Source organism: Oncorhynchus kisutch, linkage group LG25 (genome assembly GCF_002021735.2).
Source record: "Oncorhynchus kisutch isolate 150728-3 linkage group LG25, Okis_V2, whole genome shotgun sequence".
In the NCBI taxonomy this organism is placed as follows: domain Eukaryota; kingdom Metazoa; phylum Chordata; class Actinopteri; order Salmoniformes; family Salmonidae; genus Oncorhynchus; species Oncorhynchus kisutch.
Window position 1 is genome coordinate 15,855,152 of NC_034198.2, and position 144,179 is coordinate 15,999,330.

General features: G+C 42.5%; 1 protein-coding gene across 1 annotated transcript; it reads left to right on the forward strand.

Moving 5' to 3' along the window:
• Window positions 1-1,990: 1,990 nt before the first annotated feature.
• Window positions 1,991-100,988, forward strand: LOC109869994 (glutamate receptor ionotropic, NMDA 2C-like). The gene is made up of 16 exons (XM_031804583.1): window positions 1,991-2,051; window positions 18,297-18,433; window positions 18,657-18,737; window positions 54,358-54,423; window positions 57,093-57,281; window positions 57,379-57,719; window positions 57,829-57,943; window positions 67,266-67,477; window positions 73,649-73,817; window positions 76,039-76,192; window positions 76,888-77,013; window positions 82,535-82,764; window positions 88,972-89,132; window positions 89,367-89,554; window positions 90,131-90,363; window positions 97,974-100,988. Exons 1-16 carry the CDS (start codon window positions 1,991-1,993, stop codon window positions 99,609-99,611), a joined length of 4,101 nt encoding a protein of 1,366 aa, XP_031660443.1. The 3' UTR covers window positions 99,612-100,988.
• The last annotated feature ends 43,191 nt before the right edge of the window (window positions 100,989-144,179 follow it).

Below are 144,179 nucleotides of genomic sequence, written 5' to 3' on the forward strand. Positions count from 1 at the left end.
CCGCTGAGCGGACTTCTCATCGCTCTGATCTCTCCTCACCAGACCAGCAGGGAGCGAGGGAGACAGGCAGACTGACAGAGAGCTAAAAAGCAGGTTCCCACACACACACACACACACACACACACACACACACACACACACACACACACACACACACACACACACACACACACACACACACACACACACACACACACACACACACACACACACACACACACACACCGGTTGCCTCTGTAGTCCCTCACACCTCTCCCCAGTGGATCGCTCCAGTCAGGAGGAAGAGTGTATAGACAGCTTCCCTCCTCTCTCTGTCATCCCCATCTTGCTTTCTCTCCACCCCCCTCTAATTTTCACTGTCCTCACCTCAGTCCCACTCATTAACACCAGCTATCGTCCGCCTTCACACATGAACACACACACAGTAGCACACACACACACTCACACGTCCATATGCTGGCACTCTCCCGTTGAGATGTGCTCTCTCCTTCACGAGAGCATGCCACAACCTCACACACTTTCATACACACACACGCTCTCTCACACACGTACACACACAGTTTGAACACACACTCCTCCTTGCTGAAAGAGGATAGAGGGAAGTGAGAGACAAGCGTAAGGAGAGAGAAGACAAAGCAGGAGAAGAAGAAAAAGGGAGAGTGCACCTAGAGAAAGATGAAACAGCACAGGTAACACGCAACCTAGGTGTGTGTGAGAGAGATGGGTCTGTGAACGTAGTGTTTCTGTCAAAAAAGCTGGGTCCTATGAGGGAGAACGGAAGAGGGAAGAAAGAGAAGAGAGTACGAGAGTTAGAGAGATAAAAGGGGGTATAGAGAGAAGAGACAGACAGACATTCCCTGAGTGCAAGATGTGTCGTAGTGGAAATGGCAGCTTATTAATATCATTTTACACTTTTCCAGAGGTGTTGGTGGATCTTAAAAGGTTGGGTTTCTGAGTTTTTCCTCTCTCTCTCTCTCTCTCTCTCTCTCTCTCTCTCTCTCTCTCTCTCTCTCTCTCTCTCTCTCTCTCTCTCTCTGTGTGTGTGTGCGTGTTTTTGTGTGTGTGTTTCTGATGCCATTTTTTTGCATTTTTAGTAGTGCCATTCACTGTCCCGTTACAGCTGTGTGCAGAAGGTCTAATGTGTGTGTCTGTGTGTGGTTATGATTGGGTAGGGCAGGTCTATAACGCATCTCTGCTAGCGTATCCCACAGTTACTAAGTGATGAATGGCCATGACAAGTCTAATATACATGTCAGGCTGTATAACTGTTTGTTACAATCACAATTACATCCTATCTGACAGGACACAACACTGTCTTTGTATGTGTGTGTGTGAAGTGTTCTGAAGTGTGTGTGCATGTCTGTGTGGTTTTGTGTGTGTGTGTATCAATCAAATTTCAATCAATCAAATGTATTTATAAAGCCCTTCTTACATCAGCTGATATCACAAAGTACTGTACAGAAACGCAGCCTAAAACCCCAAACAGCAAGCAATGCAGGTGCAGAAGCACGGTGGCTAGGAAAAACTCCCATGAAAGGCTATTACTAACCAGGTATGGCCTGAACATAATCAGAATGAATGTAAACATAACAGTTTTGAAAACACAGCTTTTCCCAAAAAAGTGGTCTCTTGGCACAACTTACCCTGGGGTATGGGGTAAGTTGAGCATAGGGACATGCTTAGTTGAGCTGCCTCGGGGTAAGTGGGTGAGGATGTCCTGTGACAGTGGGTGATGATGTCCTGTGACAGTGGGTGATGATGTCCTGTGACAGTGGGTGATGGTGCTGGTAGATCAAAGTGTAATTCATGGAATGGGGTATTTTGTATATCTTGAATGTATGCCTACATTCAGATATAGATCTTTCTGTTCAATATCACTTAGTCTTCCACTTCATGAAGAACAATTCGTAGGCTGGTTCTCTGGATTTGAGGTTACTAAGCCCGTGAAACTGGTCCACAAGAAACTTGATGTTTAGCAAGATCAGACTCTATGTCGTCCTGCTCTCGAGAACCCAAGGTGGCATTCTGCCTTATCCCTAGGGTTCTCAGCCGTAAGTGTCGCCCACAGCTGGGACCATGTGAACTACACTCTCAGCGCTCAGTTTTAACGTTTACAAAAGTCAATAATCGTCTTTTGCGATACGATTTTACTTTAACATCAGTCATTTCATACTTACTGTACGTACACTGTTTTAAAACTCTTTTTTTTACACAGCCGACAGTATTTTTCAGTTGCAACACTTTTCTGGCGTCCGTCTTCACAGGTGTTCTTCACCACCCTCTGTCTTCCCTCTGTCTTCCCTCTGTCTTCCCTCTGTCTTCCGTCTGTCTTCCCTCTGTCTTCCCTCTGTCTTCCCTCTGTCTTCCCTCTGTCTTCCGTCTGTCTTCCGTCTGTCTTCCCTCTGTCTTCCGTCTGTCTTCCGTCTGTCTTCCCTCTGTCTTCCGTCTGTCTTCCGTCTGTCTTCCCTCTGTCTTCTGTCTGTCTTCCCTCTGTCTTCCCTCTGTCTTCACTATGTCTTCCGTCTGTCTTCCGTCTGTCTTCCGTCTGTCTTCCCTCTGTCTTCAGTCTGTCTTCCGTCTGTCTTCCGTCTGTCTTCCGTCTGTCTTCCCTCTGTCTTCCCTCTGACTTCCGTCTGTCTTCCGTCTGTCTTCCGTCTGTCTTCCCTCTGTCTTCCGTCTGTCTTCCGTCTGTCTTCCCTCTGTCTTCCCTCTGTCTTCCGTCTGTCTTCCGTCTGTCTTCCCTCTGTCTTCCATCTGTCTTCCGTCTGTCTTCCCTCTGTCTTCCCTCTGTCTTCCGTCTGTCTTCCCTTTGTCTTCCGTCTGTCTTCCCTTTGTCTTCCGTCTGTCTTCCGTCACTCTTCCGTCTGTCTTCCCTCTGTCTTCCGTCTGTCTTCCGTCTGTCTTCCGTCTGTGTTCCGTCTGCCTTCCGTCTGTCTAATTTGACTAAAACAATGTAAATCCAATTTTAACGTGTTTCTCAAAATGTAAGTATTCTCACGAAAGAGGAAAACCAAAGAGAGAGACAATACAGTGATTTAACCATTGGAAGTCTTCGGTTTTAATCTCCTTGCATTTCCTGTGACTCTGTTTTTAGAGGATTGTGGATAAATCAAAATTGTTTTGACTTTATGATTCATTCGCACAACATTGTATGCATGTTTAAAGAAAAGTATATTTCTATATCAGTACTAGGCTTGTTGTGCCATGAGGTGTAATGGATCATGATGAACGCATATCAAAATCATTAGGCAAATTGACTTTCAGTGAGGACACCCGTTCCCACACTTTTGGTTGTCAATGGAAGAATCAAGCGTAGAATCCTCAGTTCAACTACCAGTTTGAACATTGTGACATTGCCTGCCAAAATGGTACATAATGGTACATTATCAAATGCATAGAACAATGTTAAACATTAAGACAATTCATAAAAAGGGATTTCATTCTGCACAAGATGGGATACAAAAGATCATAATGGTGTTTAGAAGATTTAAAGAGAGGAAACAACACCAAAAGAGAAGGTATATAATTTTGCAGTGAACAGGACTTGAAACACCAAAATAGGGTTTTATCCCTTTTTTTGTTAGTGCTCCCAGTCCCTATCAAGGTGTTAATTCATTGAGTATTGTTACAACACACCATGTAAAGTTTCAAAACATCTCAGGATGATGTGTTTCAATACTTATGCAAAGTTAAGGTTTCATCTCCTTCAATTTGGAGGCAGCTTAGTTACCACTAGTTTAGGTGTTACAAAGCACTTGATTTCAACAGTGTAGTAAACCTTTACATTTTTTACATATTTATTTCTAGCTGATATGAGATAAGGCCCTTATGTTTCAAAAACTGTACCGTTCAGACAGAGCGCTGGGTCTCTGGAAGGTGCCTTCGCGAATAGACGCTAGAGTTAGCTAGCGTGTATGAGTGAGCTAGACCTTGTGTGCATCTGCTACAATATAATAGCCTCTCTTTTGCGTAGGTACATGTTTGTTTTCTTTTTTTGTCAATGTACCTCTTCAGTGTCATTCATTGTCATTCAGTGCCATTCAGTGTCATTCAGTGTCATTCATCTGTTGATGCTGCTCAAATGGACTTATTCCCTTCTCTCATTTCATTGGCTGCTCTCTCAACAGCCTCAAGGGGGGCTAAACCCTGCTTGTTTTACATGTGTAAACATGATGCATGATGTCTGCTTTGTAATGATAGAAATGCACATGACACATTGCAAAAATACTAGGAATACTATGCATACAACGGACAACATGTAATCGTCATTTGTATGGGGGTGTGGGGGCCATTGGCTCAACTTACCACAAGGCAAACATTTTGACAATATTAGCCCACACAGCTACAGGGATGCACTGCTAGGTTTAAGATGTCATATTGTAGTTTGAGTCCCCGACTGATGTACAAAACGATCTTGAAACCATCTACATTGGCTTAGATACAAGCATCATGAAACCTATAATATATATGGTAAAAGATGGTGCTGCAGTGGCTAGCAGCTGTTTAATGGGCCCCTGACCAATTTAGATATTTTTCTGTTCTGTCTGTTTTATTCTCTATTTGGTTAGGTCGGGGTGTGACTAGGGTGGGTACTCTAGTTTTTTCTATTTCTATGTTGGCCTGGTATGGTTCCCAATCAGAGGCAGCTGTCTATCATTGTCTCTGATTGGGGATCATATTTAGGCAGCTTTCTCCACCTGTTGTGTCTTGTTTTTGTATTGTAGCCTTTTGCACTTACAAAGCTGCACGTTAGTTTTGTTACTCTTTATTTGTTTTGTTGCTGGTTCACATGAATAAATATGATGAACACCTTTCACGCTGCACCTTGGTCCAATCCTTCCAACAACAATCGTTACAGCCGATTGTGTATATAATGTCTCAACCATTATTTCCTATGACCCAAAACAGCTTCTGGACATCAGAACAGCAACAGAACAGCAGAACACTAACCTCAATTTGGAGTGTGACACTAACCCGGATGCTTATAAGAAATCTCACAACAACCTCCAACGAGCCATCAAAGAGGCCAAGTGTCCACATAGGACGAATCCTACTATGCCGGCTCTGATGTTCGTCAGATATGGCAGGGCTTGGAAACTATCACGGATTACTAAGGGAAACCGAGCTGCTCAGTGACGCGAGCCTACTAGACAAGCTAAATGCCTTCTATACTCGCTTCGAGGCAAGCAAAATTGAACCATGCATGAGAGTACCAGCTGTTCCGGATGAAAGTATGATCTCGCTCTCCGTAGCCGATGTGAGTAAGACCTTTAAACAGGTTAATATTCACAAGGCCGTGGGGCCAGGTGGAATACCAGGATGCGTACTCAGAGCATGCGCTGACCAGCTGGCAAGTGTCTTCACTGACATTTTCAACCTCTCGCTGACACAGTCTGTAATACCTACATGTTTCAAGCAGACCGCCATAGTCCCTGTGCCCAAGAACGCCAAGGTAACTTGTCTAAATGAGTATCACCCTGTAGCCATGAAATGCTTTAAAAGGATGGTCATGGCTCACATCAACAAAAAATTAACCCAGACACCTTGAACCCACTCCAATTCATGTACCACCCCAACAGATCCACAGATGACACAATCTCTAATGCACTCCACACTGCCCTCTCCCACCCGGACTTGAGGAACACCTGTGAGAATGTCTACAGCTCAGTGTTCAACACCATATTTCCCTCTAAGCTCATCACTAAGCTCAGGACCCTGGGACTGCACAACTCCCTCTGCAACTCCACATCAGCCACCGACTCCAACACCATCATTAAGTTTACTGATGACACAACAGTGGTAGGCCTGATCACCGACAATGATGAGACAGCCAGTAGGGAGGAGGTCAGTGACCTGGCAGTGTGGTGCAGGACAACAACCTCTCCCTCAATGTCAGCAAGACAAAGGAGCTGATTGGGGCTACAGGAAATGGAGGGATGAGCACGCCCCCATCCACAATGATGGGGCTGTAGTGGAGCGGGTCGAGAGCTTCAAGTTCCTTGGTGTCCACATCACTAAGGAATTAACATCGTCCATACACACCAACACAGTTGTGAAGAAGACAAGACAACACCTCTTCCCCCTCATGAGGCTGAAAAGATATTGCATGGGCCCTCAGATCCTCGTTCCTCAGCTGCACCATTGAGAGCATCTTGACTTGCTGCATCACCACTTTGTATAGCAACTGCTTGGCATCCAATCACAAGGAGATACAGAGAGTAGTGCGTACGACTCAGTACATCACTGGGGCCGAGCTCCCGGCCATCCAGGACCTCTATACCAGGCGGTGTCAAAAGAAAATCAAAGCCTCCAGCCATCCATATCATAGACTGTTCTCTCTACAACCACACAGCAAGCGGTACCGATGCACCAAGTCTGGAAACAACAGGACCCTGAAGAGATACTACTCCTAAGCCATAAGACTGAGCTTAGTATTGACTCTTTTTGCATAAACTCTTTTGACTCATCACATTAGCTGCTGCTACTGTTTATTATCTATCCTGTTGCCTAGTCACTTCACCCCAACCTATATCTACATATCTACCTCAATTATCTCGTACCCCTGCACATCGACTCGACTTTATTCCTACCTCGTGTAGATAGCCAAGTTATCGTTACTCATTATGTATTTATTCCTAGTGTTATTATTTTTATATTATTTTACATGTTTCTCTCTGCATTGTTGGGAAGAGCCTGTACTTAAGCATCTCACAGTCTGCTCCTGTTCTTTACAAAGCACATGACAAATAACATTTGATTTGATTTGACCATACATTTATTTGACTTTTTGAAAATCCGTTTTCTGGATCTAACTTATTACCACATGATGACCACTCCCAAAATATTTGGTTATGTGATTCATTTTGTGTAGGGTTTTCTAGAAACAAGGGGTGGCTCAACTTAACCTTTAAATCGACTTAATCCACGTTTCCCTATAGTGATCTGGGTTTTACACTGTACAGGGAAACGACTAGCATAGCTTTGATTGGTTCCATACTGCTGTATCATAACCCCCCCCCCCCCCCCCCCCCGACACACACACTTCTCTCTCTCTTTCTCGCCATCTACATATAGGCAGTAACATTTATCTGCAAGAGCCATCAAACCTTTATGCCTCAGAAAAACATGGTCCATAAGAGACTGCTGCAGAATATATGACTAGCTGTGCTATGTTGGCTATGTTACAATGGAGAGGCGTAGAGACACAAAGTTATGATGAATTATAAAACACTAAAGTGAAGAACAACGTAATATGATTTACAAACCGTAATGTGGGGTATTGTTTATTCAGATTGTGTGTGTGTGTGTGTGTGTGTTTGTCTGCATCTCATCAATCACACTGTCTCTGTCTAGGAATCCTTGACTGAGGGAAGGATGTAGGGAAGGAGAGAGAGAGAGAGAGAGAGAGAGAGAGAGAGAGAGAGAGAGAGAGAGAGAGAGAGAGAGAGAGAGAGAGAGAGAGAGAGAGAGAGAGAGAGCGAGAGAGAGAGAGAGAGAGGGAGAGAGAGAGAGAGAGGGAGAGAGAGAGAGAGAGAGAGAGAGAGATGGAGGGGGGAGAGAGAGAGAGAGAGAGAGAGAGAGAGAGAGAGAGAGAGAGAGAGAGAGAGAGCGAGTGAGGGAGAGTGAAATAGTAATGTATCCAGTCCTCTCTCTCTGCTTCCCTACAGAATAATATATCCTGTAACAGTGGTCACCAACCTTTTTGAGTCAATTCTTTTTTTTACTGAGTCAAGCCAAAAGCCAAGCCAAAATGTACAGCTCAATTTTTTTTTAACATGACTTGCGTTTTGTAAGCCAATACAACATTAACCTATTAATAAAGTACTGTACTAATGAGGTTTGTGCAGTAGACTATTGGCCTAAATCGTTATCACCGCATATTGGCTTTGCTTGAATATTCCTGCCAATGCATTGTGGTTCTTCTCAGTCCATTTAAAAAAATGACATTTCAACATTTGAGGTAGGCTGCATGATCCCACCAATAATAGACCAGTTGTTGTATTACTTGTGAGGCACAACTGAGTGAGCATACATTTAAATGATTCTCTTTTTTATTTATTTTACTGGTCTGATGGAGCCTGCATCTGATGGTCAGAATCAAGTCATCTCACAGTATCAATTTTGCTGTAGCTTTCATTTGCACCTGCTGTGTTACTGCAGACACGGTCATCTGAGACATCCAATTGGCCAGTGGTAGGCCTACAGCACACTTGATTTGCTCCCCCCTGGAAGGCAGAGTTTGTACTTTCAGACATATGAAATGGTACAAAATGCAAACATGTCGCCTACCTGGCACTTGGCAGCTGAAATGGGTGAACCTAGTGCCAACAGTGCAAGACAAATAGAAACAATAGGAGCGCAAGGCCTATCATTTGGTTTTCTACAGAAATGTTTGGCGATCTACTAAGAATGCCTTGAAGATCGACCGGTCAATTGCAGTCAACCGGTTGGTGACCACTGTCCTATAGCATACTGCTGTGACGTGTGAAACCTGAATATATTGCTTCGCCATAGGTTGTGGAAGCGATTATTGTGGGGTCAGCTGTCATTGAGTGTGTTGTGTACCTCCAATCTTGTTGGTGTCATATGGGCTTAGATATGATGGTAGGGAGTAGGGCTGTGGCAGTCACGAGATTTCGTCAGCAGGTGATTGTCAAGCAAATAACTGCCAGTCTCATGGTAATTGACCGTTAATTAACATAAACACATTTAGCAGCTCCTGGCTTCCACACACTACAAGCCACTGATGCAGACCTTTGGAGCATCTGCATGTTAAAAAGTCTAATAAATCCATGTAATATAACCTACACCTTCACAATAAATCCATGATTTATTTTAGACAGGTCTAGAAAATGTAGTCTATTTCAGAAGAACATAATAGAATACTCTGAATTGTCCTTATATTAGGTCCTCATCTGGCTATGCCATATGGCTGTGGGCTACACTAGTTAATTAGCAGACAAGATTTGCTCAGAATTCAATAGCATTATTTTATATAATTTTATAGTATGAAGAATACAATTGAACAGAGCTGAATAAAATAGAAAGGATATTCGAGGGAGTGTGCACATTCTGTGTTGAGTGGTTAACAAAGAAATAGTTACTCCTATATGCTTAACTTAGAGTTTTTCATGTAACTTCAGTTGTTCTACAAATGTTGGGCTATATGTTTAGATATTTTATACATTATAAGGCTGCATGATGTGACTCTAAAGATTATTTGAAAAAAGTAGCATGAAAGGCCTGAGCTCTGCTTAGTTTTTTTTGCACAGGCTGTACACACTTCATCAGTCTCTCTTCCACAATTTGACAAGCACTTGATAATGCCTTGAATTTCCCTGCGGTATCCCCTTTGTGTGGCCGAAATGCACATTAAAAAAATCCATGCCTTTGCGGCCAGTGGCCGTTGTGCCGTTAGGCTGAATATAAAAATTATAATTCCCTTCTCCCGGAGTGCTGCTTGCTCCCAAGCACATCACATTCACATGGCTCTTCATCACTTGATCGGGTCTTTCTCACAGGCTACAAGTGAAGACAGACACATCGGGGACATAAGTGTGCGAGTCGATATCCTATCCCGAGGTGCATATTGAAGATATTGGAAGAACTGTCCACATTTACTTTTCGTCAGCCAACAAGATGAGTAGACCTAACGAACAACAAAAGCACTAGCTTATGTCAATCTACTATCTCCCATAGTACAAAAGTTAGCCTATTTTATTCTGTGCGAAAAATAAATATTCCAAACATACTCTGACTGGGACAGTTATGCGATAGATTCCAAATGAATACAACCACTAGCATCAAAAAAACGGTTTCACACAATGAGGCTGATGCAGCAGACCAGAGCGTTTAGATTAACATGTTGATAAACAATTAGGCTATTTCTTCACAATATAAGTGCAGCAATGACCACACGGTAGTAGGCTATAAGCGGGAATGTTCCATTAGCGGGAAAATACCATTATCAAAAGTCAACGCAAATGTGATTATGCAGGTAATGCTTTTACTATAAAGGTGCATTTTTATTGTGAAAATGATCTTCCCCAAACTTGAAACTCACACGCTGCTTATGTATGCTGGTTGGCTCTACACCCCTTGTAAAGCACATTAATGTCCTTAATTTGAAGAAGTTATTTGGCCACTTTAGTTGTAATACAAACCTTATCAAAGCATATAGGCCTATGGGCTAGGCTACATGATGTATGAGACTATGATTAGAAAAACTAGCCAAAAAAAGGCATTGTTTCTTGCCGTAGGCTGGGCATCATTCACAAGGGATAATATATAATTCACAAGTGATAGGCTGATATTGTCACCCATCAGACTATTCGTGATTTAATCTTGTCTTTACATATACTAATATATGTGTGAAATATGTTTAGATTTAGAATGGCTATTTTCATGCAACTGTCTAGAAACAGGGGCAGGGGAAAAAATACATGTCGTCTCTGCACTTAAATAGATAATTAATTAACAAATGGAGGACCCTTTTCCCGTGGTTCGTTTTTTAATGCCAGCCAGGGAGGCTATACTCCTGTTATAAAGATAAGCAATGTGCTTAATATTAGGAAAGTTGAGATATATATATATATATATATATATATATATAGTAGGCCTAGCCTATAGAAAGCTGATGGGATCCTCCTTTTGTTAATAGAGGCCACCACTCTGTTTACGCACACAATTGCATAGCCTATAGAAATGTTGCGCAACATGAGCTCATGGACTATCATGAAGTGTTTGATTCGATTTTTCATTGCATTTGCATTGATGTCAGAGTGATTAGAGGTACAATAGAGTGTTGAGTTCCAGGCAGTTAGCAAGTTTGGTAAACTACTAATGACCATCAGCAGCATCAGAGCTTGGAGAAGACTAATTACCGTGACTAAACAGTCACGTGGAATTTGACTGCCTTCATGACTCGTGACCGCCGGTAATATGGTCACCATAACAGCACTAACAGCACTAGTAGGGAGATTTTAATTTATGGTATTGGTTGAAGCTCAATGTTAAACTAAAATCTCCCTATCATAGGACAGATGTAAGAAAGCTCAGGAAATATTTGTGATTTTTTTTTGGACACATACAGTATTTAACCCCTTATTTTTGTTGGCAAATAACTACCTCCATACTTCCATTTGTTTGTATACCTTCAGATGAGTCCTGTGACACTTGTGGAGGCCGTAGAGCAAAACGGAGAACACCATCGTGTTTGTGAAAGTCAGACAGTTTGACAGCAGCTCAAACAGTTTGGACGCTACTGATAGAAGTTGTCACATCAGCGTTACTGACTTCAGACGAGTCCTGTGACACTTGTGGAGGTCGGGATTATTAGGTGACTGTGATAGCCAGGACACCGGGGTTAACACCCCTACGATAAGTGCCATGGGATCTTTAATGACCTCAGAGAGTCAGGACACCCGTTTAACGTCCCATCCCCGAGAGACAGCACCCTACACAGGGCAGTGTCCCCAATCCCTGCCCTGGGGCATTGGGATATTTCTTAGACCAGTGGAAAGAGTGCCTCCTACCGGCCCTCCAACACCACTTCCAGCAGCATCTGGTCTCCCATCCAAGGACTGACCAGGACCAACCCTGCTTAGTTTCAGAAGCAAGCCAGCAGTGGTATGCAGGGTGGTATGCTGCTGGCAAAGGGTTTTGATGATGCAAAATGTTTATTGTGAAACATACAAGAAATAATACAAAAATGCAGAAAACTTGAGCGTGCATAATTATTCACCCCCCCCAAAGTCAATAATTTGTAGAGCACCGTTTTGCAGCAATTACAGCTGCAAGTCTCTCGGGGTATGTCTCTATAAGCTTAGCACATCTAGCCACTGGTATTTTTGCCCATTTTTCAAGGCAAAACTGCTCCAGCTCCTTCAAGTGGGATGGGTTCCGTTGGTGTACAGCAATCTTTAAGTCATACCACAGATTCTCAATTGAATTGATGTCTGGGCTTTGACTAGGCCATTCCAAGACATTTAAATGTTTCCTCTTAAATCACTCGAGTGTTGCTTTAGCTGTATGCTTAGGGTCATCGTGCTGCTGAAAGGTGAACCTTCGTCCTAGTCTCAAATCTCTGGAAGACTGAAACAGGTTTCCCTCACAAAATTCCCTGTATTTAACACCATCCATCATTCCTTCAATTCTGACCAGTTTTCCAGTCCCTGCCGATGCTAAACATGCCCACAGTATGATGCTGCCACCACCATGCTTCACTGTGGGGATGGTGTTCTAGTGGTGATGAGAGGTGTTGGGTTTGCGCCAGACATAGCGTTTTCCTTGATGGCCAAAAAGCTCAATATTAGTCTCATCTGACCAGAGTACCTTCTTCCATATGTTTGAGGAGTCTTCCACATGCCTTTTGGTGAACACCAAACATGTTTGCTTATTTTTTTCTTTAAGCAATGACATTTTTCTTGCCACTCTTCCATAAAGCCCAGCTATGTGGAGTGTACGGCTTAAATCGATCCTATGGACAGATACTCCTATCTCCGCTGTGGAGCTTTGCAGCTCCTTCAGGGTTATCTTTGGTATCTTTGTTGCCTCTCTGATTAATGCCCTCCTGAGTTTTGGTGGACGGCCCTCTATTGGCAGGTTTGTTGTGGTGCCATATTCTTAAATGTTTTAAATAATGGATTTAATGGTGCCCGTGGTATGTTCAAAGTTTCTGATATTCTTTTATAACCCAATCCTGATCTGTACTTCTCCACAACTTTGTCCCTGACCTGTTTGGAGAACTCCTTGGGTCTTCATGGTGCTGCTTGCTTGATGGTACCCCTTGCTTGATGGTGCCCCTTGCTTAGTTGTGTTGCAGACTCTGGGGGCCTTTCAGAACAGGTGTATATATACTGAGATCATGTGACAGATCATGTGACACTTAAATAAAGTACACCTGTGTGCAATCTAACTAATTATGTGACTTCTGAAGGGAATTGGTTGTACCAGATCTTATTTAGTGGCTTCATAGCAAATGGGATGAATACATATGCACACACCACTTTTCCATTTGATTTTTTTATTTTTATTTGTTCAAACAAATCATTTTTGACATTTCACGTCACCAATTTGGACTATGTTGTGTATGTCCATTACATGAAATCCAAATAAAAATATATTTAAATTACAGGTTGTACTTATTTTCCACCATAATTTGCAAATAAATTCATTAAAAATCCTACAATGTGATTTTCTGGATTTTTTCCCCTCATTTTGTCTGTCATAGTTGAAGTGTACCTATGATGAAAATTACAGGCCTCTCTCATCTTTTTAAGTTGGAGAACTTGCACAATTGGTGGCTGACTAAATACTTTTTTGCCCCACTGTATATATATATATATATATATATATATATATATATACACACACACACTTTGTTGAAGCACCTTTGGAGCGATTACACCATCGAGTCTTCTTGGGTATGACACTACAAGCTTGACACACCTATATTTGGGGAGTTTCTCCCATTCTTCTCTGCAGATCCTCCCATGCTCTGTCAGGTTGCATGGGGAGCGTTGCTGCACAGATATTTTCAGGTCTCTCCAGAGTTGTTCGATCTGCTTCATGTAAGGGCTCTGGCTGGGCCACTCAAGGACATTCAGAGACTTGTCCCGAAGCTACATCTGCATTGTCTTGGCAGTGTGCTTAGGGTCGTTGTCCTGACTAGTCTACCGTCCCCGCCGTTGCTTCCTTTTTACTCAGCGGTGGCTTATGTCTGGTCACTCACCATAAAGGCTGGATTGATGGAGTGCTGCTGAGATGGTTGTCCTTCTGAAAGTTTCTCTCATCTTCACAGAGGAACTCTAGAGCTTTGTCAGAGTGATCATCAGGTTCTTGGTCACCTCCCTGACCAAGGCCCTTCTCCCCCGATTGCTCAGTTTGGCCGGGCGACCAGCTCTAGGAAGATTCTTGGTGGTTCTTAACTTTTTCCATTTAAGAATGATGGAAGCCACTGTGTTCATGGGGAACTTCAATGCAAAACATTTTTATTAACCTTCCCCAGATTTGTGCCTCAACACAATTTTGTCTCGGAGCTCTACGGACAATTCCTTCGACCTCATGGCTTGGTTTTTGCTCTGTCATGCACTGTCAACTGTGGGACCTTATATAGACAGGTGTGCCTTTCCAAATCATGTCCAATCAATTGCATTTAACAGAGGTGGGTTCCAACAAGTAGAACCCGCTAAAGGAAAATCAATGGAAACAGGATGCACCTGATCTCAATTTCGAGTCTCATAGCAAAGTTTCTGAATGCTTATGTAAATAAGGTATTTCTGTTTTTTATTTTTAATACATTCGCAAACATTTCTAAAAACCTTTTTTCACTTCGTCATTATAGGGTATTGTGTGTAGATTGATGATTTCCAAAAATGTAATCCATTTTAGAACAAGTGTTATTTGTGTCTTATGAAGAGTTTGCTGACAAAAATTACAACATCAAACAATGGACACTGTGTGTCACGGTTGTCATAATGAGGAGACCAAGGCGCAGCGTGATAAGCGTACATTCTATTTTATTAAACGAATGCAACACTGAACAAAACTATACAAAATAACAAACCGTGTGTCACGCCTTGGTCTTAGTGTTTTGTGTTTTCGTTATATATTTTGGTCAGGCCAGGGTGTGACATGGGTTTACGTGTTGTGTTTCGTATTGGGGTTTTATAGGATTTGGGATTGCTATGTTTAGGGGTGTGTCTAGTTAGGCTTGGCTGCCTGAGGCGGTTCTCGATCAGAGTCAGGTGCTTCTCGTTGCCTCTGATTGGGAACCGTATTTAGGTAGCCTGAGTTCGCTTTGTCTTTCGTGGGTGATTGTTCCTGTCTCTGTGTAGTGTTCACCAGATAGGCTGTAATAAGTTTCACGTTCCGTTTGTTGTTTTTGTATTTATTTAGTTATTTCATGTATCGTCACTTTTTCCATTAAAGACATGAGTAACCACCACGCTGCATTTCGGTCCGACTCTCTTTCTACAAACGAAGAACGCCGTTACACCGTGAAGCAATATGACTAGTGCAAACAGGCAACTAAACATAGAATAATAACTGGAAAATGGCAACCTAAATAGGATCCCCAATCAGAGACAACGATAAACAGCCGCCTCTGATTGGGAACCAATTCAGGCCACCATAGACCTACATATACCTAGAAATACAAAAACCCCATAGACTTACAAAAACCCTAGACAGGACAAAAACACCTAGACAATACAAAAACTAAACCAACCACCCTTGTCACACCCTGACCTAACCAAAATAATAAAGAAAACAAAGATAACTAAGGGCGTGACACTGGGACAATATATTTCAACATAACTAACCCACACACTCTCTTTTTGTCCATTTTCCCTCCCCCTTGTCTGCATTTCTCTCTAATCTTTCTGTTTCTCCCCCCTCCCCCCTGTTTCTCTCTCTCTCTCTCTCTCTCTCTCTCTCTCTCTCTCTCTCTCTCTCTCTCTCTCACCCCCCTCTCTATGTATTTGGCCTTGGGTTGTGACTAGTTTCAATCATATAACTGTAAAAATACAATGTATTTTTCAAATGAAAAAGAATGAGACCTTGTCTTCTATTACTGTCCGCCACCTTGCTCACCTCTCACACACTCATGCTCACGCCGGCACAAACATAAGCGGAACGCACACGCAGGCATGCATGTGCACACTTTTGACACATTGTGCACGTTGAGAGCACTTCTTCTTGTCTGTGGGATTTTAAAGTGGGCATTACAAACTAACCAGGCGAAGCCATTGGTGTTTGATAACCTCTGCACAATCCCGTTCCTGCTTCACACACTCACACGCAAGCACCCACCCACACGCATGCACACACACACACGCACACACACGCTACGCCCTCCCTCACCCCCCACACCATACACTCTCCTCTGTCAGATGTGCTGTTTCGTGTGGTGTGTTTTTGCATTGTCGCTGGAAGATGCTATATTGGTCCGTTAATACAGGACTAGTAACGAGTACTAGAAACTTTACTAGGACTAGTAAAGGCCCAGTGCACTACTTTAAATAAAAAAGTTATTGTAGAGGCCTGCAGCACACTCAGCACCCCTACTTCTCGCGGCTATGTGTCTATGTAGTGACCGCTGGCTAATCCATCTGTGTGATCTCTAGTCATCAGAGAGGCCTTCACAATCATCTCACATCCCTCACACTTCCCTATCTCTTTGTTCCAATACAGACCAAATGGCCCAATGTCTCGATGCTGGGATATTGTCGTTTTGGTGTGCAAATTAAGAACGAGACTAAAAAAACAAAAGACATTAAGCTCTTAGAATAGAACTGTCATCAGACGTATCCTTTCAACTCTCTTTCAAGCCTCTCTTTTCTAAGGTGATTTTTGTCTGTTTCCTTCCGTATGACTTCGAATGCTCCTGCCTTTGAAGATGGGTACTATTTTATTCATGTACCTGCAGTTGTTCAGCACTAGTTATTGTTGAAAGCAGTTGACCAAAAGATAAATACATCTAATCTAATTGAAATGTTTCTAGATGATATCTTGTAGAAAGAGGCTAGAGACTAAAATGTTAATGTCTGATGGAGGTCAGGTGCTGGTGTCAGTGTCAGTGGGTGTGTGTGAGATTGCAATGAACAGGGATGGAGAGAGAGAAAAATATATAATACTTAAACAAATGCACTGAAAGATTATGGGTTTCAGGGTCAATCCACAAAATGAGTCAATTTCTGGTAGTTTAATTTAACTTTCTGTCATGATGAGCACATGTTCAATTTATAGGTCCAATGCGGTCAAAATGTCAGGCGCTCTTTTCAAACAGCTCTTGCACTAAATAGGCATTATCATAATTTTCACAGTATTACTCCAACTTGTGGAAATATATATAAAATGACAACAAAAAAAATCACATTTTTGACTGCACTGGGCCTGTGCAATGAACACGATGGGAGACAGAGAGCTGGTTTCAAGCGTAGCAGGTGTTTATTTGTAAAGGACCACAGGCAGAAGGTCATACACAGGGTTTAAAAAGGCAACAGTACAGGCAGTGAAAAGGCTAGTAATGTCATCTGGGAGATCAGGCAATAGGTTGATAACAGGAAATCCGAAAGAACAGGCAGGATGAGGCAAAAGGCACCGTTAGTGAGGCAGGCAACAACTATCATACACGAGAGGATTAAAGTAAGTCCCAAATAAAGTAACAGGGTTAATTTAGGTTTAATTTCATCTTAACTCAGCCATAACTCCCATTATGGCAGGGAGAATGGAAGCTTGTGTGCAACAAGGAGAGGAAATTGAATGCAAGTTTCACCCAAAATGTAAATTGGTAAAACATTTTAAGCCTGTCTATCTATGGGTAGCAGGGTTGACATGTTATGCCCGACGTGCTCAGTTTTCCACCACAAAACACCAGGGGGGGAAAAAGGAATAGTTTCACAATATTAAAATGAGGAGTTTGCGTCACAGGGTTGACCATAAAATGAGGGATTTGTATTTTATTTTGATCAATCACTAATCACATTAAATAAATGATCATCTTCAGGAAAGACTTTGTCAAAGCAACAAAATAAATCGGGATTTACAATTATGGGGACAAATGTGGGCTTAAGTGGGACAAAGGGACATTAGCAAATGTTTATTCATATAAAAATGTTGGATTTATTGAATTGTCCATGTGGTCTATATTAAAGGGCACTTCATTTAATATAACAGACTTCTAAAATCCAATACTGGTGCACAATTTATACTTAAAATATCAAAGGGACGCAAAAGAGACTAGTTTCGTGGAGCGACACATCAATTGTCACAGACAAAAGCTGCTTGCATGTCTGACTACTGCTCTCCATTTCTTTCCCTCTCCTACCCCCTCTCTTTGAACCCTCTGTCCCACCCTCACCTTCTCCCCCTCTCCATATCTCTTTCTCTCCTCTCCCCCCCCCTTTCTATTTTTACTCCTCTTTACTCCTCTCCAGGCAGTAGGGTGCTGACATGGCTGCTCCAGGACAGCCACCTTCTTCTCCGCGATATCCTCCTCTTTTCCTTCTCTTCCTCCTCCTCTTCCTCTCCTCCCTTCCTCCCCTCCTCTCCCGCCCTCTCATCCCTCATCCCTCTATTAACGTGGCGGTGGTGTTCTGTGGCTCTGCTTACCAGAATGAGGTCAGGGGTCATTTGAGCAGAGAGGACTTCGCTGATCTTCTAGGTATGAACCTGTGAACCAGTTTTGCCACTGTTCTTGACATTAATACTTATGTGCAAAAAAGCACCAAAGCACATACTATGTTCACTTTGGAACATTCTTTCTTCTTCTGCTTTTGTCGTCTTCTTCTTAGAGGTGAACCCGGTCACTGTTCTGGTTAACGACACCAACCCTCGTGCCCTGCTGACACGTCTCTGTGAAACCATGGCGACAGAGAAACTGCATGGGGTCGTGTTCGAGGACGATGTGGGATCAGGAGCTGGACCTCAGGTCAGTCAATCGATGGATCAATCAATCAATCAATCATGTTAAACAAGGCGGAAGGTTAACTCAGATACTGACCTCTGTCCTTTGGGGATATTGAAAAAATATATAGATATATATGAGATAGATATGAGATGCCAGATTCCTTGGTAAAAATCATCTATATGTTGTGTGTATCTATTTGACTATCTCCTGGACTGAATAAAAGCAGGTGGCAGAAGTGGCTCAGATCCTAGACTTCCTGTCGACTCAGACAGCTCTGCCCATCGTTGGCATCAGTGGAGGATCTACCGTTGTCATACCTCACAAGGTAAGACAACACATAATACTGTACATATACTCAAGCTACCACAAAAATCACAAATAACCCTAGCATAACACATCATGTAGTACTAAAACTCCTCTAGACACCACATAATGTGAGACATCACCTATACTGTATATCCCTCAAACTCAACCCTGGACCTTGAAGTCAGTTCCACTGTTTTTTTTTCAGTCATTCCCGCTAATCAGGGACTGATTTAGACCTGGGACACCAGGTGGATGTAATTCATTATCTCGTAGAACAGAAAACATCAGTAGGATATGATTCGATACTCTGCTGTACAGGGTACCAATTCAAACACCTACAGACAGCAATGCAACACCACAACACCGCTACAGATATACTGTTTAACACCAGTCTGTAAATAAATGTGTGTGTTCTGTCTAAACATGCAACACAGGGCATGGATGAGAAATAGAAATATGTCTTCTACCTCATCTCCATCGACCTTAATCAGATAATAGCTGGGAAAGAGTTGTTCTGCTAGGAAACAAGCAGGAAATAATTCTGAGAATCTGAGACGAGAAATACTGAGAGGGATCTATACCTCAATCAGTCATCCTTATACAGACAAATTATACCACAATGATGTGCACAGTGTTTCACAGAAATACATTCAGACAGACACATTGAGCTCGATGCTTAGAGTGTAGCGAGATGATCAATCATCAGATCACTTCTGGTTCTGTTGTAGCCTGATCACCACAGTGTCCACAGAACCTCACACTCTCTTCTTTATCTTCACTTTGTCCCTCCTCTTGTCCCTAGCTCATCCCTCACCCCACTTCAAACTCATCTTCCCACTTTCGCCTACTATTCCTCCCTCTCATCTCTCTCTCATCACTCCTTCTTTCCCCTTTTCCTCTCCCCCCTCCCCTCACCCAAGAGATGTGAGGCACCAACACCTGTCATCAACACCCTGTATTTATAGTACTGACAGTAGCACTCACACACATACAGATACACACACACACACACACACACACACACACACACACACACACACACACACACACACACACACACACACACACACACACACACACACACACACACACACACACACATACTCCCTATCAAATCACATTTTATTGGTCACATGCACATGGTTAGCAGATGTTTTTGCGATTGTAGCAAAATGCTTGCGCTTCTAGTTCCGACAGTGCAGTAATATCTAACAGTAATCTAACAATTCCACAGCAACTACCTAATACCTGTACACACAAATCTAAGTAAAGGGATGGAATAAGAATATATACCTCTCTCACTCACGTGCACATGCCTGTTGTAACGGATGTGAAATAGCTAGCTAGTTAGCTGTGGTGCGCGCTAAATAATGTTTCAATCGGTGACGTCACTTTCTCTGAGACCTTGAAGTAGTGGTTCCCCTTGCTCTGCAAGGGCCATGGCTTTTGTGGAGCGATGGATAACGATGCTTCGTGGGTGACTGTTGCTGATGTGTGCAGAGGGTCCCTGGTTCACGCCCGGGTATGGGCGAGGGGACAGTTTAAAGTTATACTGTTACACTAGCCTGATGTTCGGATTTAGCAGGGAATTAGTAAAGAGTGGTCGAATGCGTAGACAAGTCAATGAATAGGGCATCGCAGTATTTCTTCCTATCCAAACAATTTACCACATCGTTTAAAACCAGTGATGCTCCCGAGATGGTGCTCTGCCCTGGGTCTGAAGCCTGACTGATGCACATTTAGAATAGATTTTAAAGTAAAGAAATATCTTAGCTGAGCATTAATCAAGAATTCCAAAAGTGTTTCGAGGCAAGAACGTTTAGAAATAGAGTGACAATTATTAAGGTCACAAGGGTCACCACCTTGCCGAAGACCAAAACGAAGAAAAACATTGCAAAATGTCCTAATGTATGCAGGAACAGTTCCGAACGGTTTCAGATGGGAAGCATGCGGACGTCTTAAGTCATCCCTGTGATCGGGTCTGGTGACTCGTATATCTGTATTTTAACAATGAAGTAAGGTACGGTGGAAGTTTGTGCAAGAGTGCTTTATAAATAAAAAGAGAGCAGTGTGTCGATTTACAAGACTTCAGAGAGGGCCAGCCTACTTTCTGATATAAGACGCAATGATGTGTACTGAACCTGTCGTCCGTAATAAAGCTAAGTGCATTGTGGTAAACTGTGTCTCATGGTTTCAGTGCAGAGGCAGCTGCACTCATATAAATGGTTTTGATCTATTTCTAAAGAAGAGACCCATCTTTATTCTCAACTTCTTAACTAACGCATCCATATGCTTTTTAAAAGATAACTTTTCATCAATTCAGATGCCCAGATATTTATCAGAAATCTTAACATCCATGGATTTATCTGCATTAAGTATACATTTCAGTTCATGCAAATGCTTTCTGCAAAGCAACAAAGGCAGATTGCAGCTCTGAAAAAGCCTGGTCAACCATGCATACACAACAGTGTTATCTGCATACAGGTGTACGTTACAATTCTTTGCCGATAGACCAATATTTATATAGACAGTAAAAAGTACAGGACATAAAATCGACCCGTTTAGGTTGTTTTATTTTTATTTAACCCTATTTTACCAGGTAAGTTGACTGAGAACACATTCTCATTTTACAGCAACGACCTGGGGAATAGGTACAGGGAACAGGAGGGGGATGAAGGATGGTATGAGGGCGCATCTGTGGTGGAAGGTGGCCGAGCTACAGCAGTGTTTGTCAGACCATGAGACATCCCAAAAATCAGTCTTCTCACGAAAACATCTGAAGTGTCCAAACAATTTGGCCTACAAACTAATGAGACTCTGACAAACATGATGGTGTTCTCAGTTTTGCTCTACGACCCCCACAAGTGTCACAGGACTCGTCTGAAGGTAACTCATACAAATGAATGGAAGTATGGAGGTAGTTTTGTGCCAACAAATATAAGGGGAGTAAAAAACAAAATATTTCCTCATTCCTAATGATTTATTTGATGACTGTCTTTTTGTCATTTATAAATCTGTTATTCAATACGTTTCTATGGCTTGTAGTAGTAAAGGCCAAATTCAATATTTTATGAAAAGAAATTTTATATACATTTTTTAGACCTAAAGGGATCTTAAAAATTCTAAATAAAATAGATCCATGATCCATGGTATGACCAACTCTAAAATGATTCCATATGTTAGCTTAGTAAAACCTTACCCTGATTAAATGCATCACTTATCTCTCTTATTTTCAGTAATAATGCCAGTGCCGAACAGAACTTGCTTAGGCAGAGAGTGAGTGGATCCCTGTTACAAACAAATGCATATTTTGGCATAGGGCTACATTTATGATCAAAAACACAAACCTTTGGGGATCGTGACACTTAGAGAACATGTTGCCACAAGTGTTGATATCACATACAGTACCAGTCAAAAGTTTGGACTCACCTACTCATTCAAGGGTTTTTCATTATTTTTTACTATTTTCTTCATTGTAGGGGCGGCAGTGTAGCCTAGTGGTTAGAGCATTGGACTAGCAACCGAAAGGTTGCAAGTTCAAATCCCCGAGCTGACAAGGTACAAAATCTGTCGTTCTGCCCCTGAACAGGCAGTTAACCCACTGTTCCTAGGCCGTCATTGAAAATAAGAATTTGTTCTTAACTGACTTGCCTAGTTAAATAAAGGTAAAAAAAAAAAAAAATTGTAGAATAATAGTGAAGACATCAAAACTATGAAATAACACATATAGAATCATGTAGTAACCAAAACAAGTGTTAAACAAATCAAAATATATTTGAGAGTCTTCAAAGTAGCCACCCTTTGACAGCTTTTCACACTCCTGGAATTCTCTCAACCAGCTTCATTAGGTAGTCACCTGGAATGCATTTCAATTAACAGGTGTGCCTTGTTAAAAGTACATTTGTGGAATTTCTTTCCATCTAATTGCGCTTGAAACAATCAGTTGTGTTGTGACAAGGTAGGGGTGGTATACAGAAGATAGCCCTGTTTGGTAAAAGACCAAGACATATCATGGCAGGACCAGCTCAAATAAACAAAGAGAAATGACAGTCCATCATTACTTTAAGACATGAAGGTCAGTCAATCCGGAAAATGTCAATAACTTTGAAAGAATCATCAAGTGCAGTCGCAAAAACCATCAAGCACTATGATGAAACTGGCTCTCATGAGGACCGCCACAGGAAAGGAGGACCCAGAGTTAGTTCTGCTGCAGAGGATATCTTCATTGGAGTTACCAGCCTCAAATTGCAGCCCAAATAAATGCTTCACAGAGTTGAAGTAACAGACACATCTCAACATCAACTGTTCAGAGGAGACTGTGTGAATCAGGTCGAATTGCTGTAATGAAAGCATTACTAAAAGACACCAATAAGAAGAAGAGCCTTGCTTGGGCCAAGAAACATGAGCAATGGACATTAGACCTGTGGAAATCTGTCTGATTAGTCCAAATTTTAGATTTTTGGATGCAATTTTTGATTCAGTGTCTTTGACGCAGAGTAGGTAAATGGATGATCTCTGCATGTGTGGTTCCCACTGTGCAGCATGGAGGAGGAGGTGTGACGGTGCTTTGCTGGTCAAACTTAACCAGCATGGCTACCACAGTATTTTGCAGAGATATGCCATCCCATCTGGATTCTTCTTAGTGGGACTATCATTTTTTCACAGCAGGACAATGACCCAAAACACACCTCCAGGCTGCGTAAGGGTTATTTGACCAAGAAGGAGAGTGGTGGAGTGCTGCATTAGATGACCTGGCCTCCACAATCATCCGACCTCAACCGAATTGAGATGGTTTAGGATGAGTTGGACCGCAGAGTAAAGGAAAAGCAGACAACAAGTGCTCAGCATATGTGGAAACTCCTTCAAGACTGTTGGAAAATGATTCCAGGTGAAGCTGGTTGAGAGACTGCCAAGAGTGTGCAAAGCTGTCATGAAGGCAAAGGGTGGCTACTTTGAAGAATATCAAATATCAAATATATTTTTTTTGTTACTACATGATTCCATATGTGTTATTTCATAGTTTTGATGTCTCTACTATTATTCTACAATGTAGAAAGTAGTTCAAATAAATAAATAACCTTTGAATGAGTAGGTGTTCTATACCTTTTGACAGGTAGTGTAGTAGCTACCCCTCTCCCTTTTCAGTATATAACACCTGAACATTTCGAGCCAGGTCTCCGTGAGAACCAGAATATCAGGGCTCGTGTCTATACTCAGACATCAAGAAGGTCCATCTTTGACATCAAGCTTTGCACGTTTATGTGTAACAGCCCCAAGCCCTCTATATGATTTGAAAACAGAGGGGGTATCAATAGATATTTTAAATAATAGTACTGGACGAGTTGACCACAGTGGGCTTCCCATTTGGGCTAACAGTAACAGAGCTAACAGTGGAATTTAAACGTATGTGCACAGGAATATTACTGACAACAATGCTGGGAATAGAGATAACTGTAGTAGCACAATGACAATGCTGTGAAATAGTGGGAATGTGAATAAATACCTGAACAGGGGTTGGGTTGTTGTTGAGTCAATGTTTTAGATAGAAATGCATTAAACACAAAGACGTGATGGCGTTATTGAGAGAGAGCGATTGATTGAGTGGAAATAAATCAGTCATAATCTGGTGTCTATATGAAGCTGTAGCCTACTGACAGAAGTCAGTACTTCAGTTCAATCGAGTACAGGCTTAACTGAACGAATAACAAAGACAGAATGCAACATGACATTTTATTAAATAGTTTGGGGAATGACCTCGCTTCCGAGGTAAGATCCTCGGAGACAGATGACGTGATGGCAGGTAGCAAGCACTATGCTGGGCTGATGGCATCGAGTGAGTGTGTGTCGGTCTGTGTGCTTGTGTGCTCATGTGCGTGTGTGTGACACAGTCAGCCAGTGGTCTCTCAGAGCTCTGCCACTCTATTAAACACTTAATTAGACCCTTTAGGAGGTAGAGACTCCCTTCTGCCCCTGTCACTCTCTCATCTATTACACTCTCCATGTTCTACCCCCCCCCCTCTTTCTCCATCTCTACTCCACTCTGTTTTTTTTCTCTCTCTCTGTTTCTCCCTCTCCTCTCCACCACTCTCTCTCTCTCATCCACTCTCTCGCTCCATTTCTATCTCTTTTCCTCTATCCCTCTCTTTCTTTCTCTATCCCCCCACCTCTCTCCATCTCACACTTGCGGATAGCTGATAGCCTGCGAGTGAGTATTTGGCTCTATCTGTAATTAGAGTATAGATAACCCTTGTCTCTTCTTTAAAAGGGTCTAATTGACAGCTTGTTAAAGACTCAGAGATGAGTCACTCGCTGACACACAATCAGCCATGGCTCTTCAAGCGAAGGTAAGGCTTTGAGACATCTAAAATGTCTTCGAAAAAATTGTGCTATCTAGAACCTAAAAGGGTTCTCCGGCTGTCCCCATTGGAGAACCCTTTGAAGAACCCTTTTGGTTCCAGGTAGAACGCTATTGGGTTCCATAGAACCGGCAAAGAAACTCATTAGTAGCGTTTCTTACAATAGACTAAGATTAAGATGACTTTATTGGTCAATTGCACCCAACCTAGGGTCCAACCAAAATGTTACTTTCGCTTTCATCCCAATCCCCTGAAAGACACACATACTGTTCATACACAGAGCCACATATATAGGTTTTGGAGAGGAGTGGAGGGCTGCCACACTGGGTGCCCCAGAGCAGTTTTTGTGGGAGGTTAAGTGCCTTGCTCAAGGGCACAACAGCAGGCAATGGCATCTAAGCATATGATACAAGCAACCCTCCAACTAATTTCCAGACAGATTTTTCCCCATCAGACTGAGATTTTTCCCTGCTGGCTCGCCTCTCTAACCTGCAGGTGGGAAGGGAAGTGTGTGTGTTTCTGTGTGTGTGATCCTATTCATAGATAAAAGGGTTCAATAGTGCTTGATTATCAATGGCCCTGATGATGAAGATAATGATGAGGAGGAGGCATATCTTTGATGTCTTTGGTGTATTTTTTAAAGGACCCTGCTATTCAGTCTGACACCTATTTCTGGTTCCTTTTTTTTGTCCTTTATCCTCTGTCCCTGATCTATCCATCACTAAACAAGGAACGATGAAAGGAAGATGAAAGATGGAAAAAAAGGAAAGGAGCTGTATGTCTTTTGTCAGGTTATGCATGTACCAATCAAATGATCAAGAGGGTATGATATAGAGGGGGGAGGAAGACAAAGTGTGTGTGTGTGATCGTATATATTCTGGCTATTGGTGTGTGTGTGTGTGGGCTTGCTTGCATGTGTTATCGTATGCTTTCTTTTGGTGAGTGTGTGTGTGTGATTGTATTTGATTGCTATTGGTGTGCGTGTTTTATGTTCACGGTCGGATATGCTATTTGTGTGTTTGCGTGTGTTTGTGTCCGCGTGCATATGTGCGTGCCTTTGTGTTTTCCAGGCTATGAGTCATATTTGTTGGTTGTGTTCAGTAGACAGTGGTGTATCCAGATGTTGTGATGAGGGACTGGTACACACGCTAACATCAGTATCTCCTAACGAGGGAGACAGCTAGTGTCCCCTGAGGAATACTCACACAACTGCGTGATAAACACTCATAAACACGTACCGTATCCCAGCCAGGGCTCCATATGGAAAATAGCTCTGGTCTATCCAGAAACACATGGTAATCATAATCAGTGGTCATATAGTGGAAGAGTAAAAGAAACAGTCGTGGCCAATAGTTTTGAGAATGACACAAATATTACATTTCACAGTCTGCTGCCTCAGTTTGTATGATGGCAATTTGCATATACTCCAGAATGTTATGAAGAGTGATCATATGAATTCCAATTAATAGCAAAGTCCCTATTTGCCATGCAAATGAACTGAATCCCCCAAAAACATTTCCACTGCATTTCAGCCCTGCCACAAAAGGACCAGCTGACATCATGTCAGTGATTCTCTCGTTAACATAGGTGTGAGTGTTGACGAGGACAAGGCTGGTGTCAGCGATTAGGTGAATGGTTAAGAGGAGTCAGGCGTAGGACACAGGTATGAGTCATCATCTGAATTTACTCAAAATGTAAGCAATGTTCCAACAAGGAAAAATACAAATATCCAGAGCACAAAGAATGAACCCACATGACAATGACAATCACTCACAAAACAGAAAGGGAAGCCAGAGGGTTAAATAAGGAACATTGATTATGGAATGAAACCAGGTGTGTATAATGAAGACAAAACTAAATTAAACATGGATCGGTGGTGACTAGAAAGCCGGTGACTTTGACCGCCGAACGACGCCCGAACAAGGAGAGGGACCAACTTCAGCGGAAGTCGTGACAGTACCCCGCCCTTGACTCGTGGCTCCAGCAGCGAGCAGACACCGGCCTCGGGGACAACCCGGAGGACGAGACGCAGGGCGATCTGGATGGAGCCTCTCACCCGACGCCTTGAGTCCATGATGGCTCTCACAGTATACGCCAGGGCCCCCTCGACGCAGACCCAGCTTCCGCAGGGCAGGCGAAGGGGTAGGTTTCGGGTGGAGAGCCAGACCCGGTCCCCTGGTGTATACCGCAGGAGCCTCGATCTGGCTCTGATGCCACTGTGCCAGGACCGGCTGATAACCTAGCACACACTGAAAATGTGATAGGTTAGTGGAAGAGTGGCGGAGGGAGTTTTGGGCCATCTCTGCCCAGGGGATGAAAACCGCCCACTCCCCCGGCCGGGCCTGCAATAGGACCGCAGAAACCTACCCACATCCTGGTTGATTCTCTCCACCTGCCCGTTACTCTCTGGGTGAAAATCTGAGGTGAGGCTGACCGAGGCCCCCAGACATTCCATAAACGCCCTCTAGACTTTAGATGTGAATTGGGGACCCCGATCAGAAACTGTATCCTCAGGCACCCCGTAGTGCCGGAATACGTGGGTGAACAGGGCCTCCGCAGTCTGTAGAGCCGTAGGGAGACCGGGCAAAGGAAGGAGATGGCAGGACTTAGAAAACCCATCCACACAACCAGGATCGTGGTGTTGCCCCGTGACGGGGGAAGATCCATCATGAAATCCACCGATAGGCGTGACCACGGTCGTTGTGGAACGGGAAGGGGTTGTAATTTCCCTCTGGGCAGGTGTCTAGGTGCCTTGCACTGTGTGTACACCGAGCAGGAGGAAACCTAAACCCTCATGTCCTTAGCTAACGTGGGCCACCAGTACTTCCCAGCAAGACAGCGCACTGTCCGACCGATGCCAGGATGACCGGTGGAGGGTGACGTGTGAGCCCAACAGATCAAACGATCGCGGACATCAAACGGAACGTACAGACACCCAACTGGACACTGTGTGGGAGTGGGCTCCGCACGTGACGCCCACTCGATGTCCGCGTCCACCTCCCATACCACTGGTGCCACCAGGCAAGAAGCTGGAATTATGGGAGTGGGATCTGCAGACCGCTCCTCTGTGTCATACATCCGGGACAGTGCGTCTGCCTTAACGTTCTGGGAACTGGTCTGTAGGATACGGTGAAAACTAAGCGGGTGAAAAACATGGCCCACCTCGCCTGGCGAGGGTTCAGTCTCCTCGCTGCCCGAATGTACTCCAGATTGCGGTGGTCAGTCCAAATGAAGAAAGGGTGTCTATCCCCCTCAAGCCAATGTCTCCACGCCTTCTGAGCCCCGACCACAGCCAACAGTTCCTGGTCCCCCACATCATAGTTTCGCTCCGCCGGGCTGAGCTTCTTCAAAAAGAAAGCACAGGGGTGGCGCTTAAGTGGCGTACCCGAGCACTGAGACAGCACAGCCCCTATCCCAGCCTCAGACGCGTCCACCTCAACTATGAAAGCTCAGGAGGGATCAGGATGAGCCAGCACGGGAGCCGAGGTAAACAGAGCCTTCAGGTGACTGACTAAAAACCCTGTCCGCCCCAGCTGACCACTGCAGTCGCACCTCTCCCCCCTTCAGCAAGGAGGTAATGGGATCCACTACCTGACCAAAACCCCGGATAAACCTCCGGTAGTAGTTGGCAAACGGAAAAGCTGTACCCTAGGAAGGAGACGGACTGTTGGAAGAACAGACATTTCTCAGCCTTGACGTACAGGTCATGCTCCAGCAGTTGACTAAGCTCCCTGCAAACAAGGGACACATGTTCGGCGCCTGTGCAGGTCCCTGAAAATCTCATCTACAAAGCATTGGAAGACTGATGGAGCATTCATTAACCCATACGGCATGGTACTCATAGTGCCGAAAAGTGGTGCTAAATGCCGTCTTCCACTCATCCCCCCCCCCCCCCCCCCCCCCGGATACGCACCAGGTTGTAAACACTCCTGAGATCCAATTTTGTGAAGAAGCGCGCCGTTGCAATGACTCAGTCATACTGGCTATGAGAGGTAGCTGGTAACTGTGATCTGATTTAAAACCTTGATAGTCAATACACGGGCGCAAGCCTCCATCCTTCTTCTTCACAAAAAAGACCCTCGAGGAGACAGGTGAAGTGGAAGGCAGAATGTATCCCTGTCCCAGAGATTTGGTGACATATGTTTCCATAGCCGCCGTCTCCTCCTGTGACAGAGGATACACGTGACTCCTGGGAAGTGCAGCGTTTACCAGGAGATTTATCACACAATCCCCCTGTCGATGGGGTGGTAATTGAGTCGCCTTCTTTTTACAGAAGGCGAGTGCCAAGTAGGCATATTCGGGGGGAATGTGCATGGTGGAGACCTGGTTTGGACTCTCCACCGTAGTGGCACCTAAGGAAACACCTACACACCTCCCTGAGCTCTGACGGGACCATCCCTTGAGAGCCATCTGCTGCCACGAAATAGTGGGGTCATGAGAGGCCAACTAGGGAAGGCTCAACACCACAGGAAATGCAGGAGAGTCGATCAGGAAGAGACTAATTCTCTCCTCATGACCCTCTTGCGTTATGACCTCCCTAGCTGTGACCTCCCTAATTAGCCCTGAGCCCAAAGGATGACTATCTAAGGCATGTACAGGGAAGGGAACATCAACAGGAACAATAGGGAACCCTAATCTAAGTGCAAAGTAACGGTCAATACTGCAACTTCCCAGCTGCGCCTGAATCTACTAGCGCCTTATGCTGGGAACGTGGGGAAAACTCAGGAAATTCTATATACAACCACATGTGTGCAACAGAGAGCTCTGGGTGAGTTGGGTGCCTACTCACCTGGGATGATCCACAAGTGCTCCGCCTGCTACCTCGACCCCCTGGTGAACCTCCCCAGCACTGACCAGCAGTGTGCCCTCTGCGGCCACAGGTGGTGCAGGGAATGGTCCCCCCTCCGGTCCCCCTCATAGCAGCACCTCCCAGCTCCATCGGTGTTGGATCAGAGGTGCTGGGGGATGGAACTGCCGGACCCCGATCTGGACGTCTGCGGGAGGGCAACAGGTTATCCACCCGGATGGATAGGTCCACCAGCTGGTCAAGGTTATGGGTGGCGTCCCTGCAGGCTATCTCCCTACGAACGTCCTCGCGTAAACTACGTGGTCGATCAGGGCCCGCTCATTCCATCTCACGCCGGCTGCCAGAGTTCTAAAGTCCAGCGTGAACTCTTGAGCGCTCCTCATTCCCTGTCTTAGATGGTACAAGCGTTCCCCTGACGCTCTCCCTTCAGGTGGATGATCCAAATCCTCGTAATTGTCCAACGTCTGGCCTTTCCTTCCCCAGATGGCATTGGCCAATTCCAGGGCTTTACCAGTCAGACAAGAGATGAGGGCGCACACTCTCTTGCGTCCCGAAGGGGCCGGCTGAACAGCTGCCAGGTAGAGCTCCAGCTGGAGTAGGAACCCCTGGCACCCAGCAGTGGAGGTTGTTGTGGGAGCTGAAGTGGTGATGATGGATTAACCGGAAAACCCCCTCTCTCCCATCTGTCCATGGTTTGCAGTACGCGGCTGTATCGAGACTCTGTAACATAGTCGTGTGCTGCTGAACGCGCTCTTCCACTCGGAGAGGAGGGCTGGCTGCACCTGCTGACTCCATTCTATGGTGAGTGATTCTGTCAGCAATTAGGTGAATGGATAAGCGGAGTCAGGTGCAGGACACAGGTATGAGTAATCACTGAATTTTCTCAAAATGTAAGCAATGTTCCAACAAGGAAAAATACAAATATCCAGAGCACAAAGAACGAACCCACATGACAATGACAATCACTCACAAAACAGAAAGGGAAGCCAGAGGGTTAAATAAAGAACATTGACTATGGAATGGAAACCAGGTGTGTTTAATGAAGACAAAACAAAATGAAAATGAAACATGGATTGGTGGTGACTAGAAAGCCGGTGATGTCGACCGTCGAACGCCTCCTGAACAAGGAGAGGGACCAACTTTGGCGGGAGTCGTGACAGCTGGAGATCACTCTGTCATGCTGATTGAGTTTGAATAACAGACTGAAAGCTTCAAAAGGAGGGTGATGCATTGTTGAATCATTGTTTTTCCTCTGTCAACCATGGTTAACTGCCAGTAAGATTGCACCTAAATCAACCATTTATCGGATCATCAAGAACTTCAAGGAGAGCGGTTCAATTGTGTGTGAAGAAGGCGTCAGGGCGCCCAAGAAAGTCCACCAAGTGCCAGGACCGTCTCCTAAAGTTAATTCAGCTGCGGGATCGGGGCACCACCAGTACAGAGCTTGCTCAGTAATGGCAGCAGGGAGGTGTGAGTGCAAGACACTTCTCTCCAGGAAAAACATCAGGGACAGACTGATATTCTGCAAAAGGTACAAGGATTGGACTGCTGAGGACTGGGGTAAAATCATTTTCTCTGATAAATCCCCTTTCCGATTGTTTGGGGCATCCGGAAAAAAGCTTGTCCGGAGAAGACAAGTTGAGCGCTACCATCAGTCCTGTGTCATGCCAACAGTAAAGCATCCTGAGACTATTCATGTGTGGGGTTACTTCTCAGCCAAGGGAGTGGGCTCACTCACAATTTTGCCTAAGAACACAGCCATGAATAAAGAATGGTACCGACACATCCTCCGAGAGCAACTTCTCCCAACCATCCAGGAACAGTTTGGTGATGAACAATGCCTTTTCCAGCCTGATGGAGCACCTTCCCATAACGCAAAAGTGATAACTAAGTGGCTCGGGGAACAAAACATCAATATTTTGGGTCCATGGCCAGGAAACTCCCCAGACTTTAATCCCATTGATAACTTGTGGTCAATCCTCAAGAGGCAGGTGGACAAACAAAAACCCACAATTTCTCAACTCCAAGCATTGATTATGCAAGAATGGGCTGCCAACAGTCAGCATGTGGCCCAGAAATTAATTGACAGCATGCCAGGGCAATTTGCAGGGTCTTGAAAAATAAGGGTCAACACTGCAAATATTGACTTTGCATCAACTTCATGTAAATGTCAATAAAAGCTTTTGACACTTATGAAATGCTTATAATTATAATTATTATAATTATTATAAAATCTGACAAAAATATCTAAAGACACTGAAGCAGCAAACTTTGTGGAAATTAATATTTGTGTCATTCTCAAAACATTTGGCCACGACTGTACATTTTTGAGTCATTGTTAGTTTTACACTTAAGACATGAAATTGTGAATTTAATATGTAATAAATTATATGCATTAGTAAATAATGGATTAAATCTCAAATATTTCTTTAACTGATATTTCGTTAGTTATGTTTCAACATTCCCCCCCCCCCCCCTCCCATCTTGTGCCAATATCAGTTATTTTTAAGTCTTGGTTCCAATAGTTAATCTTTTTTTCGAAGACACTGTCAGTTGGATAGGCTGTCTGCAAGTTTTTATATATCTTATGATATGAAAATCCTTTTCTGACTCTTAGGATTCCTTCAAGACTGCTCTGATGTCCAAAAGATTTCAAGTCAACATTTCTTGATATGAAACTTTTAAGTTGCATGTATTTGAAAATATCTACACTGACCAGTCTAAAATGTATTTTTGGTTTCTATGCCTTTAGCTTTCCATGTGGACCAATTTATCGGTGAATTCTGACAAGCTATACAAGGATTGTAACATGGGGTTGTGTTTTTAGGGAGTAATATTGGTTCTTGTAGAATATGTTTCATTTTCTTCCATATTGTTGTAGTGTTCTTAACGATGAAGTGGTCAATGTTCTTAGCTTTATCCTTTGAAAATAGACAAGTGAAAAGTTCTGGGGATGAGCATGCTCATCTTAAATATGCACCCATTGTTCCTCTTTAGTGCATTTAACAACATGTCACAAGTAAAAGCCTTGGGTTAAAACCACCAGCACCTCTTCTCCGGGCCATAACCCTCCCAGTCAAGCAGGTACCGGAAAACCCTGCCCCGTGGTCGAACACTCAGGAGGCGTTTCACCGTGTATGCCGGATGGCCATCGATGACACGGGGAGGAGGGTTGAGCCTGGAGACAGCAGACAAAGGGCTGTGAGACACGGGCTTAATCCTAGACACGTGGAAAGTAGGGTGAATGCGGAGGGTATGGGGTAACAAAATATGGACAGCAGTGGAACTAAGGACTCGAGAGTTGGAAAAAGGACCAATGAAACGGGGGGACAGTTTGCGGGACACCACCTGAAGGAGCAGGTCCCGAGTGGAAAGCCATACCCTCTGCCCAATGCGGTAGCGGGGAGCTGGGGTCCTGCGGCAGGGAGTTTGTCGACGATACCTGGAGTTGGTCTTGAGAAGTGCCGCCCGAGTTCTTCTCCCGGTACGTCGACAACGTCGGACAAACATCTGGGCCGAGGGTACGTGGACCTCCTACTCTTTTGTCACATTAAAACCTACCCGTCTTTTTCCCACCCTTCCTACCTCTCAGACACACTTATATCCATCGACTCATCCATTCTCATTCATTCCCACCCAACATATAACCTATGGATCCACCCACCCGTTCTCTCCCACACTCCTACACAGCTGTTTCCTGTATCTATTACCATCAGCTGTTTCCTGTATCTATTACCATCAGCTGTTTCCTGCACCTGCATGCCCGACTAGCATCACCACCCTGGATGGTTCCGACCTAGAATATGTGGACGTCTATAAGTACCTAGGTGTCTGGCTAGACTGCAAACTCTCCTTCCAGACTCATATCAAACATCTCCAATCGAAAATCAAATCAAGAGTCGGCTTTCTATTCCGCAACAAAGCCTCCTTCACTCAAGCCGCCAAGCTTACCCTAGTAAAACTGACTATCCTACCGATCCTCGACTTCGGCGATGTCATCTACAAAATGGCTTCCAACACTCTACTCAGCAAACTGGATGCAGTCTATCACAGTGCCATCCGTTTTGTCACTAAAGCACCTTATACCACCCACCACTGCGACTTGTATGCTCTAGTCGGCTGGCCCTCGCTACATATTCGTCGCCAGACCCACTGGCTCCAGGTCATCTACAAGTCTATGCTAGGAAAAGCTCCGCCTTATCTCAGCTCACTGGTCACGATGGCAACACCCATCCGTAGCACGCGCTCCAGCAGGTGTATCTCACTGATCATCCCTAAAGCCAACACCTCATTTGGCCGCCTTTCGTTCCAGTACTCTGCTGCCTGTGACTGGAACGAATTGCAAAAATCGCTGAAGTTGGAGACTTTTATCTCCCTCACCAACTTCAAACATCAGCTATCTGAGCAGCTAACCGATCGCTGCAGCTGTACATAGTCTATTGGTAAATAGCCCACCCTTTTCACCTACCTCATCCCCATACTGTTTTTATTTATTTACTTTTCTGCTCTTCTGCACACCAATATCTCTACCTGTACATGACCATCTGATCATTTATCACTCCAGTGTTAATCTGCAAAATTGTAATTATTTGCCTACCTCCTCATGCCTTTTGCACACATTGTATATAGACCCCCCCTCTGTTTTCTACTGTGTTATTGACTTGTTAATTGTTTACTCCATGTGTAACTCTTTGTTGTATGCTCACACTGCTATGCTTTATCTTGGCCAGGTCGCAGTTGCAAATGAGAACTTGTTCTCAACTAGCCTACCTGGTTAAATAAAGGTGAAATAAAAAAATTAAAAAAATATCTATTACCATCAGCTGTTTCCTGTATCTAGTAAAGGTGTCACACACACACCTCTCTTTCTGGTCTATTTTAGCACCACACACACACACACACACACACACACACACACACACACACACACACACACACACACACACACACACACACACACACACACACACACACACACACACACACAAATCTCAGCAATTTTAGGGTTTTCTGTATAGTTGTCTAATGTTGGTGGACATATTATATTATTCTGTTTTAATGTTACTCCTGAATCACTATGGTGAATAAAATTGATTTTCTTGAGTGTATTTCAGTGCTTAATTTGTAAATTGGGAGGTGCCGGAACAGAAAATGAGCATGCAAGGGGGGTAATCTGGGGAGCTCTGAGGTAAAATCACCTTTATAATAAAGCATTGCACGCGTGTCATTGCATTTGCGTAGTGGTCTAGACTAGAGCAGTAGAGTAGAGGCGCTTGCTTAATTATTTTTGTAACCTAGGGTGTGGGAAAAGATTGGGCCTTTTTATAAACACATTTTATGCAATTCTATGTAATTTTACATGACTGAAGACTTCAGCAGAATATTTTTTTATACTGCACAAATGATTGAAATGTCAGGCTACTTTGACACTGACAAACTGAGAATGAGAGATCATAAAAAATGACAATCTTGAATCCATCAATAGCCTAGGCCAAGGTGTGTGGAAGAGACACAATCTTGACCAATATGAGGAGGAAATTATAGTCCTTAAAAAGCTTTCCAGTTTCACTGACTCACCCAATGATGTGCAGCTCACTCACCGGCAATGGCCGATGAGCTCGTGCCAAAAGCCTATCTCCCTCGTTTTAGTTTGTAAAAACAATGCTGTTCACTCAATAGGAATAGTTGAAAGTTGGAAAATATTTTCGTAGCCTACAGCCAGATAACTATTTTGTTTCAGCAGGACCCATTTGTTTTCCAACCTGTGCTATCCCATGATTGCATTTTAAATATTGTGAAAGGCCTGTTTTGTCTGGAAATTATGTTTTATGCCACCAGAGGTACCGGATCCTGGTGAATAGGTTCCAAAATGAAACAGTCCAAAACTGAGAGGTGCCGGATCTGGTATATTTATAACAAAGCTGAGGTTTACTTTGAAGTGCAAAGTCTAGAAATACAGGTGAAATCAGTCAATAGGCAGGTTTCCATTGACCCAGGATTATTCAACAAAAGCAGTGTCTTCCAGTCACGATGGCTTATGAAATATAAATCATGAGGATGTGGTAGCCTCAGCCTAATTGTGATGTTAAACACTTCTCCAATCGTCGTTGAGATCTGATATTCGGCGCAGTTTAAGATGAGACAGTAGGCCAATGTCATAGGCTTATAGCCAACCAATCATATTTCTCAAATCCTTTCAGGCTAAACTCCAGTTAAACTTGGAGAGGACAGTTTGGCCTCCCAACTATATACACAATATATACAAAAGTATGTGGACACCCCTTCAAATGAGTTGATTCAGCTATTTTAGCCATACCTGTTGCTGACAGGTGTATAAAATCGAGCACCCAGCTATGCAATCTCCATAGAAAACATTTGCAGTATAATGGCCTTACAGAAGAGCTCAGTGATTTTCAACATGGCACCATCATAGGATGCCACCTTTCCAACAAGTCAGTTTGTCAAATTTCTGCCCTGCTAGAGCTGCCCGGTCAACTGTAAATGCTGTTATTGTGATGAGGATATGTCTAGGAGCAACAACGGCTCAGCTGAGAAGTGGTAGACCACACAAACTCACAGAATGAATTCTCGGTTGTAACACTCACTACTGAGTTCAAAACTGCCTCTGGAAGCAATGTCAGCACAATAACTGTTAGTCGGGAGATTCATGAAATTCCACACAAGCCTAAAATAACCATGTGAAATGCCAAGCGTTGGCTGGAGTGGTGTAAAATTAGCCGCCATTGGACTCCTGAGCAGTGGAACGTGTTCTATGGAGTGATGAATCACGTTTCACCATCTGGCAGTCCAATGGATGAATCTGGATTTGGCTGTGCCAGGAGAACACTACCTGCCCGAATGGATAGTGCCAACTGTAAAGTTTGGCGGAGGAGGAATAATGGTCTGGGGCTGTTTTTCATGTTTTCATGGCCCTTTTAGTTTCAGTGAAAGGAAATCTTGACGCTAAAGCATACATTCTAGACAACTCTGTGCGTCCAACTTTGTGTCAACAGTTTGGGGAAGGTCCTTTCCTGTTTCAGCAAAGCGAGGTCCATCCAGATTGGTGTGGAAGAACTTGACTGGCCTGCACAGAGCCCTGGCCTCAACTCCATTGAACACCTTTGGGAGAAATTGTAACGCAGTCTGCGAGCCTGGCCTAATCTCCCACAATCTGTGTCCAACCTCACTAATGTTCTTGTGGCTGAATGGAATTAAGTCACCGCAGCAGTGTTCCAACATCTAGTGGAAAGCCATCCCTGAAGAGTGGAGGCTGTTTATAAAAGCAAAAGCAGGACCAACTTCATATTAATGCCCATGATTTTGGAATGAGATGTTCCATGAGCACGTGTCCATATACGTTTGGTCATGTGCAGTAGTGTACTTACAAAAAGCGTGCTTCTGATGAAGAGCTACAAAATTAAGTAAATATTCTTATTAGGCTGAACGATATAAGGTCATTTCATCAACTTGGGAGGCTCTCCATACTTATTAGTTGCTCATTTGATATATTTGCTGCTACTTCACTCAATACCATGTTAAAAGTCTCCCATCCTAACTCTTTTACATTCCCTGAGACCTACCAGAAATGTTTCCTTTTTTCATAAAACAGCCACGTGCTCTCTCAATTCTATCACCAAAGTTTTCACAAGGCAATGGAGTTGGCTACGCTTCAATTGACTGTTCGTTGCAACGAACTGCAGGGCTGCCAGAGCACACCAGAGCATCGCTCCGCCACTTCTCGGAATGGGGCTCGATCCCTTAGTAAAGTTATAATAAAAGCTGAATCAATGTCTTCAATGATCACATGATGATTAATAAGTAGTCTACATAACAGAACCAAATATAATAGCATAGTGTAACGTTACTGTTAATCCAAAAACAGCACCTAATTTCTCATATTTCAGGATGGTTAGCTGACTGGTTCCAAAATAATTAGCATGCGGCCTAAACTCCACAGAATGTGCTTTGATTGAAACAAAATCCAGGAAGGCTACATAGTTTGTTAACGCCATCTGCTCTAATTTGCTCACAAAACAGTAATTCAAGAAGATCTAAATGCATATCCCCGTGAAACTGAGATCAAATGATTGGCATGCAGACGCAGTTTCGACATTTCACTGGTAAAAGCAAAGAACTATCATTACCAATTGACATTGATGAAATTACGTATGCTTAACGTGGTGATTGAGGGTATTAAATATATAAATGTTTTTGAAACAATAGGCAGATGTTGCAATTTTATAATTATATTCAAGATCTGTCAGCGGGGGGTTGCTGCCAAATGTTTTTATTCATGTAGGCTACACTGTCCCGGGAATGTCCCCTAAAATCATCCTGTTGTGGTCACCCTGTGATGTGATCATGTAACTATAAAGCTCCTTTCTACATTAAATTCTAAATGCCCACTGATGCGAAATTCAATTTTTTCAACTAAAAAAATAATGTTTCTTTGCAGGACAAGGATTGTCCTGACTTTCAAGAATGCCTGAATTGCTTTGCCTGCTTTTCTGATTGGCTGGCAAGTTTCACCATAAAATTATTTCAGATCTACAGGAGTGGAAATTTCACCATGGCACGGACTGTAGTGATATATTGTGACATGAGAATGATTAGAATGTGGCAAATATTAGTCAATTATACAACAGGTGGGTCTAATCCTGGATGCTGATTGGTTAAAAACGCATTCCAGCCAGTGTCTATTCCACAAGTTACTACCGGCTAAAGCTATGACTTTGAAATGCATATTTAATCTGTTCCATCTCACTGAGATGTCTCATTAGCCCAGCCAAGCGATTTATAAACATGATCTCCAATATAAAAAGCATCTAGACATTATCTCCCATTTCTTTTAGACTAGCATTTGGTTTTCAACAGCATACAAAGAAATGTCAGTAGAAAACAGGTAAAACAAATTTAAATGCAGCTAGTTTGCAGTCTTTCCAGCTTCAGTTTGAAGTGATTGTGTTAATTGTATTGTTCGCTCTCTCCTCTGAACAGCAGTGCCTTTACGAGAGAGCACATTTTCTATGCCATGTGCATAATTAGCTCATTAGCTGTATCCAAATAAATGTCACTAGAAAACAGCTTAAACAAATGCAGCTACTTTTCTGTTATTCTGGCTGCCCTTTCGACGTGACCGCAAGTTAGCCGTAGTTGGCTAGCTAGCAAAACAAGGGATAAGAATGTTGCCAGCCAGTATTACAATGGAACATTTAGAAGGAACGACTGGGTTGCGTCCATAGATACAGAACAAAAGACTTAACAAATGGGTCGCATCTCTGGCAACTGAAACGATAGAATGAAAGATCAGCTGGCTTGGGTAGCAACCTTAGATTTGTGTCTAGACTATATCTCATGGAAGGATGAAATAATATCAATAAATTCACCAAAATACCTTTTTCATGAAAATAAGTCTATCATTATTTGAATATGTTGGTAACCCTTTGCATAAAAGTGATAATGCCTTCGAAGCCGGTGTTTTGAGGATACATTGGCATATAGAGTGTCAAGAAAAAGTATGTGAACCCTTTGGAATGACCTGGATTTCTGCATAGATTTGTCATAAAATATGATCTGATCATCTAAGTCACAACAATAGACAAACACAGTCTGCTTGAACTAATAACACACAAACAATTATACGTTTTCATGTCTTTATTGAACAGACTGTATAAACATTCACAGTGCAGGGTGGAAAAAGTATGTGAACCCTTGGATTTAATAACTGGTTGACCCTCCTTTTTGCAGAAGTAACCTCAACCAAACATTTTCTGTAGTTGCGGATTAGACCTGCACAACGGTCAGGAGTAATTTTGGATCATTTCTCTTTACAAAACTGTATCAGTTCAGCAACTTTCTTGGAATGTCTGGTGTGAACCTCTCATTTGAGGTCATGCCACAGCATCTCAAATCGGGTTGAGGTCAGGACTCTGACTGGGCCACTCCAGAAGGCATATTCTATTCTGTTGAAGCCATACTGTTGTTGATTTACTAATGTGTTTTTTGTCGTTGTCCTGTTGGGCTTCAACTGGCGGACAGATAGCCTTACATTCTCCTGCAAAATGTCTTGATAAACTTGTGAATTCATTTCCCCATCGATGACAGCAAGCTGTCCAGGCCCTGAGGCAGCAAAGCAGCACCAAACCATGATGCTCCCTCCACCATACTTTACAGTGGGGATGAGGTTTTGATGTTGGTGTTCTGTGCCTTTTCTTCTCCACACATAGTGTTGTGTGTTCCTTCCAAACAACTCAACTGTAGTTTCATCTGTCCACAGAATATTTTACCTGTAGCGCTTTTTTTTACCAGGTGCTCTTTTGCGAACCTCAGATATGCAGCAAAGTTATTTTTGGACAGCAATGGCTTCTTCCGTGTTGTCGTCCCATGAACACCATTCTTGTTTAGTGTTTTATGTATCGTAGACTTGTCAACAGAGATGTTAGCATGTCCCGGAGATTTATGTAAGTCTTTAGCTGACATTCTAGGATTCTTCTTAATAACCTCATTGAGCATTCTGCACTGTGCTCTTGCAGTCATCGGCCACTACTGAGCATTCTGCACTGTGCTCTTGCAGTCATCGGCCACTACTAAGGCGGGTAGCAACAGTGCTGAACTTTCTCCATTTATAGACAATTTGTCTTACCGTGGACGGATGAACATCAAGGCTTTTAGAGATACTGTTGTAACCATTTCCTGCTTTATGCAAGTCAACAATTGTTAATCTTAAATCTTTTGATCTCTTTTCTTCAAGGCATGGTTCACATCAGACAATGCTTCTTCTTGAATTCAAATTCCGTGAGTTTTTTTTATAGGGCAGGGCAGCTCTAACCAACATCTCCAATCTTGTCTCATTGATTGGACTCAAGGTTAGCCGACTCCTGACTCCAATTAGTTTTTGGAGAAGTCATTAGCCTAGGGGTTCACATACTTTTTCCAACCTACACTGTGAAAGTTCAAATGATGTATTAAATATAGACAAGACAATTACAATAATTTGTGTGTTATTAGTTTAAGCACACTGTGTTTGTCTATTGTTGTGACTTAGACGAAGATCAGATCAAATGTTATGACCAATTTATGCAGGAATCCAGGTAATTCCAAAGGGTTCATACTTTTTCTTGCCATACAGTGGGGCAAAACAGTATTTAGTCAGCCACCAATTGTGCAAGTTCTCCCACTTAAAAAGATGAGAGGCCTGTAATTTCCATCATAGGTACACTTCAACTATGACAGACAAAGCAGTTTGGTTTGAAGAAATTAACTGTGGGAGCAATTATTAGGAAATGGAAGACATACAAGACCACTGATAATCTCCCTCGATCTGGGGCTCCACGCAAGATCTCACCCGTGGGGTCAAAATTATCACAAGAACGGTGAGCAAAAATCCCAGAACCACATGGGGGGACCTAGTGAATGACCTGTAGAGAGCTGGGACCAAAGTAACAAAGCCTACCATCAGTAACACACTACGCCACCAGGGACTCAAATCCTGCAGTGCCAGACGTGTCCCCCTGCTTAAGCCAGTACATGTCCAGGCCCGTCTGACGTTTGCTAGAGAGCATTTGGATGATCCAGAAGAAGATTGGGAGAATGTCATATGGTCAGATGAAACAAAAATATACCTTTTTGGTAAAAACTCAACTCGTCGTGTTTGGAGGACAAAGAATGCTGAGTTGCATCCAAAGAACACCATACCTACTGTGAAGCATGGGGGTGGAAACATCATGCTTTGGGGCTGTTTTTCTGCAAAGGGACCAGGACGACTGATCCGTGTAAAGGAAAGAATGAATGGGGCCATGTATCGTGAGATTTTGAGTGAAAACCTCCTTCCATCAGCAAGGGCATTGAAAATGAAATGTGGCTGGGTCTTTCAGCATGACAATGATCCCAAACACACCGCCCGGGCAACGAAGGAGTGGCTTCATAAGAAGCATTTCAAAGTCCTGGAGTGGCCTAGCCAGTCTCCAGATCTCAACCCCATAGAAAATCTTTGGAGGGAGTTGAAAGTCCGTGTTGCCTAGCAACAGGCCCAAAACATCACTGCTCTAGAGGAGATCTGCATGGAGGAATGGGCCAAAATACCAGCAACAGTGTGTGAAAACCTTGTGAAGACTTACAGAAAACGTTTGACCTCTGTCATTGCCAACAAAGTATTGAGATAAACTTTTGTTATTGACCAAATTCTTATTTTCCACCATAATTTGCAAATAAATTCATTAAAAATCCTATAATGTGATTTTCTGGATTTTTTTTCTCATTTTGTCTGTCATAGTTGAAGTGTACCTATGATGAAAATTACAGGCCTCTCTCATCTTTTTAAGTGGCAGAACTTGCACAATTGGTGGCTGACTAAATACTTTTTTTGCCCCACTGTACAAGCAACACCCGTGCCAATATATCCTCAAACAGTGGCTTCTCTGGCATTTTCACTTAATTATTGCATTCTATCTTGCAGACTTTCATGGGCTACCTGAGACATGAGACAGATACTGTACTGCAGGTGGGAGGGCATACACGCTTTTGCTTGTATGGACCTATCAGCCTAATTGGACAGCTTCAGTCACACACAGAGGAAGTTGACAGAAAGTATGCAGCGTGACAGTGTGTAGCGTGTGTGTGTGTGTGCAGCCAGGTGGTTCAAGATTCACATCGAAATTGGACGTCTATCCATGTCCTGAGGATGTTAGGAAATGCATTCAAAACTAGCCACTAGGGGCAACATTGAGTGCTATTTCCATCAAGTAGCCCTGGGTTTTGCTAGGGTGTTGTGGATGGGTGTAATTCCATGACTCTGGATCAGAAAGTTGCATGTTCGGTCCTAGTCATGGAAACTGCTTTTGTATTTTCTATTTTAACCCTATCCCAAACCTTGACCCTTACCATAAACATTTGGAATGAGTGCCTAAATGTAATGTGTCATGCCTATCCCGAACCTCAACCCTTACCTTAACCCTTCAGAATGAGTGTCTAAACTTAACCATAAACTTCGCAATTTGATGTTTGGAGAAATGGAAAGATACAGCAGGAGCAACAACTTTTGTTGTTGAAATTTGACGTTGTAGAACATCTAATTCTGCAGTGAGACTGTTAGAGCTTGATGGTGTGTCTGTGTGAGAGCATACTTGTTGTGATCTTGTTGGAGTGCTGCTATGTCCACGAAGTACTCCTGAAGTCATATGAAGTTGCGTGTGATGACTTGCACAAGCTCCACTCTCTCTTGTGGACTCTTGAATTAGTTATACATGTCCCATTTCCACCTAGCGCCAACTGTCAATTAGTCTTATCAAATGTCAAATAATGTCATACAACTAATCATGAATTAATGAAAATCCATGAGAAAGAAAACTAACACAACTGAGTTGGACTTCTTTTATTACTATTGGCTCTGGTTCGTGAGGTTGACAACAACAAAAATATTAGCAATACAAACATTCTTCTTGTCCTTGCAACAGATGTTTTTTGGATTAGGATCAGGTAATAGGTAGTAAACTGCAAACTTTTTTTTAACCTATTGTGTATATAATGTTTCTGCTACAGTCTTATGACCGAAAATAACTTCTGGACACCAGAAAAGCGATTACTCACCGGGGACTGGAAGAAACTTTTTCTTTTAACGAGTCCGATGAGAAGGATATTCTGCTTTTAATGGAACAGGCCCAGATCCATGCCGGAAAAGGGGTTTGCAGATCAGGGATCGTTCTGAGAATCTGGAGGAAACTCCTAATGCCTTCCATTCTCCTTGCTAACATGCAATCGTTGGAAAATAGAATTGATGACCTACTGTTAAGATTATCCTACCAACGGGGCATTAAAAACTGTAACATCTTATGTTTCACCGAGACGTGGCTGAACTAAGAAACGGACAATATAGAGCTGGAGGGATTTTCCATGCACCATCAAAACAGAGATGCTACATCTGGAAGCCCCCACGAGGGGTGGGGGTGTGTGTCTTTTTGTCAATAACAGTTGGTGTGCAATGTCTAATATTAAAGAAATCTCGAGGTATTGCTCACCTGAAGTAGAGTACTGTATGATAAGCTGTCAACCACACTATTTACCAAGAGAGTTCTCATCTGTATTATTCATAGCAGTCTATTTACCACCACATAGCGAAGCTGGCACCAAGACCGCTCTCAACCAACTCTATAAGGCCATAAGCAAAGAAGAAAATGCTCACCCAGAAGTGGCGCTCCTAGCGGCCGGGGACTTTAATGCAGTCAAACTTAAATCAGTTTTACCAAATTTCTACCGGCATGCCACATGCAACCAGGGATTTTTTTTTTTACTCCACATACAGAGATGCATACAAAGCTTTCCCCCACATCCCGCTATGCCCTCAGATGAACCATCAAACAAGCAAAGTGCCAATACAGGATTAAGATTGAATCCTACTACACCGGCTCTGACGCTCAGATGTGGCAGGGCTTGAAAACTATTACAGACTACAAAGGGAAACCCAGACGCGAGCTGCCCAGTTACGCAAGCAACACTGAAGCATGCACGAGAGCACCAGCTGTTCTGGATGACTGTGTGATAACGCTCTCGGTAGCCGATGTGAACAAAACCTTTAAACAGGTCAACATCCACAAAGCCACTGGGCCAGACGGATTACAATTACGTGTACTCAAAGCATGCGCGGACCAACTGCCAAGTGTCTTCACTGACAGTTTCAACCTCTCCCTGACCGAGTCTGTAGTACCTACATGTTTCAAGCAGACCACCATAGTCCCTGTGCCCAAGGAAGCGAAGGTTACCAGCCTAAATGATTACAGCCCCGTGGCACTCACGTCGGAAGCCATGAAGTGCTTTAAAGGCTAGTCATGGCTCACATCAACAGCATCCTCCCGGACTACCCTAGACCCACTCCAATTCGCATACCGCCCCAACAGATCCACAGATGAAGCAATCTCAATTGCGCTCCACACTGCCCTTTCTCACCTGGACAAAAGGAACACATACGTGAGAATGCTGTTCATTGACTACAGCTCAGTGTTCAACACCATAGTGCCCACAAAGCACATCACAAAGCTAATGACTCTGAGACTAAACACCTCCATCTGCAACTGGATCCTGGACTTCCTGACGGGCCGCCCTCATGTGGTGAGGGTAGGCAACAACACGTCTGCCACGCTGATCCTTAACACTGGGGCCCCACAGGGGGGTGTACTTAGTCCCCACCTGTATTCCCTGTTCACCCATGACTGCATGGCCAAACACGACGCGAACACCTTCATTAAGTTTGCTGAAGACACAACAGTGGTTGGCCTGATCACCGACAACGATGAGACGGCCTATAGGGAGGAGGTCAGAGAGTTGGCAGTGTGGTGCCAGGACAACAACCTCGCCCTCAATGTGAGCAAAACAAAGGAGCTGATTGTGGACAACAGGAAAAGGAGGGCCGAACAGGCCCCCATTAACATTAACGGGGCTGTAGTGGAGTGGGTCGAGAGTTTCAAGTTTCATCACCACCTGGTATGGCAACTGCTCAGCCTCTGACCATTAGGCGCTACAGAAGGTAGTGCGAACGGCCCAGTACATCACCAAGCTTCAGGACCTATATAATAGGCGGTGTCAGAGGAAAGGCCATAAAAGAGAGAATCCAGTCATCCAGTCATAATGACTGTTTTCTCTGCTACTGCACAGCAAACGGTACCTGAGCACCATGTCTAAGACCAAAAGGCTCCTCAACAGCTCCTACCCCCAAGCCATTAGACTGCTGAACAATTCATAAAAATTGCCACCGGACAATTTACATGGACCCCCCTCTTGTACACTGATGCTACTCGCTGTTTGTTTGTTACCTATGCATAGTCACTTAGCCCCCACCTACATGTACGGATGACCTCAATTAGCCTGTACCCCTGCACACTGACTCGGTACCGGTGCCCCCTGTATATAGCCTCATTATTGTTAGTCTTATTGTGTTATTTTTTATTATTACTTTTTATTTTAGCCTACTTAGTACATTTTTTCTTCTTCATGAACTGCACTGTTGGTTAAGGGCTTGTAAGTAAGCATTTCACGGTAAAGTCTTGTTGTATGCGGCGCATATGGCAGATAAAGTTTGATTTGATTATTCACAATCACAGATGCAAGCTTTTTCAGGGGACAGTAGCCTAGCATTACAGATTAGTTATACGAAAGTAAACAACAACCTGAAGCATGTCTGACGATGAAATATTTGCGAGTGATTAAGAAAAATACTAGAGGGGTGCTAATGGTGGCATCGAACCGTATTTATTGGAGCCTGAGTATTCTGACAAGGAATTGAGGCAAACCTGAGTTTCAGATGGCCGCCACCACTCTAGTCACCGAGGCGGGAGAAGCAGCAGGACCACAGCCCCAGCCCACCCCCAAGATGAACGCCGATCGGTAGTGTAATTGTGCTCCAATGCAGACTCACGAAGAATGTGATTATTAATGTTGAGAAACAGTTTGCTTGCTTTCGCAACAACAGGGATTCTTCTGCCCAGAACAACTCTGGTGTCCTGGATTTATTTCTTCTTCTTCCATATCCCAAATATAAATTGGCAACCCCACTCCAGACGGACCAAAATGACAGATATCCAATGAGTAAGTAGCTAAACTTAAACATTTTTATTTCACCTTTATTTAAAACCAGGTAGGCAAGTTGAGAACAAGTTCTCATTTACAATTGCGACCTGGCCGAGATAAAGCAAAGCAGTTCGACACATACAACAACACAGAGTTACACATGGAGTAAAACAAACATACAGTCAATAATACAGTAGAAAAATAAGTCTATATACAACGTGAGCAAATGAGGTGAGATAAGGGAGGTAAAGGCAAAAAAAAAGGCCTTTGGCGAAGTAAATACAATATAGCAAGTAAAACACTGGAATGTTACATTTGCAGTGGAAGAATATGCAAAGTAGAGATAGAAATAATCAGGTGCAAAGGAACAAAATAAATAAATACAGTAGGGGGAGAGGTAGTTGCTTGGGCTAAATTATAGATGGGCTATGTACAGATGCAGTAATCTGTGAGCTGCTCTGACAGCTGGTTCTTAAAGCTAGTGAGGGAGATAAGTGTTTGCATTTTTTTGTAGTTCGTTCCAGTCATTGGCAGCAGAGAACTGGAAGGAGAGGCGGCCAAAGGAAGAATTGGTTTTGGGGGTGACCAGAGAGATATACCTACTGGAGCGCGTGCTCCCGTGCTACAGGTGGGTGCTGCTATGGTGACCAGCGAGCTGAGATAAGGGTGGACTTTACCTAGCAGGGTCTTGTAGATGACCTGGAGCCAGTGGGTTTGGCAACGAGTATGAAGCGAGGGCCAGCAAACGAGAGCCTACAGGTCGCAGTGGTGGGTAGTATATGGGGCTTTGGTGAAAAAACGGATGGCACTGTAATAGACTTCGTCCAATTTATTGAGTAGGGTATTGGAGGCTATTTTGTAAATGACATCGCCGAAGTCGAGGATTGGTAGGATGGTCAGTTTTACAAGGGTATGTTATACAGCATGAGTGAAGGACGCTTTTTTGCGAAATAGGATGCCGATTCTAGATAGATTTTTGGATTGGAGATGTTTGATGTGAGTCTGGAAGGAGAGTTTACAGTCTAACCAGACACCTAGGTATTTGTAGTTGTCCACATATTCTAAGTCAGAACCGTCCAGAGTAGTGATGTTGGACGGGCGGGCGGGTGCAGGCAGCGATCGGTTGAAGAGCATGCATTTAGTTTTACATGTATTTAAGAGCAATTGGAGGCCACGGAAGGAGAGTTGTATGGCATTGAAGCTCGTCTGGAGGGTTGTTAACACAGTGTCCAAAGAAGGCCAGAAGTATACAGAATGGTGTCGTCTGCGTAGCGGTGGATCAGAGACTCACCAGCAGCAAGAGCGACATCATTGATGTATACAGAGAAGAGAGTCGGTCCAAGATTTGAACCCTGAGGCACCCCCATAGAGACTGCCAGAGGCCCGGACAACAGGCCCTCCGATTTGACACACTGAACTCTATCAGAGAAGTAGTTGGTGAACCAGGTGAGGCAATCATTTGAGAAACCAAGGCTATCGAGTCTGCCGATGAGGATGTGATGATTGACAGAGTCGAAAGCCTTGGCCAGATCAACGAATACGGCTGCACAGTATTGTTTCTTATCGATGGCCGTTAAGATATCATTTAGGACTTTGAGCGTGGCTGAGGTGCACCCATCACCAGCACTGAAACCACATTGCATATCGGAGAAGGTATGGTGGGATTCGAAATGGTCGGTAATCTGTTTGTTGACTTGGATTTCAAAGACCTTAGAAAGGCAGGTTAGGATAGATATAGGTCTGTAGCAGTTTGGGTCAAGAGTGTACCCCCCTTTGAAGAGGAGGATGACCACAGCTGCTTTCCAATCTTTGGGAATCTCAGATGCGCGCTAACCAAGGTTGCCAGGTGTTTCCTCCGACACATTGGTGCGGTTGGCTTCCGGGTTGGATGGCGCTGTGTTAAGAAGCAGTGCGGCTTGGTTGGGTTGTGTATCGGAGGACGCATGACTTTCAACCTTCGTCTCTCCCGAGCCCGTACGGGAGTTGTGGCGATGAGACAAGATAGTAGCTACTAAACAATTGGATACCACGAAATTGGGGAGAAAAAGGGGTAAAATTCAAAAAAATAAATAAAGCTAGCCTTGGCTTTTCTAACTGCCTGTGTATATTGGTTTCTAGCTTCCCTGCAAAGTTGCATATCACGGGGGCTGTTCGATGCTAATGCAGAACAACATAGGATGTTTTTGTGTTGGTTAAGGGCAGTCAGGTCTGGAGAGTACCAAGGGCTATATCTGTTCCTGGTTCTAAATTTCTTGAATGGGGCATGCTTATTTAAGATGGTGAGGAAGGCATTTAAAAAAAACAGGCATCCTCTACTGTCGGGATGATGTCAAATCCTTCCAGGATACCCCAGGCAGATCGATTAGAAAGGCCTGCTAGCTGAAGTGTTTCAGGGAGCATTTGACAGTGATGAGAGGAGGTCGATTGACGGCTGACCCATTACGGATGCAGGCAATGAGGCAGTGATCGCTGAGATCTTGGTTGAAAACAGCATAGGTGTATTTAGAGGGCAAGTTGGTAAGGATGATAACTATGAGGGTGCCCGTGTTTACGGTTTTGGGGTGGTACCTGGGAGGTTCATTGATAATTTGTGTGAGATTGAGGGCATCAAGCTTAGATTGTAGGATGGCTGGGATGTTAAGCATCTTCCAGTTTAGGTCTTCCAGTTTAGGTCGATAGATGGGGGGCAATCAGTTCACATATGGTGTCCAGAGCACAGCTGGGGGCAGAGGGTGGTCTATAACAGTTGAGAGACTTGTTTTTAGAGAGGTGGATTTAAGTTCAAATGGTTTGGGTACAGACTTGGATAGTAGGACAGAACTCTGCAGGCTATCTCTGCAGTAGATTGCAACACCGCCCCACTACTGAATGATCATCATAAACCTCTGAGCCTGACTGTTGTGGGTTTATGTTTAAATATAGGCCTACACATTGATCTTGAAATAACAGCCAAATCTAAGAACATAAAATGAAAACTTGTTTCCATATATTGTCCAAAAAATGTAATGTTATGAGTACATGACTTCTGCTCCAGATTCTCAAATCCACAATGCCCTTTGGTCTATTGTCATTCCAGACAGTTGAGACTAGTCTCCTACCACATCATTTTGGAGTGGGTCCTCCACGGTGAGACATTGGGTCCAGGAGTCCAGATCCCTTTCCCAGCCTGCGTGGTAAATGCCATCTGAGCCAAATATCAATCACATTATGGGGTCTACACTGGTTTTCAGGAAGTGGAAGACTCCCAGGACTTGTGAATAGTCAAAGTGATAGGTATTCGCTGCTCCCAGACTGTGATTTGTCTGTTGTGTATCATGTTAGGAATGTGACTGCAAAAATAAAGAAAATCCATCCAAATGGACCAATAAAACATGAATTGTATTGTCATTTTTATAATATACATTGAACAGAAATATAAACGCAACATGCAACAATTTCAAAGATTTTACTTATTTGCAGTTCCTTTAAAGGTTCCTTTAAGGAATCAGTCAATTGATATAAATTCATTAGGCCCTAATCTATGGATTTCACATGACTGGGAATACAGATATGCATCTGTTGGTCACAGGCACCTTAACAAAAGATGGGGTGTGGATCAGAAAACCAGTCAGTATCTGGTGTGACCACCATTTTCCTCATGCAGCAAGACACATATCCTTCTCATAGAGTTGATCAGGCTGTTGATTGTGGCCTGTGGAATGTTATCCCACTCCTCTTCAATGGCTATGCAAAGTTCTGGATATTGGCGGAAACTGGAACACATTGTTGTACAGTGTGCAAACCCACAGTTTCCTCAGCTGTCCGGGTGGCTGGTCTAAGACGATACCGTAGGTGAAGAAGCCAGATGTGGAGGTCCTGGGCTAGCGTTGTTACACGTGGTCTGCAGTTGTGAGGCCGGTAGGGTATACTGCCAAATTCTCTTAAATGACATTGGAGGCGGCTTATGGTAGAGAAATTAACTTTCTATTATCTGGCAACAGCTCTGGTAGACATTCCTTCAGTCAGCATGCCAATCACACATTTCTTCAAAACTTGAGACCTCTATGGCATTGTGTTGTGACACAACTTCAGATTTTTGAGTGACCTTTTATTGTAATGACCAGGCTGTTTAATCAGCTTCTTGATATGCCACACCTGCCAGATGGATGGATTATCTTGGTAAAGGAGAAATGCTCACTAACAGGGATGTAAACAAATTTGTGCACACAATTTGAGCGAAAAAAGCTTTTTGTGTCTGTGGAAAATTTCTGAGAACTTGAAACATGGGACCAACGCTTTACATGTTGCGTTTATATTTTTGTTCAGTATATTTTTAGTCCCCCAAAACATTCAAGTATTGTTTGTTTGTCCTCAACAAAGAAAGGGGAAGACATTTGGTTGCATATAAAGAACAAATCCTGGAGTGATGTCTTCTGATCTAACCAGGTCCTCTTTCTCAGGTCTCTCCTCTGTGGCAATGTTGTCTGGCAGATTATGCTTGGGCAGGTGGGATGAAGGATCCCTGTAAACCACAGTCGGATCCTGTCGCAGCTCCAGCACCTGGTTATTTATTTGGCAACTCACTGCTTGGACTGTTTCGGGAACTGTTTCTCACAATGACTGCAGAGTGCACTTAGGCATATTTAGATGACACACACACACACACACACACACACACACACACACACACACACACACACACACACACACACACACACACACACACACACACACACACACACACACACACACACACACACACACACACACACATTCTAAATAGTCATTTTTGTGTTTCACAATATACAGGTAGCTTATGTTGTAGCAGAAAATATGGTAATTTATGTTATGCTAGACAATGTCTTCAAAGTGTGATTTACATGTGACACATTTTATAATAAAAAGTCTGCATAAAGTCAACTGGGTTTATCCATTCGTTCAAGTTCTTCAAATATCAGTGGCAGTTGTAGCTTATTCCATGCTCACATTTTCATTGATATATGCCAAATTATTATTATGTGTATTGACTAAGAAAAACTACCACCCTGACACACAAGTCAAATGATACAATGTTTACTAACCTGTACTAAACTCGCATCTGTGATGTCAAGCTCCAAATAAGGGCATATACGTCACAGAGTTTGCTGCACGAGAGCGCACATGCACAGTTGTTACCCATCTCCACTGTTGTTGCAGTTGGCCACATAAAATAATGATATAAAATAATTGCAACCACTTTAGGTGGAAAGGTACACATTTCCTGACTACAAAACATTAGTACTTTTGATAAAAATAACAAATTCGTCTGTAATCTTTCAATAAAAACAACAAATGTGACCACAATTCGCAGATTTCTCAATTGCTCTTAGTAGTGCACAAAGAAACCTCATGAGTCACATGAACCATTTTTGCAGCTTTCCAGTTCAAGACTGCAGGGAGAGAAGGCAAACTCCACCTAACTAGTTTCAATGTATGGAATCACTTGGGAAATTTGTGATTTAAGGTACTTACCCTTTAACTTTGTCTCCTGCCTGCACGCCTGCCCTAAGACAAGTTTAGCCTTTTATTCATTTTATAAAATATTTTATCCACATTTTTATCCCCAATTTTGTGATATCCAATTGCAATCTTGTCTCATCACTGCAACTCCCCAGCGGGCTCTGGAGAAGCGAAGGTCGAGTCATGCATCCTCCGAAACATGACCTGCCAAACCGCGCATCTTAACATCCGCCCGCTTAACACGGAAGCCAGCCGCATCAATGTGTCGGAGGAAACACCGTTCAACTCACGACCAAAGTCAGCCTGCAGGTTCCCGGCCCACCACAAGAAGTCGCTAGAGCGTGATGAGCCAAATGAAGCCCCCCCCGCCCAAACCCTCCCCTAAAACGGACGACGCTGGGCCAATTGCATCCCCCTATGGAACTCCCAGTCACGGCCGGTTGTGACACAGCCTGGGATCGAATCCTGGTCTGTAGTGATGCCTCAAGCACTGCGATGCAGTGCCTTAGACCGTTGCGCAACTCAGGAAGCCCTACGTTTTGCCTTTTCACAGTGTGTTATTACATCAGGTGCTATGTCATTTTCATAGGATTGTTGTGTCGGATTTATGACAGCTCATATAGTCTGCTCACAGTCGTATACAGAATGCCTGCTGAGAAGGTAATGTTTAATTAACGGTTTCACATATAGTGCATTCGAAAAGTATTCATACCCCTTGAGTTTTCCACATTGTGTTACGTTACCGCCTTTTCTAAAATTGATTAAATACATACATCAATCTACATAAATTACAATACCACATAATGACAAAGCAAAAACAGGTATGTAGAAATTGTAAAAATGTAAACATTCAGGCCCTTTACTTTGTTGAAGCACCATTTGCAGCGATTACAGATTCAAGTCTTCTTGGGTATGACGCTACAAGCTTGGCACAGCTGTATTTGGGGAGATTCTCACATTCTTCTCTGCAGATCCTCCAAGCTCTCTGATTGGATGGGGAGCATCGCTGCACAGCTATTTCCAGGTCTCTTTAGGGATGTTCGCTCGGGTTCAATTCGGGCTCTGGCTGGGCCAATCAAGGACATTCAGAGACTTGTCCCGAAGCCACTCCTGCGTTGTCTTGGCTGTGTGCTTAGGGTCGTTGTCCTGTTGGAAGTTGAACCTTCGCCCCAGTCTGAGGTCCTGAGCGCTCAGGAGCATATTTTCATCAAGGATCTCTCTGTACTTTGCTCCATTCATCTTTTACCCTGTCCTGACTAGTCTACCAGTCTCTGACACTGAAAAACACCCAAAAAGCATGATGCTGCCACCACCATGCTTCCCAGTAGAGATGGTGCAAGGTTTCCTCCAGATGTGACGCTTGTCAATCAGTAAAAGAGAAAATCTTGTTTCTCTTTGTCTGAGAGTCTTTTACAGTAGGTGCCTTTTAGCAAACTCCAAGCGGGCTGTCATGTGCCTTTTACTGAGGAGTGGCTTCTGTCTGGCCACTCTACCATAAAGGCCTGATTGTGGGAGTGCTGCAGAGATAGTTGTCCTTCTGGAAGGTTCTCCCATCTCCACAGAGGAACTCTGGAGCTCTGTCAGAGTGACCATCAGGTTCTTGGTCACCTCCCTGACCAAGGCCCTTCTCTCCCAATTGCTCAGTTTGGCCGGGCGGCCAGCTCTAGGAGGATTCTTGGTGGATCCAAACTTCTTCCATTTAATAATGATGGAGCCCACTGTGTTCTTGGGGACCTTCAATGCTGCAGACATTTTTTTGTACCCTTCCCCAGATCTGTGCCTCAACACAATCCTGTCTCAGAGCTCTGCTGACAATTGCCTCGACCTCATGGTTTGTTTCTTGCTCTGACATGCACTGTCAACTGTGGGGCCTTATATAGATAGGTGTGTGCCTTTCCAAATCATATCCAATCAATTGAATTTACCACAGGTGGACTCCAATCAAGTTGTAGAAACATCTCAAGGATGATCAATGGAAACAGGATGAACCTGAGCTGAATTTCGAGTATCATAGCAAAGGGTCTGAATACTTATGTAAATAAGGTAGTCCTGTTTTTTGCTTTGTCATTATGGAGGATTGTGTGTAGATTGACGAGGAAGAAAATGTGTTCATTTAATACATTTTAGAAGAAAAATGTCTGAATACTTTCCGAATGCACTGTATATCAGTGTTCATAGCGTGGCTTTAATAGAGATAGAATCGACCCTCACAGCCCGTTGTTTACGTGCGTGTTTGTGTGTGTCTGTAGGTGTGTTTAGGTGTTATAACAGCGATAGGATTGACCACACATTATTTACCTCCTCTGGGTGTGGAAAATGTCTACTTGAGAGTTTGCGAGTGCTTGTGAGTGTGCTCACCTGAATAGTGTACAGTATTGTTGGATTGAGCTAACATTCTCATTCCCCCCTCCCCCTCCTTCTCACCCCACTCCTCCCCCCTTTAGGCTGAGGGTTCCACGTTTCTCCAGATGGGTGCCTCCCTGGAGCAGCAGATCGTCTGCATGTTCAAGGTACAGGAATAGAATAATCTAAAGTTCATGTTCACTTATAGAGTCCCCTTTCATCCAATCAGAATGTAGTAATCAGGAAAGCCGTGGTCTGAAATGTTATATCAATATATGATTTTACATTTATGGGTCGTTCCACAAGTACATTTTGCATTCCTTTGATATTTTGAGTAGAAATTGTGCACCAATATTGCATTTTAAAGGCCTGTTATATTAAATGAAGTGCCCTTCAGACTATTAGTATGAATAAAGACTTGCTAAAGCAAGGTTTCCCAAACTTGGTCCTCGGGCCCCCCTGGGCGCACATTTTGGTTTTTGCCCTATCACTACACAGCTGATTCAAATAACCAACTCATCAAGCTTGGATTATTGGAATCAGTTGTGTAATGCTAGGACAAAAAAAAACATATGTGCAACCAGGCTGGGCCCCAGGACCGACTTTGAGAAACACCTAAATGCCTAAAGTGTCACAACTCAGCATTTTGACATGTTTCTTGTCTCATTTTTACGAATTAGATTAAGATTTAATTTAATTTAAATTTTAAAGCTTTGACCAAGTTCTTTCTGAAGAGTATTATGTATTTATGTTATTAGTGATCAATTAGCATCTGTCCCTCATTTCAAGGTCAAATATTTTATGTGAACTGAACTCTCGTTTCAATGTGGTGAAACTATTCCTTTTAAAATTATTTTTTCAGTAAAAGTAAAATCATAGAGTGAAAGCAGGTGAGCTGGTTCTTTTTGGCCTTTTTCTGTGGTGGAAAACTGAGTGCATCCAGCACAACACGTCAACTCTGTTACCCATAGATAGATAGGCTAGAGATGTTTGAACAGTTTCATTTTTTTGTGAAGCTTGCATTCAATTTCAACTCCCTGTTGCACACAACAAGTGTCACGGCCGTTAAAAGAACTGGACCAAGGTGGAGCGTGGTGAGCGTATATTTTCTCTTTTATTCGAAATGACACCGACAAAACAAACAATACAAAACAAACTGTGAAGCTTAAGGCTATGTGCCGTCAAAAAAAGTTAACTTCCCACAAACACAGGTGGGAAAAAAGGGTACCTAAGTCTGGTTCCCAATCAGAGACAACGATAGACAGCTGTCCCTGATTGAGAACCATACCCGGCCAAAACATAGAAATAAAAAATCATAGAAAGACAAAACATAAAATGCCCACCCCAACTCACGCCCTGACCAAACCAAAATAGAGACATAAAAAGGATCTCTAAGGTCAGGGTGTGACAACAAGCTTCTATTCCCCCTGTTACAAGTGGATTTATCACTGATTTAAGATCAAAACATCAACCCTGTCACGGTCAACCCTGCTACTTTATTTTGCACTTTATTGGCACTTACTTTTGTTTGGCCTTTGACATTATCGATCATAGTCTGCTGCTGGCAAAACTTATGTTATGGCTTTACACCCCCTGCTATATTGTGGATAAAGAGTTACCTGTCTAACATAACACAGAGGGTGTTCTTTAATGGAAGCCTCTCCAACATAATCCAGGTAGAATCAGGAATTCCCCAAGGCAGCTGTCTTGGCCCTTTACTTTTTTCAATCTTTACTATTGAATTGCCACTGGCTTTGAGGAAATCCAGAGTGTCTATGTATGCAGATGACTCAACACTATACATGTCCGCTACAACAGCGACTGAAATGACTGCAACACTTAACAAAGAGTTGCTGTTAGTTTCAGAGTGGGTGGCAAGGAATAAGTTCATCCTAAATATTTCTAAAACTAAAAGCATTGTATTTGGGACAACTCATTCACTAAACCCTAAACCTCAACTAAATCTTGTAATAAATAATGTGGAAATTGAGCAAGTTGAGGTGACTAAACTGCTTGGAGTAACCCTGGATTGTAAACTCATGGTCAAAACATATTGATACACCAGCACTGTCAGCACGGCTGGCCCTTGGATGTACACAGAGAGGTAATATTAATAATATGCATGTCAATCTCTCCTGGCTCAAAGTAGAGGAGAGATTGACTACCTGTTGAATGCACTGAGCTGTCTGTTTGAACTACACCCATGCATACCCCACAAGAAATGCCACAAGAAGTCTCTTCACAGTCCCTAAGTCCAGAACAGACTATGGAAGGTGCACTGTACTAAATAGAGCCATGACTACATGGAACTCTATTCCACATCAAGTGGCTCATGCAAGCAGTACAAATACCTTTTTTTAAAGATAGAAAAACACCTTATGGAACAGCGGGGCTGTGAAGCTACACAAACATCGTCACAGACACATGCATACACACACACACACACACACACACGATAGCATACGCACTATACACACACGTACACATGGATTTTGTACTGTATATATGTTGGAGTAGGGGCCTGAGGGGGCACGGTCTGTGAATGTATTGTAATGTTTTTAAAATTATATAACTGCCTTAATTTTGCTGGACCCCAGGAAGAGTAGCTGCTGCCTTGGCATACAAATACAAAATACTAAAATCATTTTTTTATTTAACTTCTTGAGATGGAAAAACGTGTTTGTTTTTTCAAATTAATTTGAACATGTGCTCTTTATGACAATGTTAAATAGGTGAAATAAAAAGTTAATTTGGACCAGATTACACGAGCCAAAATGTACTCTATTAGTGGAACGACCCTTTACATATAACATGTTCTATCATGTCTATATTCTAGTTGATGGAGGAGTATGACTGGGGAGACTTTGTAGTAATCACCAGCATGTGGCCGGGATACGAGACGTTTGTAGACTACGTCCGATCCTACACGGACACTTCCTACTTCCTGTGGAGGCTACAAGATATCCTGTCTCTGGAGATGTCTGTCGGAACCAGTGACGTCCGAGCCAAACGCATGTTACAGCAGGTAGGAGAGAGAATTTTTTCAAACTATTTCCAACGAGAGAGAGAGAGAGGTTAATGTTAGATATTACTTACAGTGTTATATCTGTCTGTCCCTCTAGATTGATTCCCAGGTGCTCCTGGCCTACTGTTCCTATGAAGAGGCCCAGTACCTGTTCCAGGTAGCAGGGGAGGTGGGTCTACTGGGGCCTGGGTACATCTGGATCCTCCCCTCCCTCGCGCTGGGCAACACAGAGAGCCCTCCACCTATCAGCTTCCCTGTAGGACTGATTGGGGTCATCACTGACCACTGGAGGAAGAGCCTGAGGCAACGTGTCAGAGAGGGCGTGGCCATAGTGGCCAAAGGGGCGGATAGTTTCAGAAGGCATCAAGGGTTCCTTCCAGAGGGACACAGCGACTGCAACACACCAGTTACACATATCAACAACAACACACTGTTCAGGTGAGTGTGTGAGGCCACACACCCTCTCGTCCTGTGTGTGTTTTTGTAAGTAGATACATACTAAACAGGTGTGTGTGTGTGTTGAAAACTGAATCTGTGTGTGTTGCAGACACATGCTAAATGTGACATGGGAGCGTAAGGACCTGTCGTTCAACAGTGATGGCTACCTGACCAACCCCTCCATGGCCATCATCGCACTGGACAGAGACAGACTGTGGGACAAGGTACTGAATTACATGTGTGTGTGTGTGAGTGAGTGGGTGTGTGTCTGGACCGTGAAACAACCAACCCAGCACTACCTGGTGTCTGGTGTCCTTTGACAGCTCTTTGGTCTTGGCCATAGTGGAGTTTGGAGTGTGACTGTTTGAGGTTGTGGACAGGTGTCTTTTATACTGATAACAAGTTCAAACAGGTGCCATTAATACAGGTAACGAGTGGAGGACAGAGGAGCCTCTTAAAGAAGAAGTTACAGGTTTGTGAGAGCCAGAAATCTTGCTTGTTTGTAGGTGACCAAATACTTATTTTCCACCATAATTTGCAAGTAAATTCATTAAAAATCCTACAATGTGATTTTCAGTTTTTTTTTCTCTCATTTTGTCTGTCATAGTTGAAGTGTACCTATGATGAAAATTACAGGCCTCTCTCATCTTTTTAAGTGGGAGAACTTGCACAATTGGTGGCTGACTAAATACTTTTTTGCCCCACTGTATATAATTTACAAGTCCAAAAATGAATGTAGCAACTACAGATTTCCCCTTTAAGTCTATCAAAAGTTTGCGAGTTTCAGCAATAAAAGCCCCACGTTTATTCCAAAGGCTGGGATCCGCACTGTACAGCTGTTGCAAGAGTGCATTTTTCACTGGCTGTCCACTGGTTTCAAAAACAATGACTGATAGGCAGCTTAAACTTCTTGAATTCAATCATTGTTGGGTTCAAATACAGATTTAGATTTGTGAACAGCCATCGACAATAACCACAATCTATAATAGCTAAATGAGAGAGCAACAGTGTGATTTACATCAATGCGCTATGTAGATAACACTATTAAGTGATCTGTATTGCCGTAGACTACACCACTGCTGTCATCCTTACAACTGTACAACTCCAAGCACTTATTTAAATAGGATAATCTTTGGATGTCGACAGCAGTTGTACTATTCGAAGACATAGCTTGGACTATAGACTAAAAAAGCATATTCCTGCTCTCTTCTCGCGATCCATCAAAACTCATTTGGTGTGTCATTATAGTGGTCTCTGACTTGTGGTTAGACTCACTGAGATGGAACAAACTTAAATTTATGCCTCTTTTCAATGCTGATTTGAATGTCATTGAGAAAACAGTGTCAAATAGCTTTTTTCTCTCAAACATCCTTTATGAATTTAAAAGTAATCCTCAAAGTAATCATCTAGTTTTTCCAAAAGTATCTGTAATCTGATTACAATATTTTTTCTGGTAACATTACGGATTACAGATACCGTTTTTGTAATCCCTTACATGTTACGGATTACAGGTAATCTGTTACTTCTCAACCCTGCGCGCACGCGCGCTCGCGCGCACACACACACACACACACACACACACACACACACACACACACACACACACACACACACACACACACACACACACACAGTGACATTGATACAGTAGGCTTGCTGTGGCAGGGCAGGAATACATTTGTTCAATAGTAGGAGGTAGTAAAATCCTCAAAAGTACCCACAAGAATAGCAAAACAAGGGAAATTCTCCCTTATTGGGATATTTCCCACATCCCCATGAGGACAAAGGCTATTTTAAGATTAGGGGTTAGAGTTAGGGTGACAATTAAGGTTAGGGTTAGAATTAGGGTTAGGGTAAAGTGTTAGTGGTGTCGTGTATTTACTATCATTAAATTGAAGACTTATAGTTTTTATCAAAGATTCTCTGTAATTAGTATTACATGAAATTCGTATTCAGATTACAAAGTTATCATTTCCTAAAATAACTTCAATTAGTCTTCGAATGAATGAATTATTTACTTTACCTCACATTAGCCTCATTCCAAACGTCGTAAATTGTTGGTTATCTGCACAAACCCAGTCTTCACTATGAGTCATCCATACATCAGTTGTCTTAAATCATTTATTTATTACTAATTTAGTAATTCACAGAAATGCATAAACATACAGTAAATATGGTTACATGAAATGATGGGAGAATATGCCCTAGTGGGCTGAACCGGCATGGCGGCTTGTTAGACAAAAGGGGAAGTGGGGGTCGACTAAGAAGTCACTACAGAGTGATAATTATAACAATTGAAATGCCAATCCTTTGCACATGAACGCTCACTCATTCGGGAACAATTGCAATCAATATATATTTACGCTCAGTGTGTCGTCTTGATCGCTGGTGAAAAGTTGTTTCTTTTGTAGAATTGTTCGTCTCTCTCCCTCTATCTCTGTCGTGGTTATACTGGAAAGTTCAGAGTGACATTCATTCGTTTCGTTATAGAGTCCCAGGATGCCTGACCCTAACTGGGCTCAGGGGCAGTCCTCTGATTTAGTTCAAATCAAAAGGGAATTGTATTTTCTTTCATTAAACAGTCCAAAATCATAGTACACAATTTTACAAACAGTATCATACTCACTCATTCATCTTATACAACAATTTGATGTAAACCTCATATCTATTATATAAACATTGTTATGGTAATCTGGCCACACCGTCTCCCTTGAGCTTCCCCAAGTTGTAACAAACGGACCAGTTCGTAGCTGGATTCTTCACCGATCTTTTATACTTTCTCCGGAACATGAAATTTGTTCGTACCTCAAGTTCTGTGAGGTGGAAGAAATTCCTTTGTGCTCTATGAAAATTTACTCTGCCTCTAATACTATGTGGCCATGTGGCAGGGTCTTCTCAGGAATTTACGACCTCTCTCTGACCACAGCAGCCTAGTTGAAGGAGGCCAGGGGGAGGCAGGGAGAGGGGGATGGGGCTTGCTATACCCATGTTTTTCTCCGTGCTTCTACACCTGCATTGCTTGCTGTTTGGGGTTTTAGGCTGGGTTTCTGTACAGCACTTTGAGATATCAGCTGATGTACGAAGGGCTATATAAATACATGATTTGATTTGATTTGATTTGAAAGAGGGCAACTTCATGACAGTGGTTAGGTTTAGGGTTAGGAATTAGATGTAGGGTTTGGCTTAGGTTTATGGGTTAAGGTTAGTTAGGTTTAGTGTTAGGGGTTAGGGAAAATAGGATTGTAGGTCCCTACAAGTATAAAGGAACATAACCGTGTGTGTGGTCGTGTGTGTGTGTGGGGGTCTTGACTGTGCAGTCAGAAACTCAAACACAAACAAAAAGTCAGGCTGCTGGGGAATGCTCTGGAATTCCAACAAAACACACAGTCATTCACAACCCCTGCTTCTATTTCTTCCCTTTAAACTTCTCACTCTCTCTGTAACTCTCTCCCTCTTTCCTTTAAACCTCTCTCCCCCTCCTTACCTCCAGTGTCATGTAGCTCATTCATTAGTGAAAAAGTGTCATTGTGCACTTACTTGTGGGTTTGTGCATGTGACATGCCCTTTTCATCCCCTCTCTCTCTTTTTGACACACTGACAGCACTACACATCTCATTTTTTAAAACTAAGTCAGGGGGAACCGGTCTCTCTATCTACCTCACTGCTTTCCTCCTAGAGAGGGAGGGAGGAGTGATTGATTTCAGTAACTGCCTGCGAAAAGTTCATAACAGTTAAAACAGCACTGCAATTCATAGAGTCAGACACAATAGTGTGGGTTATTTACATGCTAATGTGGCTTTAAATAGTGTTGTAGCTATTTCTACTTTAAAAAAAAAGTAATATAAATCAACAGAGCAAATTTAGAGTTAGAAAAATGTATTTAAGTGTCACTCCATAATAATGACACAATAGTCCAAAATGCAGATTTTATTTTCAACCACATTGTGGATCACTCATATTGAGTTCTGCAACACTAAAAACAATCATGATCAAACATTGTACAGGATTCATCTATAATACAAACCCCCGGAGTATACAGTGGATAAAAGGACAATTGGGCACATAAAAAGAAACGTCTCTATTGGAGGATAAGATGGCAGGCTTTGGCGCAGGCCTTTACAGTGCAGGCATTGACCTTTGACTTATTCCACATGTTGTTGTTTGTTACAGCCTGAATTAAAAATAGATCAAATAATTTTTTTCTCTCACCAACCTACACACAATACTGTGTGTGACACTTTGATAATGACAAAGTGAAAACATGTTTTTAGACATTTTTGCTGATTTATTGAAAATTAATTACAGAAATAGAGTCAGCTCCAAAAGTATTAGTACAGTGACACTGTTTTGGTTTTGGCTCTGTATTGCACCACTCTGGATATGAAATTATCAATGACTTTGTTTGAGGGTATTTTCATCCATAGCGGGTGATTTTACAATTGTTAACACATTTGCTTACACTGTATGTGTATTAAAGTAGTCGAAAGTGTAGTATTTGGTCCCATATTCCTAGCATTTGCTGTTTGTTTTGGTTGTGTTTCAGATGATTTTGTCCCCAATAGAGATTAATGGTAAACAATGTATTGTGTCATTTTTTAAATAAGAATATAATATTTTTCTAAACACTTCTACATTAATCTGGAATCTACCATAATTACGGATAATCCTGTGTCACACTGTGAACTGTTTCACCTGTCCTTGTGATTGTCTCCACCCCAAAATTCACCCAACTTATTGTGGGAAGCATGTGGAAGGCTACCCGAAACATTTGACCCAAGTTAAACAATTTAAAGGCAATGCTACCAAATACTAATTGAGTGTATGTAAACTTCTGACCCACTGGGTATGTGATGAAAGAAATAAAAGCTGAAATAAATCATTCTCTCTACTATTGTTCTGACATATCACATTCTTAAAATAAACTGGCAATCCAAACTGACCTAAGACAGGGAATTTTTACTAGACTGAGTTTAAATGTATTTGGCTAAGGTGTATGCAAACTTCCGACTTACACTGTATGCAGGATGCTACCCACCCTCCACAGCTTGGCCTTCGCTCCAGAGCAAAACTCCAAACCCATAACCTAATTATTACTAATTGCCTAATTACCTAAAGCAGAGATTACTGCTTTCAAGGTTTTCTTTTTCCAAGCTATTCGGAGGGTGCTCTAGCAAACAAACAGCAGAGACCCGAGGACACCATTCCAACCTGGAACTGAGTGAGTAGCGTTTGGTCTGATGTTATTTTGAAAGCCTAGAAGAAAAATAATGTTTTTTTTTAAATAATAAAGTGCATTACAGTGATATATTTTACTTTATGGTGACTGCATGCTGAGTAAAGGCTCCGAGGCTTGCAAGGACAGACCAAATACAAATTAATTTAGCACTAAATTGTGACGTAAACAGTCTTTGGGCTCAACAAGTGTCAGGAGTCTTTGAAGAGTCTTCTGAACCCCCCTCCTGCTGTTCAAAGACCATTCCCTGGCATTTTCTACAGGAAATCTGCCTCTAGAAATAAAAGCTTATCCCAAGTGTGTGTGACACCTACTCCCATTGCCTGCTGCACTGCTGCTTGGATTCCACCTGGCCATCTGTTTGCCGTCTGCCCTGCCCTGTCTCCCCCTGTCTGGTACAGGTACCTCCACCACACTCACCCCTCTCTCCTGAGCTTTTGCTCGCCTCCAGCACACACATACTGTTGGGGCGAGTGACTATGAACTTACAATGGCTAGCCCAAGTCTATTCGTTCTATATTAAATTTCTTTCTTGTGCATTTTGCTATTTTGCTATTTGCCTCATGACTCCTGCATACTTTGTTGACGACAACCTTCTTTATCCAACAGTGGGACAGACTGTTTGTTTCCACACTCAGGACTCTCTATTGGTTACACAGACTTTTTGCCTCCCATCCTATTCTAACCTCCTCTTGCCGGCTTTGTATTCATGTTACCTGATGAAATTGCTGTACAATAGGATCTTGTTGCCATCTGATGCACATTCAGATATCATAAATCAGCACTGCAGAGCTCTCCCTGTACTCTGTCGTGCCTTGATTGTATTACAGTTTATGATATCTGGAAATGTGCATTTACACCCTGGCCCACCTACTGTTGCTAGCCCCAATTCTGACTTGTGCTCTGATATCTGCTTCACTGATTTCAGATTTCGTAAAAGCCTGGGTTTTCTGCACGTTAACACTGGAAACTTATTACGTAAAATGGATCAATTGAAAGTGTGGGTTCACAGCTCCTATCCAGATGTGTTGGTCATTACTGAGACGTGATTAAGGAAGATTGTTTTGAATACTGATGTTAACCTTTCTGGTTATAACCTTTTTCGGCAAGACAGATCTTCCAAAGGTGGGGGAGTGGCAATCTTTACCAAGGATCACATTCAGTACTCAGTTGTCTCCACCAAGTCTGTCCCCAAACAATTTGATTCGCTGGTTTTAAGCACAAAACTCTCAAATAGCTCTTGTTGACTGTTGCTGGGTGCTATCGTCCTCCATCAGTATCGGCCTACGCTTGCTAATAAACTTTAATAAGCAAGCCTTCCTTCATGAACTGTGTAACAAGTGCACTGAGAGTCAGGAAGAAAGTTCAGGGAGTGTTTTAATAAATATACACTGCTCAAAAAAATAAAGGGAACACTTAAACAACACAATGTAACTCCAAGTCAATCACACTTCTGTGAAATCAAACTGTCCACTTAGGAAGCAACACTGTGTCACGTTCTGACCTTTATTTCCTTTGTTTTGTATTTATTTAGTATGGTCAGGGCGTGAGTTGGGTGGGCAGTCTATGTTTGATTTTCTATGATTTGGGGTTTTCTATGTTTCGGCCTAGTATGGTTCTCAATCAGAGGCAGGTGTCATTAGTTGTCTCTGATTGAGAATCATACTTAGGTAGCCTGCGTGTCACTGTGTTTGTGGGTGATTGTTCCTGTCTTTGTGTTTTGCACCAGATAGGGCTGTTGAGGGTTTCACACGTTTCTTGTTTTTGTTGTATCAGTTGTTCATGAGTAAATTTACATATTAAAAGAACCATGGACACTTACCACGCCGCATATTGGTCCTCTGATCCGTTTCGCCTCTCCTCTTCGGAAGAAGAGGAGGAAATCCCTTACACACTGATTGACAATAAATTTCACATGCTGTTGTGCAAATGCAATAGACAACAGGTGGAAATTATAGGCAATTAGCAAGACACCCCCAATAAAGGAGTGGTTCTGCAGGTGGTGACCACAGACCACTTCTCAGTTCCTATGCTTCCTGGCTGATGTTTTGGTCACTTTTGAATGCTGTTGGTGCTTTCACTCTAGTGGTAGCATTGAGACGGAGTCTACAACCCACACAAGTGGCTCAGGTAGTGCAGCTCATCCAGGATGGCACATCAATGCGAGCCGTGTTTTGGGGTGCTACCATGATGTGTTGCTACCTTGTTGTTGTTTTGTTGTGTTGCTACCATGCTGTGTTGTCATGTGTTGCTGCCTTGCAATGTTGTTGTCTTAGGTAGTGTTGTGTTGTCTCATTGTGATATGTGTTTTGTCGTATATTTTTTTTTTTGAATTTTGAATTTTGAATCCCAGGCCCCCTGCCCTGCAGAAGGCCCTTTGCCTTTTAGTATGCTGTCATTATAAAGAAGCATTTGGTCTTGACTGACTTACCTAGTTTTATAAAGGTGAAATAAAAATTCTGAAAGGTGAATTTGTCACCTAGTGTCTGATGGAAAGCAGTTTTCCTGTGTTAAGCTCTATTCTGTTTTTTTTATACCCTAAAACCTCCCTAGTCCTTACCAATGACAAGCATACCCATAACATGATGCAGCCACCACCATGTTTGAAAATATGAAGAGCGGTACTCAGCGATGTGTTGTATTTGCCCCAAACATACCGGTTTTCTTTCAGGACATAAAGATAATTTCTTTGCCACATTGTCTTTGCATGTTTTGGAGTATTTCTATTTTGTACAGGCTCCCTTCAATTCACTCCATTGTTTAGGTTAGTATTGTGGAGTAACTACTATGTCGTTGATCCATCCTCAGTTTTCTCCCATCACAGTCATTAAACCCTGTAATTGTTTTAAAGTCACCATTGGCCTCGTGGTGAAATCCCTGAGCGGTTTCCTTCCTCTCCGGCAACTGAGTTAGGAAAGAAACCTGTATCTTTGTAGTGACTGGGTATATTGATACACCATCCAAAGTGTAACTAATATTTTCACCATGCTCAAAGGGATATTCATGCTCAAAGGGATATTCAATGTCTGCTTTTTTTCCTCCCTGGACTTTGTGTTTGAATCTGTGTTTGAAATACACTGCTCAACTGAGGGACCATTGTATGTGTGGGGTACAAAGATGAGGTAGTCATAACAAAATTATGTTAACCACTATTATTGCACACAGAGTGATTCTATGCAACCTATGTGACTTGATTGGCAAATATTTACTCCTGAACTTATTTAGGCTTGCCATAACAAAGGGGTTGAATACTTATTGACTCAATTTATTTGAGCTTTTCATTTTGAATGAACTTGTAAAACATAATTCCACTTGACATTATGGAGTATTGTGTGTGTGACACAAAATCTCAATTCAATTATTGTTAAATTCAGGCTGTAACACAACACAATGTGGATAAAGTAGAGGCACTGCATATTATTGTTATCTGTTAATGTCACATAGTTTATTATTTTCATCAAGACCGTTACAATTTCCAATTTGGCGGATGCATGATGTAAAATCACTGCCATTTTTAAAAAAAATAGCAACTGACGATGCCATATTTTCCAACCCATACAGCGCCTTGAATAACAGGATTTGTCGTGTATTTATCCACACCAAGGTAAAATCAGCATTTACACAAGGAAACATTATAATTTCTGTTCCCCCATACTCCTGCAGCATAAGTACAAATAGGGTATGTAGCACCAATGAATCAAACAGTTTAGTGAAACATTTAAATGGTAGCCGCCCATGGCTTTGTACTTTGCAATGATAGCACCGAGGGCACAATTCGCATAGTTAGATATGTACTTAACAGACACATTGTGATCCACAAAGTCTTTGATAATCAATCCCATATACTTGTACTCACTGATCATATCTACTGTGGCCTGGACCACAGCAGTGTTCTAGTCACTGCTGAATTCCAATAGTGTACCACCTTAGTTTTGTCCACATTGATATTCAGATTCAATTGTCCACACCAGTTAAAAACAATATATAACATTTCTTGAAACTTATCTTCACTTTCAGAGATCAGTACAATGTAATCTGCATATAAAAGAAGAGACACTATGATTTATGACTGGAGGGATGGAGTTGGAAGCTCCAGGGAAAGAAGCCTGGGTGATAAATGGAGCCCCAGTAGGGTTAAGCGAGGACAGGTTCTTAACGGGGATCACTGGGTCCTCTGGGGCTCTGCTTAGAGTCACAATCCATTGGATTACTTGGATCAGCCTCTCTCAGATCTACAGCCCTGAGTGTGTTTAATCCACTTTCATGTACTCTCCCTCTCCCTCTCCCTTCCTACTCCACCCCCCCCCCCCCAGGTGGGAACATTAGAGCGGGGTATCCTCCAGGTGCGTTACCCGGTGTGGCCTCGCTATGGCAGTTTTCTGGAGACGGTATCAGATGACCGCCACCTGACGGTAGCCACTCTGGAGGAGAGGCCCTTCGTCATCGTAGAAAACGTGGACCCCGACACGGGCACCTGCGTACGCAACACCGTGCCTTGCCGACGCCAGTCCAACCGCACCGAGAGGTACACACGCAAGCACCAACAACAACATGCAAATTGCAAATGTATACAGATGGCTGCACATAGAGTTGAAGTCGGAAGTTTACATGCACTTAGGTTGGAGTCATTAAAACTTGTTTTTCAACCACTCCACAAATTTCTTGTTATCAAACTATAGTTTTGGCAAGTTGGTTAGGACATCTACTTTGTGCATGACACAAGTGATTCTTCCAACGATTGTTTACAGACAGATTATTTCACTTATAATTCACTGCATCAGAATTCCAGTGGGTCAGACGTTTACATACACTAAATTGACTGTGCCTTTAAACAGCTTGGAAAATTCCAGAAAATTATGTTATGGCTTTAGAAGCTTCTGATAGGCTAATTGACATAATTGGAGTCAATTGGAAGTGTACCTGTGGAGGCTGGCGTAAACAGATACAAAAGTATCTATATCCACAGTAAAATGAGTCCTATATCGGCATAACCTGAAAGGCTGCTCAGCAAGGAAGCCACTGCTCCAAAACAGCCATAAAAAAAGACAGACTACGGTTTGCAACTGCACACGGGGACAAAGATCATACTTTTGGGAGAAGTGTTCTCTGGTCTGATGGAACAAAAATAGAACTGTTTGGCCATAATGACTATTGTTATGTTTGGAGGAAAAAGGGGGAGGCTTGCAAGCCGAAGAACACCATCCCAACCGTGAAGCACGGGGGTGGTAGCATCATGTTATGGGGGTGCTATGCTGCACGAGGGACTGGTGCACTTCACAAAATAGATAGCATGAGAAAGGAATATTATTTGGATATATTGAAGCAACATCTCAAGACATCAGTCAGGGAGTTAAAGTTTGGTCGCAAATGGATCTTCCGAATGGACAATGACCCCAAGCATACTTCCAAAGTTGTAGCAAAATGGCTTGAGGACAACAAAGTCAAGGTATTGGAGTGGCCATCACAAAATCCTGACCTCAATACTCTCTAAAATTTGTGGGCAGAACTGAAAAAGCATGTGCGAGCAAGCAGGCCTACAAACCTGACTCAGTTACACCAGCTCTGTCATGAGGAATGGGCCAAAATTCACCCATCTTATTGTGGGAAGCTTGTGGAAGGCTACCCGAAATGTTTGACCCAAGTTAAACATTTTAAAGGCAGTGCTACCAAATACTAATTGAGTGTATGTAAACTTCTGACCCACTGGGAATGTGATGAAAGAAATACAAGCTGAAATAAATCATTCTCTCTACTATTATTCTGACATTTTACATTCTTAAAATAAAGTGGTGATCCTAACTGACCTACGACAAATAATTTTTACTTGAATTAAATGTCAGGAATTGTGAAAAACTGAGTTAAATGTATTTTGCAAAGGCGCATCTGGTAAACACATACTGGAAGCTAGATTTTGAGACCGGGATACTTTTATACATTTCAAACACACAAACATACATGCATACACTATGATGCGCTGTTGTCAGAGCACATAGCAGCTGTGTGATCCTTTAAACTGTATCAAACCACGTGCATGAACACACCTGGAGTGAAACGGATTACTAATAGGAGCCAACCCATAACACAACAATGACACACCAGGGGCCAACCATTTACACACTTGTTACATACCCGCTGTGCATCCCTTAGACATTCACACGAGTCAGCACATCAATTATCGGCCCAGTATATTAATAGTGGAGAGATGTGTGGGGAGAGTAGTTGTGCGCGATGGCACATTGATTGGCTGTAAAGAAGATTTATCTGCCAACGCTGGCATATATATCATGGCACTGTCGGGTAGAAATCACACAACCCTCTCTTTCTCTTTCTCCTGATTCAACGCTTTATTGGTATGAATGGGTGGTTGTCACTGTTGCCAGAGCAATGTACATGAAGTATTACATAAATGAACCATGTGTTTGAGCAACAATAATAATAATATATAGGAAAATAATAAACAAAACCTTTAACAAACAGCAACAATTGAGAAATAGAAATCTGCAAGGGCTATTGTTTCTCTTACATTATGACAGGCCAGGACATCATCTGGAGCAACATCTACTGTCTCTACATTTTCTCCAAACAAAATGCAGATTTTCTCCTCAACAGGCAGGTCAAGAAATCCTGCAATTCTGTCTTCAAATTTCAGGAGATAAATACCTCTGATTGATTCGTATTTTGAGCAGTGGAGTAGGAAGAGCTGCTCATCATCTACTTCACCTGACCCACAGTGCTTACTTAGTCTTTCTTCTCTGACCTTCCATGCTTTTCTATGGCGTTCTGTCTCTATTGCCAGGTTATGGTCTCTCTCTCTCTCTGGTCCCTCTCTCGGTCTCTCTCTCGGTCTCTCTCTCTGTCTCTCTCGGTGTCTCTCTGTCTCTCTCGGTGTCTCTCTGTCTCTCTCGGTGTCTCTCTGTCTCTCTCGGTGTCTCTCTCGGTGTCTCTCTCTGTGTCTCTCTCGGTCTCTCTCTCTCTCTCTCTCTCTCTCTCTCTCTCTCTCCCTCTCTCTCCCCCCCCTGCTTGGCGAGTAATCAACACTACGGGCTACCAGGGAAAACCAGAACGAGAGAAAGAGGGAGAGAGAGAGAGTTAGTGAAAGTAAAATAAAGGATGTTAATCATATGTTGGGTGACATAGCTCTTCTCTGTGGCAGATGTTTGGCGTAATTGAAAGGTTTTTTACTCATTAAAACTCCTCTCTTTGGACAGCGGCTGGTCTCATTGGCAACATAACTGAACTCCAATAAGTGAGAGTATCGTAAACAGGTTGTTTGTTCAGCAACAAAAACCTATGCATGTGCAACTATGGGGCAAAACAGACAGAGTTGGCTTAGATTGTTGACATGTAAACTATATTTAGTCTCAAATGTTTGAAAACAAATACATTTGCACAATGAGCACTTGTGTCAAATACACAATTATACTGTCATTGCTAGCAAATTTGAGCCATATTAGCATAGATGTGACATCAGTAAAAACACTTCAAATCAAGACATAGTTTCATCTTGTTCTTGATACCATCTGAAACAAGCCACACCCACGATTCCCCACATGTCAACATCTTGTCATCGTTGCTAGCTATCTGGCCCATCCCAAATCACAACACACAGACTTCTGCCCCATTTGAAGCGTGTGCACCGTTTTCGTGAAGTTGTCAGCTAACCCTTCTTTAAGGCACAGTCACAAAAGCACCCTCTCTTCTAACTGACTGTGGGCTAGCCGCAACAGTGATGCTATTGGTGCGTGATCCTACATGCTGTACTATGCTTTGTCTGGGTAGAGTCCTAACTTGTCCACGTGTGGGTATCTGATTGCAATGTAGTCGGCGTATACCTGTGAGCAGTACTGGTTTGGGGACGCCCAGAGAGCGCGAGAGTTGTATTGCGATTGCAGAATATTCAAGTGCAGAACTGCAAGACCTTAGTTTAGTTATGTAGAAGCTTTGGGACAATTGCAACAACTGATGGCCACGAGATTATCACCAGCTCTCGTTAAACTCTCGATACGAGCTAAAAAACCACCTGCACAACTGATCTCAATTGCAACCATCGTCCACCACTGTTAAACATCTGCATAATGCGGATTTCGGGGTTATCTTGTAGTCCTGATTCCAACCAACATTTTTCAAGACTATTTTGTTCTCTGGTGGGTATTATCATCGGAACATTTTAATCTTGCTATTTAAAAAAAAAAACGATATATATATTTTTTCCACCTTTATTTAACCAGGTAGGCTAGTTGAGAACAAGTTCTTGTTTGCAACTGTGACCTGGCCAAGATAAAGCAAAGCAGTGTGACACAGACAACACAGAGTTACACATGGAGTAAACAATGAACAAGCCAATAACACAAACAAGTCAATGACACAGTAGAGAAAAGAAAGTCCTATATACAGTGTGTGCAAAAGGCATGAGGAGGTAGGCAATAAATAGGCCATAGGAGCGAATAATTACAATTTAGCAGATTAACACTGGAGTGATAAATGAGCTGATGATGATGTGCAAGTAGAGATACTGGTGTGCAAAAGGGCAGAAAAGTAAATGAAATAAAAACAGTATGGGAATGAGGTAGGTAGATTGGGTGGGCTATTTACAAATGGACTATGCACAGCTGCAGTGATCGGTTAGCTGCTCAGATAGTTGATGTTTAAAGTTGGTGAGGGAAATAGAAGTCTCCTACTTCAGCCATTTTTGCAATTCGTTCCAGTCACTGGCAGCAGAGAACTGGAAGGAAAGGCGGCCAAATGGGGTGTTGGCTTTGGGGATGATCAGTGAGATGAGCAGACTAAGAGTGATGTATCTATTTGACGACTGAAACTAAGTATTTCCTTTTCTACCATGACAAATCTACCGTGGCAATTTTCCTGACACGTTGTACGAATGGAAAAAAATTATGTTAAATGTGTAGCCTATTCTTAATTATTTTATTTGTCTCCAATTTATGCTCTCCATTAAAATGCAACGGCCTTTAAAATAAAATGGTCTGATATGGTCATATCAAGATTGAGGGTAAAATATCCCTGGACAGTCCATATTAGACATTTGCAACTATATCAAGTAAATCATGATTGAGTTATATAATCTATATTTGTTTATCAAATGAAAATGGAGTCATTTACGTCATATATTGAAAGGCAATTATTATTTTATTTTGCCATTTAAGGTGAAGCATTTGAATGAAATGAGAGCTACTACTTCTATCTTCTTATACATCAATCAGCCTTGATTTCTGATGCTTCTGATTGGGTGATAATTCATTCGGGGCGGTAGTAGAGAATCTAGACCAGCTATCTGGTATCATAATCACTTGACATGGTAACAACGAGAGATCAACTGATTTTTTTGTTGCAATCAAGCATAGTCATCTTCCATTTGTAGTGTTTTAAGGAATCCAGCGGTAACCTGCAGGACTGTGTTAAATTCTGCCTGTTGGTTGCAATCGAGCCATAGGTATTAGCATCACATACCTAAGGGTACACCACTGGAAATCTCCCCACTGAAACATATGTTCTCAATCTTCCTTCCTCATTATTTCTTTCTCCACCATTCTCTGTCTCCCTTCCTCACAGCAAAGGACGTTTCTTTTGTGTCATAGCTTTAGATTTCCTCCCTCTGTTCACATTGTTTCATACTGCTGTAGTCTCAGGGAAGAACCCTGGAGCCACAGAGCCATCGCTAATCCTCAGGTGTGTCTGTGTGCGTGTGTGTGTGTGTAGGGTTGGGGGGAGATAGAGGAAGCAGTTTTTGTTGTTGTGTAGCATACACACTCACACACACACACACACACACACACACACACACACACACACACACACACACACACACACACACACACACACACACACACACACACACACACACACACACACACACACACACACACACACACACACACACACACACACATTAGAACACCCTAACTCAGAGCTCCTAACCTGCAGCGTTTAGCCCAGGCAGCTGGTGAGATGAGGGAGACAGGGACAGACCTGTTTACTCTAGGTCAAACAACAACAACCATCCCCTCTCTTTCATCCCTCTCTCTCTGTCCTCCCCCTCTACCTACACATCATTAGACAGTGGGGTCGAGGGGAGGCTGGAGGTGACGGATCATCACCGCTCTGTGTGTGTGTGTGTGTCAGTGTTCCTCCAAACACCCTAATGGCCTGTGTTTAGAGTCTGTCTCCGGGCCTCAGACATCCAAGGTTTCAGACTGGACTAAGTGTGTGTGTGTGTGTGTGTGTACATGCCTGCCCCTCTGACTGTGTGCGTGCATCTCTGTCTCTGTTTGTGTGTATGCGCACGCTTGTTTGCGTGTGTGTGATTATGTGTGTGTGTGTGTGTGTCTGGGGGATACCGATTTACTGTTGTCGTTCGTATCTGCAGACCAGGTCCTTGATTCCCAGTCATTAGTACAGAGTACAGTTTGCTCTTTGCTCTGCTATGATGCTGTTTAGCTTATTGATCTGATATGTCTCACATCTTCAGCCATCAGGACTCACTGTGCTCCTGCTGTTTGGGAGGTCAATAATAGGACCTATTAGGTCAATTAGGAGTTCTTCTTTCTCCAAAAACGTATCATGCTTCACCTACGTTCTTTCTCTCTCTCTCTCTGTGTGTGGGTCGATCTCTGCAATATCTCAGGTCACTGAAGAATTTACTAATCTCTGTTCTGTGTGTGTGCTCCTCCTCTCCCTACAGTATTGTGGGCCACTCGGAGCCCTACACCAAGCTGTGCTGTAAGGGGTTCTGTATAGACATTCTGAAGAAGCTGTCTCGCACCATTAAGTTCTCCTACGACCTCTACCTGGTCACTAACGGGAAACATGGAAAGATGATCAGTGGCATCTGGAACGGCATGATCGGAGAGGTGAGAGGAACACTAATGCCAAACCCCATATCAAACCCTAGTCTATGGGGATCTGAAAGTAAACCGTAGGTGTAAGCAATGGGGTAAAAGCTCCACTTGCATTCTGATAGCACATTTGATTACACTTATCAAGGCTTTCATGGTCCGTTGATTAGTGTCATCAAGTGTGTTAGTGCTGGCCTGGGACAAAAGCCTGCACACCCAGGAGTTCTCCAGGACCAGGAGTGCAGAACATTACAGGAGATGTCTGTGCTCGGGCAGAGGTGGTGGGTAGCATAGAGGCTCGAGAGGTGTACCAGTAGCTTGGAATGCTGCTGTTTCAAATCCCAGAACGATAACAATTGGAATATACACTAGCTTCTCCATAAATAGCTACAGTGCTCCAACTCCTAACTATGTGCTGTGTGTTCCATGGGAGCATGAGAGAAAAAGAGGCATTGGTCAGTGGCAGTGGTAACCTGGGTAGGTGCACAGTATCTCTGCCTATCTCTTTGATGGTGCATTTTAACTAGGCAATGGTGTATGAGGACATGCACATATGGGGCTGAAGATGCAAAACACACACATCAAACACAGTTGCATCCTAAGGCGTACGCCTTAACAGGTGTTCCTCATGAGAACATCACTGCCTGCATTCCTCTGCCCAGAGGCGCAATACTTTGTATGTGTTTTTTTTTAGGTAACTCTAGAGAAAAATACCATAGTCTGCAATTCTTATATACAGCGCGTTCGGAAAGTATTCAGACCCCTTGACTTTTTCCACATTTTGTTACGTTACAGACTTCTGAAAATGATTCAATCGTTTTGTTCCCTCAATCTACACACAATACCCCATAATTAGTTTCTCTGCAGATCCTCTCAAGCTCTGTTAGGTCACTGCACAGCTATTTTTAGGTCTCTGCAGAGATGTTCAATCTTGGTTCAAGTCCAGAGTCTGGCTGGGCCACTTAAGGAAATTCAGAGACTTGTCCCCAAGCCAGTCCTGCGTTCTGTTGGCTGTGTGCTTAGGGTTGTTGTCCCGTTGGAAGGTGAACCTTCGCCCCAGTCTGAGGTCCTGAGCGCTCTGCGGCAGGTTTTCATCAAGGAACTCTTTGTACATTGCTCCATTCATCTTTCCCTCGATCCTAACTGGTCTCCCAGTCCCTGCCACTGAAGAACATCCCCACAGCATGATGCTGCCACCACCATGCTTCACTGTAGGGATAGTGCCAGGTTTCCTCCAGAGGTGACGCTTGGCAATCAGTAAAAGAGTTCAATCTTGGTTTCATCAGACCAGAGAATCTTGTTTCTCATTGTCTGAGAGTCCTTTACAGTAGAGAGAGTCCTTTACTCCAAGCGACCTGTCATGTGCCTTTTACTGAGGAGTGGCTTCTGTCTGGCCACTCTACCATAAAGGCCTGATTGGTAGAGTGCTGCAGAGATGGTTGTCCTTCTGGAAGGTTCTCCCATCTCCACAGAGGAACTCTGGAGCTCTGTCAGAGTGACCATCAGGTTCTTTGCCACCTCCCCGACCAAGGCCCTTCTTCCCCGATTGCTCAGTTTGGCTGGCCGGCCAGCTCTAGGAAGAGTCTTGGTGGTTCCAAACTTCTTCCATTTAAGAATGATGGAGGCCACTGTTTTCTAGGGGACCTTCAATGCTCCAGAAATGTTTTGGTACCCTTCCCCAGATCTGTGCCTAGATACAATCCTGTCTCAGAGCTCTGCTGACAATTCCTTCGACCTTATTGTTTGGTTTTTGCTCTGACATGCACTGTCAACTGTGGGACCTTATATAGACAGGTGTGTGCCTTTCCAAATCATGTCCAATCAATTAAATTTACCGCAGGTGGACTCCAATCAAGTTGTAGAAACATCTCATGGATGATCAATGGAACCTGGATGCACCTGAGCTCAATTTCGAGTCTCATAGCAAAGGGTCTGAATACTTATGTAAATGAGTTATTTCTTTAAATTAGCCAACATTTCTATAAACCAGTTTTCGCTTTGTCGTTATGGGATATTGTGTGTAGATTGATGAGGATTTTTTTTATTTAATGCATTTTAGAATAAGGCTGTAACGTAACAAAATGCGAAAGGGTCTTAACTTTCTGAACTGCACGTTAACAGTGGGATTATGTACAGTAAATCCTATTGTCAGTTGTATAATGTAAAGATGTACATTTATCAACCTGACACTCTCTTTTCCTCACCCTGTCTCATTCCTCACCCTCTCCTCTCCCAGGTGTTCTATAGGAAAGCAGACATGGCCATAGGTTCTCTCACCATAAATGAGGAGCGTTCTGAGATCATCGACTTCTCCGTGCCCTTCGTTGAGACGGGCATCAGCGTCATGGTTGCCCGTAGCAATGGGACTGTCTCCCCCTCCGCCTTCCTTGGTGAGATATATCATTGATTAATTGATTGACTTGAGATAATGTAAATATAATTTGATCTGAGGTTACTCCAATAGCTATTACCAATTATTACCAATACCAATTACTCCAATAGCTATCATTAGGATATGGGGAAGACAAGATGATCCTAGATGTGTGCCTAAGAGTAATTTACCTGTTTTGTCGGCTATGATGCCTCTCCCCATGGATGCAGCAGGACCGCTAGCTCCCATGGCAACGCTCAGTGAGCACAAACGTGTGTGTGTGGCCTACTTTACTGAGTTCTGTCTCAGTGGTCTGTTTTTTCTGCTTTAGGAAACTTTAGATTAAAGTTTTATCCCGCAGATATGACTAAATCCCACATAAACCCTGAAACAACAAAATCAAAATGAAAACAAGTTGCTGGATATTTTCCCATGTTAAAATGAATAATTGTATCTCTGCCTCTTCTCTCCCTGATCTTCAAATTACAGTATGTATAATTACCTTGTTTGAGCCTGGCAGTACAAAAGCTAACACGACAACCAAAGGAATGGATTAAGAATCCCATGATTACCGTTAATTCATCTTTAGAGACTATGCAGAAGACATTGTTAGCCATTATTGTCCAGTCCAAAATACCTGAAAAGAAAGATCTCTCTCTCCTTCTCTCTTTGACCTCCCTCCCTCCCCTCCTTGACTCTCATCCTCTCCACTAGAGCCCTATAGCCCAGCGGTGTGGGTGATGATGTTTGTAATGTGCCTGACCGTGGTCGCTGTGACTGTATTCGTGTTTGAGTACTTCAGTCCTGTCGGGTACAACCGAAGCTTGGTCAGTGCCAAAGGTGAGTTGAGACAAACCTGTCTGCTAGCCTGGATTTAGCTCAGAGGACTAACACAGGAGACCCAGGTTCAAACTCAGTTGCCTTTAAATTGTTTAACTTGGGTAAAACGTTTCGGGTAGCCTTCTACAACCTATCCACAATAAGTTGGGTGGATTTTGACCCATTCCTCCTGACAGAGCTGGTGTAACTGAGTCAGGTTTGTAAGCCTCCTTGCTCGCACACGCTTTTTCAGTTCTGCCACAAATTTTCTAGAGGATTGAGGTCAGGGCTTTGTGATGGCCAATCTAATACCTTGACTTTGTTGTCCTTAAGCCATTTTACTACAACATTGGAAGACCTTAATCCTCTAGAAAATTTGTGGGCAGAACTGAAAAAGCGTGTGAAACAAATATATTTTAGATTTGATATTCTTCAAAGTAGCCACCCTTTGCCTTGATGACAGCTTTGCACTCTCTTGGCATTCTCTCAACCAGCTTCACCTGGAATGCTTTTCCAGTCTTGAAGGAGTTCTCACATATGCTGAGCACTTGTTGGCTGCTCTTCCTTCACTCTGCTGTCCGACTCATCCCAAACCATCTCAATCGAGGCCAGGCCATCTGATACAGCACTCCATCAATCTCCTTGGTAAAATAGCCCATACACATTCTGGAGGTGTGTTTTGGGTAATTTTCCTGTTGAAAAACACCCGTTAAACCCAAACCAGATGGGATGGCGTATTTCTGCAGAATGCTGTGGTCGCCATGCTGGTTAAGTGTGCCTTGATTTATAAATAATTCACTGACAGTGTCACCAACAAAGCATCCCCACACTATCACACCTCATGCTTCACGGTGGGAACCACACATGCGGAGATCATCAATTCACTTACTCTGCGTCTCACAAGGACACAGCGGTTGGAACCAAAAATCTAAAATTTGGACTCATCAGACCAAAGGACAGAATTTCACCAGTTGAATGTCCATTGCTCATGTTTCATGGCCCAGGCAAGTCTCTTCTTATTATTGGTGTCCTTTAATGGTGGTTTCTTTGCAGCACTTTGGCCATGAAGGCCTGATTCACACAGTCTCTTCTGAACAGTTGATGTTGAGATGCGTCTTTTACTTGAACTTTGTGAAGCTTTTATTTTGGCTGCAATTTCTGAGGCTGGTAACTCTAATGAACTTATACTCTGCAGCAGAGATAACTCTGGGTCTTCCTTTCCTGTGGTCGGTCCTCATGAGAGCCAGTTTCATCATTAGGCTTGATGGTTTTTGCGACTGCACTTGAAGAAACCTTCAAAGTTCTTGAAATGTTCCAGATTGACCGACCTTCATGTCTTAAAGTAGTGGTGGGCTGTCATTTCTCTTTGCTTATTTGAGCTGTTCTTGCCATAATATGGACTTGATCTTTTACCAAACAGGGCTATCTTCTGTATACCACCCATACCTTGTCACAACATACCTGACTGGCACAATGCATTCCAGGTGACTTTCTCATGAAGCTGGTTGAGAATTTTTTATTTTTTAAAATTTTATTTCACATTTATTTAACCAGGTAGGCTAGTTGAGAACAAGTTCTCATTTGCAACTGCGACCTGGCCAAGATAAAGCATAGCAGTGTGAACAGACAACACAGAGTTACACATGGAGTAAACAATTAACAAGTCAATAACACAGTAGAAAAAAAGAGAGTCTATATACATTGTGTGCAAAAGGCATGAGGAGGTAGGCAAATAATTACAATTTTGCAGATTAACACTGGAGTGATAAATGATCAGATGGTCATGTATAGGTAGAGATATTGGTGTGCAAAAGAGCAGAAAAGTAAATAAATGAAAACAGTATGGGGATGAGGTAGGTAAAAATGGGTGGGCTATTTACCGATAGACTATGTACAGCTGCAGCGATCGGTTAGCTGCTCAGATAGCAGATGTTTGAAGTTGGTGAGGGAGATAAAAGTCTCCAACTTCAGCGATTTTTGCAAATCGTTCCAGTCACAAGCAGCAGAGAACTGGAACGAAAGGCGGCCAAATGAGGTGTTGGCTTTAGGGATGATCAGTGAGATACACCTGCTGGAGCGCGTGCTACGGGTGGGTGTTGCCATCGTGACCAGTGAACTGAGATAAGGCGGAGCTTTACCTAGCATGGACTTGTAGATGACCTGGAGCCAGTGGGTCTGGCGACGAATATGTAGCGAGGGCCAGCCGACTAGAGCATACAGGTCGCAGTGGTGAGTGGTATAAGGTGCTTTAGTGACAAAATGGATTGCACTGTGATAAACTGCATCCAGTTTGCTGAGTAGAGTGTTGGAAGCTATTTTGTAGATGACATCGCCGAAGTCGAGGATCGATAGGATAGTCAGTTTTACTAGGGTAAGTTTGGCGGCGTGAGTGAAGGAGGCTTTGTTGCGGAATAGAAAGCCGACTCTAGATTTGATTTTCGATTGGAGATGTTTGATATGAGTCTGGAAGGAGAGTTTACAGTCTAGCCAGACACCTAGGTACTTATAGATGTACACATATTCAAGGTCAGAACCATCCAGGGTGGTGATGCTAGTCAGGCGTGCGGGTGCAGGCAGCGAATGGTTGGAAAGCATGCATTTGGTTTTACTAGCGTTTAAGAGCAGTTGGAGGCCACGGAAGGAGTTTTGTATGGCATTGAAGCTCGTTTGGAGGTTAGATAGCACAGTGTCCAAGGACGGGCCGCAAGTATATAGAATGGTGTCGTCTGCATAGAGGTGGATCAGGGAATCGCCCGCAGCAAGAGCAACATCATTGATATATACAGAGAAAAGAGTCGGCCCGAGAATTGAACATTGAATGCCAAGCGTGTACAAAGCTCTCATCAAGGGAAAGTGCGGCTACTTTGAAGAATCTCAAATATAAAATAGATTTAGATTTGTTTAACACTGTTTTGGTTACTACATGATTCCATATGTGTTATTTCGTAGTTATAAGATGTCTTCACTATTATTCTACATGTATAAAATAGTAATAATAAAGAAAAACCCTGGAATGAGTTGGTGTGTCCAAACTTTTGACTGGTACTGTATATTTCGAGCCAAATAAAATCACCCACCGAAGGAAGTCGACCCACGGGCCACCTGTTGGGGAAGCCTGCTTTACAGGTTATGAAACAGAATGTCCTACAGAGAGTCCCCGGGAGACTGTGGGGTATAGCCATACACAAAACGAAGACGGCTATTCAATCCCAGCATGCCGAGATGCCAAAGCTCGCTCTCGTCTCACTGTCTGAAAGGTCACTTCCTGGTTTAATTAACGTTTGTCGCTAGGCTAATCTGACGGAGATGGATGTGGCTCCGCTAAGATGAGCAAGATGGATGGACTTAGGGTGTGTTCCCCAACACGACACACAGCTAGAAGCAGGCTAGCGGCAAGCGCAGTGTTCCCCAACACGACACACAATTAGAGGCTAATGCTGTCTTCCACAACATGATACACACCAGGTGGAGGCAGGCTAATGGCTAACCTTTCAGTGGCTAGGCTAATGCTGAGAGGATCGCTAATGCTGCTGGGTAGAGTGATGGGTTAGGGATCGACCTATGAATAGAAACACTATATAAGTTTGACCTTTTCAGCTCTCTATAAGGCCTAGTAGTGGCCTATAGAAATAAACTAATTGGAAATTCATGATTCTGTCATCAACAGTATAGGAACATGGACGTATAAGGATTATGTTTCATGAAACACATCAACAACACTGAATTTTGGGAGCTTCATTGATCCATTCATCCAATTGGACATCTGCTAATGAGGCTGTTATGATACCTTGGGGTTATTAACCAAACATCTAATCTCCACCTCCCTCTCCTCCCTAACATCCCCCCGCCTCTAACTCTCAATGGTAATGTAAAGTGTTTTGTATTTTGAAAATACAAAATACATTGGAGTGTAGTTCAGCCCAGTGTAATTCAAATACAAAAATACTCAGAAGTAATTAAAATATGTATTTCAAATACACTACCGGTCAAAAGTTTTAGAACACCTACTCATTCAAGGGTTTTTCTTTATTTTTTAAACTATTTTATACATTGTAGAATAATAGTGAAAACATCAAACAATGAAATAACACACATGGAATCATGTAGTAACCAAAAATTGTTAAACAAATCCAAATATATTATATATTTGAGATTCTTCAAATAGCCACCCTTTGCCTTGATGTCAGCTTTGAACACTCTTGGCATTATCTCAACCTGCTTCATGAGGTAGTCACCTGGAATTCATTTCAAGTAACAGGTGTGCCTTCTTAAATGTTAATTTGTGGAATTTCTTTCCTTCTTAATGTGTTTGAGACAATAAGTTGTGTTGTGACAGAGATCAAGTCCATATTATGGCAAGAACAGCTCTAATAAGCAAAGAGAAATGACAGTCAATTATTACTTTAATTTTAAGACATGAAGGTCAGTCAATATGGAAAATGTTAAGAACTTCGAAAGTTTCTTCAAGTGCAATCGCAAAAACCATCAAGCTCTATGATGAAACTGGCTCTCATGAGGACCGACACAGGAATGTAAGACCCAGAGTTACCTCTGCAGCAGAGGATACGATCATTAGAGTTACCAGCCTCAGAAATTGCAGCCCAAATGAATATTTCACAGAGTTCAAGTAAACAGACACATCTCAACATCAACTGTTCAGAGGAGACTGCGTGAATCAGGCCTTCGTGGTTGAATTGCTGCAAAGAAACCACTACTAAAGGACACCAATAATAAGAAGAGACTTGCTTGGGCCAAGAAACTCGAGCAATGGACATTAGACCAGTGGCAATTTGTTGTTTGGTCTGGTCCAAATAGGAGATTTTTGGTTCCAACTGCCACGTCTTTGTGAGACGTGGTGTGGGTGAACGGAGGATCTCCGCATGTGTATTTCCCACCATAAAGCATGGAGGAGTAGGTGTTATGGTGTGGGGGTGCTTGGCTGGTGACCAGGCACACTTAACCAGCATGGCTACCGCAGCATTCTGCAGCGATACACCATCCCATCTGGTTTGGGCTTAGTGGGACTATCATTTGTTTTTCAACAGGACAATGACCCAAAACACACCTGCAGGCTGTGTAAGGGCTATTTTACCAAGGAGATTGATGGAGTGCTGTATCAGATGATCTGGCCTCCACAATCACCTGACCTAAACCAAAATGAGATGGTTTGGGATGAGTTGGACAGCAGAGTGAAGGAAAAGCAGCCAACAAGTGCTCAGCATATGTGGGAACTCCTTCAAGACTGTTGGACAAGCATTCCAGGTGAAGCTTGTTGAGAGAATGCCAAGAGTGTGCAAAGCTGTCATCAAGGCAAAGGGTGGCTATTTGAAGAATCTCAAATATAAAATACATTTTGATTGTTTCACACTTTTTTGATTACAACATGAGTCCACGTGTTATTTCGTAGTTTTGATGTCTTCACTATTATTCTACAATGTGTAAAAATAAAGAAAAACCCTTGAATGAGTAGGTGTACTAAGACTTTTGACCGGTAGTGTATATGTAATAAAAATACTGCCCATCTCTGCTCCTTCCCCCCCAGCGCCCGGAGGTCCTACCTTCACCATAGGGAAGTCAGTGTGGCTACTGTGGGGCATCGTGTTCAATAACTCAGTCCCCATTGAGAACCCTAAAGGCACAACCAGTAAGATCATGGTGTTGGTGTGGGCCTTCTTCGCTGTCATCTTCCTGGCCTCCTACACTGCCAACCTGGCTGCCTTCATGATCCAGGAGCAGTACATAGACACTGTGTCTGGACTGTCTGACAAGAAGGTAGGACAACTAATCAAACCCTGAGTCATCCATCAGTCCATCCATCCTGATAACTGTCCTCTCTGGGCTCGTCCTGTCAACGATTCTCCCTGTCAGACCATAGCATTTACACACACACACACACACACACACACACACACACACACACACACACACACACACACACACACACACACACACACACACACACACACACACACACACACACACACACACACACACACACTCTCTTCGTCATTTGGCTCGTTATTCCTCAGTGTAATCACAGAAGAGGAAAATGGCAAGCGACAAACTTCACTTCAGAGTATGAGAGTGAGAAACAAATAAACAGAGAATAGATACAGAGAGAGAGAGAAAGCCAGGGCCTCAGGGGATGTGTTGAGACAATATTATATTATTTTCAGACAGTGAACACACACACACACAGGATCTTATTGTAGAGAGGTCCATCCATCTTCACAGGGATCTGAAGGTCAATACTAACAGCTTATAATGGAGAGTTTTTATTTACACTTTAATTGAGTTTCATGAGCGTCTGGGTTCTGTGTGGTTCTGTCAAAGGTTTCATCCATCCTGCACTCTGAATCCTCTCAACTCTGACCTGACTTGGCCAAACGGCCCTGAGTTGAAGTACTACACTAAAAAAAATGCTGCGTGAACAATCCATCGCTGGGTAAATAGATATTTTTGACCCAGCAGTTGGGGCACTTAGTTGGGTTATTGAGCTATGACTAGATTGGCAGTATGTCTGTTACATATATTTGAAATACATATTCCAATTACTTCTGAGTATTGTGTATTTTGTATTACACTGGGCTGAACAACACAATATCATTTGTAGCAAGATACTCTTGAAAGCTGTAATTTCTGTATTTCAAAATTCTTTTTTTATAGCGGTTCACAATTTTGTGGTACCCTTTCACCCAACATTGGTATCAGAAGTCTGATGGTGCTATGGTGTGATAATAGCATCTGCTAAATTAACTAAATATAAATGTATATGTAAAAATAAACAATTGGAAAGCATGCTGAGTTATTCTAACAAGCTTTCAGTCATTTAGAATTATCCAGAGTGCATGCAGCTAAGGTAGACAAACAACAACATATCACAGTCAAAGCAAGTAAGATGTTTCCACAACCACACAGGATATTGTTGCTGATCGGCTGGCTACTTGCAAATTTAGTTTTGAATTTTAAAATACAAAATACATGGCTTTTAATTAAATGCAATGCTTGCAACCGTATTTTTTTATTTTGATACATTGGTCTTTCGGTATTTTGTAATTGTAATTTGTAATTTATTCCCATCCCTGGCAATGACCCAGCAGGCCAGATCAGAAGACTGGAGGTGTGGCTAAGTAGGGGTGTGGCTTTCAGATAGCTATTTTTGGCCACCCATGAGTGTAAATGTCAGTCAGGTTTGTCTTGTCTGTGGTATTGTCATTGCATTGCAATTTTGAGCTGATAGTTTTGTAGCTTTAAAGAGGTGTACATAACAGTATGAGTTCATCAAGAACCTATGCATTTCCAAATATTGGAATTGGTACCCCTGTGTGAAAGTCGTTGAATGAAGATGTTATTCATTTTATATTAGGACAATAAAATGACAGTTATAAGACCCTAAGACACAGCATGAAAGTAAAAAATGACCCATGTTTGGGTAATTCAAAGGCATAGCCTATTGAGAGTGTGGCTTTCAGATAGTTATTTTAGGCCACCCGTGAGAGTAAATGTCATTCCTGTTCATCATGTTACATTTGTACACTGCAAATTAAAATGTTGCTTAATGAATTACATTATATCAAAGTGGTACCCTTCCCAGCATTTAAGGCACTCATACACTTTGGAAGCCTTATTAAAATACAAAAGTGTCAGTACTCAACCTTAACATGTATTGACAATACAACAGAACAGATGACCTGGGATGACATTTGCACTCACGGGTGGCCAAAAATAACTAGCCTAAAGCCATGCCCCTACTAAGCCATTCTTCCAGTCTTCTGATCTGACCCGGTGGATCGTAGCCAAGGATGGGCATAAATTACAAACTACAAAATACAACTACAACATATCCTAAAGACCAGTGTATCAAAATAAAATATAAGATACTTTTTCAAAGTACTGTATTTAATTGAAATACATGTACAGTGCCTTCAGAAAGTATTCACACCGTTGACTTATTACACATTTTATTACTAAGTGGGATTAAAATGGATTTCATTGTCATTTTCTGTCAACAGTCTACACAAAATACTCTAATGTCAAAGTGGAAGAAAAATGATAGCATTTGTAAAACAAATCATGAAAACTAAAACACAAATATATTTTGATTAAATAAGTATTCAACCCCCTGAGTCAATACATGTTAGAATCAAGCACACCCATAACATGATGCAGCCACCACTATGCTTGGAAATATGGAGAGTGGTACTCAGTAATGTGTTGTATTGGATTTGCCCCAAACATAAAATGTTCTATTCAGGACAAAAAGTTAATTGCTTAGCCATATTTTTTGCAGTATTACTTTAGTGCCTTGTTGCAAACAGGATTCATGTTTTGGAATACATTTATTCCGTACAGGCTTTGTTCTTTTCATTCTGTCAATTAGGATAGTATTGTGGAGTAACTACAATGTTGTTGATCCATCCTCAGTTTTCTCCTATCACAGCCATTAAACTCTGTAACTGTTTTAAAGTCACCATTGGCCTGCAACCAGTCAAAATCTATTTAGCAGTCAGTACTGTTACAGTTTTTCTCTCAATTGCTAAAACACTAAAACCTATTGGCTGAACAAAGTTCTCAGTTGCCTGGACTCATTTAGCTAATTATGCAGTCTGTTGTCAATACCTTAAACCATTTCACATGGTAAAACACAATTTGCAGATCTCACTTAGACTTTTCAGCAAAACTCTAAACACATTCTCATTCTCAAAATACATTCTGCATTCTAATGGACATGTCATCCATACTGGTAAACACAAGTGGCAACAATCAAATACAAATAGAGAACAAACAGTATGTCATTGATTGAACACAACCATTCAAAATAGATTTAACCTGTCTCAAATGATGTGACACAACCAATATAAGCCAGTTCAGAGAGCAAGCAGGTTGTTGAAGGTGGGAAGGAGAAAGTCTGAGAATGGATACTGTAGTACAGTTCATTGTAGGCTGTATACTGTACAATGGACAAATTGTTTGGCCCTGAACATTGTGCTTACATTTTTTAATACACAAACCTGTTTTTACTTTGTCATTATGGGGTATTGTGTGTAGATTGATGAAGAAAAAAACGATTTAATCAATATCAGAATAAGGTTGTAATGTAACAAAATGTGGAAAAGGTCAAGGGCTCTGAAATATCACATTGGAGTGTTGTTCAGACCAGTGTAATACAAAATACACAATATTCAGAAGTACACTATATGACCAAAAGTATGTGGACACCTGCTCGTCGAACATCTCATTCCAAAATCATGGGCATTAATATGGAGTTGGTCCCCCTTTGCTGCTGTAACAGCCTACACTCCTCTGTAAGACTTTCTACTAGATGTTGAAACATCGCTGCGGGAACTTGCTTCCATTTAGCCACAAGCATTCGTGAGGTCGGCACTGATTTTGGGCGATTAGGCCTGGCTCGCAGTCGCCGTTCCAGTTCATCCCAAAGGTGTTAGATGGAGTTGAGGTCAGGGCTTCATGCAGGCCAGTCAAGTTCGACAAACCATTTCTGTATGGACCTCGCTTTGGTAGTGAGTGTTGCAACCGAGGACAGATGTTTTTTACGCACTATGCGCTTCAGCGGTCCTGTTCGGTAAGCTACGTGGTTCAACCATTGTTGCTCCTAGATGTTTCCATTATACAAAAGCAGCACGTACATTTGACCAGGGAAACTCTAGCAGGGCAAACAATGGACAAACTGACTTGTTGGAAAGGTGGCATCCTATGACATTAAGGCCATTCTACTGCCAATGTTTGTCTATGGAGATTTCATGGCTGTGTGCTTGATTTTATACTCCTGTCAGCAACAGATGTGGCTCAAGTAGCCAAATCCACTAATTTGAAGGGGTGTCAACATACTTTTGCATATATAGTGTGATTAAAATACATAAATGAAATATGTGTAATAGAAATAATTCCCATTTTATAAAATTATTTATTACAAAAAGCACAAGGAGGGGGTAACATTAAAGTATTAGAACAGGAAGGACAAACAATACAGCATCAAGACACTATCAAACATGTATCAGTCTTTCCGCAACAGAGCCATCCTTATGTGTGAGGGTGCGTGTGCTTGATAGCGATATAAATTACCCCCCCCCCCCCCGGAAGAATAAAAATTAAAAATACAATTAAGTCCATCCTCCACCCTCAAGAACCCCTCAATGCACCAACAAGCAAGAGAATGAACTAATGAAAAAAGGAAAAGACCGACGAAAACAGCAAACAACAACGCAATAAATAACAATACATACCAACCCTCAGCTTCCCTCAGCCCATCCCATCTATCTCTGCTGGCCACCCACTTCGTGTTTCTACGCAACACATATCTTTCAACTATGCTATTATGTTTAACGTACAATTTCAATCTATCTAATCAAATAGAAACTACAGATTGCGTGTTGAAGATAAATACTTTTACTAAGAGTATTAGTATATTAGTGATTGACTGACCCGGTCTCTCCAGATCTCCCAACAGTACTATTTCTAGCGTTAATTTGAGATCAATGCTATGCATTTTCAGCCATTCCTGAACCTGAAACCAGCAACAGGCTACCTGAGGGCAATACCAAAATAAATTGTCTATTGATTCGGTATCCTCACAACAAAATCTGCAGAGCTTTGTTGATTTTATGCCCCAAATATTCAACATTTTGTTGGTGGCAAGAATTCTATATAATAATTTTAGGTGAAAAGCACAAAGTCTTGAGTCTTGCGTTGTTTTATATATCAACTCATGCTCCCTGTACCATGGAATCGGTACATCAAAAATCTCTTCCCAACTAATTTGAAATCTGTCTGGCACAGTTGTCAACATCCTGGTCCTCAAATGAAACTTGTATACTTTCCTATTTATGCTATTTATTCCTCCGCCAGTTTTGATCCTTTATATTGGGCAGACAGACCAGTTCCCTACCTCCGCCCGCTGCCACTCGCCTCCTCCATTTTTGGGGCAATGCTGTAATCAATTGGTTGTACTCTTGGATTGAGCAGACCTTCCCGTACAATTCTGATAACTCCATGAAGGACATAACTCTACCATTCCAATTTACAATATAATTTAAGAACAAAATAACCTTCTCAAACATCTTTCCCATAAATACAGGTATCTTATCAACCAGCACATTTGAGTTCAGCCATAATATTTATTGTGATATTTGTTTGACCCATCTCTGATTTTAGCTAAATACTGCAGCATCAACAACCCAACCTGTCTCTGGCAATGTGTTCTTAAATGACCCAACTGCTGGGTCAAAATAACCCAACATGTGTTCTGTCCTATATTTACCCAAATTGAGTTGTTTTTAAAGCAGCATTTTTTTTTTGAGTGTGGTAGACTGAACTCAATCAATCAATCAAATGTATTTATAAAGTCCTTTTTAAATCAGCCGATGTCACAAAGTGCTTATACAGAAACCCAGCCTAAAACCCCAGACAGCAAGCAATACAGATGTAGATGCCCAGTGGCTAGGAAAAACTCCCTAGAAAGGCAGGAACCTAAGAAGAAACCTAGAGAGGAACCAGGCTCTGAGGGGTGGCATGTCCTCTTCTGGCTATGCCGGGTGGAGATTATAACAGTACATGGCCAAGATGTTCAAATGTTCATAGATGACCAGCAGGGTCAAATAATAATAATCATAGTGGTTGTAGAGCGTGCAACAGGTCAGCACCTCAGGAGTAAATGTCAGTTGGCTTTTCATAGCCGATCATTCAGAGTTAGAAACAGCAGGTGCGGTAGAGAGAGAGAGTCGAAAACAGCAGGTCCGAGCTAACAGCAGGTCCGGGCAATCTATGGCTATTGAATTGATTCAAAAATAATGGCCTTGAATTATATCAAATCTACACAAATTGAAAAGGGTAGAATGAAATTCAATCAAATCAAATTGAATTGAGTGGAACTGCATTTATTTGAATCAGTTTGAAATTAATAGGACGGCTCTGAATTAGATCTCATTGAACTGAATCTCCTCCCCTCATCACTTCCTACAGTTCCAGAAGCCTCAGGAGCACTACCCTCCATTCCGTTTTGGTACGGTCCCTAACGGCAGTACAGAGAGGAACATCAGAAGTAACTACCCTGACATGCACGCACACATGGTCAAATACAACCAGAAAGGAGTGGAGGATGCCCTCAACAGCCTCAAGACAGGGTAAGAAAAATGCACTGTGCTTAAACACTGAACTCTCCTCCAGCTCTCAACTCTAACCCTCATCCCAATGACCTCAAAATAAATTACAGTCCATTAACCCAAAAATTCGATTTAGTCCCATTTACTGGAAGGAGTTCTATGTGGCTCCCTGTGCATCTACTTTATAACTCATTCCTAATATCATCTGGAGATTTATTACATCACTGTCTGATGATTTTTTGTGTCATTCAATAGGAAGCTGGACGCATTCATCTATGATGCTGCGGTGTTGAACTACATGGCAGGGAAGGATGAGGGCTGTAAGCTTGTGACTATCGGCTCTGGGAAAGTGTTTGCCACGACAGGCTATGGTATAGCCCTGCAGAAAGATTCCAGATGGAAACGACCCATTGACCTGGCCTTGCTGCAGTTCCTGGGAGACGGTGTGCCACTGCAAACACATACGTGCACGCACGCACGCACACGCACACAACCCGTAGAGCTGGCACTTCTCCATTTGTTGATGACAGTGTGTGCAGCAGCACCAGGGGTGAAGCTTAGGGAGAGAGAGTTAATATCCTTCCTCACAGTAGGGAGGTGTGAGGATGATAACCATTATGGGCACACACACTCATACAGTAGGAGTTAATATCCGCTATCACAGTAGGATCGTAGGAACCACAGGGAGGTGTTAGAGATATCATGAGTGCAGTGTTGGGAATACAAACTATACAACACACACACACACATACAGACACAGAAAAGGTTTCTTATATAGGTATAACAGGAGCTTCAGTACAATTAACCATCTGTGGTCATACTGATACGGTAGAATTAGGGAAGTCGTCTCTTGTTCACTGCTAACCCCAATTTGTAAGTCATAAATAATGCGTTACTCAATAGACTACCCTTATTTGAAAGAAAGCTAAAGCAGCTGAATCTGACTAGTTATTCACTTGTGAGTCCAGTCCCTCCTCAAGGGGATTATGACCATGGCCCTCTCCTCTCCTCTCTCCCAGGTGACACCCAGCGCTTGGAGACAGTCTGGCTGTCAGGCATCTGTCAGAATGAGAAGAACGAGGTGATGAGTAGTAAGCTGGACATAGATAACATGGCCGGGGTCTTCTACATGCTACTGGTGGCCATGGGGCTCAGTCTCTTGGTGTTTGCCTGGGAACATCTACTCTACTGGAAACTACGCAAGAAACTAGACAAGTCTCCTCGCATGGACTTCCTGCTCGCTATCAGCAGGGTGAGAGAGGTTTAGAAAGAGAGAGAGGATGTGTGGCCAATGTATGAAGCCTGATATGAGCTCTTAGTACTGTTTACACCGCCTATCATTTCAATGACTACATTATCATCTGCCAGCTATAGTTATAATGAGCAATTCCAGCTCAAGATTAGTGTTAATCAACAACCAATCTATGTAAATCAAGCGTGGTTGTTGTCGAGAGGAGAGGCAGGAGCAAGGAAGGAATAACATTACCAGCCAAAAATCTATAGACCCAACTCCAACACCACTCTTACAAAGAGTGTGTGTGTGTACGTCCTGCTCTAGCAGAGTGTAATTGCAGAGTTGTGCCTGTATCGGGGCTTATCAGATTTGCAGCTAAATTACTATCTGATAATTAATCCCTACGGGGGCCCCTGAGGGCCAAATTAATTTGGGCTTTGTCAGTTTTTCAGTCGACTGTGAACAGGGCAGTCAGGAGACTCGGCTCTCTGTTTGCTGATGCAGTATGAGTCTATTTGCTCAGAAAGGTTGTTCAGTGTGTGTGTTTGTTTAGCTACAGGTCTCGATCTCGAGTCCGGTATCGAGACCACATTGAGTGTCGGTCATTCCATTCAGCCAGGCCAAATATTCTTCAAACATGAATACAGCATGATAACAGCCTTCATATTTATTTTATTTTACCTTTATTTAACTAGGCAAGATCAGTTAAGAACAAATTCTTATTTTCAATGACGGCCTAGGAACAATGGGTTAACTGCCTGTTCAAGGGCAGAACGACAGATGTGTACCTTGTCAGCTCGGGGGTTTGAACTTGCGCAGTGGCAAACCTATAGGCCTTCAGTGTCTGACAGGTTTGTGATTCTGAATGGACATCAACTGTAATAACAGCGCACTCATGTAGGGGAGTGCACTTTTTGTAGAACACAAAGTAGTGGAGGCTATACGTAGATATAAACCATACACCTACTTTTCTTTCAGTGGGCATTGCATATACTCACTTATTAATCCCTACTGATGCGTGTCAAAGTAGTGTAGTGGAGGTATGCGACTTATCAATGATGTGGTACAATAGAGAAATCGTGCACAAAAGAAGCCTCCACAATTGCAAAGCATGTGAAATATATTCACATGTGCGCTGCGCAAACAGCCCAGTTTCAGCAGAATATCATCTGCAGGTAGCAAGAGCGTGCAGCACTCAACTTTTTTGGGCATGGAGCAGCTCAGAGAAGAATGACATTGGTAGCCGGTAAATGCTGACTAATGCAACAATGGGTATGCAAACCAGCTAATGAAAAGGTTTAGTCTGAAGTGTTGATTGGTAGGCTATTTGTCAGTGGTGGAAAAAGTACCCAATTTATATACTTGAGTAAAAGTAAAAGAGGAACATACCTTAATAGAAAATGACTCAAATAAAAGTGAAAGTCACGCAGTAAAATCCTACTTGAGTAAAAGCCTAAAAGTATTTAGTTTTAAATATACTTAAGTTTCAAAAGTAAATGTCATTGCTAAAATAATTATACTTAAGAATCACAAGTAAAAGTATAAATCATTTCAAATTCCTGCTATAAAGCAAACCAGGCGGCACCATTTTCATGTTTTTTTTAAATTACAGATAGCAAGGGGGCACGCTCCAACACTCAGACATCAATTACAAATGAAGCACGTGTAGGGATGACCAGCGACGCTCTCTTGATATGTGTGTGAATTAGACCATTTTCTTTTAGGAATGTAGTGAAGTAAAAGTTGTCAAAAATATAAAAGTAAAGTAAAGATACCCCAACAAACAACTTAAGTAGTATTTTAGAGTATTTTTACTTAAGTACTTTACACCACTGCTATTTGTGATGCGCAATTGTCATCATGCGCTGTTTGCATCAGGGGCGTAGACATGGATGGACCTAGGTGGACAGAGGCCCACCTACTGGGGAGCTAGGCTATGACAGGCCCACTCAATCAGACTGATGTGGTTTAAGCATTGTTGTGGACAATATTTTTAAACATTTTTTATTTAAAATAAGTGTGATTGAAAGTGAGAACCTATCTATAGGAAAACTTTTACAAAAACTAGATATTTCACACCAGGGTGCCTTTACTTCGCTGGGTGGGCCGTTTGGGAACTTTTGCCAAAATGTTATTATACCCACTTCTCCAGGCACCATTACATAGGGCCGATGGAAAGACAGCAGTCACATGCAGCATGTGGATAAAGGATAAGCAGTCCATAAACCCAGGCAAAATAAGCCAGTAGGTCCCAATCATGACATTACAAAACACAACCATTAAGCAATTCCCAATCGAAAGGTACAACTACTCCTTCCCATTGCAAAAAAAATATCACGTTTAGCACACAAAGTAACCGGTGACCTAAACTATTCAAATATGAAACAAACAGACAATCATAATATCAGTAAAAAAGATAAAATTCCCAGTTTATGCTACAAAACCAACTTTATAAGAGGTTTAAAAGATCTATTTGACTCAATGTTCCATGATGTACACTAAGACATTGTTGTCAGAATAGATGGATGCAGTTCAGTGTATATAATTCACCAATACATATAATTCACCAATACATTTCCTGGTCGTCCCAAAATTTTGCTATCATGTTGTAAATCACAGCTGGCCTGGTACATTGTTTGCTGGCTCCATTCGGGATGCGCTGTTTCAGTTTCAATTACCTAATATTCTGGACAAAAACTGATGACATTAAGTACTTTAAAACCTCTTTGGGCTGAGATCCCGCTAACGTGATCGATATGACAACAGCCAGTGAAAGTGCAGGGCGCCAAATTCAAAACAACAGAAATCCCATAATTCAAATTCCTCAAACATACAAGTATTTTACACCATTTTAAAGATACACTTCTTGTTAATTCCACTACAGTGTCCGATTTCAAAAAGGCTTTAGAGCGAAAGCAAACCAAAAAATTATGTTAGGTCAGAGCCAAGTCACAGAAAAACACAGCCATTTTTCCAGCCAAAGAAAGGAGTCACAAAAAGCAGAAATATAGATACAATGAATCACTAACCTTTGATGATCTTCATCAGATGACACTCATAGAACTTCATGTTACACAATACATGTATTTTTTTGTTCGATAAAGTTAATATTTATATCAAAAAAATCTCAATTTACATTGGCGCGTTACATTTAGTAGTTCCAAAACATCAGGTGATTTTGCAGAGAGCCACATCAATTTACAGAAATACTCCTAATAAACATTGATAAAAGATACAACTATTATGCACGGAATAATAGATACACTTCTCCTTAATGCAACCGCTGTGTCCGATGTCAAAAAAACTTTAAGGACAAAGCAGACCATGCTATAATCTGAATACGGAGCTCAGAGACCAAAACAACCCAAACAGATATCCGCCATGTTGTGTAGTCAACATAAACCATAAATTACATGCTTAATATTCCCTTACCTTTGATGATCTTCATCAGAATGCACTCCCAGGAATCCCAGGTCCACAATAAATGCTTGATTTGTTCGATAATGTCCGTTATTTATGTTCAATTAGCTACTTTTGTTAGCACGTTTGGTATACATATCCAAACGCTGGTTCTGGTCAGCGTTACATCGGACAAAACTTCAAAAAGTTATATTACAGGTCGAAGAAACATTTCAAACTAAGTACAGAATCAATCATTAGGAAGTTTTTATCATTGATCTTCATTAAAGTTCCAACCGGAGTATTCCTTTGTGTCTTCAGGAGCCATGGAACACAGGTCGCTATCATGTGAAATGCGTGTGACCAGAAAATGGCTGATTGCCAGACACCTGATTCATTCTGCTGTCATTCAGTCCCACAACACAGTAGAAGCCTCATTCAAATTTCTATAGACAGTTGACCTCTAGTGGAAGCCCTAGAAAGTGCAACATCATTAATATCTCAAGGGGATTGTAATGGGAACTGTGTTGAATACATACCAACCTCAGATTTCTCACTTCCTGTTTGGATTTCTCCTCAGGTTTTTGCCTGCCAAATGAGTTGTCATACTCACAGACATCATTCAAACAGTTTTAGAAACTTCAGAGTGTTCTTTCCAATACTAATAATACTATGCATATATTATCAACTTAGACTGAGGAGCAGGCCATTTACTTTGGGCACCTTATTCATCCAAGCTACTCAATACTGCCCCCCAACCATTAGAGGTTTTTAACCTTCAGCGAACCTAGAAGCCCTGTAGAGAGAAGACTAGGCTCAATATTTACACCTCACATATAGTAAGAAAGTAATTTCATTCAACTAATTTAGCCAGTTTACAGAAGTTATGAATTCCTTTTACATTCCCCTGATTATACAGAACATCCCTATAGCCAGTGTTGTGTTCGAGACCACCTAAAGCGAGACCGATTCAAGAGCAAGACAGGAGAAAATTGAGACCGAATCAAGACCGAGACAAAAAAAATGTCAAATTCAAGACCATAATTGTAACATAATTGTCAAACCACCACCATAATAAGAGTTCTAAATGTTCAGTATTTCAGTGTACATATTTCAGAATAACATATGGATTCTTTAGAATTTCAAAATAGTGAAAAAATGCATGCTGAGGGAAATTTGAGCTGCTTTATAAATTATTACTAACCCAAACACAGTGGGGAACAATGGGCCTTCTACACTTTCAGAGAAAGCTAAAATAATGATTACAATAGTATAATAATAATGATCATTATATTATTATTTTCAATGCTGTTCTGATTTAATCTCTTCAGTTTTTGTTGGAAAGCGTTAACACTGAAGAGAAAATAATATCCAATTAGGATTTTTCTTTGCTGGTTTCTGGGAGATACATCTTGCTAGCAAAGTCAGCCATTGGCTAGGACAACATAATCTAGATGAAGGCATTTGCCAAAAAAACAGTATTAGGGCAACATTTTGGAGTGACAGTGGAATCAAACGATCACATTTTGACTTAATGGATGGGACCGTTTTTACAAAACGCATGGAAACTTTTGCCTTCTTGAAGGCCAACAGGTCACTGCGCAATAGCGAGCAGAAGTTTTCCCACAGTGTAGCTAGCTAGCTTTTGTTGTCGACTACTTTTTAGTGGCTGAAGCGGGTGTTATGAAAGAGGATATTGTTGCTATTTTGTTAGCTTATCCCTTTTCAAGAATACATTTAAGCAAGAAGTTGTTTAAAAAATAACGTATGTTTGTGAAAAACACATTTTAAGTGGAACTAACAGCATTTTAGCAACATGAAATTTGATTAAAAAATCTGTTTTTTGTACACCCCCCAAGAAGAAAATGGTCAGTTTTCAATTATTTATAGTAAGGAACATGTGAAAATTCTATAACAATATTGAGTGAGAACGTGGCGTTTGCACAAACCTCTAGTGACTCCCAATCCCGCATGCGGGAGCGTAATCATCGACTGACACTAATTAGCATAACGCAACGGACATAGATATTTCTAGAAAATATTCCTATTCATGAAAATCCCAAATTAAATATATTGAGACACAGCTTAGCCTTTTGTTAATCACCCTGTCATCTCAGATGTTCAAAATATGCTTTACAGCCAAAGCTAGACAAGCATTTGTGTAAGTTTATCGATAGCCTAGCATAGCATTTTGTCCAGCTAGCAGCAGGTAATTTGGTCACGGAAATCAGAAAAGCAATCATATTAAATCGTTTACCTTTGATGAGCTTCGGATGATTCAAGGTGTTTTTCAAATATCTATTTGATAATATATCCACCGGGACAATTCGTTTTTCAGTAGGACCGATTGGAATAATGGCTATCTCTGCATTTTACGCGAGAGTCTCTCTGGGAGCCATCAGGTGACCACTTGCGCAATGTAGCCGCTTACGGGTATTCTTCAACATAAATGCGTAAAACTACGTCACAATGCTGTAGACACCTTGGGGAATACGGAGAAAGAGTAATCTGGTTGATAGACCATTCACTGCTCAATAGGGACGCATTGGAACGCAGCGCTTTCAAAACATGAGGCACTTCCGGATTGGATTTTCCTCAGGCTTTCTTTCGCCTGCAACACCAGTTCTCTTATACTCACAGACAATATGTTTTCAGTTTTGGAAACTTTAGAGTGTTTTCTATCCTAAGCTGTCAATTATATGCATATTCTAGCATCTTGTCCTGACAAAATATCCCGTTTACTACGGGAAAGTTATTTTTCCAAAAATGAAAATACTGCCCCCTAGTCACAAAAGGCTTTAGACACTGCAGTAAATAAAACTGTTTTGTCCAGGAGCTATAGCCAATCAGATCTACAGTAGGCCTTTATACAAACAAGCCATTTTCCACACGGCCCTGCCATCATTCACTTTGAACTGGACTGTGTGTTTACAGGCAGTTGCAACAGCACAACTTTAGATAATTAGAACTCATTCGACAAAAGCCACAAAATACACCTGAAAGGATTTCTGCAAATGTGTTAACACCATGGGAGTCCTCTTACATTTGGGAACTTTACAGTACTATTGATCAAACAACCATGAAAAGTTAGGCTCTCTCTCCCGCAGTTACGCACATCAAGAAGTTAAAAAACTAATGCTAGCCAGAGCAAGATGAGCTAATATCTAACGAAGGAACATTAGATAAACCCTTTCAAACGTTTTCAGCGAGTAGGCTCTAAAAATTGTACTGATGAACCATGGGGAATTGTAGCCTCCTTGTCCTTCTGCAGCTTGCCTGCCAATGCATGCTTGTCCCAACCAAGCACCCAAGCTGACTGGTTAAATTTGCCTAGCTTGCTAGCTAGCTACTTCCAGACACAAATTAGAGAACACCTCACTCTGACAATTTTACTGGCTGTAGCAGAGCTGGTTAGGCTGTTTACATGTTATGTAGTGCATTCTTGACTAACTATTACTTTTTTTTGTCTACATTTATTGACACCGGTCATATTCAGCAGGTGTTGCGCATTTGTAAATTCATCAGTTGTTCTGTGCTCTGGCAAACTCAAACGAGGGTGCTCCGAAAAAAGATAGGAGGGGAAGAAGTCAGTCAATCACCCACTCCTCCAATGGCATGACATGACATCCTCCTAGCAGCTTGATAGCTAGCTAGATAACGTTAGAATCTGTGTTTTTAGCTTGCTACATAAATAGATACCCTAACCTATTAGCAACGTTATGACTGATCATTGCGATGTGATTATTGCAATCATTGCCCTTGCTAGTTTGATCGTATTGACATTCCCAGCCTTAGTTACATTCATTTTTTTATTTTACCTTTATTTAACCAGGTAGGCTAGTTGAGAACAAGTTCTCATTTACAACTGCGACCTGGCCAAGATAAAGCACAGCAGTTCGACATATACAACAACACAGAGTTACACATGGAATAAACAAACATACAGTCAATAATACAGTAGAAAAAAATAAAAGTCTATGTACAGTGAGTGCAAATGAGGTAAGATAAGGGAGTTAAGGCAATAAATAGGCCATGGTGGCGAAGTAATTACAATGTAGCAATTAAACACTGGAATGGTAGATGTGCAGAAGATGAATGTTTCATGTTTTAAGTGTAATAGATCATCATTTTCTCACTTCTACCCCCCCATTCCTCTTTTTCTTCCTCTACTTTCCCTCCCTCTATCTAACCTCCTCTATCCCTTTCTCCCCCTCTCTTTCATCTCCCAGGGAATCTACAGTTGCTTCAACGGGGTGGAGGAACCAGACCACCCTAACCTGGCAAACTCAGATCTGACAACTAACTACGCCCAGGCTAACATGCTTAAGATGTTACGCACCGCTAAAGACCTGGTCAACTCTGCCCAGGTCGAGACCTCACTGGACCACGCCACCAAGACCATAGAACACTGGGGTCGCCATGGCGGCAACCTGCCAGTCCACATTCCACAGCAGGTCACCACGGAAATGGTTCCAGGAGGGTTTTCTCATGTCACAGAGAACACACACACACACCTGTCCCCCGAGCACCCCCTCATCCCGCAATACTGCACGCTGGGTGTAGTGACTTCTCTGAACAGGCAGAAGGGGCTGGCAAGACCCACGCCCCTACGATACACGCTCCCGGCTCGCACTTCCTCCCTCTACGACAGACCACTTTCTGTTTCTAGTCTCAGTAGCCCTCACCTTGACCTGGCTGGAGGGGACCCCCTCTCTTCCTACTCTCAACCCTCCACAGGTAGGCTGTATGTGGAGCCCCAGCACATCTCCCATCCCCGCTCTCCTTTCATCCCCTATAGTGAGCTTCAGCTGCCAGACATCTACCCCTTCTCTCACCACCCCTCTGCCATCTCCCATCCATCCCACACAGAACCCTCCAGGAAGAATAGGAGGAGCAAGAGCCTCCTCTCAGGGGAATCAGGAGGAGGAGAGTGGAGGAGGCGCAGGGAGGAGAAGACGGTGTGTCTGGGTGAACTCCGGGCCAACCACCTCCAGGAGAACAACGTCTCACCCCAGATGCCCGACTCCCTGTACCCAGGAACGATGCTCTGTCCTGGGGTAGAAGGCTGCGTTGGCTCCTGGCCTGTTCCCCTGGAGGAGCTGGTTCTGGCAGGCAGACCGAGGCTCCACCGACGGCCATCTTTCCTCCGAGCCACCTGGGGGAGTGAGCGGATTCTCCAGCCGGACGAAACTCTGCCTACATCCCTTGATTGCCAATCACATTCTGCTTTACCAGACCTGTTTCCCTGCGTCATGGCCGACCAAGAAAATCCCACTAAACTCTACAACCCCGCCCCCCTCCGGAACAACCTATGCTACCCTGCCACCTCAACTCGCCAGCATGCATATCTCCATATAAGGCAGGACCAGAGGAAAGGGAACGGACGTAAGAAGCTGCGGTACTCAAACTCCACCCACCTGCCCACCTACAGGGAGGCCATGCTGGGGGGTCAGGGAGGCGGAGGGGGGGTAGGCCTTGGGGGGGTCCGGAGAGCCACCAACCTGCTCAGCAGACAGTACTCCCACTATCTAACCTCCTACCCTGGGCTGCCTCTCTACCATGGTCCCCTGGACCTCCAGGCCCATTCCCAGGCATCCAGCAACCACGCCAGCCCCAGCCCCGGGACATACCCTAGTCCCAGCCCAGTATGCCAGCTCCTGCCCTGTGGTGGCTTTCGAGGCCAGAGGGGGTTGCTGTACCAGGACAGTCTGTATGGAGCCTATGGGGCCAATGGAGCCTACCGAGAGGACCAGGATCCGGGCTTAGAGCCCCAGAGAGGAGATACATCAGTAGGTTTGAGGTCTGAGAACAGATCCTGTGTGACCCAGCCCTGGGGACGCGTGTCTAGTCTGGAGTCAGAGGTCTGAGAGACACAGACAAACACTGCAGACTTTACATACTGGAATGTATACAATAGAATATACCGTTTGACTTCCACAATTAAGATTTGTGATCCACAGTGACCGTTTCAGAGGGAGGTGGGATATGTCTCATACACAGAAACATGTACACAAAGGATTTGTACAGTAAAGGTGGTAAGCTGAGGGGTAGGTAGGTTGGACAGTTGAACTTCCTTATTCCTTATTGAACAGACAAAGTAGAGTGTTTGACTAAATGTTAATTGGCCATTTTGGAAAAAGCACGAAACTGAAAGGATGTGTAGTGGAGGTGACTGTACTGCAGCTAGCTCAGCCTAGCACAGTGATGTCCATTTTTCTTCAAATTTCACACTCTTAGAAAAAAGGTGCTATCTAGACCCTAAAATGGTTCTTCGGCTGTCCCTATAGGAGAACCCTTTGAAGCACCCTTGGCTTTTGATGGAATGTTGAATTTACTTGCTGCTTTGAAACATTATATTCCAAGTGTTCTGTGCATTGTATTACGTGGCCACGATGTACAGAGTCAGTAGTGTTGCTGTGTGGGACAGATGCTCTCAAAGATAGCCCAGAGAGCTGTGTGTGTGTGTATTCTGTGTGTGTGTATGTGTGCTGTGTGTGCTCTGTGTGTTGTCAACCCTTACCGGGTCATTTCCTTCTCCACTGAGCCGAGCGAAAGGGGAACATGTCTTCAGCTCTCCATATAAGCAAATAACCTCCCACAACCATACACACTAACAAGATCACAGTTACCTGTATCTATTGACTTCTATGTACAAGGTCATGACAACCCAGCAATTTCTATAAGTAGGAGCACAGTTAAAGAATCTGGAGAAGAATTGCAATAAAAAGGTTTCCGTTGTAGATCTGAACACACTGATTATTGGTAAGGAAAACGGAAAGCTAAGGGCTGGACACGATCCCTATCGCGGAAGTATTGAGAAAGATCGGCATTAAAAGGCAAAGATCATTTCCGATTGAGCCGACATGCAGGGTTTACTGTAAGTGCAGTCTCTGCAAATGTGGGAACATTGCCTATAATGACCTATAGCGCGGGTCTTCCGTGATACTGTGGGGATACGGATAGAATCCTGCCCTTTTTGTGTGTATCTACAGTGCAATAAAAATGTTTCAGCTGTAGAAGTGATCTGAGAAGCTATATAATCCTGGATGTTGATCTACGGTCAGTTTTGTGTTCCCACCCTGATGGTTAAGGTAAGGTTTTTGGGAAGGTAGGCTGATACTAGATATGTGCCTTCTCTGAGCACATCACACTGGATGGATGATACATCCACAGCAGCACACAATCTAATAGGGCTTCTCATCAGAATTACAGTGCATTCGGAAAGTATTCAAACCCCTTGACCTCTTCCACATTGTTTTTACTTTACAGCCTTATTCTAAAATGGATTAAATTGTTTTTCCTCCCTCATCAATCTACACACAATATCTATCTACACCATAATGAAAAAGCAAAAACAGGTTTTTATTCATTTTTGCAAAACTGAAATATCACATTTACGTAAGTATTCAGACCCTTTACTCAGTACTTTCTTGAAGCACCTTTGGCAGCGGTTACAGCCTAGAATCTTCTTGGGTATAATGCTACAAGCTTGGCATACCTGTATTTAGGGAGTTTCTTCCATTCTTCTCTGCAGATCCTCTCAAGCTCTGTCAGGTTGGATGGGGAGCGTCGCTGCACAGCTATTTTCTGGTCTCTCCATAGAGAGGAACTCTGGAGCTCTGTCAGAGTGACAATTGGGTTCTTTGTCACCTCCCTGCCCTGTCACCAAGGCCCTTCTTCCCCGATTTCTCATTTTGTCCAGGCAGCCAGCTCTAGGAGGATTCTTGGTGGTTCCAAACTTCTTCCATTTAAGAATGATGGAGGCCACTGTTATGTTAGGGACCTTCAGTGCTGCAGAAATGTTTTGGTTTCCTTCCCCAGATCTGTGCCTCGACACTATCCTGTCTCGGAGCTCTACGGAAAATTCCTTCGACCTCATGGTTTGTTTTTGCTCCGACATGCACTGTCAACTGTGGGACCTTATATAAACAGGTGTGTGCCTTTCCAAATAATGTCCAATCAATTGAATTTACCACAGGTGGACTTCAATCAAGTTTTGAAACATCTCAAGGATGATCAATGGAAACAGGATGTACCTGAGCTCAATTTCGAGTCTCATAGCAAAGAGTCTGAATACTTCTGTAAGTAAGGTATTGATGTTTTTTTTTAAAATAAATTGTAAAAAATGTGTATGAACCTATTTTAGATGAGTCATTATGGGGTATTGTGTCTAGATAGAGGGAAACAAAATATTTAATCAATTTCATAATAAGGCTGTAATGTAACGAAATGTGGATAAAGTCAAGGGGTCTGAATACTTTCCGAATGCACCGTATATGTATTCTATATTTAGATATAGATAATATATACTGTAGATATATCATGCTATTTGTTGTTTTAGTGTTATATTAATGTATTAATATATATATATATAATTATATATATATATATAGTTTCTAATAACCAATAACTATTCAGGCATATCTTTCAGGACTTTTATAATGGCAGAACTGACTGACTTGGTGAGGCATTTACTTTGATTGATATTCTTTCTCTCTCCATCTTTTTCCCAGTCCTTTCCCAGTCCCTTCCTTTTCCCCTCTCTCTTTCTCTATTTCTCTCTCTTCCGCTCTCTCGCTCCTCTCTCTGTGTAATGATGGCTGAACTTACTATTTCTCCCCTCCCTCCTCTCACTGTAAATTATAGCTAAAGGAGGCCATTGAAAGCTATTCTAGTATCTGTATTACCTGATTTTTCCACATTGTAATTAATCACTAAGAACAATTAAAGGTATTTTGGACGGACGTGCCTGTGAGTCTCTCTTTTGATCTCTCTGTGTGACTCTATTGCTCTGTCCCATGTTTCTCTCTTTTGACCACTGTCTGCCTCTGTGCCTGTCGCTCTCTCTCTCTTTATCTCTGACTGCCGGCTTCATTCTCTGTCATCTGTTTCTGTCTTCTTATCACTGTCCCTATGCACTCTATGAAGGGTGACCAATCAAAAACACAAATATTTAATACACAAATCACATTTATTAAACAACGGGTAAAAAAATATTGTGTAGATAACCCTCTAAAATTTTTTTCCAAACCTCATGTCTCTATTATAATCTGTTAAAAAGTTATTAGAGTTTTTACCCTTATAGGATGGCCATAATTAGGGTGACTAAATCAATGCAAGCCAGAGACAAAAGGTGGTCAAAAATCTACATAATTGCATTGTGTCAACTAGGCTGGATTCTGTGCAAGAATTGAGGCTTCTTGCTACCTGACAGGCTCACTATCCCATTGAACTCATCATCTTTCTTCTCGAATCTGCGGGTCATTAAAGAATATAGAGGTAAGATGGATATCGATTTTGAGAGATGACGTGTAGTATTTTCATATTTTAGTATATGCTTTTTCATATTAATTCACAATTCCTGTAAGAAAATGTTTGGATTTCTAACAAAAACAAGTGTATCTCTGTTAGAGGTCGACCGATTATGATTTTTTTAACACCGATACCGATTATTGGAGGAACAAAAAAGCCGATACCGATTAATCGGATGATTTTTATTTATTTATTTGTAATAATGACAATTACAACAATACTGAATGAACACTTATTTTAACTTAATATCAATAAAATCAACATCAATAAACAAGTTTATTCTTTCAGTGAAATACGTAACCGTTCCGTATTTTATCTAACAGGGATGGCATCCCTAAGTCTAAATATTGCTGTTACATTGTACAACCTTCAATGTTATGTCATAATAATATACAATTCTGGCAAATTAATTACGCCTTTGTTAGGAATAAATGGACTTCACACAGTTCGCAATGTGCCAAGCGGCCCAAACTGCTGCATATAACCATATAATATCAACATCAATAAAATCAATTTAGCCTCAAATAAATAATGAAACATGTTCAATTTGGTATAAATAATGCAAAAACAAAGTGTTGGAGAAGAAAGTAAAAGTGCAGTATGTGCCATGTAAAAAGGCTAACGTTTAAGTACATGAGAACATATGAAAGCTGGTGGTTCCTTTTAACATGAATCTTCAATATTCCCAGGTAAGAAGTTTTAGGTTATAGTTATTATAGGAATTATAGGACTATTTCTCTCTATACGATTTGTATTTCATATACCTTAGACTATTGAATGTTCTTATAGGCACTTTAGTATTGCCAGTGTAACAGTATAGCTTCCGTTCCTCTCCTCGCTCCGTCCTCGGCTCGAACATGGAACACATCGACAACATCCACCCTCGAAGCATCGTTACCCATCGTTCCATAAAAGCCGCGGCCCTTCCAGAGCAAGGGGAACAACTACTCCATGTCTCAGAGCGAGTGATGTCACTGATTGAAATGCTAATTAACGCGCACCCCGCTAACTAGCTAGCCATTTCACATCGGTTACACCAGCCTAATCTCGGGAGTTGATAGGCTTGAAGTCATAAACAGTGCAATGCTTAAAGCACAGCGAAGAGCTGCTGGCAAACACACGAAAGGGCTGTTTGAATGAATGCTTACGAGCCTGCTGGTGCCTACCATCACTCAGTCAGACTGCTCTATCAAATCATAGACTTAATTATAACATAATAACACACAGAAATACGAGCCTTTGGTCATTAATATGGTCGAAACCAGAAACTATCATTTAGAAAACAAGTTTAGTCTTTCAGTGAAATACGTAACCGTTCCGTATTTTATCTAACCTGCATCGCTATGTTAACATAGCTCATTGCTTATTATCGGCTGTATTAGGTGATGGAATTTGACTTTTTGGATATAATGTTAATGATAGGTTAGTGAAAGACCCCACTGAACAATTCAGAACATGAATAGTCATATTTGTCTTGGTAAAATGTATTTTATAACAAAAGGAACTTACTTTTCATCACCAAAGCACCTTTTCACCCTACTCTATATACAGTATGGGTGTGCACTTCTCTCTCTCTCTCTCTCTCTCTCTCTCTCTCTCTCTCTCTCAGTTACATTTAAAGTGCTTTATTGGCATGGGAAACATATGTTTACATTGCCAAAGCAAGTGAAATAGATTATAAACAAAGTAAACATTACGCAAACAAAAGTTTCAAAGGAATATAAACATTTCAAATGTCATATTAGGGTTATATTCAGTGTTATAATGATGTGCAAATAGTACAAAAACGAAAATAAATACACATACAGTAAATATGAGTTGTATTTACAATGGTGTTAGTTCTTCACTGGTTGCCATTTCCTTGTGGTAACAGAACACAAATCTTGCTGCTGTGATCAAACAATGTGGTATTTCAACCAATGGATATGGGAGTTTATCGAGATTTGATTTTCTTTCCAAAATCTTTGGTGGGTTGGTGTAATCTGAGGTAAATATGTGTCTCTGATATGGTCATACATTTAGCAGGAGGTTAGGAAGTGCAGCTCCAGCTTCCATCTAATTTTCTGGGCAGTGTACACATAGCATGTCTTCTCTTGGGAGCCAGGTCTCCCTACGGCGGCCTCTCTCAATAGCAAGGTTATGCTCACTGAGTCTATACATAGTCAAAGCATTCCTTCATTTTGGGTCGATCACAGTGGTCAGGTGTTCTGCCACTGTGTACTCTCTTTTTGGGGCCAAATAACAATCCGAGTTTGCTCAGTTTTTTGGTAAATTCTTAGTAATTATCTCTTTGTTTTCTCATGATTTGGTCTAACTCTGTTGCTGTTGCTATCCTGGGGCTCTGTGGGGTCTGTTTGAGCCCCAGGACCAGCTTGCTTAGGGGACTCTTCTCTAGATGAACCTCTCTGTAGGTGATGGCTTTGTTATGGAAGGTTTGGCTTTGTTATGGAATTTATTTTTGTGCCAATTTTAACTGCACACTTGTTTGTGTACATGGATTTTATAAATGTTGTATGTTTCCCCCCACACTGTTTTCCATCAATTTGTATAGCAGACCTCAATGCCAAATGGAGTCAAAAGCTTTTTTTGAAATCAACAAAGCTTGAAAAGACTTTGCTTTGTTTCTGGTTTGTTTGTTAATTAGGTTTTGTAGGGTGAATACGTGATCTTTCAATTAAGCTTTTTTTCAGCACATTGTTTTCAACAGAGAAAATGTACGAGTCTGCTGTTGATGACAATACAGAGGATTTTCCCATGGTTGCTGTTGATGCATATCCCACGGTAGTTACTGGGTGTCACACCCTGATCTGTTTCACCTGTCCCTCTGATTGACTCCACCCCCTCCAGGTGTCGCTTATTTTCCCTGGTGTATTTATCCCTGTGTTTCCTGTCTCTCTGTGCCAGTTCGTCTTGTATGTTCAAGTCAGCCAGTGTGGTTTTTCCCTCGTGCACCTGCTTTGTTTTCTCTTCTACTAATCCTCCTCCTGGTTTTGACCTTTGCCTGTTTTCTGTACTCCATTCCCGCCTGCCTGACCATTCTGCCTGCCCTGACCTCAAGCCTGCCTGCCTTTCTGGAACTCTGTACTGGTTTTCACCTTTTGCCTGTCCATGACCATTCACTTGCCTACCCCTTTTGGATAGTTAATAAACATCTTGGACTCTAACCATCTGCCTCCTGTGTCTGCATCTGGGTCTCACCTTGTGCCCGTATATTGGGGTCAAATGTATTTCCACTTTTGTGGATTGGGGCGATAAGTCCCTTGTTCCAAATATTGGGGAAGATGAGTTGAGGATAACGTTAATGAGTGTAAGCATATCCAATTGAAATTTGTGCTCTGTATATTTTTATCATTTAATTTAGGATTCCATCAATATCACAGGCCTTTCTGAGTAGCATGGTTTGTATTTTGTCCTGTAGTTCATTCAATGTAATAATTAATTCTGATTCTGATTCATTCTGAGTTTTTAATAGCTGATTCTAAGAGTTGTCATTTAACATGTATATGTTTTTGCTTTGTTATAGAGCCAAAAAGATTGGAAAGGTGGTTTATCCATCTCTGTTTTGGATAGATTACTTTGCTGATTGTTTAGTGTCTTCCAATTTTCCCAGAAATGGTTAGATTCTATGGATTGTTCAATCACATTGAGCTGATTTCTGACGTGCTGTTCATTCTTTTTCCGTAGTGCTTTTATGTATTGTTTTAGTGATTCACCATACGGAAGGCACAAGTTTTCTGGGTCTCGTTTCTGGGTATCGTTTGGTGACTGTAACTGTGCTGCTGGCAACAATATAATTGCATTTTTTGCCGACTTCTACTGACAACGGTCATATTCAACGTGTTGCACGCTTGTAAATGCATCCGTTATTCAGCGCTCTTGCACACAGACGAGAGTGCTCTGAAATCGTACATAGCCAAAGTTAATTTACGAACGCACCCTTAACCTGTATATATTGAACCTAGCAAGGAACCCGGAAGAGGGCACATGGATGCTCCTGTTGTTTTTGGTTGGCTACGTTTCCCAATTTCTTTTCTTAGGTTTTTGCATTCTTCATCAAACCATTTTTCATTGTTTTAAATTTTCTTAGGTTGCCTGATTGAACATGTTTGATTTGATAGGGAAGCTGAAAGATCAAATATACCATTAAGGCTTTGTACTGATAAGTTTACACCTTCACTTTTACAGTGAAATGTTTTGTCCATGAAGTTGTTTAAAAGGGATTGAATTTGTTGTTGCCCAATAGTTTTTTGGTAGGTTTCTACACTATTTTCCTTCCAGCTATATCATTTAATAATGTGCAGTTCCTTTGGCTTTGATGCCTTGTAAATGAGTATTGAATTCTTCAAGTAGTCTGTGATCTGATAGGGGTCGCAAGTGGGCTGACAGTGAGAGAGCGTCTGGGTTGAGGTCGGTTATAAAGTAGTCTACAGTATTACTGACAAGAGATGAGCTATAGGTGTACTGTACCTACCATAGAAGTATCCTCAAAGTCTCCTCGAAGCCTACCATTGACTATGTACAGACCCAGCATGCAACAGAGCTGCAGGAGTTGACCTGTGACCTGTTTTTGTTGGTTGTTTTGTCATAGTTGTGTCTAGGGGGGCATATTTGTGAGGGACTACTGTCACCCACAGGTAGGTGGGCTGTGTGCTGAGAGGGTCAGGTTCTTGTCCAGTTCTAGTATTTAGGTCCCTGGGTATGGAAGTGGTTTCATCTCCCCCTCAAGGATAGAGAAGCTGTGGGAAATCTATTGGGGGGATATAGGTAGCACACATGAGGAAATGTTTTTCTTTGAGATAATTTCCTTGTTCTAGCAAGATATAAAATGTTCCTATTTTGACTTATTTAAGAGTGTGTTAGGTCTGATCTCCTGTTTCACACTTGGTAGTTTGGTGGATGGGACAACCAGCTCTTTGTAACTTAGAGGGCAAACAGTGGGTCAGTCTCCTCTATAACATGTTTCTTGTAGGATGACAATGTCCTACAAGAAACATGGAATTTCTTTGATGTCTGGGTTTCTGCTCTTTGGTCGAAAGTCAGATGACCTCAGACCTTGTACATGCCAGAATGTGATTATAAAAGCTTTGTGTTCCATAGTGTCTAGTGTTGTTTTCCTTTGGTTTAGACTCGACCATTACAGCAGGTGTGAGCAGAGCATATTGAGCATCTGATACATGCCTCTTAGGTTGCAGGATAGGGCTTGGGTGGGTGTTTACTGGGGTTTGGGCCTGTTGCTCTGCTCAAGGCCTGGGCATATGTGCGTCTGTCATTCTGAGGTCCTTACTGCAGAGGCAGGGGGGCATGAGGGGGCAGAAGGGGCATAGGCCTGATATGGGGGGCCCTATATAGGGTGTGACCAAGGTTTGTTTGAGGGGGATTTGGCTGGTTGAGGTGGGGATGTGGCTGGTGATGCTGTGGTCAGGGTATAGGTCCTCTTGGCGTGGGTTCTCTCTATGCAGGTCCTTCAGGAAGGGGTCTCGCAGGTCTGGGAGAATGTCTCGCTGGTCTGGGAGGGTGTCTCGCAGGTCTGGGAGGGTGTCTCGCTGGTCTGGGCGGGGTGTCCGTTGCTCTGTTGCTCCTGTGTGACGTGCCGGGACTGCGGTTTAGGGTGACATACTTCAGGGTCCTGACAAAAGTTGGGGTTGCTGCCTTGTAGAGGTGGACCTGGTCGTGAAGTCTGTTCAAGTCCAGGGTTGTTGTGGTGGGCTAGGCAGACATTAGGTTTAAAGGCACAGACCCCGGAAATGATTGCATTCACCCGCTGTACGGTGGCAGGGTGGAGATGACCACTTATGCGTTGGGGAAAGTGGAAGAAGCTTGCTTTTTTTAATCACTCCCTAGAGTGCTGTGGCCACACTGCTGGGCCCTCAGGTCATTTGTGCCCATGTGGATTATGATGTGGCTTGGGAAATCCTAGTCTGTCTTCTGACAACAGCTCTAGGGCATACCTAGTTTTTGGGCACCAGAGTTTAGCCATTTTGTGTTTGGGAAAAAGTTTTTTTCCTCTTGAATGTATTTGCCATTTGAGTCAATGAGGAGCACAATTCTCTGGCTTTGTGTGTCCTTATTGGATCCGTGTGGGGTTGTCAGGAGGGATATCGAAGAGAGCTGACAGGGGGGGGGGGGGGGGGGGGGGGGTGTTAGGAGGGGGTGGGGTTTGTTGGGTTGGTGGGTCCTGTTGTCTCTCCCATTGTGGTGTTGAGGTTGTGGTTCGGGTCTGAGGTGGGCTGTTCTGCTGGCTTCTCTGGGGAAGTTCTCTGCTCTCTGTCACACCTCAGCTTTCTCACCTCCTCCTTGTTCCTGTCCCTCCTCCTTCATGATGTTAGATATGCCATGTATTCCTCGCTCTCCTCCTTAAGTTCTCTCACCTGAGTCCGGAGTGCAGCCAGCTATCTCAGACATCCGTCTATTTCCACCTTCAGCCCTCCGTGTTTTGATGGGGGGGTGTTGCGCTGCTCTGCTTTGTGGGTCTGTTTTCTGTGGACTAGCTCTCTGAGCTCCACCATCTCTGTGAATGTGTCTCTCTCAACAATGGAGAAGTGCAGTTGTAGGACCTGGGTCTGTTCAGTGCTGGGGGTTTGACTTTCCTCTTGGGGCTGCTCATCTGCAGGGCAGTTTAAGGATGAGGAGTGATCATACTCACTCCGGATGGGGGAGTTGTCACCGAGAGAGAGAGATTTTCCTGCTGTGCTCTTTAGTCAATGAGCCTGTAAAAGTGCTGCTGAAATTGCACCATTTCAGGTAGATAGCAATTTGTATTCTTGGTTTTAGAAATTAGTTTTTGTGTCCAGTTAGCAAGGCAAATTTAAATAAATTGCACTAACTTCAGTAACAAGTAGCAGTAGCTAGCGAGCTACCAGCTCGAGTGAGTGAAGAACCCCTTTCATTCTCTGGGGTACACAGAAAATATGTCAATTAAAACTGAGGGCCGACCTCTACCTGAGATCAGTTTCATTAAGAAGGATTAAAAGGTGAGGGCGCTCAATATCAATTGGTATCAAAAGTATAGTTAACAGGAAGACTTTCATCAAGTCGCCTGTATTGCTGGCTTGCCTGCTTTTTGGAAAGTCTGAGCCTTGAGGAGAAAGGGGGTTAGAGTGACCTGAAGAACATTGATCATTTAGCTAAATGGCAAAAGAGATGCAGGTTAGCATATAAATGCCCTCATCAGATTCAAGCTTTGGGGAAAAAGCTGCATCGATCATCACAAGGGTCTGCGTATTCAAACTGCGCAACATAATGAGAAAGTATGAAGAAACAGGGATGTTCTCAAGACCACTGCGTTTTTGGGCATGCAATAATTATTTTTTCTGACCTCGACCCTGGAAATGCGATCTCATCCCAGAGGCCGACCGAAAACAACGCGGTCGCCGCAGGAGAGGCAGACGGAGCGGCCTAATGGCCAGACTCAGAAGATGAGCACACCCGCCACTGCTTCCTAGCATATTACTCGCCAATGTCCAGTCTTAAATAACAAGGTGGACAAAATTCCAGAGATATCAGAGATTGTAACATTCTCAGTTTCACGGAAAAATGTCTCGTTGTCAGAGTAAGTACAGCCACCCGGTTTCTTCACATATTACACCGACAGAAACAAACATCTCTATGGTAAGAAGGGCGGGGGTGTATGCCTTATGATTAACAACTCATGGTGTAATCACAACAACATGCAGGAACTCAAATCCTTTTGTTCACCTGACCTAGAATTCCTCTCATTCAAATGCCAACCGCATTATCTTCCAAGAAAATTCCCTTCACTTATAGTCACAGCCGTGTATTTCCCTGCCCCAAGCAGATACCTCATCGGCCCTGAAAGAACATCACTGGACTCTATGTAAACTGGAAACCATACATCCTGAGGATTAATTTATTGTAGCTGGGGATTTTAACAAAGCTAACCTAAGATCAATACTCCCTAAATTCTATCAGGATATCGAATGCGCGACACGAGCTGGCAGAATTCTGGATCATTGCTACTTGAACTTCCGCGATGCATATAAAGGTCGCAATTGTAAATGAGAACTTGTTCTCAACTTGCCTACCTGGTTAAATAAAGGTAAAATAAAAAATAAATAAAAAAATAAAGCCCTCCCACTCCCTGCCTTCGGAAAATCATTGTTGTGTCGCTCCCAGCCTATAGACAGAAACGAAAACAGGAAACGGCCCGTGCTCAGGTCAATACAATGCTGGTCTGACCAATTGGATTCCATGCTTCAAGATTGCTTCCATCACGTGGACTGGAATATGTTCCGGATAGCCTCAGACAGCATTGATGTATATGCTGACTCGGTGGGCGAGTTTATTAGCAAGTGCATCGGCGATGTATCCGCTGTGACTAAAACCTTCCCTAACCAGAAACCATGGATTAATTGCAGCATTTGCGCAAAACTGAAAGTGCAAACCACCACTTTTAATCATGGCAAGGCGACCGGAAACACGACCGAATACAAACAGTGCAGCTATTCCATCCGCAAGGCAGTCAAACAAGCATAGCGTCAGTATAGAGACAAAGTAGAATCACAATTCAATGGCTCAAACACGAGTCATATGTGGCAGGGTCTACAGTCAATCATGGATTACAAAAAGAAAACCAGCCCGGTTGCGGACATCAACATCTTGCTCCCAGACAAATTAAACAACTTCTTTGCTCGCTTTGAGGACAATACCGTGCCACTGACACGGCCTGCTACCAAAGCCTGTGGGCTCTCCTCCCTACGTGAGTAAAACATTTAAACGTGTTAACCCTCGCAAGGCTGCCGGCCCAGACGGCATCCCTAGCCATGTCCTTAGGGCACGCGATGACCCGCTGGCTGGTGTGTTTATGGACATATTCAACCAATTCCTATCTCAGTCCGTTGTTCCCACCTTCTTCAAGTCGGCCACCATTATTCCTGTCCCCAAGAAAGCTAAGATAACTGTTTGTCAAATGTCTGCCCTTTTAGACCTGCCCCCGTCAACTGTAAGTTAAATCAAATTAAATTGTATTGGTCACATACACGTGGTTAGCAGATGTTAATGCGAGTGTAGCGAAATGCTTGTGCTTCAAGTTCTGACTATGCAGTAATATCTAACAAGTAATCTAACAAATTCACAACAACTACCTTATACACACATGTAAAGGGATGAATAAGAATATGTACATATAAATATATGGATGAGCGATGGCCGAACGGCATAGGCAAGATGCAGTAGATGGTGTAGAATACAGTATATACATATGAGATGAGTAATGTAGGATATGTAAACATTATTAAAGTGGCGTTATTTAAACTGAATAGTGATACCTTTATTAAGTCAGTTTATTTAAGTGACCAGAGATTTGAGTCGGTATGTTGGCAGCAGCCTCTGTTATTGATGGCTGTTCTCGTCTGATTAATGACTAAAATATAAATAAAACAGTGGCTGTGTTCACTATTCCAGCACCAATTCAAATTATAATCAACTATGCTTGGTCTAATACAGTGACAACTAAATATTACCAAAAATGATTTAGTCAAATCAACGTAAGCTAAATATGATGTGGCTGTCCATGGTACTGATTTCTGTGCGTGCAAGTACAAAAACATGTTAACTCACCCTACTTAGAGAGAAATGCCATCCTCTTTCATGTTGCGTAAACAGTCATATGGCCTAACTACCTTTCAGGTGCAATGATCCACCAGGCGAGCTAGTTAACATCAAATAAAATTGTATTTGTCACATGTGCAGAATACAGGTGTAGAGCTTACAGTGAAATGCTTACTTACAAGCCCTTAACCAGCAATGCAGTTTTAAGAAAATACCTAAAATAAAAATTATTATTAAAAAAAGAGAAAAATATACAAAAACTAAAAATGTTGAAAGTTATTACATCTAGCTACATGTTTAACTACCCTCCTCTCAGTCCAGGGACACAATGTATGGATTTATGGTTGGATCAGAAGCACAGTTATAATCGTTGGCCAGCATAGAGAATTAAGTAAAAACACAAGTCCAAATACTTATCTCCATCCATGGCTAATTTAGGAAAGGGACGATTAAAGCTAGCTAGCCAAATGAGGACAACGAAATGTAACAATTCAAGTTCTGTAAATGATGTTTTGCTTCAAATGTGATGTGATTGGCGTGATGCCAAATCCAAACTGGCTTCCTTTTACACTTTTTTTTCTTGTGCCAGGACCATTCACAGCACTCAGTTGAGCTCAACACCGATAGTTTTTTAGTTTTTTATCAAGTGAGGCATTCAATGCTATGGTCGGCAACAGTCATACTCTTTTTGACCAGACAGCATAGATGGCTGGCTACACATAGAGAGAGAGAGGGGCGCTGTTCAATTCACTTGACTGCTTTCTCCGGGAATTGAAGGACATTTATGAAACACAGAGAAGGAAAGATACATTTTTTTTTTTTGTCATTTTTGGGGGGAAGCCTGGCTGTTGGGGGGATGCCTCACTGGACCTGTCCGGTGTATGTGAGTAAAACACACACGTGTATGTGTGTGTGTGTGTGTGTGTGCGTGCGTGCGGTGATAGAAATCCATTACTATCCATTACTATTTACTGCTTTGAAACATATTGACACCACAAACATATACCTCAGGGTGAACTAAAGACTAAATGGCGTCTTTGGTGTAACAACCAGTGTTTTACTGTCCTATACTAGTCATAGTGGCCATAGATTAAACTGCAGTATGACATACTGTCTTCATTTCTCTCTAGCACACACACACACACACACACACACATTAACTCAAACTATAATCCTAATCTTTGGAAACACAAACATTGATCAGCTGTTGGAGTTCAAGACGCCTGTGTGTGTCTGTGTGTGTCTGTGTGTGTGTGTGTGTGTGCGTGCGCGCGGGCGAGACAGAGAGGCCAGAATTCTGCCATCTGTGAATCCAGACGGTGCAGGTCGTTCCCCTGTCTCTATTGGAGGGGGAATATTTGTTGGTCAGATGCGGGACAATGATGAGATGACTCTTATTAATGGACTCTTCGTCCATGCCGAATTCCTCTGGGGTTAAAACCAGAATGAACTCTATCCTCACCTCTCTCAATGTACTCTGTTTTTTCCTCTCCTCTCATCTCATCTCCTCTCTTCCTATTCAGAATCGTATCTTTTTCATCTCCAGGTTTTTGTGCTAATCTAGGAAAAAGAGTGTCAAACCCTGGAACATGGTCAATATCCCTCATGTAGAACAAATGCAATTCTGTAATAATAATAACATGAGTAACCTGAGGAATATCTCTCACCTCACAATGTATCTGTCAGTTAATAATACCGGTTATATTGGCTGCTTGGTGCTAGGGGTGCAGAGAGGAGGGGTGAGGGAGTCCAGAGGGGTTGAGACTTACACCTCCAGTTAATTAGAGGGCTATGGGTTCAGTGGGAGCTCTGTAGCTCTTTGGCAGCCTGGCAAATGTGTCTCTATGTGTGTCGTTGGCAGCCCGGCCACGCTCCTTGTTGGGACTGGCTCTGTGGCAGGTTGTGGTGTGGTAGTTCATTTGCTGGGGTGATTGATGCCAGCCAGACCACAGGGGCTGTCACCTTGGAAGGATGAGGAGAGAGGTGACAGCCTGGTGACACACACAGACATACATAGAGGCGACAGTTTGGTGACATCTTGAGTATAGTCAACAACAATGTGAGCCGCCTCTTTACTTAATGATGGAGGGAAAAGCTCACCATTGTCATGGTTACTGTCTGTAGACTGTGTGCGTGTACGTGCACGTGTTTGTGTGTGTGTGTGTGTGTACAATATGTGTATGTGTGTCTGACAGTACTGATGATGTATGGCCTGTGTACACACCATTGTATAAAGAACCTCACCACTCCCTGTGCCATGCACAAATTGCTCCCCAAAACCCATCCTGGAACCATTCAGAAACTGGACCGTCTCAGAATTGGATCCTCTGGTCTAATAGGCTGGTGACAGCATAGAAGTGATGACAAATCACACCGCAAAATCTCTAGATGGAAAAAGATCATATCGTGCCCAATATGTAAAGCAACATAATCATTTTTCCTCATCAAACATTTTGAGGGTTTCTTTGTGAAAGAGGAAATGGCGTCTTTGTTATCTGCCACTCAACACACGATTCTTGAGATATTGTAAATGTCTGTCTGCATCCCACTGGCATAACAAATCCTGCATTCATTTCTACAAAATAAAGATCCGTTTTGTTTTGAAATCAGATATATTCGGACTAATGAAGATTTTCCCATTTTCTTCATTTGATATTGTTCGAAGAAACACATCTAAAACTTTAGGACTAAACTTTTGGATTGTTTTCCTCAAACAAGCTCCAACAGAATCTGCTCACCAGTGTGTTTTTTTATGTGTTTCCTTGTGGTCAGTCCAGACGCTATCCAGAGAGCAACCTTTATTACTGATGTCTAGTGTGTCACGTCTGCCCATTTACGTCAGTTAACAGTTTTGGATTGGAATTTCGAAATCTTCGTATCGTAATGCTAAAGTCATTCCGGCTCCTGTGATGGATGGGATGAATGTGGGCACCGAGCCTGGAATCTTGGCGTTGCCAAGGTAATTAATGCTCCTGCTGGCTAAGCCAATCACGTCGTCTGATCTGGAGAGTGACTCAGACATGACATGAGTGGCACACAATTAAACAAAAAAAATGTCACACATCAAACACTTCTCAGGTGCAGGGTACAAAATATTTAATATCGAAGGAATAGAAATACCAAATATCAGTCAAAATATTGCAATAGACTACTGGAATTGAACTACTACCACAGATTGTTAATTAAATATCTTAGAGTATTACAGTTCAAATTAATAAATATCTTCAACGTATATTTTATTAGAAACAAAACATGGTCCCTTTTGTCATGCTCCCCAATATCTCCACACTCACCCCCTCTCTCCTGATTCAGAGGGGATGGATTAAATGCAGAATACACATTTTGGTTGAATGCTTTCAGTTGTGCAACTGACTAGGTATCCACTTTCCCTCCCTCCTCTCTATTTTCTTCTTCTTCTAATATCTCTATAAGGGCTCAGGGCCAGACCCAGATGCAGACACGGGAGGCAGATGGTTTGAGTGCTTGATATGTATTAGTTCCAGGGCAAGAGAATAGTCTTGGACAGGCAAAAGAGAGAACAGAGAACAGCAAAAGCAGGAGCACGGGAAAAACAGGCTGGTTGATTTGAAACAGAAAGGACGAACTGGCACAGAGAGACAGGAAACACAGGGATAAATACACTGGGGAAAATAAGCAACACCTGTAGGGGGTGGAGACCATCACAAGGACAGGTAAAACAGGTCAGGGCGTGACAATCTCTTCCTTATCCAACCGCTCCTCTCCCCTCCCTAATCATACCCCTCTTTTCTCCCCCCTATCCCCACCCCCTTTCTATTTTCTCATATTCCACTAATATCTCTATCTAATCCAACCCCCCTTTCATTCTCTTTCTTCCTTCATCACCTGTCAAGCCCTCTCTTTTTCTCAAGGTGACTCTGAGCATCTGGAGTAGTTTACGTCACATGAGCCAATTTATTCAGGCCACCACGCTCCACAGGTGTGTGTGTGTGTGTGCGTCTGTGTGTGTTTGGTCTGAGCAATATACCCTTTTTCAAGGTCATATGGTTTTGTGAGACATTCACCTGTTTGTGTGTGTTTCCTTGAGAACGTGAATAATTACTACATTTTCTCCTCGGGGGGCTCCTGACGCTCCTCAGGTGTGTGTGTGTGTCCATGAGAATGTGAATAATTATGTGAATAATTTTCTCCTCGGGAGGTCCTGACCCCCCCCATCTCTCTCTCTCTCTCTCTCTCTCTCTCTCTCTCTCTCTCTCTCTCTCTCTCTCTCTCTCTCTCTCTCTCTCTCTCTCTCTCTCTCTCTCTCTCTCTCTCTCTCTCTCTCTCTCTCTCTCTCTCTCTCTCTCATCCTCCACAGATGTTTTTGCACCTGTGGAACCATTTGTCACCTGGCAACAAAGCTCCTTTCAAAAAAAAAAACACGCCCACAGATCTACCTTTTATGAAAGTCAAATGAGTTAAGTGCCGGTGTGTTCATCCATGTGTGTGTCTCTTCTGAAGTCAGTTTCTCCCCAATCAGCGCCTCTTTCTATTGATCTCCTCATCCCGCTCTCTCTCTTTCACTATTCTTCTTGTAGGACATTACACTGTAAAGGGGGTTTCTGTGAATTTGACAGGCGGCTCATGGGCGTAGTAAAATGTAAAATGATGTATTTCATATTTGAGTACACCTACTGTAATGTTAATATGGTGTCAAAGCCATACAAATGTACTTAGAGTATTACTGTATTATACTGTTAAAATGTTAATATTACCATAATTGTAAGGAATGACTTAATGAATGGATGGTTTATATTTCACTGCATTTTACTGTAATTACAAGGAACTGGAGCAAGGGCAGGTTGGCTGCTACACTGTAAGAAACGTAACTTGTTTTTATGGTAACTTACTGGCAGCCAGTTATCTGTAAATTACAACAACAACAACAACAACAAAAAACTTAATCTGTCCCCTACACAGCAAATTCTCCATTGTAAAAAACAAACAAATAAATACAGAGTTAAATCAACACCGGAACAGAGTTGAATTAACACACTGCTTAGTGTAAAGGCTTTTACAAATATTTCCCAGAATGCCTTGCCTTTCGAGTAAATTGTAGAGTTGCCACCCATGACTGTATTGGTTAGTGACAGAGACATGATTGTTGCATTCTGCCATTTTTAGATCCTATGGACTTCACCAAGTGAGATCCTAAAGTGAATATGTCATCACCATTTATATTTATTTAACACGATACCATACATACAGTGTACAAAACATTTTAAACACATTTTAAAAACATTTTAAACACCTTCCTAACATTGAGCTGCACCCCCTTTTGCCCTCAGAACAGCCTCAATTTGTCAGTACATGGACTCTACAAGGTGTTGAAAGTGTTCCACAGGGATGCTGGCCCATGTTGACACAAATGCTTCCTACAGTTGTGTCAAGTTGGCTGGATGTCTTTTGGGTGGTGGCCTATTCTTGATACACACGGGAAACTGTTGAGCGTGGAAAAACATATATTTTACATGAGAGCCCTGTATACATTACAATAAAACAGAATAATAAAACATACACATACAGTGGGGCAAAAAAGTATTTAGTCAGCCACCAATTGTGCAAGTTCTCCCACTTAAAAAGATGAGAGTAATTTTCATCATAGGTACACTTCAACTATGACAGACAAAATTAGAAAAAAAATCCAGAAAATCACATTGTAGGATTTTTTATGAATATATTTGCAAATTATGGTGGAAAATAAGTATTTGGTCAATAACAAAAGTTTATCTCAATACTTTGTTATATACCCTTTGTTGGCAATGACAAAGGTCAAACAATTTCTGTAAGTCTTCACAAGGTTTTCACACACTGTTGCTGGTATTTTGGCCCATTCCTCCATGCAGATCTACTCTAGAGCAGTGATGTTTTGGGGCTGTTGCTGGGCAACACGGACTTTCAACTCCCTCCAAAGATTTTCTATGGGGTTGAGATCTGGAGACTAGCTAGGCCACTCCAGGACCTTGAAATGCTTCTTATGAAGCCACTCCTTCGTTGCCCGGGCGGTGTGTTTGGGATCATTGTCATGCTGAAAGACACAGCCATGTTTCATCTTCAATGCCCTTGCTGATGGAAGGAGGTTTTCACTCAAAATCTCACGATACATGGCCCCATTCATTCTTTCCTTTACACGGCTCAGTCATCCCGGTCCCTTTGCAGAAAAACAGCCCCAAAGCATGATGCTTCCACCCCCATGCTTCACAGTAGGTATGGTGCTCTTTGGATGCAACTCATTCTTTGTCCTCCAAACAGAGTTGAGTTTTTACCAAAAAGTTATATTTTGGTTTCATCTGACCATATGACATTCTCCCAATCTTCTTCTGGATCATCCAAATGCTCTCTAGCAAACTTCAGACGGGCCTGGACATGTACTGACTTAAGCAGGGGCAGTCTGGCACTGCAGGATTTGAGTCCCTGGCGGCGTAGTGTGTTACTGATGGTAGGCTTTGTTACTTTGGTCCCCGCTCTCTGCAGGTCATTCACTAGGTCCCCCCGTGTGGTTCTGGGATTTTCGCTCACCGTTCTTGTGATCATTTTGACCCCACGGGGTGAGATCTTGCGTGGAGCCCCAGATCGAGGGAGATTATCAGTGGTCTTGTATGTCTTCCATTTTCTAATAATTGCTCCCACAGTTGATTTCTTCAAACCAAACTGCTTACCTATTGCAGATTCAGTCTTCCCAGCCTGGTGCAGGTCTACAATTTTGTTTCTGGTGTCCTTTGATAGCTCTTTGGTCTTGGCCATAGTGGAGTTTGGAGTGTGACTGTTTGAGGTTGTGGACAGGTGTCTTTTATACTCATAACAAGTTCAAACAGGTGCCATTAATACAGGTAACGAGTGGAGGACAGAGGAGCCTCTTAAAGAAGAAGTTACAGGTCTGTGAGAGCCAGAAATCTTGCTTGTTTGTAGGTAACCAAATACTTATTTTCCACCATAATTTGCAAATAAATTCATTAAAAATCCTACAATGTGATTTTCTGAATTTTTTTCTCTCATTTTGTCTGTCATAGTTGAAGTGTACCTATGATGAAAATTACAGGCCTCTCTCATCTTTTTAAGTGGGAGAACTTGCACAATTGGTGGCTGACTAAATACTTTTTGCCCCACTCTACACTGTGTGTACAAAACAATATAGTTCAGCACATGATAACAAAATAAACATGTTTAATAAAAGCAGTCACATTCAACTGCATTGAGGTCCTCAATCAATCATCATTTAAACTGCCTGAGTGGCACCAGCACATCAAACTGCAGTGAACTCTGCGGATTGTTCCACAAATTAGATGCAACATTTTTTTAGATTTTCCCAGCTCTGTGGAGACTGAAGGGATCTCTAGTGTTATCCATTCCTGAGAACGCGTTCGGTAACTTATGATTCTTAACTTAATGAAGTTACATATGAAGGGAGTTTCTGTAAGATTGCTTTGTAAATAAATAAAAGATAATGAAGCTCTCTTCTTTCAGACAGAGAGATCCATCCCACATTTGTATACAGTCTACAATGATAAGTCCTTAAATTGTCCTCTGTGATAAAACATATTGCGGAATGATAGTGTCCAAGAGTTTCAAAACAGAGGTTGAAACATACAAACAATACAATACAGGGAGAAGTGTTTTTTCGACATTCTTTCTCCTATTTTGAATACTGAGGCCTGATTTTGAATACTGAGGCCACTGTTGTACTGTGCCGCTATTTGCCTGTTTGTGGCCCGCCTGTTAGCTTGCACGATTCTTGCCATTCTCCTATGACCTCTCATCAACAAGCTGTTTTGGCCAACAGGACTGTCGTTGACTGGATGTCTTTTGTTTGCCACACCATTCTCGGTAAACCGTAGACATTGCCATGCTTGAGAAGCCCAGGAGGCCGGACGTTTATGAGATACTGGAACTGGCGCGCCTGGCACCGACGATCATACCACGCTCAAGTCGTTTTGTCCGTTGCAACGCTCAGCCAAACAGTAACTGAATACCTCAATGCCGATCTGACTGTTTCATATAGCAAGCCATGGCTCACTCTCTGTAGAGACTAACCATTTTCGTGAACGGGGTGGTGTACCTAATAAACTGGCAACTGAGTGTATATTCTACTGATTCACATAGTGCATGCATATAATATATGGAATATACTGGATAAATATATTGGATTTTATAAACTGGGTGGTTCGAGCCCTGACTGCTGATTGGCTGATAGCCAATATACCACGGGTTAAACAAAACATTTATTTTTACTGCTTACGTTGGTAATCAGTATACAATAGCGATAAGGCACCTCGGTGGTTTGTGATATACGGCCAATATACCACGGCTAAAACTGTGTCCAGACACTCCATGTTATGTCGTGAGGAGGAACAGCCCTTAGCCGTGGTATACTGGCCATATACCACAACTCCTCATGCCTTATTGCTTAAATATTAATTGAGAGTAAATGTATATATATGTATTCAAATCTCAGTCTTCACATACATTTTCCTAAACTAATTAGTTAGATTTTTTTAGTACCTGTGACTGAAATGTTTGTTCAAGTTTAAATTCCCTAGGTAGTCTCCTCTTAATGTTCCTACACCAAGAACTCATTCTGATTGCAAGTTGCAGGTAAATAAAATGAATATGGTTGGATATCTTAACTCTGGCTGGAATTACACATCACTTTGCAAGCCATCAACCAGGATTTTTGGAAAATCTGGGCATTTTGGGAAAGTCATTTTGCAACTCTACTTGCAGGCCTGATTTGACTTGAGGTATGAACTGGGGTACAATTATGCACTTATAACTAAGAGGTACAAAGGATGACCTTACAGGGTACCACCAAAGTGATTTGTGTTTGTACCCCATTAGCAACAAATCTAAACCTTTTATCTGGGAGTGTAATACAATAGGCTGAAACTCATGGTTTACAGGCCACCTTGCAGTTACGTTTTAACATTTTAATCACCCGCAATTTGTAATCAGAATGACTGATAGGGTTAGGAAGACTAAGCTATGAGTCTACCTAAAGCATCTAAACTGGAACAACAATTTCAGTAATGAGTGCAATAAGTACAAATAACATGTTGGATTAGTTTAGAAAATGTTAAATGTATATTTGAGTAGCCTAATATTAATTAATCAATCAATGTACATTCACAAACATAGATAATGAAACAAATAACTCTAAAAAGCTACATTGAAGCTACATTGAAGCTGGTCCAATCAGATAACCTGGCATATGATAGCCCTCACCAGGTGGCAGTGATTATATCCTTCAATAATTTTTTCAGCAGCCTATCAAATATCTATGACTTTATATTTATCAGTCAATGGCATTTCATAAAATAGGTCAACCCTGGCCACAAGAGGTTTTCAACCTACAAATTCAAGGTTTACTTTTGACATATATCACACAGTTAAAATCGGAAGTTTACATTTGCCAAATACATTTAAACTCAGTTTTTCACAATTCTTGACATTTAATCCAACATTTAATGTCTCAGGTCTGTTAGGATCACCACTTTATTTTAAGAATGTGAAATGTCAGAATAATGGTAGAGAGAATGATTTATTTCAGCTGTTATTTCTTTCATCACATTTCCAGTGGGTCAGAAGTTTATATACACCCAATTAGTATTTAGTAGCATTGCCTTTAATTTGCTTAAATAGGGTCAAATGTTTCAGGTAGCCTTCCACAAGCTTCCCACAATAAGTTGGGTGAATTTTGGCCCATTCCTCCTGACAGAGCTGGTGTAACTGAGTCACGTTTGTAGGCCTCCTTGCCTGCACACGCTTTTTCAGTTCTGCCCACAAATTGTCTATAGGATTGAGGTCAGTACTTTGCGATGGCCACTCCAATACCTTGACTTTGTTTTCCTTAAGCCATTTTGCTACAACTTTGGAAGTATGCTTGGGGTCATTGTCCATTTGGAAGACCCATTTGCGACCAAGCTTTAACTTCCTGACTGATGTCTTAAGTATTTCCATATAATTTTCCTGCCTCATGATTCCATCTATTTTGTGAAGTGCACCCGTCCCTCGTGCAGCAAAGCACACCCACAACATGATGTTGCCACCCATGTGCTTCACGGTTGGGATGGTGTTCTTCGGCTTGCAAGCCTCCCCCTTTTTCCTCTAAACAGAATGATGGTCATTATGGCCAAACAGTTCTATTTTCGTTTCTTCAGATAAGAGGACATTTCTCCAAAAAGTACAATCTTTGTCCCCATGTGCAGTTGCAATCCGTATTATGATGGTTTTGGAGCAGGGGCTTCTTCCTCGCTGAGCAGCCTTTCAGGTTATATCAATATAGGACTTGTTTTACTGTGGATATAGATACTTTTGTACCTGTTTTCTTCCAGCATCTTCACAGGGTCCTTTGCTGTTGTTCTGGGATTGATTTGCACTTTTCGCACCAAAGTACATTCATCTCTAGGAGCAGAACGCGTCTCCTTCCTGAGCTGTATGACGGCTGCGTGGTCCCATGGTGTTTATACTTGCGTACTATTGTTTGTACAGATGAACGTGGTACCTTCAGGCATTTGGAAATTGCTCCCAAGGATGAACCAGACTTGTGGAGGTCCACAATTTTTTTTCTGAGGTCTTGGCTGATTTCTTTTCATTTTCCCATGATGTCAAGCACAGAGGCACTGAGTTTGTAGGTAAGCCTTGAAATACATTTGTGGACTGGTTGAAAAACGCATTTTCATGACTCCAACCTAAATGTACAGTGCCTTGCGAAAGTATTCGGCCCCCTTGAACTTTGCGACCTTTGGCCACATTTAAGGCTTCAAACATAAAGATATAAAACTGTATTTTTTTGTGAAGAATCAACAACAAGTGGGACAGAATCATGAAGTGGAACGACATTTATTGGATATTTCAAACTTTTTTAACAATAAAAAAACTGAAAAATTGTGCGTTGAAAATTCCAAACAGCTTGGAAAATTCCAGAAAATTATGTCATGGCTTTAGAAGCTTTAGAAGGTATGCACGTTGCGGGTGATAAATAATTCCACTTGTTGGATATCCTAACTCTGTCTGGATTCCAATAGGAATTACATTTAAGTTTTTAATCCAGCATAATGGGACAAGTAGGGCTGATGTGGCCTGTAAACCAGGAATTTCCTAACACCACTGTTTTAGGGCAGAAAATAGGCCTTCAAAGAAAAGCCTTATGATATATGTAATACCATAATATTTCATCTTAAAGGCTAATAAGGCTGGTGGAACCATTCATAGAGAGTTCTAGGAAGATCCTTTAGAGGATAAAAAGGTTCTTGGTAGAACCCTTCATAGAGGGGTTCTTTATTACCAAAAAGTGTTCTACCTAGCACCAAATATAGTTATCTTAAGGCAGGGGTGTCAAACTCATTCCATGGAAGGCCTAGTGTCAGCTGGTGTTTGGTTTTTCCTTTCAATTAAGACCCAGACAACCAGGTGAGGGGAGTTCCTGACTTATCAGTGACCTTAATTAATCAATAAAGTCCAAGTTAGGGAGTGAATACCCGCAGACACTCGACCCTCCATGGAATGAGTTTGACACCTGTGTCTTAGACACTCTAGGGCAGGAGAGGAGGTGTGAAGGGGGCTGATTACCAACAAATGGTGTAAAGCTGAACTTTGTCCGAGTGGGATTTGACTATTATCCCGTTCGGTATTGCTGAATGTTATCTGAGTTTGCCTGGTTGTGTGTGTGTGTGTGTGTGTGTGTGTGTGTGTGTGTGTGTGTGTGTGTGTGTGTGTGTGTGTGTGTGTGTGTGTGTGTGTGTGTGTGTGTGTGTGTGTGTGTGTGTGTGTGTGTGTGTGTGTTTGATAATAATAATTTGGTGGGTGCTTATATTTGGCCTTTTTCACACATGTACAAGTGTGTATTAATGTGTGACTTGCAAATGTGTTTTTTCTTGCATATCACATCTCCTCCTGAGACAGCCAGGGTCTTCCATTATCAACAGCGACCCTGGAGCAATTATGGTAAAGTGCCTTGCTCAAGGGCACTTAGACAGCTTGTTCACCTTGTTAGCTCTGGGATTTGAACTAGTGACCCAACGCTCTAACTGGCCCAACGCTCTAAATGATAGGCTACCTGCCTGTGTGTGTGTGTGTGTGTGTGTGTGTGTGTGTGTGTGTGTGTGTGTGTGTGTGTGTGTGTGTGTGTGTGTGTGTGTGTGTGTGTGTGTGTGTGTGTGTGTGTGTGTGTGTGTGTGTGTGTGTGTGTGTGTGTGTGTGTGTTTGTGTGTGTGCGTGTGTGGGCCACTAACATTTTTGGTCACTCCGAGTCCAGATCCTTGATATCCTTTGTCTGCGCTTATGGACTGCCCGCTCCAATTCAAATGGCAGGTTTTCAATAGGATTCAATTCCCGGAGAGTGAGATGGCCATTGCAAAATGTTGATTTTGTGGTCAATTAACCATTTCTTTATGGAGTGTGATGTGTGCTTGGGGTTATTGTGGCCAAGTTTCACCTTTCTGGCAACCATGTTTTTGGCTAAAATGCCCTGTACTTGGTAGAGTTAAGGATGCCATTGACCTTAATGAGGGCCCAATGGACCAGTGGAAGCAAGATAGACCTGTACCATCAAAGGTGAGCCAACCTATTTTACAGCGATATGTGGTTATTTTCTGCATTTAATTATTTTGACGACAAACCCACCACTGTGGTGCATGGCCAAAGAGCTCTATTTTCATGTCATCTGACCATAGGACGGGCTCCAATCCAAATGTCGTTTAGCAAACTCCAAGCATTTACATTTGCTGGGTTATGTGAAAATAGAGCTCTTTAAAAAAATCATAACAATTGTAAAAAATGTTGAGCAAACTATACACTGTAGCTCAGTATTTGTATTTATTTTCTAGTCTTTTTTTGATAATCTATATCACGTGGTCTATCACAGTGCCATCCGTTTTGTCACTAAAGCACCTTATACCACCCACCACTGCGACTTGTATGCTCTAGTCGGCTGGCCCTCGCTACATATTCGTCGCCAGACCCACTGGCTCCAGGTCATCTACAAGTCTATGCTAGGTAAAGCTCCGCCTTATCTCAGCTCACTGGTCACGATGGCAACACCCATCCGTAGCACGCGCTCCAGCAGGTGTATCTCACTGATCATCCCTAAAGCCAACACCTCATTTGGCCGCCTTTCGTTCCAGTACTCTGCTGCCTGTGACTGGAACGAATTGCAAAAATCGCTGAAGTTGGAGACTTTTATCTCCCTCACCAACTTCAAACATCAGCTATCTGAGCAGCTAACCGATCGCTGCAGCTGTACATAGTCTATTGGTAAATAGCCCACCCTTTTCACCTACCTCATCCCCATACTGTTTTTATTTATTTACTTTTCTGCTCTTCTGCACACCAACATCTCTACCTGTACATGACCATCTGATCTAATCTGCAAAATTGTAATTATTTGCCTACCTCCTCATGCCTTTTGCACACATTGTATATAGACCCCCCCTTTGTTTTCTACTGTGTTATTGACTTGTTAATTGTTTACTCCATGTGTAACTCTTTGTTGTATGCTCACACTGCTATGCTTTATCTTGGCCAGGTCGCAGTTGCAAATGAGAACTTGTTCTCAACTAGCCTACCTGGTTAAATAAAGGTGAAATAAAATTTTAAAAAAGTGGTGACAATAATTTTGGTTGTGACTGTATCGGGGTGGCAGGTAGCCTAGTGGTTAGAGCGATGGGCCAGTAACCTAAAGGTTGATAGATCGAACCCCTGAGCCACCAAGGAAAAAGTATGTTGTTCTGCCCCTGAACAAGGCACTTGACCCACTGTTCTTAGGTAAATAAGAATTTGTTCTTAACTGACTTGCCTAGTTAAATAAAGGTAAAAAACACACATACATATATATATATATCTCTCTGTAGGGTTTTGACCTTAGAGCATTTGGTGTCCCGATCTGCGCCATAAAGCATGTGTGAAACACAACTGAACCCTGGCTGAAACGAATCCTAGACCTGCGTGAGAAGTGGGTCTAAGACCAAGGAACAGAGTACCAGGAATGGTCATGTAGAATGTGTGTCTTGCTCATCGCAGCCTGAAATGGGTATTTTCTAAGAACAGTAATGAGGCTTTGTGAAGTCTGTACTATCCTCTTTAGAGATGTGTGGCTCTGACTGTCATCTTTACCTCTCTGACTAGCCTTTTACAGTAGCTGGATAACATGAAACTCACCCTAGATATTTATTCATACTTTTACTACTCAACTCCTTCATACAGTGCTAACCCCACGGCAACACACACACTCATGTAAGCAGGCACTCACGCGCGCACACACCAGATACAGTGGGGAGAACAAGTATTTGATACACTGCCGAAACAAAGGTTTCTGTACCAAATATTAAGTTTTTCTGATGGATCAAATACTTATGTCATGCAATAAAATGCAAATTAATTACTTAAAAATCATACAATGTGATTTTCTGGATTTTTGTTTTAGATTCCATCTCTCACAGTTGAAGTGTACCTATGATAAAAATTACAGACCTCTACATGCTTTGTAAGTAGGAAAACCTGCAAAATCGTCAGTGTATCAAATACTTGTTCTCCCCACTGTACATCTCCGTAGCTCCGGTTTTCTAGTATCATTGCCATATAAAGCTCTAACATTTTGTGTGTGTGTGTGTGTTTCAAGTTTCTATTGTCACATGCTCTAGTTCAGTGAATAGCCTTTCTTGCTTGCTCTTTCCCAACAATGCAGAATTACAACAAAAAAAAATGATAAAGTCAAAGTAGAACAAAAACACACAACAAAAATAGAGATAAGAAAAACACGAGAAAGTAAGTAAGCTATATTCGTTGTCAGTTCCAGGGTCAGTGCCAATACCATATTTACAATGTGCAGGGATACAGGAGTGTTAGTGGAAGCTCCTCAGAGGAAGAAAGTGAGGACCATCCTACTCACTGAATTTCATTTAAAAAAAAATAATACAAAATACATTCACGTCCCCAAAGAACTGATTAAAACACTGTTTTGCATTGAAGGTCAATAGAAGCCTTAACAACATTCTGTAAGGTAGCAGCATGGAGTAGTAGGCGAAGGACAGCGATTTTCCGTCCACATCTTGGTACATTGATTTCAATACAAAACCTAGCAGGCTCATGGTTCTCACCCTCTTCCATAGACTTACACAGTAATTATGAAGACTTCCGGAGTGTGTGGGTGAGGAAATTAAGTGTGTGTGTTGGAGTGTGAGCGTGTTTGTGTGAGCACGTGAGTGTGCATAGAGACTGTAATGCAAACATGTAAAATTAAAAAAAGAAGGGTGGGTGTGTGTGTGCTGGAAGTGTCTGTCTTCAAGACAAAATATTCTGACGGCCCGGAGGAAAGCGGCAATTAAAACTCGCCTGCAGTAGATTGCTATCATCATTAAAGCACCACACACCCACACCCACCCAACAGCAAGTATGCACGCATGCACCCACAAGCACACACATTGTCCTAGTTCAAGCAAGCTTTGTATTCAGAACGTTTAATCAGCTGATTGTATGGTGGGGAGTCTGTGGAAGGAATGTACTCAGAGTTTTGGCCTTGGTCTATAATCACAAAGCCGGTATCACATTGTGTGTGAGGGTGTGTGTGTGTGTGTGTGTGTGAGGTTGAGTTTGGGTGTGTGTGTTTGGGTGTGTGTGTGGCCGGCCCCTGGGCAAACACAGCTAATGGTGCTCAGACTCATCTAATCTGTCCTTAGATTAACAGAGTGCTATTACTGTTCTCTCTTTCTCTTTCTACCTTTTTCTCTCTCCCTCTGTCTTTGGGGCTCACGGTGAACAGCACAGCATTTGGAACCAGCCAGGTCACTCAAGCTTCACTTCGAAATTGGATGTCCATCCATGTACCGAGGATGTCGAGAAATGCCTTCAAAAACCCACCACTAGGGGCAACAGTTGGCTTGGGTTTGGGGTTTTGCTAGAGCGTTGTAGACAGAGGTGATGGATGGTTGTAAGTTGCGAGCTCTGGCTCTGAGGGTCGCGTGTTCAATCCAAGTGCTAGACACTTGTTCAATTTTGGGGGTTTTAACCCTATCTCAAACCTTAACCCTTAACCTGACTATTCTGAACTAATGCAGCAGTAGCAGGTAACTCAAACAATCGACCATGGCAACACAGGCTGTCAATGTTTTTGTTGAAATGTGACGTTTGGAGCAACTTCAGCATTTTTACATTTGGAGAAGGTGTTCAAAACATTTGTATCTGAAGTCAAATTGGTCAAACCGTTAATTCATGGGAAAATCATCTCTCCTCATCATTTCTCCATATTTCTCTTTCAGCCTAAATAAGATGGCGTGAGAAAATCAAGAGTTTAACGAGAGCTTTGAACTGACCTTGATACCATGCACAAGGTCTCTCTCTCTCTCTCTCTCTCTCTCTCTCTCTCTCTCTCTCTCTCTCTCGAACACGCACAGAAGCACACACACATGCAGGGGCGGACTGGGACCAAAATCAGCCCTGGCATTCCTAACATACTGGACCATTTATTTCCTCCAGGCCCCGTTATTAACCAGATAATGATCGTTTTGACCAAAAAAAACAAGACAGGACCATCGGGCAAATTGGGCAAAAATTTTCCCAAAATGCAAACACAGGTTTGATTTCTTCCACCAGGCTCAGGGGGTCACCCCTTCCATCCAAGCCCAGATGAGGTGGGTATGGTTGGGCAATCAGCCACGACCTGTCCCTGGAGAGGAGAGGCTGGAGGTTGTAGAGATGAGGCTGGCTAAGCAGAATCTGCAGATTAAACACTGGTGCAGTGTGAACTCTCAGCGGAAAGAGGATTTAACAAAGGAAACAACTTTAATCGTTCTGAATGTAGTGCTTCATCTCCTAGGATATCTGAAGAAAGGTCAGTTAAAGAAGTATTTATGTCTGGGATGTCTGCCTGTAGTGTAATATTAGTAGTTCATTGGACTGTATTACAGTGAAGTTCTACAGTATGTGTGCCATTTCAGTTGTTGACTTTTGTTTTCTAATGTAAACAGCTGGACTTCTTTAACTTCTTATGGCTGGGGGGCAGTATTGAGTAGCTTGGATGAATAAGGTGCCCAGAGGAAACTGCCTGCTACTCAGGCCCAGAAGCTAAGATATGCATATTATTATTATATTTGAATAGAAAACACTCTGAAGTTTCTAAAACTGTTTGAATGTTGTCTGTGAGTATAACATAACTCATATGGCAGGCAAAAACCTGAGAAAAAATCCAACCAGGAAGTGGGAAATCTGCGGTTTGTAGGTTTTCAAGTCTTTGCCTATCCAAGATACAGTGTACATTTGGTCCGATTGCACTTCCTAAGGCTTCCACTAGATGTCAACCGTCTTTAGAACCTTGTTTCAGGCTTCTACTGTGAAGGGGGAGCGAAAAAGAGCTGTTTGAACCAGGTGTCTGGCAGAATGCCGTGAGCTAAGTCTCACGTGCGGCCGTGAGAGCGAGGGCTGTTCCTTTTAATTTCTAAAGACAAAGGAATTGTTGCAACATTATTGAAGATTTATGATAAAAACATCCTAAAGATTGATTCTATACATTGTTTGACATATTTCTACGAACTGTAATATAACTTTTTTGACTTTTCGTCTGGACTTAGTGCTCGCATTTGGATTACTGGACTAAACGCGTGAACGAAAAGGAGGTATTTGGACATAAATGATGGACTTTATTGAACAAAATAAACATTTATTGTGGAACTGGGATTCCTGGGAGTGCATTCCGATGAAGATCATCAAAGGTAAGTTAACGGCCGAAACGGCAGAATAGTTTTGTGCTCCAGAGTGGCGAGGAAGAGAGGAAGAGTGGAAAAGAGAGAGAAAGTACATGTTTCTAAAATGAGATACACAACAGGTGTCACGTATACTCCCTCTCCGGCGCTCGAGGTCGCCAGTCTGCTGATTATTACGCACACCTGTCACCATCGTTACGCGCACCAGCACCTCATCAGATTACCCTGGACTTCATCACCTTTCAGATTTCCTTTTATCCCTATATCTGTCACTCCATTTGGTTCTTTCCCTAGGCGTTATTGTTTATGTTCCGTTGTTTCATGTCTGTACGCTACTCGTGTTTCTTGTTTTGTTCTAGGTCCATTTATTAAATGAGACGTTTTCAGATGTTCAAAAGGTTCTACAGCTGCACCATCGAGAGCATCTTGACGGGTTGCATCACTGCCTGGTATTGCAACTGCTCGGCCTCCGACCGCAAGGCACTACAGAGGGTAGTGCGTGCGGCCCAGTACATCACTGTGGCCAAGCTTCCTGCCATCCAGGAAGGACCTCTGTACCAGGCGGTATCAGAGGAAGGCCCTAAAAATTGTCAAAGACTCCACCGTAATAGACTGTTCTCTCTGCAACCGCACACCCACGGCAAGCGGTACTGGAGTGCCAAGTCTAGGTCCAAGAGGCTTCTAAACAGCTTCTACCCACAAGCCATAAGACTCCTGAACATCTAATCAAATGGCTACCCAGACTATTGCATTGCCTCCCCACTTTTACGCTGCTGTTACTCTGTTATTATCTGTGCATATTCACTTTAATAACTCTACCTACATGTACATCTTACCTCAATTACCTCAACTAAGCGGTGCCCTCACACATTGACTCTGTACCGGTACCCCTGTATATAACCTCACTATGGTTATGTTACTGCTGCTCTTTAATTATTTGTTACTTTTATTTCATATTTTTTTGTGGTATTCTTCTTAAAACTGCATTGATGGTTTAAGGGCTTGTAAGTAAGCATTTCATTGTAAGGTATTTTTGTATTTCAAATCAAATTAAATTTTATTTGTCACATGTGCTGAATACAACAGGTGTTTTGTATTCAGCGCATGTGACAAATCAAATTTGATTTGATTTGAAATACACTCCCTGAACTTGCTTCCTAACTCCTAGTGCACACGTCACAGAATAATTCCTCACTAAAGGGGAGCATCAGGGAATGTTTTTTGTTTGTTTTGATAGGTGACGTCAGGTCCGGTTGCCGTTACCGGAGCAACCGGGGATGCTTCAGCTGGCTAATCAGGCTTCCATGCCTCAGCTGGCTTGTCAGGTGTACAAGACTTGGTTGGCCGGTCAAGTGTCCGACACTACCGAGAATGCCTCAGCTAGCTCGCCAGGCTCCCATGCTTCAGCTGGCTTGGCAGGTCCAGCGACTCAGCAGAAGCGATCGGCTCGCTTCTGGTCCCCGGGACCGTCCCTCTGGTCGGCATCCTGCGGCTGGAGCCGCGCATCAAGGAGGGGATACTGTCACGTATAGTCCCTCTCCGGTGCTCGAGGTTGCCAGTCTGCTGATTATTACGTACACCTGTCACCACCATTACGCGCACAAGCGCCTCATCAGTATCACCTGGACTCCATCACCTTCCTGATTTCCTTTCCTATATCTGTCACTCCCTTTGTTTCTTTCCCTTGGCGTTATTGTTTCTTTTTCGTTGTTTCATGTCTGTACGCTACTCGTGTTTGTTTTTTTGTTCTATGTTAATTTATCAAATACATTCCCTGAACTTGCTTCCTGACTTGTACAAGTTACAACAGGCAATAGACCGATAGAGAAGAGAATGTACCTATTTAGTAGCTCAAACCCTTTGCTATGAGACTCAACATTTATTTCAGGTGCATCCTGTTTCCATTGATCATCCTTGAGATGTTTTTCTATTTTTCAGAACATTACTAGACTGGACCAAGCCCTGCAGACACACACGATAACACCTATTATGGGCCCGCAGGCTGTCCCTTGGTGTCTCTGTGCGTGCAGATGTGTGGCCTTGTCAGGAGAAGGACAGTTCAACCTTGTAGGTAATGTGACCTGGTCAGTAGGTCTGTGTTTTCAGTGTACGTATGGGGAAAGGAATGACTGGGGGAGGGAGGAGAGAGGAGGATAGAGGATAGCAAGGAAAATACAGAATAAAGCAGGGATGAAGAGGGGAGAGGGAGAGAGTGTGGTGAACTGCAAACACAGAGTACAATCCCTCACCCCTATTTAAATTATAAATGCTTATAGAGTCAGAGAGACCGCAGGGCACAGAAAGGGCAGGGAGAGGGTCAGAGACACTCACGGACACAAACACACACACAAACAGGCATGCACACACGCACCCACACACAGCAGGGGACAGTACACACAGAGGAGGCATAGGAGGCAAAGAGATTCAGTGGTGAGGTTATTGGTTTACACTGACTTTAATATTACAATTACGTTTTGTAGGCTAGCCATCCTCCAGACAGTGCGACTGTAAACTTACAAAGACATACACTACCATTCAAAAGTTTTGGGTCACTTAGAAATGACCTTGTTTTTGAAAGAAAAGCACATTTTTTGTCCATTAAAATAACATAAAATGTATCAGAAATACAGTGTAGACATTGCTAATGTTGTAAATGACTATTGTAGCTTGAAACAGCAGATTTCTTTATGGAATATCTACATAGGCATAGAGTGGCCCATTATCAGCAACCATCACTCCTGTGTTCCAATGGCACATTGTGTTAGCTAATCCAAATGTATCATATTAAAAGGCTAATTGATCATTAGAAAACCATTTTGCAATTGTTAGCACAGCTGAAAACTGCTGTCCTGATTAAAGAAGCAATGAAACTGGCCTTCTTTAGACTCGTTGAGTATCTGGAGCATCAGCATTTGTGGGTTTGATTACAGGCTCAAAATGGCCAGAAACAAAGTACTTTCTTCTGAAACTCGTCAATCTATTCATGTTCTGAGAAATGAAGGCTATTCCATGTGAGAAATTGCCAAGAAACTGAAGGTCTCGTACAACGCTGTGTACTACTGGCGCTAACCAGAATAGAAAGAGGAGTGGGAGGCCCCAGTGCACACATGAGCAAGAGGACAAGTACATTAGAGTGTCTAGTATGAGAAACAGACACCTCACAAGTCCTCAACTGGCAGCCTCATTAAGTACCCGCAAAACACCAGTCTCAACGTCAACAGTGAAGAGGCAACTCCGGGATGTTGGCATTCTAGGCAAAGTTCCTCTGTCAGTGTCTGTGTTCTTTTGCCAATCTTAATCTTTTCTTTTTATTAGCCAGTCTGAGATATAGCTTTTTCTTCGCAACTCTGCCTAAAAGGCCAGCATCCCGGAGTCACACATAGACTCCTTCCCGTTGTTGATTGAGTTCAAATTTTTATATTGAGGGACATACTGTAAAACAGTTTTGAGTGAGATAACAAAACACATTATAACTTTTGTATCAAAGGGGCAACTTTATTATACTATCCCGCCCACATATTGTCACGAATATTACTGAAGGTGACTCCCCTTCTTGTTCGGGTGGCGCTCGGCGGTCGTCGTCGCCGGTCTACTAGCTATCGCCGATCCGTTGTTCTGTGTTCCTTTGGTTTTGTCTGATTGGTATCACCTGTTTCTTGTTTGGTTGTTAGGGGAGGGTTATATATAGTTTGTTCAGCCCGCTTCTGTTTCGTGCGGGCTTGTCAGTCTGTTTTGTTGTTTGAGTGTATTTTGTTTGTATTTGGGTTCACGCTGTCCGTTTATATTTCTGATCATTTGTTTTTCTACTTTTGGTTCATGTTATGTTTCCGGGACATTAAACCGTGTTTTTTCCCACATCTTTTGCTCTCTGCGCCTGACTCCACACCTCCTCACTCATTTCTCGTAACACATATAGTGCGCTCTGAATATATTCAGACAACTTGACTTTTTCCACATTTTGTTACGTTACTTATTCAAAAAATATTCTAAAATGGATCAAATAAAACAATTTCCTCAGCATCTACACACAATACCCCATAAAGACAATTGAGCAAATTTTTGCAAATGTATTAAAACCTAAAAACAGAAATACTTTATTTACATAAGTATTCAGACCCTTTGCTATGAGACTCAACATTTATTTCAGGTGCATCCTGTTTCCATTGATCATCCTTGAGATGTTTTTCTATTTTTCTATTGAATTTTTTATATTTTTTATTGAATATCCAAAACATACAATATACTTGCAGTGAAGCCGCTCAACAACTACATCATACCAGTCATCCAACAGACTCCCATTAAGAGCGACACACAGAAGCATCCAGGGTCAATGCCCTGCTTAAGGGTACATTGACAGGTCTCCCACCAGGCCAAAAAACATGAACCCAAACCCTCCAAGATCCCCCCCCCACAGTTCCTCAATAGCTGTCCCTCAACCATTTGAGACCCCTCCCACAGTCCCCTCAAGAAGAAAAATAACAATAAAAAATGAATTCCATTCCCCACCCCCAAGAACCCCCCAATGCACCAACAACCAAGAGAATGAACTAATGAGAAAAAAAGAAAGACAATAGAAAACAGCAAACAACAACGCCAAAAATAAATAAATAAATGTAAAACAAGGGACATCAAGGACAACTAAAATCATAACAGTAATGCCAACTGTATATGTTTGTGTGCATGTCTGGCACAATTACATGTATGTGTGGGTTCTTGTATGCGTTTATTTGAATGAGAGTGTGTGTATATGCATGTGTACAAGCACCTGCACGACATCAGCCTCAGGCAAACCGGCATTAGTTGTAAAAACACTGCCCCTCAGTGTCATTCAAACATACTTTTATTTGTGTTTCATTTTTACTTTTTTAAAACTTTTATCTTTGACCATCAATCTATCTCCAGCAACTCTACTCCCTGCTGTGATGTTTAACATACAATAATAATCTATCTAATGGAATAAAATCCACAGATTGTGAGTTGAAGATAAATACTTTTACGAAGAGTATTAGTATATTAGTAATTAACTGACCCGGTCTCTCCAGATCTCCTAACAGTACTATTTCTAGGGTCAGTTTTAGATGAATGCTATGCATTTTCAGCGGTTCCTGAACCTGAGACCAGAAACAGGCTACCTGAGGGAAGTACCAAAATAAATGGTGTATTGGTTCTGTATCCTCACAACAAACTCTGCAGAGCTTTGATGATTTTATGCCCCAAATATTCAACATTTTGTTGGTGGCAAGAATTCTATGTAATCATTTTAGCTGACAAGCACAAAGTCTTGAATCTTGCGTTGTTTTAAATATCAACTCATGCACCCTGTACCATGGAAACAGTACATCAAAAATCTCTTCCCAACTATTTTGCAATCTGTATGGCACAGTTGTCAAGATCCTAGTCCTCAAATGAAACTGGTATGCTTTCCTATTTATGCTATTTTTATTCCTCAACCAGTTTTGATCCTCTATCGCTCTGCAATGATTGTTGGAAAACGAGAGATACTTTGAAAAAAGTAGAATTTTCAATTAATAAAAAATGAGACATGGCAATCTGCAGAAAGGCAAAAAGGCAATTTTTAAACAATGGATGAGTTTTTCTTAGTAATCTACTTGAGAACCATTTAGGGTTCAAGTAAAACGTTTGAATAAGTGAAGCTTTTAGAGAGAGGTTTTGTGTTTTTACATTTAATAATCTCAACCCACCAAATTCATATTAATTATACAGGTAGATTTGTTTTTATGTTGTCTGGTTTAGCCTCCCAGATAAACAACACTATTTTTGCTCATATGATTTGAAAAACAAATCATCAGGAGTAGGCAGCACCGTAAGAAAGTGGGTAAACTGAGATATGGCTAAGGAGTTAATCAGGGCAATTTTTCCATAAATAGACAGGCATTGACCTCTCCATGTTTGCAGGATCATGTCTATTTTTACATGTTTTCTATTGAAATTCATTATGGAGAGCTCTTTTGTGATATGAATACCAAGTATGTCTACTTCACCATCAGCCCATTTTATAGGTAAACTGCAGGGTAATGTAAAAGGTGTATTTTTTAAAGATCCAATATGTAATATTATACACGTATCATAATTAGGGGTACCAAAACATTTCTGCAGCATTAACAGTCCCCAAGAACACAGTGGCCTGTATCATTCTTAAGTGGAAGAAGTTTGGAACCACCAAAACTCTTCCTAGAGCTGGCAATCGGGCGAGAAGTGCCTTGGTCAGATAGATGACCAAGAACCCTATGGTCACTCTGACTGAGCTCTAGAGTTTTTTTTGTGGAGATAGGAGAACCTTCCAGAAGGACAACAATCTTTGCAGCACTCCACAATTTAAGCCTTTATGTTAGAGTGGCCAGATGGAAGCCATTCCTCAGTAAAATGCACATGACAGCCCACTATGAGTTTGCAAAAAGGCACCTGCAGACTCCCAGACCATGAGAAACAAGTTTCTCTGGTCTGATGAAACCAAGATTGAACTCTTTGGCCTGAGTGCCAGGCGTCACATCTGGAGGACACCTGGCACAATCCCTACGGTGAAGCATTGTGGTGGCAGTATCATGATATGGGGATGTTTTTCAGTAGCAGGCACTAAGACCAGTCACGATCGAGGCAAAGATGGATGGGCAAAGTACAGAGAGATCCTTGATGAAAACCTGCTCCAGAGTGCTCAGAACCTCCAACAGGACAATGACCTTAACCACATAGCCAAGACAATGCAGGAGTGGCTTCGGGACAAATGTCTGAATGTCTTTGAGCCCCATCCAACCTGACAGAGCTTGAGAGGATCTGCAGAGAAGAATGGGAGAAACTCCCCAAATACAGGTGTGCCAAGCTTGTATCGTCATACCTAAGAAGACTCGAGGCTGTAATCACTGCCAAAGGTGCTTCAACAAAGTACTGAGTAAAGGGTCTGAATACTTATGTAATTTTCATTACATTCATTTCATCATTTAAAAAATACATTTGCCAACATTTTGATTTGTCATTATTGGGTATTGTGTGTAGATTGATTAGGGAAAAAACTATTTAATAAATTTTAGAATAAGTCTGTAACCTAACAAAATGCGGAAAAGGTCATGGTGTCAGAATTCTTTCCGAAGGCGCTGTTTTTAGACAATATAAGGACACACGTGCACACACAACTGGTGCAGCTGATGACAGATGAGACTAAATACTTTGTCTGTTCCCTCCCTAGCCCTCCTTCGTCCTCCAAAGCCATCTCCTGCAACCCTCCTCCCCATGGGACCGTCTACATCACCCACCTCCCACCTCTACATCCTCCGCCACCCTCCTGTACTCCTCTGCACTCATCCGTCCCCCATCCATCCCCCAACCACTCTCATCTTAGAGCCCTGTACAGAGTCCCAGGAATGGTCACAGGTGCAAAGAGCAGGGACACGCTGCAGTAAATCTGTCACACACACACACACACACACACACACACACACACACACACACACACACACACACACACACACACACACACACACACACACACACACACACACACACACACACACACACACACACACACACATATAGGATAGGGCAATTGAAGCTTCATATACCAATACAAACGACATCCCTCTACTCAGGGGATGTTATCACATCAATAAAAGTATGAATGATAGTGGGACTGACCAGTTGTATTTATTTTTGGCTTGCACGCACGCATGCGCACACATAAGTGCACACTAACGTGATATAAAAATAAAATGTAATCCTGTGACGGTTTAGCAAAATGTCATGCATTACAACACATGCTTATGTCAGTACACTGTAGTCAATGGGATGAGAAAAGATCAGCATCACCTAATTGAAGCATATATCAATTCAAAGATAAGCATCACCAGATAAATCAATACATTGCATTCAATGGGAAAGAGAAGCTTCACAGTGGTTGATGCCTATGTCAATTTGATTTATTTATTTTATTTCACCTTTATTTAACCAGGTAGGCAAGTTGAGAACACGTTCTCATTTTCAATTGCGACCTGGCCAAGATAAAGCAAAGCAGTTCGACACATACAACGACACAGAGTTACACATGGAGTAAAACAAACATACAGTCAATAATACAGTATAAACAAGTCTATATACGATGTGAGCAAATGAGGTGAGATAAGGGAGGTAAAGGCAAAAAAAGGCCATGGTGGCGATGTAAATACAATATAGCAAGTAAAACACTGGAATGGTAGATTTGCAGTGGAAGAATGTGCAAAGTAGAAATAAAAATAATGGGGTGCAAAGGAGCAAAATAAATAAATAAATAAAATAAATAGAGTAGGGAAAGAGGTAGTTGTTTGGGCTAAATTATAGGTGGGCTATGTAGAGGTGCAGTAATCTGTGAGCTGCTCTGACAGTTGGTGCTTAAAGCTAGTGAGGGAGATAAGTGTTTCCAGTTTAAGAGATTTTTGTAGTTCGTTCCAGTCATTTGCAGCAGAGAACTGGAAGGAGAGGTGGCCAAAGAAATAATTGGTTTTGGGGGTGACCAGGGTGAGCGCGTGCTACAGGTGGGTGATGCTATGGTGACCAGCGAGCTGAGATAAGGGGGACTTTACCTAGCAGGGTCTTGTAGATGACATGGAGCCAGTGGGTTTGGCGACGAGTATGAAGCGAGGGCCAGCCAACGAGAGCGTACAGGTCACAATGGTGGGTAGTATATGGGGCTTTGGTGACAAAATGGATTGCACTGTGATAGACTGCATCCAATTTGTTGAGTAGGGTATTGGAGGCTATTTTGTGAATGACATCGCCGAAGTCGAGGATTGGTAGGATGGTCAGTTTTACAAGGGTATGTTTGGCAGCATGAGTGAAGGATGCTTTGTCGCGAAATAGGAAGCCAATTCTAGATTTAACTTTGGATTGGAGATGTTTGATGTGGGTCTGGAAGGAGAGTTTACAGTCTAACCAGACACCTAGGTATTTGCAGTTGTCCACGTATTCTATGTCAGAGCCGTCCAGAGTAGTGATGTTGGACAGGCGGGCAGGTGCAGGCAGCGATCGGTTGAAGAGCATGCATTTAGTTTTACTTGTATTTAAGAGCAATTGGAGGCCACAGAAGGAGAGTTGTATGGCATTGAAGCTTGCCTAGAGGGTTGTTAACACAGTGTCCAAAGAAGGGCCAGAAGTATACAGAATGGTGTCGTCTGCGTAGAGGTGGATCAGAGACTCACCAGCAGCAAGAGCGACATCATTGATGTATACAGAGAAGAGAGTCGGTCCAAGAATTGAACCCTGTGGCACCCCCATAGAGACTGCCAGAGGTCTGGACAGCAGACCCTCCGATTTGACACACTGAACTCTATCAGAGAAGTAGTTGGTGAACCAGGCGAGGCAATCATTTGAGGAACCAAGGCTGTCGAGTCTGTCGATGAGGATGTGGTGATTGACAGAGTCGAAAGCCTTGGCCAGATCAATGAATACGGCTGCACAGTAATGTATCTTATCGATGGCGGTTAAGATATCGTTTAGGACCTTGAGCGTGGCTGAGGTGCACCCATGACCAGCTCTGAAACCAGATTGCATAGCAGAAAAGGTATGGTGAGATTCGAAATGGTCGGTAATCTGTTTGTTGACTTGGCTTTCGAAGACCTTAGAAAGGCAAGGTAGGATAGATATAGTTCTGTAGCAGTTTGGGCAAGAGTGTCCCCCCTTTGAAGAGGGGGGACCACAGCTGCTTTCCAATCTTTGGGAATCTCAGACGACACGAAAGAGAGGTTGAACAGGCTAGTAATAGGGGTGGCAACAATATCGGCAGATAATTTTAGAAAGAAAGTGTCCAGGTTGTCTAGCCCGGCTGATTTGTAGGGGTCCAGATTTTGCAACTCTTTCAGAACATCAGCTGACTGGATTTGGGAGAAGGAGAAATGGGGAAGGCTTGGGTGAGGTGCTGTGGGGGGTGCAGTGCTGTTGACCGGGGTAGGAGTAGCCAGGTGGAAAGCATGGCCAGCCGTAGAAAAATGCTTATTGAAATTCTCAACAGCTGCATATCACGGGGGCTGTACAATGCTAATGCAGAACGCCATAGGATGTTTTTGTGTTGGTTAAGGGCAGTCAGGTCTGGGGAGAACCAAGGGCTATATCTGTTCCTGGTTCTAAATTTCTTGAATGGGGCATGCTTATTTAAGATAGTTAGGAAGGCATTTAAAAAAAATACCCAGGCATCCTCTACTGACGGGATGGGATCAATATCCTTCCAGGATACCCAGGCCAGGTCGATTAGAAAGGCCTGCTCGCTGAAGTGTTTCAGGGAGCGTTTGACAGTGATGAGTGGAGGTCATTTGACCGCTGACCCATTACGGATGCAGGCAATGAGGCAGTGATTGCTGAGATCTTGGTTGAAGACAGCAGAGGTGTATTTAGAGGGCAAGTTGGTTAGGATGATATCTATGAGGGTGCCCGTGTTTAAGGCTTTGGGGAGGTACCTGGTAGGTTCATTGATAATTTGTGTGAGATTGAGGGCATCAAGCTTAGATTGTAGGATGGCTGGGGTGTTAAGAATGTTCCAGTTTAGGTCGCCTAGCAGCACGATCTCTGAAGATAGATGGGGGGCAATCAGTTCACATATGGTGTCCAGAGCACAGCTGGGGGCAGAGGGTGGTCTATAGCAGGCGGCAACGGTGAGAGACTTGTTTTTAGAGAGGTGGATTTTTAAAAGTAGAAGTTCAAATTGTTTGGGTACAGACCTGGATAGTAGAACAGAACTCTGCAGGCTATCTTTGCAGTAGATTGCAACACCGCCCCCTTTGGTAGTTCTATCTTGTCTGAAAACGTTGTAGTTTGGGATGAAAATGTCAGAATTTTTGGTGGTCTTCCTGAGCCAGGATTCAGACACAGCTAGAACATCCGGGTTGGCAGAGTGTGCTAAAGCAGTGACTTAGGGAGGAGGCCTCTAATGTTAACATGCATGAAACCAAGCTATTACGGTTACAGAAGTCACCAAAAGAGAGCGCCTGGGGAATAGGAGAGGAGCTAGGCACTGCAGGGCCTGGATTCACCTCTACATCGCCAGAGTAACAGAGGAGGAGTAGGGTAAGGGTACGGCTAAAAGCAATACGAATTGGTCGTCTAGAACGTCTGGAACAGAGAGTAAAAGGGGATTCCTGGGGGCGATAAAATAGCTTCAAGGTATAATGTACAGACAAAGGTATGGTAGGATGTGAATACAGTGGAGGTAAACCTAGGTATTGAGTGATGATGAGAGAGATATTGTCTCTAGAAACATAATTGAGACCAGGAGATGTCATCGCATGTGTGGGTGGTGGAACTAATAGGTTGGATAAGGTATAGTGAGCAGGACTAGAGGCTCTACAGTGAAATAAGCCAATAAACACTAACCAGAACAGCAATGGACAAGGCATATTGACATTAAGGAGAGGCATGCTTAGTCGAGTGATCAAAAGGGTCCAGTGAGTAGTGAGGTTGGTTGGGGTCACGGCGATTTAGACAGCTAGCCGGGCCATCGGTAGCAAGCTAGCATAAGATGGAGGTCTGTTATTAGCCACCTCGTGCGTTTCTGTCGGTAGGATTAGTGGGGTTCCGTGTGGTAGAATCCAATTCACACAAAAAAAAAAAAATAATAGATATAGTTACAGAGGCCCAGGAAAAAAATTTAATAATAAATTGTCAGATAGGTCTATTCAGATAGCAGCAGATAAGACAGCTAACGGTTAGCGGACTGCAGATGGGCGTTCAGGTAACGTCGCAACGGAGGAGCCAGCCGGATAACTCCCTCGGGTAGATAACGTCGGTAGTCCAGTTGTGAAGGCCCGGTGGGGATCCGCGTTGGCAGTAAAACGGGTCCGGATAGGTGATTGTAGCCCAGGAGTGATTGATGGAACTCTTCAGCTGGCTAGCTCCGAAATAATTTATGTTTGCTCCGGAATCGACGAAAGGCGATAGTCACACGGATAGCAGCTAGCTAGCTGCGAGATCCAGGTATGAATGTCCAGAGTTAGCGGTTGAAATCCAGGGACATGGAGAGAAAAATAGGTCCGGTATATTCCGGTCCGAGCCGCGCCGTACAAAACTGGCGATAGATTTTCGAGCTAAAGGATAGCTGATGACCACAAACCGTGGTTAGCTGAATACTAACGATTAGCCAGTAAAGAAGCTAACTAGCTTCTAATTAGTTTCTGATTAGCTTCTGATTAGCTTCTGATTAGCTTCTGATTAGCTTCAGGCTAGCTTCTGGCTAGATTCTGGATTAGCTTCTGGCTAGCTTCTGGCTAGCTTCTGGTTAGCTTCTATGGAGGATTACAGATTTGAGGTAAATAATACTTTCTTTTTTTAAATAAATATAAATTGGTGAGGCGGGTTGCAGGAGAGTGTTTTGAAGATGAGTTTATGGAAAAATAAAAAAATAGATATAAAAAGGTATGCAAAAAAAGTTGTAAATATATATATATATACGGGACACGACAAGACGAGGACAAAAGACGTCTGAACTGCTATGCCATCTTGGAATTGCTCACAAATGCTATGGGCCTTGCCTTATCTTCACCTTCAGGTACTTGGCAAAGCACAGCCCCAAGACCATCCAAGGAAGCGTCAGTGAAGAGAATGAACGGCCTCTCGAAATCAGGGTGAGCTAGCACGACACAATTCAAAAGAGCATCCTTCAGCTTCTGGAATGCAACGACACACTCCTCAGTCCAATCCTATATCGATATAACAATACATTGCATTCAATGGGGGAAAAATTCGCATCAGTGTTGTTGAAACTTATTTCAATACATTGCATTAATGGAAACGATAAGCCTCAGTGGTTGATGCTTATGTCAATACATGATGCATTCAATGGGAAAAGATGAGTGTCACAGTGGTTGATGCTTACATGACCAGTTGAAGTCAGAAGTTTACATACACTTAGGTTGCAGTCATTAAAACTTGTTTTTCAACAACTCCACACATTTCTTGTTAACAAACTATAGTTTTGGCAAGTCGGCTAAGACATCTACTTTGTGCATGTCACAATACATTTTTCCAACAATTGTTTACAGACAGATTATTTCACTTAAAATTCAATGTATCACAAATCCAGTGGGTCAGAAGTTTACATACACTTGGTTGACTGTGCCATTAAACAGCTTGGGTAATTCCAGAAAATGATGTCATGGCTTTAGAAGCTTCTGATTGGCTAATTGTCATAATTTGAGTCAATTGGAGGTGTACCTGTGGATGTATTTCAAGGCCTACCTTCAAACTCAGTGCCTCTTTTCTTGACATCATGGGAAAATCCAAAGAACTCAGCTAAGACCTCCACAAGTCTGGTTCATCCTTGGGAGCAATTTCCAAACGCCTGAATGTGCCACATTCATCTGTACAAACAATAGTACACACGTATAAACACCATGGGACAACGCAGCTGTCATACCACTCAGGAAGGAGACGTGTTCTTTCTTCTAGAGATGAATGTACTTTTGTGTGAAAAGTCCAAATCAATCCCAGAACAACAGCAAACGATCTTGTGAAGATGCTGGAGGAAACAGGTACAAAATTATCTATATCCACAGTAATATCGATATAACCTGAAAGGCCGCTCAGCAAGGAAGAAGCCACTTCTCCATAACTACCATAAAAAAGCCAGACTACGCTTTACAACTGCACATGGAGACAAAGATCGTACTTTGTGGAGAAATGGTGGTCTGATGAAACAAAAATAGAACTGTTTGGCCATAATGACCATCGTTATGTTTGGAGGAAAAAGGGGGAGGCTTGCAAGCCGAAGAAGACCATCCCAACCGTGAATCACTGCGGTGGCAGCATCATGTTGTGGGGGTGCTTTGCTGCAGGACGGACTGGTGCACTTCACAAAATAGATGGCATCACGAGGAAGGGAAA

What these genes read in the sequence shown, in the direction of transcription:
- LOC109869994 (XM_031804583.1), top strand. Translation starts at nt 1,991, where the DNA reads ATGTCGTCCTGCTCTCGAGAACCCAAGGTGGCATTCTGCCTTATCCCT. An exon ending in CCGTTGTCATACCTCACAAG is followed by an intron (nt 18,738 to 54,357) that starts GTAAGACAACAC and finishes TCCCCCCTTTAG; the next exon opens with GCTGAGGGTTCCACGTTTCT. An exon ending in CTGGACTGTCTGACAAGAAG is followed by an intron (nt 82,765 to 88,971) that starts GTAGGACAACTA and finishes CACTTCCTACAG; the next exon opens with TTCCAGAAGCCTCAGGAGCA.